The sequence below is a fragment of the Melitaea cinxia genome, chromosome 16 (assembly GCF_905220565.1).
Source record: "Melitaea cinxia chromosome 16, ilMelCinx1.1, whole genome shotgun sequence".
In the NCBI taxonomy this organism is placed as follows: domain Eukaryota; kingdom Metazoa; phylum Arthropoda; class Insecta; order Lepidoptera; family Nymphalidae; genus Melitaea; species Melitaea cinxia.
In genome coordinates this window covers 6,976,718-7,097,524 of record NC_059409.1, presented here as the reverse complement: position 1 = coordinate 7,097,524, position 120,807 = coordinate 6,976,718, and the positions used below count along the sequence as shown (strand labels likewise).

The 120,807-nt window shown below is 34.1% G+C and overlaps 10 protein-coding genes across 10 annotated transcripts; 4 read left to right on the top strand and 6 right to left on the bottom strand.

Annotated features, from left to right (window-relative positions):
* Positions 1–1,272: 1,272 nt before the first annotated feature.
* On the bottom strand, positions 1,273–10,614 carry LOC123661031 (myb-like protein I). The gene is made up of 5 exons (XM_045596045.1): positions 10,140–10,614; positions 9,405–9,577; positions 3,971–4,145; positions 3,802–3,885; positions 1,273–3,725 (listed from the first exon to the last, which is right to left on the bottom strand). The coding sequence occupies exons 1-5, from the start codon at positions 10,170–10,172 to the stop codon at positions 1,422–1,424; spliced, it is 2,769 nt and encodes a 922-aa protein (XP_045452001.1). The 5' UTR covers positions 10,173–10,614; the 3' UTR covers positions 1,273–1,421.
* Positions 10,615–13,826: 3,212 nt separating this feature from the next.
* LOC123661091 (myosin-9-like) lies at positions 13,827–19,329 on the top strand. The gene is made up of 6 exons (XM_045596094.1): positions 13,827–14,679; positions 15,410–15,627; positions 15,926–16,070; positions 16,508–16,751; positions 17,056–17,261; positions 17,496–19,329. Exons 1-6 carry the CDS (start codon positions 14,050–14,052, stop codon positions 19,107–19,109), a joined length of 3,057 nt encoding a protein of 1,018 aa, XP_045452050.1. The 5' UTR covers positions 13,827–14,049; the 3' UTR covers positions 19,110–19,329.
* On the bottom strand, positions 19,321–34,298 carry LOC123661092 (organic solute transporter alpha-like protein). The gene is made up of 7 exons (XM_045596095.1): positions 33,905–34,298; positions 28,333–28,484; positions 23,969–24,117; positions 23,783–23,869; positions 20,980–21,076; positions 20,429–20,675; positions 19,321–19,769 (listed from the first exon to the last, which is right to left on the bottom strand). Exons 1-7 carry the CDS (start codon positions 34,059–34,061, stop codon positions 19,567–19,569), a joined length of 1,092 nt encoding a protein of 363 aa, XP_045452051.1. The 5' UTR covers positions 34,062–34,298; the 3' UTR covers positions 19,321–19,566.
* A 23,406-nt stretch (positions 34,299–57,704) lies between these two features.
* On the top strand, positions 57,705–58,828 carry LOC123661241. Its single transcript, XM_045596228.1, has 2 exons — positions 57,705–58,042; positions 58,119–58,828. Exons 1-2 carry the CDS (start codon positions 57,705–57,707, stop codon positions 58,603–58,605), a joined length of 825 nt encoding a protein of 274 aa, XP_045452184.1. The 3' UTR covers positions 58,606–58,828.
* A 3,633-nt stretch (positions 58,829–62,461) lies between these two features.
* On the top strand, positions 62,462–78,564 carry LOC123660849 (xaa-Pro dipeptidase). Its single transcript, XM_045595878.1, has 11 exons — positions 62,462–62,632; positions 62,897–63,088; positions 65,779–65,830; positions 66,648–66,684; positions 67,917–67,992; positions 69,176–69,369; positions 70,994–71,128; positions 71,890–72,004; positions 72,459–72,650; positions 74,207–74,358; positions 78,448–78,564. Exons 1-11 carry the CDS (start codon positions 62,462–62,464, stop codon positions 78,494–78,496), a joined length of 1,365 nt encoding a protein of 454 aa, XP_045451834.1. The 3' UTR covers positions 78,497–78,564.
* Positions 78,565–78,681: 117 nt separating this feature from the next.
* LOC123661100 (ankyrin repeat and SOCS box protein 3-like) lies at positions 78,682–81,213 on the bottom strand. Its single transcript, XM_045596100.1, has 3 exons — positions 80,056–81,213; positions 79,533–79,754; positions 78,682–79,091 (listed from the first exon to the last, which is right to left on the bottom strand). The coding sequence occupies exons 1-3, from the start codon at positions 81,211–81,213 to the stop codon at positions 78,870–78,872; spliced, it is 1,602 nt and encodes a 533-aa protein (XP_045452056.1). The 3' UTR covers positions 78,682–78,869.
* Positions 81,214–89,084: 7,871 nt separating this feature from the next.
* Positions 89,085–95,720, bottom strand: LOC123661240 (formin-I-like). The gene is made up of 6 exons (XM_045596227.1): positions 95,057–95,720; positions 93,669–93,760; positions 91,844–92,064; positions 91,337–91,562; positions 90,808–90,953; positions 89,085–89,385 (listed from the first exon to the last, which is right to left on the bottom strand). The coding sequence occupies exons 1-6, from the start codon at positions 95,718–95,720 to the stop codon at positions 89,163–89,165; spliced, it is 1,572 nt and encodes a 523-aa protein (XP_045452183.1). The 3' UTR covers positions 89,085–89,162.
* A 4,959-nt stretch (positions 95,721–100,679) lies between these two features.
* On the bottom strand, positions 100,680–104,015 carry LOC123661239. The gene is made up of 4 exons (XM_045596225.1): positions 103,814–104,015; positions 102,569–102,643; positions 101,993–102,076; positions 100,680–100,801 (listed from the first exon to the last, which is right to left on the bottom strand). The coding sequence occupies exons 1-4, from the start codon at positions 103,902–103,904 to the stop codon at positions 100,680–100,682; spliced, it is 372 nt and encodes a 123-aa protein (XP_045452181.1). The 5' UTR covers positions 103,905–104,015.
* A 1,033-nt stretch (positions 104,016–105,048) lies between these two features.
* On the top strand, positions 105,049–106,530 carry LOC123660780 (beta-1,4-galactosyltransferase 2-like). The gene is made up of 4 exons (XM_045595815.1): positions 105,049–105,541; positions 105,607–105,879; positions 105,992–106,207; positions 106,296–106,530. Exons 1-4 carry the CDS (start codon positions 105,180–105,182, stop codon positions 106,420–106,422), a joined length of 978 nt encoding a protein of 325 aa, XP_045451771.1. The 5' UTR covers positions 105,049–105,179; the 3' UTR covers positions 106,423–106,530.
* An 8,907-nt stretch (positions 106,531–115,437) lies between these two features.
* LOC123661040 (motile sperm domain-containing protein 1-like) lies at positions 115,438–119,470 on the bottom strand. The gene is made up of 4 exons (XM_045596052.1): positions 119,272–119,470; positions 119,033–119,196; positions 117,564–117,730; positions 115,438–115,926 (listed from the first exon to the last, which is right to left on the bottom strand). Exons 1-4 carry the CDS (start codon positions 119,390–119,392, stop codon positions 115,737–115,739), a joined length of 642 nt encoding a protein of 213 aa, XP_045452008.1. The 5' UTR covers positions 119,393–119,470; the 3' UTR covers positions 115,438–115,736.
* Positions 119,471–120,807: the final 1,337 nt, after the last annotated feature.

The window sequence follows — 120,807 nt, the reverse complement described above, 5'->3', positions numbered from 1 at the left end:
TTATTCAAACTTTGCGTTTTTGATGAAGAGGCCATTAGGTTCCCGATATAGGTATTTATGCAATGTCGACTTCAAATTTTCAAAAAATTAATCCGACAATTATTTTACCTAAATTAATAATTACTTTAAAAAACGTAAAATTCATAATGGTTTATTTGTTAAATGTCAAAATTCACTGAGCACGCTTCTAGTTGAATGACCTCTGTGACATTGTTTTAACGTGTCTGTAAAGTTTCATATACTCAAGTTAAGCTTTCATGTCTCAGACCATAAGAAGCATACCTATGTATAAAAACGGGAAATGAAATGAAGACTGAAAATTTAATACAGCATTAAGTTTTAAATGTAAAAGTAAAATCGCGCGATTCATTTTATTTGTGTATTTTAGGTCAAAATATTACTGATAAACTAGTATCAATGAAAAGGAATAATTCCATTAAATAATATGTAGTAAAAATATAATACCAATTCTCATCTATTATTAGTTAATAGTCATCTATTATTTTCAGGTACAGCATTAATGTAAAAATAAGCCGCATAATTAAATACACTATAATTCGTTAGGCTAAACCATTGATTCCCAAAGTGATCCAGGTGAACCCCAGGGATCCACGGGACCCGGCGGGATCTACGTTGGCGTGACCAAAAAATGGGGGGTCCACGAAAAGTTATCTAGTTTGGATAGTAAAAGAACCAAAATAAAATGTTGCCTTGATTTCTACTATCCATGTAGGCGGATATATTTATATTTTAAGAATAATCCTGTGTAACGGTTATCAATGTTTAACTTTAATTATATTACGAATGTTATCATAGTACACTGTAATTTTTAATGAACATTACATTTTAATATGATAACAATAATAAATAATACTGTAATAATTACATAATTGAATAAATATAAAACAAGAAAATATATAAAAACTTTCTACTTATTTTCACCACTCTGCAAAATAAAATCAGTGAGAATTGATTGGTTTCTTGTGCAGTGAGTAGATACCTATCAAAAAATAAAGTTGGTTAGAATCACTTTTTTTGATTAGCCAACTCCACTCACAGCACAATCTATCACATAATTAACCGATCAATTACCACTTTTTTTTTTTCGAAAACTGCTAAATCTGGGTGGGAACTCGAAACGCAAATTTCTATAGTTAAATCTAATCTTTACATTTTTTGTCGAGTTTTGAGAATATGATAGAAATGTAGCTGCAGGGGGTCCACCGGAACCAACAAGAACCAGCAAGTGGTCTATGAGAAAAAAGTTTGGGAACCTCTGGGCTAAACTGATCGTAATTATTCAAACAAATAACACCGAACAAATAGCATTGGGTACCTACATTTAAAAATACTCAAGACACCAGCTGCTACACCTTTGCGGGATATACACGTATAAATAAGGAAACATTTCAATATCGGAATTATACATCAGTCTCAGTTTTGCTGCTTGTGCGCCGACTTCTAACTGCGGAGCCCGGATTCGCCCAATAAGGTCCGCTTAGTAGAAATTTCTTTACATTATACTCCATTCTTGCCAAATCTTCTGGCGAGATTTCCTTATCCCCTTTCGATTTCAAAGCATCTCGCAACTCCTTCCCTACATCAATATCCGCAATGTCGCTGCGGTTAAAGACTTTTGCAGCATTATTTATCTCTGTAATAGCATCGTCTCCATATTCAACTGGGAATATGGTTTCTTTCACGACGTTATTTACAATCTTAGGATTTGATCCACTAGGTTTTATAAGTTTTTCCTTGGTTTGAGCAGTGACACTGTTATGAGGCCAGTTGTTTCTTGGCTCTCTGGAGTACCTCGAATATTTGCTGACAGGATGTGGCATATTGAGTGCAAGTTCGTTCAATGTTTCAGTAAGTCGGTTTATCTTACTATCTCTTCTCATACTTTGGTTCGGAAAAAGACATTCGTCCTCTAAGGGATCATTCAAATTGTTTTGTTGTTCTAAATTCTTTTCCACCCATTCTGCGACTCTAAGCAACTGTTGCTTCTGTAATATGGCTGCACTATCATCGCTAGAAAGCGAGCTAGTGCTCTGTTCATTTGTAAAGATCTTTTTATTTTCGTTAACTTTTAGATGAGTCTGAGTTAAATTTGGGTAAACATTAACAATGTTAGGTAAAGACGTCTTAATCGTTTCAGGCTTTTTATCGAGATCGAAATCACCAAGAGGTGGATAATCTTTTGAAATTTTAGTATTTTCAAGAGAATGAAAGTGCGACATGTCAATTTTCTTTATTGGTCTAGTATACTGACTAGCTACTTTGCTTTGCTCGTAACGATCAAAATTAAATATTTTAATATCGTTATTATCAATAGGTGTTAAAACATCGTTTTTATTGCTGCTTTCATTACTTTTTGTATTGTTATTTGTCTGCGAATTATTTATATCGTCACTGAAATCGTTTAGTAAGTTATCGATTTCAGAAGTATTTTTTTGACTACTGATATGAGAACCATTATTATTGTGCTCAGAGGTATTTGAAAAATTGTGAGTTTTCAATGGTTGCAAAGGTGATGATGAAACGTTCAGCAATATAGGATTAATTGTAGTGTTTTTCACAATTAAATTAGGTTCTTTATTGTTATTATCAACATGAACATCGATCAAAGTTGTTTCTACCACTACATTGTTATCTTTTATATCATTCTTAACATCGTCATCATTTTTTTCTAAGTCAATAAAGTTATCTATACCCTCATTGAGATCTTTAAATATTGAGTTTTCATTACACTTACTTTGACGTCTATATAAAACTGGTGGAACATCAGGTTCCACATTGTCTAGTAATATATTTTTAGACCCAGCTTGCATACGCAAATGACAAAATCTTGGTCCGGGACCTACTGTTGTATTAGATTTGTGTGTGCTTACTGTTGATTTAGCTATCGACGACGTTCGGCTAGCTGCGCCCATGGAGCTCTGAGAACTTTTCCTCAAATTTTCATTTGGAGTACCAGGAATTCTCGGTTTACCTTCTTTACCATTTGGTACATCTCTAATGAGCAAATCATCATTACATGCACTAAGAATACTACTTTTTTTGCTAGAAATTGAAGTCTTCGTTCTGTCACAAAGCTGGTGGTGAACTGATGGTTCCATGTCAATGCTATTATTTCGCGTTTTATTATCTCCATCTACTTTCTGGCCAAGTTCTCTTTGCGTATCTGCTTCTAATTTCATACTACTTTCAGTTTTAATAATGTCATTTATAATATTATTTGGTTTAATGTTTTCAATTACAAAGTTTGAGGATTCTCTCTGTTCAATTGCGTGAGGTTGTTGTGCAATATATAAAGGACTGTGAGCAGTTCTATTATTTACAATTCTGCCAGAAGTAGGTGAGCTACTTCTTACACTAAAGCCTGAATTAATCGATTTTATTTCAGCATTACAGTTTAAACAAAGATAATTCTTAACTTCTCCGCTTAAAATCGTTTGCGTAGATACTGTGTAGTGGCTGTCGTTATAGCAAAATGGTTTATTTTGTGACTTAGAGCAAGTGCATGTATCACAATGTTTTGTCACAGAATCCTGGATGCTATCTTCTAGTATTTTAGACATAAGTGAGGCAGATATATTGAATTCATACTCACTTGCATCAAAAGTATCAATTTCATTTGCATTTTTAGATTGACTAGAACTTGCCTGCTTTGGTGTCTTTGACATCACATATTGTGATACCCTTGCTTGTGTATCGACTGGCAACTGCCAAAGGAAATATATTTCATTAATGATTTCAACAATAGTGAAAAAAAAAACAATTAAAACATCATTTACTTACACTATCAAGCTTCTGAGACACAAAATTATCTGGTTTGCATTGCAACAATTGAATTGCTAAATTCATGTCATTTTTGTACCGTTCCTATAAATGAAAAGAAATTGATCGTTAATAAAATAAAAACGTTAAAGTATATACTTATTACATATTATTGTAAATTGTTCTGTACATTTTCTTTTTGTAGCATACTATAGTTGTGTTTTGATTCTGCCAACCTCACAGAAAGAGTAGCAATATCTTTGGTCAGCTGACTTTTTTCACTCTTCATCTTGTCTACCATTTGAAGTAACTTATCCTCAAGAACTTGATTCAATTTTTGAACTCTCTTGTGTGAATCATATAATCTGAAAACATAAAAAACATTAATTCATTACATGATATATATATATACAGTGACTCCACAAAGTATTCGTACCCTAATAAAATTTATGATATCTTTATATAGAATGAAAATTATCCATAGCTACTAATATAATAGTGGTGTTTCCGATAAATGTAAATGATATATACAGTTACTTAAAGTTTATTTATATTTTATTACGTGTAAAAAAAATTTACAAAATTATTCTCACCATAAAGTATTCGTACCACGACGCAAAACGAAATAATTTTACTCTAATATTTTATTAATACTTAGTAAATAATCCATTATTATCAATTACTAATTGTAAACGTCGTTGCATTGACTTAATTAAATTTTGTACATATTTACTGGATATAGTATACCATTGTGATTCCAAGTGTTGTTTCAGTTCATTTCTATTTGATATTTTAAATGTTTTAATTTTTTTGTGAAGAAATGACCACAAGTTTTCTATGGGATTGAAATCGGGCGACTAGGGTGGGAGTTTTTAGTTGATGTGGAACTTTGTCGCGAAGCCAGTTCTGAACAATTTGAACAGTATGCTTCGGATCGTTGTTTTGCTGAAAATAAAAATTGTCGCAAAGTCCCACAATTTTAGCAGATTCAAATAAATTATCTTGCAATATTTTCAGGTACATTTTTGCATTCATTATACCCTCAATGAAATGAATTTTTCCTACAGCATTGTTTCCCATGCAACCCCAAACCATGACACCACCACCTCCATATTTAACTGTTGGAATAACATTTTCTTTCAATAACGCCATACCTTTTTTTCTTCAAACTTTTCTTTTGCCACTAGAACCGAAAATTTGAAACATGCTCTCGTCTGAGAAAATAACAGATTTCCAAAATTCCAATGGCTTACTAAGATATTCTTTAGCGAAATTTAATCTTTTTTTTTCTGTTAATTTCACTAATATACGGTTTTTTAATTGCAGTTCGTCCCTGATATCCACCTTTTCTGATATCTTTCCTCACTGTCTCAGCACCGACACTATTTCCTCTTAATATTGCGAGGTCTGTTGCAATTGTTTGTGCGGATACAAAAGGATTGGCTCTCACTTCTTTCATAATGTGTCCTTCATCTCTGGTACTTAAAACTTTTGGACGTCCTTTTCTTGGTAAATTACTAGTAGTACCAAATTTTTTCCATTTTTGTATAACATATTGATAGTCAACTTACTTTTATGAAGCATTTTTACAATCTTTTCATAGCTATTGCCTCCCATGTGAAGTGAAATAATTTTTAATTTTTCATCACTAGAAAGTTCTTTGGTTTTTCGCCATTATACATAAAGTATACTTACGTAGAAACTACTTACGTATACTTACGTAGAAACCGTTTGATCATTGACGTGTCATGACGATGCACTGGTTTGTGTGACGCATCGGGATCAGCAGCTTATGTTTATGGTAAGGTGGTGTGGGTACGAATACTTTGTGGTGCAAAATTTTTACATTTCATGATTTTTTTTCTTATTTTTATAGCTAAACGGTAAATAAATAATGTGTAGTGTAAATACTAATGATGTACAATATTTCACAAATATTAAGTTTTATTAAATGTTACATTAATAAAAATAATATAATATTTGCCATCGTACGAATACTTTGTGGAGTCACTGTATATATATATATACATATTCAAATAATTGTAATCGGTAATAAACAAATATATAGAATACTAGCTCTGCCCGCGACTTCGTCCGCGTGGAATCTAACAAAAAAGTTTTTGTTCAGTTCTCAGTTATCAAATAAATAAATTTCTAAAATAAAAGTAGCCCAAGTTACTCCTTACAACATCGGCTATACACCAGTGCAAGTCTCGTCGAAATCAGTCCAGTCGTTTCAGAGATTAGCCGTAACAAACAAACAAACAGACAGGCAGACAAGAATTGTAATAAATGTGATTTTCGTATATGTACCGAGTAATAAAATACTAAAATAAAAGTATCCTATCATCATCATCACTTCAGCCTATCGCAGTCTACTGCTGGGCATAGGCCTCCACAAGTTCGCGCCAAAAATGGCGTGAACTGATGTGTGTGGGCCCAGTCGCCACGCTGGGCAGGCGGGTTGGTGACTGCAGAGCTGGCTTTGTCGCACCGAAAGTACTAGCCTAACTAGTAGTAGCCTAAGTTACTCCTTATTACATCAGCTATCTGCCAGTGAAAGTCCCGTCAGAATCGGTCCAGCCGTTTTAGAGATTAGCCCGAAAAAACAGACAGACGGACAAAAATTAGAAGAAAAAAAAATGTTGCTCTATGTACCGTGTACATATGCATTTAGTAAAAAGCGGTTATTTTGATATTACAAACAGACAATCCCATTTTATTTATTTGTATAGATTTATTTAAATCTAATTTAAAAAAAAATAAAAGTAAATGACATAATAACATTTTAAAAATTAAACATTTTACATGTCGTCGGTGATACTTCAATACCGCGTAACTGTCACTTGCAAATACAGCGTAACTACAAAATAATCAAAGATTTTATGCGTAGAAGCTCTTAATAGCAATTGGCATCGTCCCATGAGGTCAGCAGAGTTCTTCCTCTACTAAAAAATGCTTCAAACTAAAGAAGTCAAAGTGTGCTGTGTGGCTACGGCACTAAAGAATTTAGCCACCCCCTCTCTTCCCGTGGGTGTCGTAAGAGGCGACTAAGGGATAACAAGGCTCCACAACCACCTTGGAACTTAAGAAGCCGACCGATGGCGGGATAACCATCCAACTGCTGGCTTTGAAATACACAGGCCGAAGACGGGCAGCAGCGTCTTCGGTGCGACAAAGCCAGTACTGCGGTCACCAACCCGCCTGCCCAGCGTGGTGACTATGGGCAAAACACATGAGTTCACGTTATTTTTGGCGTTAACTTGTGGAGGCCTATGTCCAGCGGGGACTGTATAGGCTGTAATAATAAAAGAAGTCAAAAATGGTCAGCCAAAAATTTTCTCAAAACCTCGTAGGTATTTACGTATCATGTAATTGGAAAAGTAGCCGTTTTGTTCATTGCTCGTGAAAATAAAGGATTTTTAAAAGAAATATTGGCCTTGAAAGTAAAAGAATGTTGCTAATGGATTTGTTATTATGTCAATTAGTCACTTGACAATGCTAATAAATTTAAAACCATAATACTTATAACACAAAAGCGTGTGTTTTACATACACTTTAATAACAGTTATGCTTTAATAATATGCAATCATAAGTTTTTTTGACACTTGTATAACAAAACGTTAAAAGATCAGGGGTATAATAAAGTTTAGTCAAAAACATTAGTTAATTATGGTGTAACAAGTTGTAGTAGTATAGTAGTTACTAAAAACAAAAAATAGCATGGTGTCGTCTCCTGTCAAAGATTTTCATCGTAATATGAATCTTTGAATAGTTCGGGTTCCTGTAAAGAACTCACTATAGACGGCGCCACGGTCGCTTAGACCGAATATAAAATCATCATATCAAAAATTTCGATCTAGCGATTACATAGTTCCATAGCTTAATTGGCTAGAGCACCGACACGGTCAGTCGGAGATACAGGTTCGATCCCCGCTGGAACGGTCGATTTTTGATATGATATTAAAAAATGTTTAGAATTGCTATCATTTCTCCAAACTCGCACTTCCCACAGTTGATATAGTGTTGACCAAATGCTTCATATAAAACTACTAGCATCTTACCCCGCCTTCGCACGGGTCATTCATCATTTCAGCCTATTGCAGTCCACTGCTGGACATAAGGCCTCCACAAGTTCGCGCCAAAAACACGTAAACTCATGTGTGTTGCCATAGTCACCACACTGGGCAAGCGGGTTGGTGACCGCAGGGCTGGCTTTGTCGCACCGAAGACGCTGCTGCCCGTCTTCGGCCTGTGTATTTCAAAGCCAGCAGTTGGATGGTTATCTTGCCATTGGTCGGCTTTATAAGTTCCAAGGTGGTAGTGGAACTTTGTTATCCTTTAGTCACTACCTGTCTTACGACAGCCACGGGAAGACAGGGGGTGGCTATATTCTTTAATGCCATAGCCACACAGCTAGCACGGGTATTTAACAAAAATTTCAAAATATTTTTTCTCTAATTTTTAAGAAAATATAATATAGGCTATGTCACCACTAGATAGTGTAGCTTCTCAACAGTGAAAGAATTTTTTAAATTGGCTCAGTAGTGTCGGAGCCTATTCAATGCAAACAAACAATCAAATATTTCTTCTACAATATTAGTATAGGTAGTCAATTGTTCTTTTAATATAAATTTAATAATTATAATTATATATCTTATAAATATAAAAGTTGGTTCAACAAACTCCATAATAAACATGCACCTATTGGGATGTAATTATAATCACTTTCCGGACCATGATTTAAAGGGCGATGCAGTAAAAGAAAACGAATGGCTAACCTCGAAACTTGGAAAAGACAATAAAACAAGAAGGATACGATTCTAGGAAAAACATATATAGAGCCTAAGAAGTTCGATAATAAACGCTGTCAATGGATCTAAAGCCTGAAAAAGCTATGTGTTCTATATGAAACTGTTACTATTGTGCTCATAGTAAATTTTTATTTTCTGACACCAAATTCTTAGACATTTTTGGATCATGACATGGACAAACAAAAAAGTCTTATTCAAAAAATCTAATCAAACAATTTCAATTCAATTAATAATAAGAGGATGTAAAGTGCGTAAATTTGTAGTCATGGTTTAACATCAACATAAGACATAGAAATAAAAAAAATATATTAAGGTTTTTCTCTCTCCTGTGAAATTTGTCAATGTGTACTTACGACCTTTTTGCCATTGTTGGTTACACGGTATTGCGGTATCACTGACGATATATAAAATATTAAAATGTGTCAAAAAAAATTAATAGTCTTCAAGCAGTTATTAAATTTTACTGTAGTTAAAAGCTTATTTCTGCTAATTAAAAATTTATTAAAATATTATGCGCCTCTTAAATGGCTTTCATTGGAATATGACATTAACATAATCCAACAATTAATTAATGCAAATATAGTAAAAATATAAGTTTTTAAACTTTCACGGTCACTATGAACACTTTTGATTCTACAGGACTTAGAGGTCTTTGGGCTTAGGGTTGCAGCTGTCAGTTCATGGCGCCTGCAACAATGGTGAAATATCAGGAGTTTCAGAATAATAATCGCGGTACATCCCATAGAATCAAAATTATTCACATTAAAAATATTTATTTACAGCAAAATAATAAATAAGTACAATCATTACCTCTCATATTTTTCCCTCCAAGTACCGATCTGTTCTTCTAAATCATGAGCTCTAGAGGTAGACTTGAAAAACTCAGTCTCAAGAGCTACAAAGTGTTCATCACGCTCAGCGAGGTGAACACGCAAGTGCTCCACTTCTTTGCGTAACTGTGCTTCTGCACCATCACTACATTCCTAGCAATTTGTGTGCATATTATAATAAAATAAAACGGGCAAAACAACAAATATTTCTACACATTTCTTTTAATATTCTAATAAAAGGATATTTTATGCAAAATAAAAATAAAAGTCAAGCAATGTGCTATTTTACTAACAACTCAATTTTCTAATTACAAATCTATTTAACCGGTGAAATTATATTATCAATCATCAAGCATTAAACGAAACTACTACATTTAGTCAAATGTAACTATAAATATCTTGTTTTAGAAAAGCAATTTACAGATTGTAAGAAAGGACAGTATTTTTGCATTTTTGTAAAAAGTATATGGTTTCTTACTAATAAGAATCCCCTTGATGAATAGAAAGCTAGGTTTAATAATAAAACAAACTTTGATTTAAAGTCCTATAGATACAAAAGAAATACATATTATATTAATTGAAAAACATTTCTATTTATAATACGAAAAGAATAAGATAGGTAAATTAACTTTTAGTAAAATATAAACTAACAAAATATCAAATTTTTCGTCAAATCATTTATTTCTAAGCTACTAATACATCGCCAAATTTTTACCTTACAAGGGGAGTTCTTTATGCTTTCATCCATCACTTATAAAAGCTTAAACTATTTCACATTTCACATTATGACACGTTCGATTTTAGTAAATACAGCCACGTCACGAGCAAAGTGAATATATACAGCTATTATTATCAATAAGCCACTGTTTAAAAAATAAAATAAAATCAATCGGAACACAAAACGTGAATATTTACATCAATTTTTGATAAAAAATTTAGCCATCTGCTAACAATTGTCGTAAAAACATAATTCTTTTTTCAATACATATTTCACTAATACTATAATTTGATATAAATTAACAAAACAGGAAATTCTTTTTTTCGCTACAGAAGTACCTACAGAACGCGATTTCTTTTTAAGAATCGTAATTGACGTTTTGCATTATTGACGTTTTATAGATTATAAAAACATTTACTGTGACGTTCTCTATGCTACAAAAAAAATTATTATAAACAAGTTTTTTATTACAAAAAAAGTTCAACGTTCAATAACGCTTTTCCACAATTCATCAACGAAAATATTTCAAAGTTAAACGAGTTATCGTTACAAACGCGATAGGCAATTTTTTTAAAGAAGTAAATACTTTAAATATATTATTTTTTAATTTTCAGTGTATTAAATGTGGTTTGAAATTGAAAGTAATTGAATTGGTTATGCTTCCACATCGGAACATTGAGAATATTTGGTTCATAAAATTTATATTTTGAATGACAACATTGGACATTTACGTGAAAGGTGTGCGGGTGAGCAGTAGTAAAATAATATCGTAAAACGGTCTTTAAAGGCACGATTTGAAACTTTACACGATAATTTTTCTATATTATCGTTAAAATATAAACAATAATTAACTATTTCCTTTTTCCGTCTGCTTATATTTTACTACTATGATAAACAATGATAAAATGGTATATTCTTGTACAAAAAGATTTATAACTATTTATATATATAGGTTATTCCTATTCATACTTAAACCGGGGTGAAATGGAACCAGAAAAGGTGAAATAGGGAAAAATACCCAGGGATGGCAAAATTTTAGAGCAAATTTTTGTAGATATGGTAGTTACTACAGTCTTACAATGTCACTTCTTCACTATCTTGAACTATACCGATGTTAGACAGATTTATAAATAAAGGTTCATAAACAAAAGTTTTTTTTAATAATTTCATTGCATGATCTACTTGTGTTTTTAAAGTCTTCAAATGCAATATTTATTGCCTCTTGATTTTACTTCTTGTACTGTTTCGTTTGTTGTTTATAATTCGGAGTATATTACTTAGTCTGAACCTAATATTTAGATATATATTACCTATGTACCTATTGAAATACACATTAAAGGCAGTCAAAATAAATCATTCATAATAACTACTAAATAATTAAAAGTGAAAACTCTATTTCTATTCAAATTTTACCAAGTTCCAAGGGGGGTTGAGTTTGGTACGTATAGCATCCACTGTCACATAGTCCGCCACTGGGGCCCTCAGTTACTCCATCCACCAATCGTTAAGAACTTATCTATGTGTATTTAGTCCGCACTCGGGATTAAACCTCGAACTTGGAGGCCGGACCGGTTCCGGTACACTTTTGCGAACACCTGCGCCTGGAGTTCTCAAGGTGGGTCGCTCGCTAAAATGTTGCCGGCGTCAACACACCGAACGGTATCTGCGTATAGCTCTCATTGCTATGATCCACCGTGCTGTGTGATCAGCTGTGAGAGCATGCCCGAACACGGGGGCGCCGTACAGTGCCATGCTACGCACGATGACAGCATAGAGACGTCGACGCGGCGAACCAGGTCCTCCTACATTGGGCAGAAGTCTTCACAACGCAGTGACGGCACGCTCGACCCTCAGAGCAAACTGCTTCAAGTGTGGACCAGACTCAGATACTTCATATGAGTCCGAACCCTACTTCCATACCCTGGATGACGATCCATGTACCTCGACGAGGGGCTCTGCGTGGACCATAAAAAAGGAGAGCCTCTGTTTTGTATAGATAAATATACCCTCAGACTCAACATTACGATGAAGTCGGCCGTCAGTGACACACCGACTTCTGCTAGGCGGGCCGTCTCCTCGAAGCTCTCGCTCGGGTTATCAGCAAGGTATCATCTGCATAGCATATAACCCTCAGCACAGGCGGTAAAGGTGCCCTCAGCAACCAGCCGAAGCCGACGTTCCACAATGTCGGTTCCAACAAAGAGCCCTGTGGGACACCGCAGCCGACGCGACGTTGATACCTTCGTGCATCGCCCTCCTCCCACAGGACCTCTCTCTCACGAAGATATGCATCCAACAGCCAACAGCCTCTGGAGATAGTGGGACACTGCATGAAACTTTAGTGCCTCCACAATCGTCTCAACAGGAATACTGTAAGAGGCTTTCGCAACGTCCAGCAATATGAAATATTCTACATACCTATATCCTATATCAACTGATATCAATCAATCACATCAATATTAAATGATTAATTAACCAAGAGCATCTTAATAAAAACGGGCTATTAAATGGGAAGACTCGCCGTTAAAGTATATACCTACTTCAAATTCGACATTGTGATTCAGAAAGTGCCAACAATGCCATCATTTGAATAAAATATCTTACTTCAGACAGTTCTGTTATTCACCATTTTTAGAATTAATTAATTATTACTTAACTATTTATTAACTTACTAGTAATGCAGTCATTTCTCTCTCCCACTGTCATTCAAAAAACAAGGCTTAAATTACAATTACTTTTGATACAGTGAAGCAATACGTCTTTTCCTTAGACTCTCATACAATTTTTTCAATTTTTGGCAACAGTTTATGAAAATAATTTTCACAACAACAACTAAGAAATCCGATAGGTAATATTGGTATGTATATTTTAAAAAAGTGCAGCTATCGAAATTGTGTAATTTATAAAAAGCAATTAATAAATTTCTTACTTTCTTTTCATTTTGATTATGTCACTTTATTTTAGACACTTAAATAAAAAAATCACAATACTACATTTAAGAAATGAATACAACTAAGGTATCGATAATATACCTACTTTTATTTGACCATTTTTACATAGACACTTAGACTTCGTCCGCGTGGAATTTAACAAAATAGTTATTGTTCAGTTCGCAGTTTTAACATAAAAAAAAAACTAAGATAAAAGTAACGTAAGTTAGTCCTTGTTACATTGGGTATCTGCCAGCTGTTTCAGAGATTGGCCGAAACAAACAGACAGACACACAGGCAGACACGCAAAAATTCCAAAAAGTATTATTTTGATATATGTACCGTGTACGTACATATGAATTTAGTAAGAAGCGGTTATTTTAATGTTACAAACAGGCACTTCAATTTTATTAATTTGTATATAGATAAAAAGTGAGTACTTAACAGTTTTGGATTTTTTTTAATATAAATAAATTTATGTACCTGTAACATAAATTCTCAATAATACTTGAAATATCTACTTTTTGAAGTGGGTTAAAATGTTCGTACAGATAGTGAGTATATCATTTTTGACTAAACTTCTTTTGTAGGCATCCAATTGCACAATTTTTGGCCGACTATTAATACCTTATAAATAGGTATACGTATTTATACCTCTTATTATTATTTTCTCAGAAGTTTTAAAACGGAAGGCCATTCTCATGGTACGCATTACACATTTTCTCAAGAGATACCCACGCCTGAAATAGCTTGATAAAAATAAATAATTGACAGAGTTCGTAGTCGAAGACAAGCTTGCTCGGCAATATTGCGTTTAGTTTGAGCGTCAACACACGTCTGGATCTGACGGGAGTTCTATTTCGGGAACGCAACCTCATACTAATGCTGATCCAACTCTCGACACTCCTTTGTCTTTTAAAAGTATATTGGTCAATTTGCGTATAAAATTAGTTCGTTGATTATAAAAGTCTTCCAAAATGGGAAATTTCATCAGTGGTGCCTCGACTGAGAGTAACGCTTCAACATTTCAAAGCTTACTAAGCGAAATTGAAACAATGGAAAACGTCAACATGAATGATGATCCAATCACTGAAGAACAGTTCCATGATACAATAAGTGATGATGAAGACACTCGTTCAAAGAATAAAGAAAGAGAAATGAATGAATTTAGAAAACAATTGAGCATAAAACGTGAACAAAGAAAGGAAATATTAGCTCGACATAGAACTGAAAAAAAAGATTTAGAGAGTGCTTTACGTGAAGAAAAAGAATCTAAATTACAGTTGTGTGAAACAAATAAACTTCTTCGGGAATTGTTAATAAAAAACAACATTGACATACCGGAAAGTATTGAAAATTCTGAAGAGAAATCGTATATCGCAGAGTCTATTTCTCAAATGAGAACAGAAATAGATAAATTAAAATCAAATAACAATAAACTAAGGTGTGATTTAGCAAATTCAAACCATGCGCTACAAGCAGCTTATACGGATATTGCAGAATTAAGTGCACAAAATACGGAGTCCATAAAGCAAGTGAACGCACTTAAAGAAGTAATAACAGTTAGCAAGACATTAATCGGTCTTCGCGAGCAACAATTGAATGAGGTTGGTTAAAAATATATAAAATCATTTTATGACATGTTTCGCTTTTTATGACATCAGGCAGATACTTTTTTTTATCATATTTTACTGATAGACCAAAATATTGTATAATAATTAACATTTACATACAAGTACGTCGAGTTTATCGTCTATTTAAAAACAAATTTAACATTAATTTCTAATAAGTATTGAATTAATAGGAATTTTTGTGCGCAGATTTTTCTAGGTGAATTAATGAACGCTAAATTAAAAATATAAAAACCATCTAAATACTCTTAGGTATATTTATGTCATATTTGTTTAAATTATTATAACAGTCTTCACTTTTAAATTTTAAATAAGGACTTATCAATAGATATTAGTTGCTTATCAAAGAAAGAATTGCTGTTAAATATTAGAGCTCATTGCTTCGCTCACTTTTAAAGGCAACGACCTGCTTAAGTAAGTACTTTCATCGGTCAGAGACCGCGATAATACGTCGCAGCATTGCCGGTGTTTTCCTTTGGCACATGGACTTGACGACCCGCCAAAATACTTCCAGCTTTTGTTTGATAAACAAAACATTTTCATTCCTTAATTAGACCTTGACAATAACTGAAATATAATTCAGTAATAACTTTCAATATAGAAACTTATAGTAATTGACTTTTTTGTCTGATACAAAATACATATAACTAACCATAAACAAGTGTTAAAAGTTAGGATACGTGTAAGAAATCGTTTTTAATTACAGTTGAAAAACAAGCTGAAGGAAATCGAACAGTCTCTTGCTGATAGGGAAACAAACATGTTGTCAGCCGATTTGAGACAAGAATACGAACGCCAGTTACAAAATATCCGGACATTACGTGGTTTATACGAAGAGAGAGCTAGATTAGCGGATGTTTCAAGACAGGCACTCACTAGGGATCTAGAAGAGCAAAAACTGCTTCTTGAGGCTGAGCAAAATAAGTAAGCTTGTGTACTGTTTAAATAAGGTACATTTATTTAAAGCACTACATGAACATTTTTCGTGTATCTACCGTACCAATGTTAAGTTCGATTTTTTTTTGTTCACGACCTGCAACACATCAAAAAGTGGAATTACATAAATCACCTGCAGAAGATTACTGTTAAAACTAAAATTTGATTAGATCTTCAATTTAATATGCAGATAACTCTCTAACTCGATATCTCTTAACCATGAAAAAGTTGCGAAAAAATTTGTATGTTATGTGTAACCTAAGTAATCATTGTTATTAAATTCTAGATCTAAAGACCTCGGCCAGAAAGTTGAACAACTTGAAGTTAAGGTTTGTGATTTAGAAGAAACAATACTGGATAAAAATAACGTAATATCATCGTGTCGCGAAGAGACGCGAGGCTTAAAGGCTGAAATGTTAGTAATTAATAAAGTAAGTGTAAAAGGATATATTTGTAAGGTTTGAATTTTTTTGTTAGTAGACGTCGCGTTGGCGCAACGGTTACAGACATGAATTGTACCTGTTGCGCTGGCGGTTGCGGGTTCGATCCCCACACATGACAAACATTTGTATTGGCCATACAGTTGTTTGTCGTGGTCTGGGTGTTTGTGCAGTCCTTGTAGGTCTCCCCACCGTGCCTTGGAGAGCACGTTAAGCCGTCGGTCCCGGTTGTTATCACTTACACCTGATAGCGATCGTTACTCATAATAGGGAATATATCCGCCAACCCGCATTGGAGCAGCATGGTGGATTAATCTCTGATCCTTCTCCTACATGGGGAAAGGGGCCTTTGCCCAAAATTGGGATATTACAGCGCGAATTTTTTAGTTAAACGAGCTTAACTTAAATTACTGTATTAAAATTCACAGCTATTTTCGCAAGTATTGCTAGGCTACAAAAATAAGCAAGATTTAGATAAACTTGTACATCGCCTCGAAGAAAATCATGGTTTACTTACACAAATGGCAGAAAAAGAGAATGGTTCAGAAGTATCGACGGAACTACCGAAACTATTATTGGAATTAGTCAACCAAATAGACGAGAAAGACAATAGTGAAACAAATATATGCGATCAAACAACTTCAAGTAACGAAACAGCTTCAGAGATAAAAGGTTGTTTATTTTAAAGTCACAGTTTTATTCACCTTTATGTTTATTTAACTCCTACGACATATTCTTAGTATGTTTTCATAATAAAAACATGATAAATTGCCATTGACGTCGATCTAATATGACAATTCATTTAAAAATTACTTACGTACTTTTCATACAAAAATTTTAATACTTTACTTTTAATATTAAAATAAGTAGTATTATTGAGACTTATAGTTATGCTTGAATAAAAAAAAATAGCGCAAAACTGCATTGACAGGAAGTGGTGCATCAAACAAAAACTAATAATCTCTTTTTTATATAGAAACACAAGCCTCGCTTAGTACTACGCCTGAAGAAATAGTTGAAAATCTACCGAAAGTCTGGCGAGTTCTAATGGAATTATTGAGTCATCAAAGCGAAGCTGAAACTAATACTGTCGAAAAAGTAACAACTTGTTACAAGTCAGTTGAAACAAAATCGGGACCAGTACTTGTGCCAAGCGTTAGTCAAACTTATATAAGACTCAAGGTAAATAATAATTTTATCAGTGCATTAAAAAATCACTAATCTATATAGTAGAAATATGACTCATGATAAATTCCGAAATTGTTTCAAAAAACAAAAATATTTTCTTGACAAACAATTGAAATTTCTATAAATAGAATTACGTACATCTCATTGCTTTGGTGTACTGCCAACTTCACGTGGTTTTTTTTTTTTTCATTAATGCCAATGTACATTAAAATTAAATTACTTTTACAGGATTTAATTCTTGAAAAACTAACTTTGATTAAAGAAGTAAACCGTATGAAACAGCTCAATACGCACCTGGAGTCACGTTTAGGAGAACAAGAAAGAAGACTCTGTCTTGTTACGAATGAATTAAGTAAAACATGGCACGTTGTTGGTAGACTACGGCGTCACCATCATCAGTTGCATACCCATGAAAAAATTTTGAAATATGAATTACAACAAAAACGAAAGTTACTTAATGAGTTGAAAGAAGAACTTGAATATTGTCGAGAAAAATGGGAACAAGCTAGGGAGAAAAATTCACAATCCGAAAAAGACTGGCGAAAACTGCGAACTGAATTTTCAAACAGAAAACTGAAACCAGAGCAAGCATCTTTCAATAATTCGGCTGAAAGTGGTTACAGCGACGAAAGGCCTTCTGACACATCAGAATCGAACGATGAAAATGAATATTTAGAAACAAAGGTTAAATATAAAAAGAAATTTAAAAAATCTTTCGAAACGATCGTTGACTCTAGTACAGACTTTAATTTAGCTGCTGAAAGAGAAGATCCAGCAAGTGATATGTTAGATGTGGCAGATCTTCCTTTAGATACACAAGAGGATAATCATGAATGTGATGTATCCGATTCGTGCAATAGTGAATCTGTGTTCAATAATATAAAACTGAACAATGAAACTGAAGACGTAGCAGCCGATACGGCAAACGATTCATACTTAGAAGAGATTCTCATAGCAGAAAATTTGATCGGTGATAGTGCTGCGTCTAACGAGGTAAATATCAACCAACTAAAGTTAACTAATTGTGAGAACGCTGTAAACGACATTAACAACAGATGCACTACAGTCGACACTGATTTAGCACCAATTTCAAGTAGTTTTATAGAAGTCGAAGGTAATGAAAATTGTTTATCAGAAAATACTAAAAGTACGACATGCGTAAATAATCCAAGTTGTAGTACTGTAAATCAACTCACAGAAACAACAACATCGAACAAAAAAATCAACAATAATGCAAAGTCAACAAATTCGGAATGTAAAGACAAAAAATTGGAAGAATTTCCATCTGAAAATTCAGAAAGACTAGAACCGAATACTGAAATCGATTTTAGTGCAATATTAGAAAGTATTAAGAACCAAAATGAACGTCTACAATTGAAAGACCAACGCTTGGAAAGCTTAGAGAAAGAATGTGCATCTGTAGTTACAAACCTATCTAGTACACTTAGTTCCAGCGACGAAATAATGGCTAAATTGAATAACTTACATACACATTATAATAAAGGTCTACTGGATGAAACTGAATCGCCCAAAGAAGAAAATACGACTACGGCGACAAATTCAGCAAAAACCATTACGGCTGGATTAGAAGAACCGTCATCATCCAGAGATATTGATCACGAAGCTAGATTCGCTGCACGTGATCTACGTCTAAAGAGATTAGAAGAGCAAACTAAGTCTTTGGTGAATAAAGTGAACAAAACTGCAACAAAAGGTGTTAAAATACATTATAAACTAGAAGAACTTCATAATATTTATGGATCAGAACATTCTCGTTCCGAAACACCGTCGGAAGATTCAGAAGATATATCACAAAATAACGAAGATACTTCTAATGAGTAATGGTTTTTTGTCAGTCAGTCAGTTCAGCCTATCGCAGTTCATTGCTGAACGTAGGCATCCCCAAGCTCGCGCCAGACATCCCGGTTTTCCGCATTCCTCATCCAGCCTACACCGGCAATCTTACGTAGATCGTCGGTCCAACGGTTTTTTGTATTACTTTGTATATCACGTAAGCTATTAGCGAGTATTGGAATTTGAATAAAAAAGTATATTATTATAAGACATAAAATTTTATTTACCAAATATAAACATAAAAATATACTCAGGTACGTAATTTTATCTAATATCTTTCACAGAAAGCTTAAAACCATAAACATAATTGCACAAAATAAAATCAAACTGAACACGTCCACAAAACAATATCAATCGAGCTTCTAATTATTAGATTGTTTAAAAGATGTTTTATTGAAAATTTAAACACTTAGAAAATAATTACTACTCCTTAGTGATTGACCTCTTAATCATCATGTTTAATATTTATGTTATAACTACTCTGCTCGGCTTCTTTTGATTTCTCATTACTGGATAGACTGTCTTCTAAAACGGCTATCACTATATGCTGTACTTTGTCCATCATCTTTTCTGGTGGTACCCGGTACAATCGCCACGCCCATATGGACAAGAACAACATTTCAATAATCATTATGATGTTTTGCATCACTGAAAAGTAAAGACACAACATAGACATTACAATATTGTTATTTTATGGTAAATAGGAATGTGACATTTTATTTTCCTTGAAAAACTTTATATTCGTCACCGTTTTACTAAGTACATTTTAAAATTTCTAATCTTACTATCAATCAAAACACTGTAGGCCCATGCTATCAAAATTTTGTAAACTTCTTTTTATCGTCAAATATAAACAGACCTTCTAATAGTTTTTATTTATATCTATTTATTTAGGAAAACTTGCAATCTTCATAAACACATACGATTAAAATAATTTTTAAATCTTAATAACTTCATATAAGTGTACGCCTGACAGTTATGTTGTTAATGTATCGGCCATTCGATTTAATACTACATAATTTCATTTATTCATTTTTTATATATTACTTCATTAGCATTTTTGTGTGGATAATTTTCTGTCTATACAGAAAATAGAAAAATAAAAATGAAATTGAATGATAACTCAAATTTCCATGCGTAGGTACGTCATTACGAATAAAAGCTGGTTTGCGATATTTAATATAAGCTATTTATTACTTTTGTTTAATAGATTTTGCATCAAAACGCAACAAATATGTACGCTTCTAATTACATATATGATTTATTTTTTTTTTTTTAATAACTATGTATATATAATACATACTTACTATTTATAAATACCGAAGGATGCAGAGCCATTACGCAAGGAATATTAAACAATTCCGGCATAACTTTCGCAAAGCCACATTGCAGCTTAACAATCAAAAGTACTAGCTGTAACGCTAGAAACCTAAGCTTGGGGGTAGCTCCGGTAGCCTCAGCTGCTTTTACACTCATTATAACACCCCATACTCCCGATAATATTGATGCGGCTATGAACGGTTGAAGATAGACGAAACTATTTAAGTATAACATCTGTAATTAATTTTTTTAAATCATAAAATATATCACATTGTGTACTTATTTAAAAAAAATTGAACGAAAAGATAATATATATATATATATATATATATATATATATATATATATATATATATATATATATATATATATATATATATATATGTGTGTGTGTGTGTGTGTATATATATATATTATATCAAGACACAACAACGTAAGAATTTGATTTTCTTTGAAGCATGACATTATTAAGAATGAGTAAGTGGATAAATAATTATCGCATTTACTAGTTTTTTTATAAAATGTTATGTTATCTTACCATATCTTCAGTCCAAAGAATTAAAATGATAATGTACAAGATAGCTTGGATTACAGGCATCTGTAGCACCAGATAACGCAACCAAGCTAAACTCTTTCTGAAATCATAGTAACAGATGTAATTTTTTATGTCATATTTAAGCTGTAATTTATGAATACGGATAAATAAATAGAAAATAAATAAAGATATTTTATAATTAAAGACTTAGAAGGTAAGTTAAAACAGAAAGCATTTTAGATTCAAGTTCCTTTGTCCTAGAAAATGTAGTCTTGAATTAAAAAAATATATACGGTCGAATTGAGTAACCCCCTCCTTTTTTTTTGAAGTCGGTTAAAAAGAGTAGTATGTCATTGCAAATCAAAAAAAATATCCATTTAGTACTAGGAAAAAATTCCTAATTCTAATAAAAAAAATACTGATGACACAGTAAAATAGTGACATCAAAATATTATTATTATAGTAACAGTTTATGTTCGTGGAATGAACTCACATCTATAATCGACTAGCGCACAATAAACTTATTGCATTTTTTTTTTATAAAACAAGGATTAGATTTTTTTATCACATAATAAGAATAAACGAAGTAACCCGATTTTGGCATTTACAAAAAGTAACAATACTCCCAATAGTAATTTCTACAACAGGAGTTATACCTGCCAAACTGCATACGTCTCTACATACACTAAAATTACCAGCGAGCCCTTACCAATTATTACAAAAAGCAGCAGTTCTAAACAAATGCAGATTGATAAGAAAATTTCTGCAAAGTGAGCCCAAACAATCTTACTAACGACTAATACTCATATAAACTATCAAACTAACGCTTTTAAAATACATTGTAGAACACTCTGTAAAAAAGCTAACCCGTTGATATACATTTTTGTCTTAGGCCCGTGTCATCGACTACTTTACCCGGCTTAGTGGTTGTTAGCCGAGATTATAGAAAAAATAAAAATAATAATAATATTATAACAATAATATTTTTAATTGCACACCATTAAAAGATACAAACAAAAGTAGTACAACGAGAGAAAGATGTACAAGGCGGTCTTATCGCTAAAAGATCGATTTCTTCCAGAAAACCTTTGGGTATAAGACAGGGCATAGAAAAGCGGTTAGAAAGTGTGAATTAAACAAAAATTGTTATATAAATTATAATACATTACAATATAATATAAAATAATACATATATACATACATACACTTACATATACACATATACATATATATAAATACAAACAATTCATACATATTTATATCATTTAAAGGTGAAAAGACAATCATGGTGAATTTAGCGACAAATAGTGAGCCTTAAGATACTTTTTGAAGCTAAAGAGTGATTGAGCTTGTTATAGAGAGAGCAAAAGAATTCCAGAGCTTAACAGTTCTTACGGAGCAGGGGTTAGCGTGGAACGATGAAGTGTGATGTGGAATCTTAAGAACCAGATTTGAATTAAGAGCCCGATCATGGGTGTTGCAAAGAAACACGAAGCGGACACAACAACGAGAGGATATGAGTATTCCTGCGAGAACGGATTGGGAGCCGCTTGAGTTGCTTACGAAAGTTAGAGACGTGGTCATATTTGCGGAGACCAAATATGAACCGTATGTAAAGAATCTGGAGGCGCTCAAGCTTATTCAATTGCTTTTCTTTGAAGTCAAGATAACAGGTATCAGCATAGTCAAGAATGGTAGAAAGAGTGACTGTGCTAACGAAATTTTGGTGGGCAGTAGAAGGAAATATTGAATGAAGCCTTCGACGTGATCCGACGGCTGCGAATAACTTGCGGTTTAACCTGCTCAGTTTAGGTACCCAAGAGCAGTACCATACTGCAATTTATCTAAGTGGGACAGCGTTTTATATTTAAAAAAAAAAAAATCTAAATATTAATTAATTACTACTCCTTCAAATTAACAACCATTTCATAGTATAAAACAAAGTCGCTTCCCGTACTATAATTGTATTGTTATAAAGATATTTATCAGATTGCCTGAAATCCATATGGCGATATTTACAATGTCAAGGTAATGTACATTATTTATAAAATGCTATTTATTCACGATATTTGTAAGAAATAATCATATACAAAAACATATAAATTTGCTGAGTGCGTCAGTTGGAATTTTGTGTATTTTATGTTCAGAAATTTTTAATATGTTAATAGGAAACGTACTGCAATAATAGCTAATATATTTGTTAAATATATTCAAGTTCATTAGTTATGGGTACTTTAAAAATATTTCATTACTGTACTTTATCACATCACGACTAAATTAAACAATATTGTACAAAAAAAATTGAACTTCCGTTGTCACTATACGGATTAAACTTTTTCATCAACGTAAATGGAGAAATTATTTTGTCATGAAAATGCTATCACCAGTTCATTAGTTAAAAACACAATTTTATTTCGTAATTGTGATGGACTATCAACAATAATTAAAACATTAACAATTTAACTATACAGTATGTTTTAAATTTTTGTTGACAATTAAGTACAAGTAGTTTCAATACATAGATGTTCAATTAAGTGAATACGCCCAGCAATTAGGGAGTAATAGTGAATAAAGATGACGGAGTGAGTATAAATATATCTACAATTAATTACATTTTTAAAACGGTCCTTGAAATAAAAAGAATGATTTAAAAAATGTAACCATGGAGACTTTTTTTGGGTATCAATGAAATTATCTAAAAAAATATCACATCGTTGACAATACTTAATTGAAGTATATTTTTAGCATTATCTGTTAAAATACCAAGTGTACTACAGGAGTACATAGTAATAATGTATTTACTAACTTTTGAACTCGTGGCCTTGGCAAAATGCAACAAGGCCAGCAACAGCATGGTAACACCCTGGTCTCCATCTGGGACCCTTCCGAACGTCTAAATAAAGAAAAAATATAAATCAGGTGACATACTTTTTATTTGTATTTGGATTAATTATTATTACTATTATTACTGGTCACCTATAGAAAGTCTCACCTGATCATCTGATTTACACCGCCACACTCGGCTATGAGCATGAGATAAAAATGATACATAGCAACCATTACAGCCTCCTGAGCTATAGCCTCAGTCAGGATTCGAACTCGAGGCAAAATAGTAGTAAGTAATGCCGCTGCTGCAACCACCTGAAAATATTAAAAATATATTAAATATATATACTACTATCGACTTTGCCATGAATATTTAAAAGAGATTAAAATAGCATGTTCAGAAATAGTTCAATTTTCAGAATTTACTTACTTAACTATAGTCAATTTGAGAAATAGTTATCTCTACTTTTACTACGGATCAAAAAACCGGCCCTTAACTGAATTACAGTTAAACGGATGGGTAGTCGATGCCGTGCCATACATATTTGATATTGCAAAGGATCGTTCCGTGTTTAATATATTTAAGTGTACTTTTATGATATTATTTTTAAATATTTTTATTAATAATATTTAGCTTTTCGAATCAAAGGCATGCACGCCCATACTGTATGCGTATACAATTATTATATACTCAATATTTTGTTTCTTTTTGTTTTATTTAAAGTTTGTAAGAGTATTTTGAGACTTGAAATAATTGCCGTAATAATTTTTACAAGGTTCAAGTAAGCAAACCGTTTCTGTTAAATGCTAATTTTTTATTTAAGTGAAAATAATTACCTAAATACGTACTTTAAAATGAATGGTTCATTGTTGAATTATGAAATTCTCACGGCCTTATTTCTTAGGGTCAAGAACGATAAGTTTTAATGACAAAAAAATACTAAAGATATTTACTTTTAGTAAATATTCAAATTTTTCTTAATTTACTTTACTTAAAAACTCTAAAAATTAAACTAACCGCCTAAATAGACATTGCGGTATTTGAATGAATATGTCTAAGAAAAAGTTATATAAATTGTATGTCTAATACATATTACCATTAACTATAGCATTATTTATTTTTATAATAATAATAATAATTAGTTAAATACAGTTAGTAACTAGCAAGCAACTTTTAATTAAAGCAACGCATAAAGATTACATAAGGCCATGTAGGCATGTGATATAATGTTCACATAAGGTACAATCATTGGGACCTGTTCATAGGCTTGTTTAAAGACATGTTAGCGAAATAATATGAACTGGTTATTGCACTAGCGATGGTAGGTTTGATCTTCGGTCATCTAAGCCGGTATCTAAGTAATGCGTCTATTTGTGATATTAGTAAGATCCGATCATGGGGTTGAAATATCACTCACACACACTTCAGACTGTCGCAGTCCACTGCTGGACATAGGCCTCCACAAGTCGCGCCAAAAATGGTTTGAACTCATATGTGTTGCCCATAGCCACCACGCAGGGCTGGCTTTGTCGCACCGAAGACGCTGCTGCCCGTCTTCGGCCTATGTATTTCAAAGCCAGCAGTTGGATTGTTATTCCGCCATCGGTCGGTTTTTAAGTTCCAAGGTGGAAGTGGAACTGTGTTATCCTTTAGTCGCCTCTTATGACACCCACGGGATGAGAAGGGGTGGCTATATTCATTACTTCCATAACCACACAGCCGCCTTATTGAAAAGCAGCAGCTGGGTTGAAATATGTAGTCTATACAAATGTTGGCCGCGATTTTAGCCTTTTTTTATGCAACTATATCGTCAAAGATGCGTACGATCCACCTGATGGTAAGAGATTACTGTAGTTTAGAGATGCCTGCAATACCAAAAACACTGCTAGCGCGATGCCGACCATACCCCTATTCACTCCCAGGAGCTTTGGGAGCTTGGTCACCTTTCTCACCGCAGGAACACAACACTGCTTAAAAGCAGCAGCTATTTAGCTGCGATCTTCTGTAAGTTCAAGGTACTTCCCCGGTCCGGCTGCTCCAGATTTTGAGTAGGATATATCCCTCTGTGTTTTTATACATTAAGAATCACGTCAAACTTACCTCACTCAAAAGTACATAAATAATTAATTAGCATTTGACATATAGGGTAACCGTTAACCACATGAGGCTCGATAGGGAAAGAGGGGTTCGGAAAATATCACGAAATATAACAAGGAGGGCTATAATGAGACATTATAACGTGCAATTATTTTTCGTTAAATGCGCGGTTTCTAAACCAAATAAACAACCAGCAAACACTGTGAGACCTTGACACTGATAGACATCTATCTGAAAATTGGTATCATGATGCTAAATTTTTCCAAATTTAATGAGACTAGGTATACGTGTAATTAAAGATAATATTTTGAAAGTTTTAATATACTTTGCACAACAAAAATACACGCGATTATTGCTTAGGGGTGGGGGTAGTCTAAAACCTCACCACATTTTACCAAGGGGGATAGGGGCTTTAAAGGTTACTAAAAACATCATATGATTAATGGACTACCCCTATACTTATACAATATTGCGAAATGTTCGTAGTCATTTTGTTACGAAACGCCTGACTCGACTTATGCAATAATGGCACTAGTCACTAACAGACTGTAAGGCCAGGATGTTTGTTGCCGCTTGCTTCTTTTAGACTGGAACGTTAAATAAATAATTATATTGAACGTCTTGGGGTATTTGGTAATGTCCGACTATTTGAAAATACTGACGGTAAACGAAATAACAATGAAATCAATACTAATCACTGTTAACACCGTGTTACAAATTAAATTATTTTTTGTATAAAAAAGTGTAAGTTTAAGGCAAATTTATCACTTAAGTAATTTATTTAAATGATTATGTAAGAACTCTTTATTGTATCTATCTTGTATCTAACAAAAATGTTTAAAGTGCAGATTACAAGCTGACACGCGGACACGGGTGCAGCAGAAATGTGCACTTAAAATGACCCACAAGTTATGGAACAGTCATCTAGTAAATATCCCGTTTCACATATGTATAAAACAAAATATCTGTCGATAATTTATAAATGTATCTTTTGTTAGTTCTTTTCGTAATTTACAAAGTGAATATAAAAATAATATTGAAATTAACGTACCAATCTTATCTAATTGAATAATTTAAGCCTAATGAGTTTAAAATACCTTTTAATTTTTATTTTTTCGTTAGGACTGAAAACAATGCTCGATTTTTTTTATTACAATCTATTTAATAATTGTTTTACTAAATGTTAGTTTCTGTATGTTCCGAAAAATTTCCGTAAAGGTGATCATAAAATCTAAAATGTAGTTAAAACAAGAATCATGATTAAATCGTTTGAAGAATTTATGATTATAATCATTCTTGTCTCATATGAAGACTTTAAAAGCTTTTGCCTACCCACGCCAAGTAATTTATCAAAAGTGTCATAAAATTTTATTTTGAAATTATGTGATTTGTCTGGTACTAATTTTTTATTTTATATAAATTTGGGTTGGCTGAAAAAAACGGCTAACCTGCCTTAAGATCACCTCTTTTATTGCACAATCTGAAATGGTATTAATTTATAATTTTATTTTGTAAGTTGCGATGGATATAAAGCATAATTACATAATTAAGTATCGATCAATTGTGATCTACGTTTATTCATTTTATTACGTGAATGTTCGGTCCATAACGGGTCAGGTTGACCTTTTACTTTACCGCAGCTGCTATAAAAATAACTATTAGGTATGTGTTCGTTAACCAAATCTCTTATATAAGCAAAATAGAAATAATAAGCTTGAGTTATGAACAATGTTTTAGGCAAATTCATGCTTACAGGAAAAAGGTGTGCCACTTGCGAGGGGTTAAGTATACCATGGGTGCCGCATAATTGATACGTCGAACATTTTTATAATTGGCCACTACCAACCACTAAATTTTCTATTTTCTACTAACCAATGATGGGCATTCGTGAATATTCCTATTGTTTTCAATGGAATTCTAATTCTAATTATTTTTATACTTGTACTCACTGTACTACTAAGTATATGTACTTTTGCATTGATAACAACTTAATAGCTATCAGTGCCAAAGTACTCATTTTATGACTGTTTTTTATCCTACGTATAACATTAGACAGATTTCAATTATTAATAAGGTTTGGAGGCATTTAGCTCTTGAGATAAAATGAAGAAAGAAAAATTGTATGTCTGTACGTGGAGCAACGTGCATTTATACAGTATGTTTGTGTTAGTTCATATCATCGGTACAATACACTTTAATGAGCAGGTCAAAATCATACACCCATCAATACATACATCTGACTAGCCCGTTGGCGGGTTGCGGGTTCGATTCCCGCCTGAGTCTGGGTGTAATATTTGTATTTATATATAATTATCAAAAAAAAAATAGTTGTAACAGTCGTCTGTAACCCGTTACACAAACATTATGTTGCTTACCATAGGAACAGACGACCGTTTGTGTATTTTATAAGATATTTATTTATTTATACTCACTGGATAAACAGCCAGAACAATAGCTACACTTATGCCTGAGTCCTTCCAGTAGCGTAGCGCAGACCGCAATGTTAGGACATAAATAAGACATAATGTCAGCACTACTACAAATCCACAGGACCATATTATAATCCATGCATTTGTTTTCAAAACTGCAAAAAAATAAAAACACAAATAAAAATATGACCGTACTCGTTACTGTATCTATGTGTTTACGTTACACCTCACTGTGTGTGGTCGTTATCTAAAATAATAATTAACTAAATATCTAACACAACTTATTATTTTTTTAAATGTTTTTACTACATATATACAAACTATTACACATTTACGGGTATGTACGTAAATAGATAGTTGTTGTGTTATCAAACTATTAGATTTATCTTCTATCAAAAAAATATATTTTTTTACAGAAATGTTTAAAATATTCTTTTATTTCAGTGTGATTAACTAAAACCTTTTCCTAGTAATTCAAGAATTCAATCTGTTAAAACGATTTCAAGCGAGATAGGTATGCATATTTTCTCACGATGTTCTCATTGATAACACATGTTTAAAAGATATGTGCTTTAAACAACTCAGTCAAATTCATTGTTTCTTTGGATTAAGTCTATGACCACAATTAATGAATTTTATGTGTTAAATATTTATTAATAAATACAATATCACGAAATATTTGAAATTTGTACGCATAAATTTTTCATTCATACATGAACGTTAATCGTTAATGGAGTAACGAGGAAAGATCGGATTAGAAATGAGTATATAAGGAGAAGTTTGAAAGTAGCACCCGTGACAGAGAAAATGAGGAGCAATAGGTTAGCGTGGTATGGGCATGTAATGAGGAGGGATGAACGCTATCTTGGTAAAAGAATATTAGGGATGAATGTCAAAGGACGAAGAGTGATCGGCAGACCGAAAAAGCGATGGATGGATTGTGTGAGTGACGATATGAGAAAGAAAGGAGTAACCGCTGAAGTGACGAATAATAGAGACGAATGGAAGAGGAAAACATGGTGTGCCGATCCTACATAAGTGGGATAAAGGCAGGAATATGATGATAAACGTTATCAGATTTACTATAATCACTAAGATCACAAACTTACTCGAAATAGATTTGTTGTTTGCAAAACGAAAAAAACCGACTTCAACTATATGGACCAGTAACACAACGTAGATAGATGAAAAAAATAGTCAAGTAAATACGCGTTATCTTTAATATTACTTAAAAAATATTTTATTACTTAAAAAATTGTTATCAGAGCTTGATCAAATTAAATAGGACTACAAGACAAGCATCAGCTTTCAATTAAAAGAAGAATCATCAAAATCGACACACCCAGCAAAAGGATATGAGGTAGCATACATTAAAAAATATAGTTGAATTGAGAACCTCCTCCTTTTTGAAGCTGTTTAATAAAATAATTTTGTTTGCTAGCAAACGAAAAAAGCCCACTTTAATTATATTGACAAGTAATATAAACGCACTAGTCGTCACTACGATTTTCAAGGGTTTTCCTCGATTTCTCTGGGATTCCAACATCAGATCCTGGTTTCTTTATCATGGTGTACCACACTTGGGATATCTCCTTTCCAACAAAAAAAGAATTATCAAAATCAGTTCATAAACGACGAAGTTATCCCCGAACATACATAAAAATATATATATATACGGTCGAATTGAGTAACCTCCTCCTTTTTTGAAGTCGGTTAAAAAAGTGGTAAATATTGTTGCGTTTTGACCATGATTAATACTGCTAGGAAAGTTTTTATATGCCTAAGTGGTACACGCTATTTTATATCTTGCATATATATACATATTATTGTGAATTTTCTTCTAACACATTTTGCTTTTTACGAATATTAATTTAAAAAATACTAATGAATTTGAGATTTCGTTTTTCGGGCACGTAAATAATTGTATTTGCTCGCAAACGAAAAAAAACCGACTTCGATTACATCGACAAGTAATACAACGTAGGTAGACGAACATATAGTCAAGTAAATACGCGTTATCAAAGATTACTCAAAACGTTGTTATCCGATCTCGATGATCTCGATGTGACCACATGATAAATCAATAATATAAATCAACATCATCAACTTTCGATTAAATTAAAAATCATCAAAATCGGTACACCCAGTAAAAAGTTATGCGGTTTAATAAATACAACGTAGGTCGACGAAAAAATAGTGAAGTATAAACGCATTATTAGATATAACATAGGTATAACTCGAAAAATTGTTGTTAGATCTCAAATAAATTTAAGTGGGACCAAATGACACACACCACCTTTCGATTAAAAGAGAAATTGTCGAAATTGGTCCACCCAGTCAAAAGTTCTGAAGTAACATAAAAAATAAAAATAAAAAATACAGTCGAATTGAGAACCTCCTCTTTTTTTGAAGTCGGTTAAAAATAGAATTTTATTCACGATCTATCTACATCCTGCCTCAATACAACTTACATACATTCAATGTTAACGTCTCCGGAAAATATTTTTTGGTACCTGAATAAATAGTACCTACTAGATACCAACATTAAAATATTTAGGCAAAAATAATTTTATATTATGAGCGAGGCCATATAATAAATTCAGTGTGTAAGTTGTGTAACTGCAATAGTTGCTTTTTTCATACACGATTTATTAAACCCAATAAAATTAAACATTATTTGTAACTATGATGTCAGATCCTTTAAGTAGCAAAAGTTAATTTAGCAAGAATAGATTAAATCAAGAGCAAGGATAATTAATACTTGTGAGTACAGTGAGATAGAATCATCATATAGAATCATTTAACCTTCTACGAATAGAAGTTAAGCTTAACCATTTAGTATCAGATATTAATACATAAATTACTTACATAATTTGTCGGGCGGTATATAAACGACTAAATATAGATATAATATACTCAGTGACAGTAAAATTTATACTAATATTAAAAAGTCATAAAGTCCATTTGTTTGTTTAATTTCGATCTCAGGAACTACTGGTTCGAATATAAAATTATTTTTATGTTTTACAGTCTATTTACCGAGGAAGGCTACAGGCATTTTTTTTCCTCAAATTATATTTGTGAAACCGTGGGGCACAGCTAGTTCAGAAATAAAAAATAAACATTTTATTTTTACTTTGTATTCACACCCAAAATTTTGCATTTCGATTAGCAAAGATGGACTTGTCAAATACATTATTAGGATGCTATCTTAAAGGCCTAGAGTTAAGAACAGAACTGACGCTTCTAAACCATGTCTATCTATAAAAAAATCTGAATATGTATTATGTATTTGTTTATGCGCTAATCAACAGTAACATTACCTCAAACAGGACGATAGGACATTGCCAGCATGACCATAATTATGACCTGCTTTGTGTAAGCCAGTATGGCTGTCTAGACGTTAGATTTAAAGATAAAAAAAAATATAAATAAAATAAAGGTCACTTTTAGTGCCAATAACTAATATATCTGGTTTGAGTCGTCGTCATCGTAATTGTCAGCCGATGATTTTCAAATGCTGGACATACTCATATAACTCTTAGATAGATTTTCAACACTCGCCGTTTTACTCTGCCCGAAGCTAGCGACTTCCTCCACCAGATCGAAATCGTCTGACTAACTGATGAGATATTTATTACGTTTTACGGTGTAATGCCGCAATGCATCCCTAGACGTCCAATAATTATTCGTTCTTTGAACTACGTACCAATTTACTTTAGTGCTACACAATTATGTCTATTTACATGGAAACACTGACCACAGTGAGCATTCTTTCCATAACAATCTGAGTACCTCTATCATATTTGTAAGCCTTCAGGAACTAAGTAACCTATTAACGATAATTTCAGCTGGATCACTACCTTTCAAAAAATATTTCTTCTAATTTTTGTCTCAGTAAGTAAACAAGTTTTTAAATTGAGCCAGTACATATAACAAATAGCGTAGCATGTTAAAAAAACACAGTTTTGTAATATTAGTATAGTCAAACAAACCCGAAATAACAACTTCTAGAACAACACATATAATTTGCTATTCATCATTTTGCTAATTTAAATTAAATACTAATAATTTTATTACAAAATTCCTACGATCTACATTATTTTTCAAAAAAAATGAATCTCTATTAATATATTTGTATAATGTTGCAATGAAAAATTAGCTTTAAGTAATAAGTATTCAATAAACACATTATACAACAAGTTTTATACAAATGACACACATTAATTTTGCTAAGAGGAAATTCTTCCATTACTTACAATTGACGTACCTATATAGTTTACCTTCGACCTTTTCCGTTCTTCCTGATGTCAATAACCCAGTCTGCCGCGAAACGGAAATCCATCAAACTTAAAAAAGTCAAGGATATATTTCTCTGCTCTTAAATATTTTATGTACCTATTTACTCGATATAATTTATTCATTGTTTTTTGGTTTTTTAATTTTGAAGTAATAAATTTATATACTCCGTACTTAATAAATGGATAAAACAATATTTTTTTTAAATTACGAAACATTTGTTTTGTAACTACTGACTTCAAAAAAGGAGGAGGTTACTCAATGACACCGTATATATATATATATATATATATATATATATATATATATATATATACGGTCATCATCAGGGATCAGGCTGAAGGGTATAACTATGGCACAGTCATCATCATCATTGGCCTTAGTCCGTCTATTGCAGACGATTTAGACAGTGTCAGACAGACACTGTGTCGCCTAGGGACACTCTTCAGGAAAACGCAGAGTTGCCTAAGCTCTGCACCACCCTCTCGACCTCACTGGCTAAGGCCAGCCAGTTCGTCTGTTGGAGTATTTCACATTTCAGAGCTATACCACGAATGCTTGATGGAGACCCTATTCCGGGTTTCAAATGAAGTTTTCCTTCTCTAGGACCCTGATGATTTTGAGCCAGGTTTATCCCTCGGTCGCCTTTTACGACCCCCACGGGAAGAAAAGGGGTGGTGCTATTCTACTCGGCCGAAACCACACGGCATATGGCACAATAATGTTGTATTAATCGCATTTATATGTATATATATATTATGTATGTTCGGGGTTAACTTTGTCGTTTATGAACCGATTTTGATCATTCTTTTTTTTGAAAAGGAGATATCCAAGGTGTGATACCATGATAAGGAAACCAGGATCTGATGATGGAATCCCAGAGAAATCGAGGGAAACCCTCGAAATTCGTAGTGACGCCTAATACGTTTGTTAATTTTTTTCGTTTACTTACGTTGTATTGCTTGTCTATGTAATTGAAGTCGTGTTTTTTTTTCGTTTGCGAGCAAACATAATTATTTTTAAAAATTACCAAACACAATTATTTTTAAAAACTACCAAATAATAATAGACGGAAAGTTAAGCAATCTGTAATTAGGAAATATCCTAGGGTCGTTCCTAAAAACACAAAAATTAAAAATAATTTTAAACTTCGTGTAGTTTTTGTCTCGTAAAATTAATTTAAAAAAAAATAGTTCTTTTTTTCGGAACCAACGGTTTTATTCAAACTCTATCTTACAGATTATTTGAAATCATAACATATTCGCAATAATATTACCTGACAAATATGAGATGAAATCAGGCTGAAGGGTATAACTATGGCACAATAATGTTGTATTAATCCCATTGTTTACTTCTGGCAATGATGTCTCAGCACTTATATGACGAGCTGCCAAAACTCTCGGACCGCTACTTGCTTCACTCAATAAATCCATTTTAATTATAGTTTTGTAATTCACTTTTATTTTTTAAAACTAAGAAAACATCTTTAGTGCCTTCTAAATAAGGGTTACGAAATAAAGCGTTGGACGTAGTCAATAGTACAGGTTTCGCCGACGGTGTCTCGAACACTGATGACCGACCGTTTCGTTCACTTTCTTTCGACATTTCAGTCTACGCAACGCTTAGTGTTGTACAACACCCCGTAGGCATAACTAATACTGACGAGAATCATACCCATGCGAAACATCAACATATTATACCGTGTTAAAAAAACCAACACCTATAACCGATATATAAATTAATAATTACATAAACACCCTATTAACGTAAGTATTTTTTAAATTAAACAAACAAATTAATTGATCGACGATACAGTTTTTCTATTCATTTTTGCGAGTGGAAGTAACTCACATATACAGAGTTCGATGGTGAAAAAGAAAAATGCTTAAAAAAATTATCTGTTGGATATCATCATCCTTCATTCCTCACTAGCATTATCCACAACTGTGAGGTAATAGCGAGAGCAACCGACTAACCGACTTAATGCTTTGTAACCACATATTTTGTAATTCGCAAAAACATTATTGTTAAACCATCTTCTGAAATTGATAAAAATATATTAATTATGTTAAATCTTAAATCTGCTTGTTTCCTTGAAATTCCTTAAGATTATGTCTTAAAACCAACTCGAAATTTGTCAGCATCGAAAAGAGAAAGTTAACGAGGTCATTATCGGTTCCACTTCGATGTATTAAAGTTTTGTAACACAAAATTACATAAAGTAATATATAGTGACATTTTATAATATTTTCAACCACATATCGTGGTAAAATGTCAGTTTAAAATATTAAATATTGTAATAACAATATTAAAACTCTGATTATTTACTTGAAATTATAAAATATATTTCTGAAATTATGTTCTTATCCGAAAAACAGTCGTTTCTTAAGCTGTACGTAACATAATATAATTCAATCTATTAAACATTATACATATTTACAATTCACAAAATATTTACAGATAGTTTTGATATAAATCATGTCCGCGTGGAATTGTGCTAAGAATGCTGGCAGCATTTCCCCGTTGAATCGCTATGCCGATTCTCTAGGCAAAAAATGCACCAGCCCTCTTGTCACCAGTGGAGGCAATAAGGCAAGGAGTTATCTCATTTAAAAAAAAATTTGCACTGCTACTCCAAGGTCTAAGTGTTTTGACTGCAAACGGCACAAAGATGTAATTTGGAAACGGTGACGAATATTTGTGCCGTTTAGTCGTTACAGCTTTTTCCGCTGCAGCTCCCGCTTTTAAGGCTCTTTCCCTGACATGAGACAGAGCAAGTGTGTCAACGCAGGTTGCGTCCTTAATTTAATTTAATTTTTATTAAATCTGGAATGGATTTAATCATCTGTTATTGAATATATCTAATATACCTACGTTATATGTGCTGTGTAGTTACGGCAGCAGGAATATAGCCTCTCTTCCCGTGAGTGTCGTAAAAGGCGACTAAGGGATAACACAGTTGCACTACCACCATAAAACTTAAAAAGCCGACCGATGGCGGGATTACCATCCAACTGCTGGCTTTGAAATACACAGGCCGAAGACGGGCAGCAGCGCCTTCGGTGCGACAAAGCCAGCCCTGCGGTCACCAATTCGCCTGCCCAGCGTAGTAACTATGGGCAACACACACGAGTTCACGCCATTTTTGGCGCGAACTTGTGGAGTCATGTCTCCAGCAGTGGACTGTATTAGGCTGATGTGATAACCTACGCTATTAGTAACATATTCTATTATCTATCTATGTAAGTAATCGGTAGGCCATTGATTCATCTGAAATCTCAAAAACCGCTGAACAAATAAATATGAAATTTGGCAGGGAAATGGTTTGTAGTTAGTAGACGTCTCTTAAGAACGGATTTTTTGATAGGGCCTGACTAAAGGGCTCTTACAAGTTTGTATGAAGGTTCGTTATTTTGAAGCCGAAAATGTCAAATTTTAGTTCTGGACTACTAATTAAAAATTAGTGAAGTGTGTTTAAGTTTTTGTAAAAATTATAAACTTAAATCCGTTATTTCTAGAGTAAGGAGCTTTATACTTTTTCCATAGACGTTTGATCAGTATTTTTGAAATTGAGGGAAAATCAATCACTCACATCCAAATGCATAAATATTATTTACCTACCCTTTATTTTAAGACCCGGTTAGGTATTGGATAAAGATAAAAAAATAAATAAAAATTGAAATGTATTTTTTTTAGTCTTGATGTAATTTTTACCCCTCAATTTATATTAGATGTTATCCTGTCATATCGGAAGTAGAAATTTTAGAAGCAAGAAATTTTATATTTAAGGTTTTGATTGCATATAACATAAGTAAATATCCTAGCGTTTACGGAAATTCTGTATGGTAAAATAAGAGGTTTAGTTCGTATTACTGAAATTAACTAAAAATGGCTTGAAAAACCTAAGGGAAGACTGTTTATCGCACGACTGTTGCATGAAACGTGATTGAGAGTGATTTTTGCGAGCAGTCTTGTAGTTCTAACGCACGAAAGGTAACCATAAACGTGACACAAAGTGATCATGAATAAATTTTTGTAATAAAGGTACCTAATTATACACTATTTTAGCTCCTATCTTATTACTATCATTTTCTTTGCGAGCGAAGCCGCGGGCAACTGCTAGTTAATTTATAACTGCATTTTAACCACGAGTAAATTCGATTAAATTTAATATTTTCCTTACACACCCTTCTATTACAGTGTTTATCTAGCCAAGCCTTGGTTTTTAATTATTTTCTAAATTATCAGAATAGAAAATAATTAATTAAAAGTATATGTATAGGTAAATAGAGCAAATATTTACATAATGTATAATATACGGTTACAAGAAGAGTGATCATTATCTAGAACAGATATATAATACTCCTGGAAATTATGAAACAAAATTGTTATGTATACGTATTGAATTTATTATTGACCTTTAACACAATACAACATAGAGGTGCATATGACATATGTACATACACGATACACCAGATGCAACTGTGGCGCAACTTATAAACGATTTTTAAGTCAAAAGTGCAGTTTAGAATAGTCTGGGCTAAAATTATATAAACCTTTTTTTTCGTAAAGTTTTTAAATGCCTATTGCGGTTGTAGAGTTTGACAAATGCTAACACAATACTGTATAGTGTATTACGATAGTTAACTGATATATGCTTACAAGAGCTACCGATAGGTTCATACTTGTAGCTTGCCATCAGGAGTTGAACGCGTTTATGGGACAATTCACTGGGATAATCTGGGATTGCACTTTTTTAATATTTCTTTACGTTATATAGATTTGTTTTTACTTCATCTAAGCCGTGTAATATATCTTCATTTTGAATTGCGTATCTTAAAAATCTAAAATATTGTCAGAAACTGAATTATCGGAAATATGGTAAAAATACTCGAAGAAATAAAGGTTGCCTGGAAGAAATGTTACTGAGGTAGGGCACAGCAGGAATTTCCTGCTCAAAGTATGGAGCAACCTGACTGGGGTAGTACCTGGACCTTACAGAAGATCACAGCTAAATAATACTGTTTTCAAGCAGTATTGTGTTCCTGTTGGTGAGTAAGGTGACCAGAGCTCCTGGGGGGGATTGGGAATTTGGTCGGCAACACGCTTGCGATGCTTCTGGTGTTGCAGGCGTCTATAAGCTACAGTAATCTCTTACCATTAGGTGAGCCGTACGCTTGTTTGCCAACCTAGTGACATTAAAAAAAATTGGTATCAGCCACCTTTGTAGACTTATATTACTTATAAGTACCTAATATAATTCTACAAAGGTGGCCGATAATATTTATTGATTATAAATCGTTTTCTATTCCTATGTGCAAAAAAGTTTTAATAAAAAAAATGACCGCACGCAATTCACAATTTAACATTTTAAAGTGATATTTTGTATTTTCGTAATCTACAAACACATAGGGCAGGACAAGGTCTGCCGGGTCAGCTAGTAATAATATAAGAATAACTTTCCTTTACATAGTAACTACATTAGTTTAGCCTATTACTTTATTACATTTCATAAATTACTTCATACTAAAGTGTATTTCTATACACTGTACTACTAAATGAGGAAGTGTTCGATCTGGTCCAGTTGACCGGATTTCTTGCCGTCACTATGGTTGCCAAAATTTTGAAGAGTAGGATACCTATTATAAATAGATTGGCAAACGTATTCGGTTCTACTGTATTTACATATAAAAATATAAACTACTTATAAACGAAGCGGTTGTAGGTAATAAATCGTCTAATTTATTATCTACAAAATGAACCATACAATTTTATTCACATTCAAAGTGTAGGTACTGCTAGTAAAGTGGCGAATGCTAGCGCGACCCCATCTCGCCCCACCTAGACGGATGACTGCTCACACATGGTGGGTTTTGGTCAGTATAAGTCTGACATAACCTCTCCGGTGCTCCGCGCTGTAAGTATCCATGAGGATTTTCCCCAAGTAACAAAAAAAGGTACTGCTGGTAAGATGTAACAATTAAATATACGTGACATCTGTAGAAACCTGAAAAACAAATGATTTAAAAACATATTTTTGACTTCTGATACCCTCTTATTCTATAGACGTCTAAAACTAGATATCTCTCATATACAGACCTTACAGCCAGTCGTTGTCACTTATTGTGTTACTATAGGCATTAGGTATGTACGGATGAGCAAAGCTTTATATCAGCAATTGTTTTGTTGATAACATTTATTGCATTTACAATTTTAGTAGGAAAAAGCTTCATTTTGAGAAAAAATATTTAGAAACAGTGCTATTAACAACAAATATTAACAGTTATTATATTAACGGTATAATAGATATGTATGTACATCAGCGTCTTCGGTGCGACAAAGCCAGCTCTGAGGTCACCAACCCGCCTGCCCAGCGTAGTGACTATGGATAATACACATGAGTTCACGTCATTTTTGGCACAAACTTGTAGAGTCCTATGTCCAGCAGTGGACTGCGATAGCTTGAAGTGATCTTAGTCTAACTATACCCATCGTAAATCAAAAAAGACATATATGTATTTTTTAATTTATGTCCATAGTCGTTTATCATCGTTGCTCTTCGCCCCAGTCGTTAGTTAGCTGGCATCGTTACTGAGCTTATGCTCGAACTAAATGTAGTTACCGTTAACTTAAAACATGATTTTTGTCAGCTCTCATAATATTTACTGCCTCACTTTCAAACAAACTCATGTTCTAAAAAACTCCTTGGCGATCGACAATGTCGTGATTCACCATTATTTTCCTTTTTTTTACTCTTAGTGTGTCTCGAGTAATGGTAATTCAAATGTCGTTAAGCCTGTGATTCTCGTATATTCACCTAATATCAAAACGTAAATGAAAAATCCAGTATTTGCAATCGAATGATACTCTCAAGAGAACGCCACACACAACCGAAACTTAACCAAAATTTCGCCATCTTATGTCACATCAATGTCCAACAAGCTTGTTCAAAAAAATTACCACTATGGGTTGTTTTCTGTTTAACAGATAAAGACTGTTTATTTATTATGTGTCATGTATTATAAAGTGTCATTATCGTAACTTACATTAAATTTTTGGACACAGAGTCGTTACATAGAGCCATTAACTTTTACTTGTTAATTAAAAAGTCCTGCCGCTATTGCAAAACTTCCTCCAACATAATAAAAAGTAATTGTGTTTACTCGCAAACGAAAAAAACCGACTTCAATTACGTGTATAAATGTTTATGAAAGTGAAATAAACATGGATGAAATAGTGAAAACGTTGAAAAGTATGAGATTAGGTAAGGCTGCAGGGTATGACAGGATTACCGTCGAGATTCTGAAGGCTGGACAGGGCATAGTGGCTAGCCAGCTGTACCGCCATTTCAATTTGTGCTGGTGAAATGGGCAAGTACCGAGAGACTGGTGCAAAGCCGTAATCGTTCCATTGTATAAGGGAAAGGGGTCACGGCAGGAATGCATAAATTATCGCGGTATAAGCCTTCTCAGCGTCGCGTCGTCGGTAAATTGTATGTGAAACTATTGATTGAAAGGGTTGTGAGTGAAACAGACGAAAAAGTATGGGATGCACAAGCGGAATTTAGAAAGGAAATGGGATGTAGGGATCAGGTATTTTCTTTGCGGTGCATAGCCGAAAGTATTTGGCTAAAAACAAGAAAGTCTATTGCGCGTTCGTGAATCTAGAAAAGGCCTATGATAGAGTGGTGAGGAATGAATTATGGTCAACATTGTCTTTGAACGGTATTTGACGGTTATATACATAAACGATGCATAAAAGAATGGTTTAATGTCGAAAAAAGGGGTTAGACAGGGATGTGTAGCGTCACCGTGGCTGTTTAATCTGTTCATGGATGTTTGACAAAGTTAAAAGAGAATGAAAATGGGTTGAGAATGAATAAGATGCTCGTCAAATGTCTTCTCTATGCTGATGATCAAGTATTACTTGCGTCTTCGCCCGAGGAGTTGCAGGAGATGGTAACTGATATGAGTGAAGCTTTTGTTAGAAAGGGAATGAAGATGAATGTAAAGAAGGTGATAGTGATGGTGTTTGAAAGAGATGAGGCAGTGTCAGTGCAAACTGCAATATCGTGATTGGAGATAAACAAATTGAACAGGTGTATGAGTTTGTGTATCTGGGTACAAAGTTTACAACATATTAGAGATAGAAGATATTTTTTTTTATTTAACGAAACAATAGCACAATAAATGTATAACAATATAAGTCAACATTTAAATCACTGTTACATACATAAAGTATGAGGCTAACAATCACCTAAGTGTCGCAAAGTTAACAAAATGTTTACTACTCGTATCAACATAAAATACTAAATGATTAATAATAATATGATTTTGTCCCATTCGGTGTCGAGACCCTTGGTCCGCGGGGTCCTAGTGCTATAACACTTTTTAAGGAAATAGCAAAAAGGTTATTCGACGTCACAGGAGACCGAAGAGCTGGCAGCTACTTTGGACAAAGAATTAGTCTAGCTATTCAAAGGGGGAACGCTGCCAGTATCTTCGGAACCTTGCCTAAAGGGACTCCTTTTAATAATATTTTAAAATTACTTGGTTGACTAGTGCCGGTATCGTCCACTGCAGCTTTATTGAATCTGGCCAGACAATTACGGCAGATGTAAGCTAGCTGCTAAACAACCGAGGCTAGTCAATCACTCTAGGCCACAGCTGCTTCAGAACAACGTAAGACCACACACTGCACAACACACGGCTACCAAATTAGAGGAGCTTCAATTGGTATGTCTAAGACATCCACCGTACTCCCCGGACCTTGCTCCAACAGATTACTATTTCTGTTTTTTCTTTTGAAATTTGGATAACTTCTTGCCAGGGAAAAAATTCAACTGCGATGGGGCAGTCCAAACCACCTTCTTATTGATTCCCGTCCAAATGTTTTTTTTTTTTTTTTAGTAAAGATATCAATAAGCTACCTAAAAACTGGCAAAAATACATAGATTGCAATGGTTACATACTTTGGTTAATTAAATATATTATATCATCATTTATCATTTCAGCCTATTGCAGTCCATTGCTGGACATAGGCCTACACAAATTCACGCCAAAAACGGTGCGAACTCATGTGTGTTGCCTTGTGTGAAATTTGAATGCTGCGTCAAAAAATGCGGCTGACCCAAGTAGCTTATTTTTATATAAGCTTCTTGGGCTGACAGTATACGGGATTGCGTTCCGTTTTAAAGAGTAACCAGTATAACTGGCTATAAAGGAACAGCTTCACAGTATACTTTACGTGAGTCTGCCGCCACATCCCGACCTAGTCGGACGTCAAGCAGGCACAGTTCGCCGCGCGATCACTAGCGCCCCCTCGGTCCCCGCCGAACGCCCGCTGTGCGATCACACGCACGCCCCCGGTCCCCGCCGACCGCTCGCTGTGCGTTCACACGCGCGCCCCCGGTCCCCGCCGACCGCCCGCTGTGCGCTCACACGCACCCTCTCGGCCCCCGCCGACCGCTCGCGTCCGCTTCCAAGCGTGACCGCGAGCCCCCGCGGCGACTGCCCAGTCGCCCCCGCTTCGCTCTTGAGAGAGCAACTCGCCGAGCTACAGTGCAGTGCCACGGACTATCGGACTTTTACCAGTGCAGTGCTACGGACATTGGACTATTGAACTATTAGTAGGTCAGTGTAGTGCAATGTTCGTGTGATAGGTTAAAGACTGTCGGACTTGCAGTGTAGTGTACTCGGACAATATAAGTGCAAAGGACTATTATAGTGTCTTCGCGCGCGCGGATCAGCTTCTCCCGGAGCCGATCAACACACTCGGAGGTACAGGTTAGTCTTAGGCACACATCTCGGCCACCTAAGGGCAGAGACATTAGAGTACACAAGTAGGTACTCACTCGCCCCTGCCCCACGGCAGGGGAGATACAACATTTTTGCCTTATTTTAGAAATTCCCCGCGTCCACTATGGACGCCTTAATCAAAACAATGGAGAAGCTTCTGAGCCTTCTCCAACGAAAATACCCTGAGGTTTATGATGACCTCACTAATGAGATCGATAGAGACATATCGGGTTCGATTCCTGATGGCCCGGCTTCTCCCGAAAGGGACGAAGACCGCCGAGGTAACTTCGAAATGGATATAGCAACTGATTCCGATTGTCGCAGCAATTCGTCCCAGGAGTCGAGGCCGACTTCTCCGGCTTCCTCCGACTCAGACGGGTTCGAGCCCGTCTTAAAAAGTAGAAAGCGAAAGAAGGTCAAGGCCTCTATAACGCCGCTGCCATCCAAACGTTGCGCGAACACAGCACGCAGCGAAGCCCCCGCACACCCCACACCCGCCGCTCCCGCGGCTCCCTCCGCAACACGCCCCACCACTTCAGCGAGTGAATCGCTCTCCGCGTCTTCAGCGCCCTCGTCCACCCGAGCACCGAAAAAACCACCGCCAGTCTATATCCAGGACAAAGCGGCATGGAGCTCTATCTCCAAAAAAATGGAGATTAAAAACATCTGCCCAGAGTCGGCTAAATCCACATACCAGGGCATCCGAGTCACAGTCAAGGACTCGGAAACCCACCGTCGCCTCACGTCTCTCCTTAGACAGGAGAAAATCTCATTCCACACATACGCGTTAGATGACGAACGTCAACTACGCGTAGTCATCCGCGGTTTACCTTCGGAACTGAGCACGGAGGACATAAAGACGGACCTCCTGTGCCAGAAATACCCCGTCAAACAAGTTTCGCGCATGTACCATCCACGTACGAAAGCGGCGTATCCCATGGTACTAGTCGTTCTCGAACTCTCCCCTGAGGGGAAAACCATCTTCAAAGTCAAAACGGTCTGCCACCTCTCCGGGCTTACCGTAGAGGCCCCCAAGAACCGCGGAGAACCCGGCCAGTGTCTAACTGTTACGCAAATCCTAGGTGCGTGAAGTGCCTAGGTGACCATGGCACCACAGACTGCCCCCGTAAGGTCCCCGACCCCGATGTCCCACCCAGTTGCGTGCTGTGTAAGCAAGAAGGACACCCCGCAAACTACCGCGGTTGCCCGCGGGCACCGCGCAAGCGTCGCCCGAGGGAAACGCGCGGTAGAGCAACCTCTCAAAAGAGGAAGCCGACCCAGGAAACCACCACAGAGGTAACGCCGGCCCCACAGGAGGCTCCTAAGCCCCAACAGTCAGGCATCAAAACCCAGCAGGTGGTTTCGAAAGCCCCCCCGACCTACAATAAGGCCCCTCAGGCCGCAAGCGTAGCCCCTAAGGCTAACGCTTGGAACAAGCCTCTGTCTTATGTAAAGGCTATCCCCACACAGTCGGTAGTCGAACCGACTCCCATCAAAGATGAGGTCAAACGGATGAAAGCTTACCTAGCCGAAGTCCGTACACAATTAGACCGCATGGCAGCGGTACTAGAGTCCTTCGACGTTTAAAATTAATATGACTGATAAAGCTAGGGTAAAACCACGTTCGCTCAGTGTCATTACTTTCAATGCAAACGGCCTTGGACCACAACTTGACTTGGTATGTGAATTCTTGAGGGAACACCCGGTCGACGTCATGCTAGTGCAAGAGACTTTTCTCAAACCGGGTCATAGAGCACCTTACGTGCCTAATTATAATTTTGTTCGAAACGACAGAGTCACCGCACTCGGCGGCACTCTTATCTATTACAAAAAGTCGTTGCACTGCGTGCCGTTAGACCCTCCGCCGCTTAGCGAAATCGAAGCATCATTGTGTCGACTCAGTATGACGGGCCACCAGGCCATCACCATCGCGTCAGTTTATTTATCTCCCACCAAAAGATTGCTCGAGAGCGACATTAGGTCGCTACTCTCAACAGGTAGCGCGGTCCTTCTGGCCGGCGACCTAAATAGTAAACACCCCCGCTGGAACTCCCGCACGAGAAATTGCAGAGGAACAGAACTAGACAGACCGACGTCACTCCCCACTCTAGACATAGATGTCCTAGCGCCCATGACACCCACTCGCTATCCAGTTAGGGGAACAAATCACTCACCAGACGTGCTCGACATAGCTATCGTCAAGGGCGTAACACTCCAGTTACGCTCTATCGAGACACTATCAGAGCTTGACTCAGACCATCGCCCCGTCCTAATCCAGCTAGGACCAGATACGGATCTCCACCAACCCGTCAAAACAGTCATAGACTGGACAAAGCTCGACTCAGAGCTTAGCTCCCTAGACTCAGCCCACCTTGAAGGCATACCTGACACAATCGATTCGGTAGACGTAGCTAAAGCGGCCGCATCAAAATTAACTTCCTTTATTAAAAATAAGATTGATGACTGCTCTCGGGAGATTCCAATCCGCCCGGGCGAGCGTTGGCAGCTCCCAGAGGAGTTAAGAGACCTCATTAGGCGTAAAAACGCACAAACCAGAGCCCATGACTCTTACCCGACTGACGACAATCGGAGGAAACTCCGTTCCCTACAGAGGGAGGTGAAAGCTCGCTTCGCCGACCTCAGGGATGACTACTATAGTAGACGTCTAGGAGAACTCACCCCGTCGCACACCGCTTACTGGTCGTGGGCGAAGAGACTCCGTGGCGTCACCGTAGCCTCTACACCTCCCCTCATTAGGCCGAATCTCCCGCCAGCCCTTGACGACCTGGACAAGGCCGAGTGCCTTGCGAGTAGTCTGGAGAGCCAATACTCCCCAAGCACTGAGCCGTGCGATCCAAGCGATCCGTGCGAAAAAAGCCCCGGGTCCCGACCGAATCACCAACAAGACGCTCAAACGCCTTCCTCAGCAGCTTATCATGCTGCTCGTCATGATTTACAAAGCCCTTCTGGCCGGTTGCTCGTTCCCCGATCAGTGGAAAGAGGCGACCGTGATAGGAATCCCCAAACCTGGAAAACTCAGGAACCTCCCTTCGAGCTATCGACCCATTAGTCTTCTCAACACTCTCGGTAAGGTGTATGAGAAAATTATTCACACCCGCCTCAAGGCTGCCACGCAACAAATGCGTTCTCCGCTCATTGACGAGCAATTCGGGTTTCGAGCCCATCACTCCTCAGTCCACCAGGTGCACCGCTTAACGGAGCACATCCTAAAAGGTTTCGCCACATCCCGTACTCACACCACGGGGGCTCTATTCTTCGATGTCGCTAAGGCATTCGACAATGTCTGGCATAACGGCTTGATATACAAGCTCTATCAACTAGAACTGCCAGATAATCTCGTGCGCATCATACGAGACTTCTTGTCAAATCGCACCTTCAGATATCGGGTCGACGGCACTCTGTCTTCGCCCCGTCCTATTCGCGCCGGAGTCCCTCAGGGCTCGGTGCTTTCACCGCTTCTATATTCGTTGTACACGAATGACATCCCGATTCCTAAAAATAAAGCCACCAAGCTGGCCCTATTCGCCGATGACACGGCCATCTTCACGACCGGCACCTCCGTCGAGGCTATAACTTCTCGACTCCAATCCGCGGCCACCGCCCTCGGCGAATGGTTTAGGAAATGGAGAATCGAAGTAAATCCCGAAAAGAGTGCAGCAGTGCACGTTGTTAAGCACACCAGACGCGTCTTCTGGACGAAAGGTCGGCTCGGGAAAATAACCCTATTCGGCACCCCGATTCCTTGGCTAAAGGAAACAAAATACCTAGGTGTTATACTCGACAGTAAACTTACATTCAAAGCCCACATTAACCGGGTCCGAAACAGGGCAGCGTTCATATTAGGCCGACTGCACACACTGCTATGCGGGAGGAGTAAAATGTCTATTAGAAATAAAACGACACTATACAAGGCCTGCATACGACCTATTATGACCTACGCGTGCCCCATCTTCGCTCATGTGGAGCCAACCCTCATCCATAGGCTCCAAATCATTCAGAACAAGTTTCTACGCACTGCCACGTACTCGCCGTGGTACGTGCGTAATGTCGACTTACATCGCGACCTTAAGATCGATTCAATCGCGAAGCACCTCAAAATACTCGCTACAGCGTATTTTGAGAGAGCGCGCAGTCACCCAAATCCTCTTGTAGCAGAGGCTTGCAAATACGTAGGTAGAGGAAACTTACAGACCGTACAAAGGCGTCCCATGCACGTCTTAACCGACCCTGACGATAGGATCACGGCGCTTAACGCCATATACACCACCACACACAAGACACACACACACCGCCCCCGCCGGCGACGGTGAGGTCCCCGCGTTCTGACGGCTCGCACGCGCCTAGGCGCGTAGCTGACCGTCCGTAAGCCGTCTCAGCGCTCCGCATAGCGCCTCCTCCACTCCGATGACGCTCTAAGCCGAGGTGCGATCTCGCTAGGAGACACCCTTAGGGCGGGCGTTTTTCCCCCCCGAGCCCTCCCAGAGGGCTCCCATTCTTCCTTCGCGGCCGGTTTGCCTAAGTGCCCGGCCCCTCTCACCGGTGACGCTGTAAAGGCCGCTAGGGCCGCCAACAGCACTCCACAATTCGAAAAAAAAAAAAAAAAAAAAAATATATATATATACTTTACGTCAACTGTACAGTGGTCGCAGTGCATATCGAAACATAGCCACAGAACATCGATTATAACGTAAAAACTACGATTTACTACGAAAAGTACGATGACGGAACAGGCATCAAGAACTAAAAATTTATTATAGCATTTGTTTTATAAATTAATTAATTATTAATATATATATATATATATAATTTGAAACAACGTCAACATGTTTGACGAATTTTTTGTTCAATTTCAAATCAACTCATGTATACCTACTTTTTTGTAATTTTGTAAAGTGATAATTAATATATTTATTTAGTGCGAATTATTCACACGGTTATAGCTAGTATTATTATAACTGAACCAAAATAGAGTTTAAATAATTTTACTACTTGTCACTAGATGGCACAACCATACTCGATAAATTCATTAACTTCATACAATTTTGTCATGAGGCCGAGGCCAGGAAAGATAACATGCTTACGCTGTTTTTAATGTTTACGCGAATTTCACTCATTATATCGACCCGACGTTTAGGATACTTTACAGCAAGAATGGTCACGGATCCTCCCGTGTCTTAAAGAAACTTAATAAACCGCGATAAAATCTGAAAAAGTTGTTTCATTATGCCTACGCTGTGTTTAGTTCACACTAATTTAAAATTTGTAAATATTGTTAAATTTTCTTTTGAAGGTCAATATGGCGGAAATCTATTTAATTGATTATTGCATCGGTAGACATGTCTATATAAGTTTATCGGTTTTATTGAAATTGCTGATTTGTTGCTATACATGAAACTAAACATTGATAACTACCAAGCTGTGTATTTTGATAATATTGTCAACAAAACAAATTTCTTGACATATTGTTTACTTTTCTTCGCTTTAATTCACTTTGCTTTACTTATTGTGGAATTCTTATCATTTAATACGTTGTAATTGCGTAGTACAGTTTATTGACTGCCTTATTTATGCTTTTTGTGTGTTGTTAAAAAAATGTGGCACTACAACGGTCATGCTATTAAAAAGTCAATGACATAGGTACCTACCTATTGTATAAAAATATAGTAATGTTTCATTTCAATATTAGTTTATTTTAAAGATGGTTATTTATTGTGCTTTATTTCTTCGATTTATTATTACATAACATTTTTTTCAACTTTTTTTCATATTAGATCCTTATTTTATGTTACTTGTTTATCAAAATTATAAAAAAAAAATTGGCAATTTCAAATCGAACTGAAATGAATTTTGTACAATTTAGTGATGTCACTACTTTTATCAACGTGTACGTAATGTGAAAATCATTGCCTGAGATCATTGCTTAGATTTTACTAAACTAACTTTTTTTACAATTTCAAGGGTATATGTTTATAACTTATAAATTTTAAGGCTTAAAAGTTTATTCCCCATATTATGACCCTTTTTTAAGTTGGTAATTATTACTTTTCTAACGACAAAACATTAATTAATATTATTAGAAAGTACGCGCGTCATTTAAAAACCCAAAATAAAATCAATGTACTTAAGTAATATGTATTCTGGAAACTTCTGTCCTTCTATGGTTCATGTTAATTCAAAAAACACTGGATTTTAAAATACCCATAAGAGTCCCAACAAACTCAATACACATCAGGAAAAAATCGCATAAAAACAGAGGGCAATGTCCGTTTTTAGTTTTGGTTCAGCGAAACGGCCAGATTACTACTACATACAAACATTATACAAATACTGACTCAGTGTTTGCCAATATAAAGTAAATATGAACGTAACTACTTTACCTTAGGGCTTAAAATGTTTCGTATTAAGAATGTTCTCAAAACGTTTTATCGTTAATATCGATATGTTTGTGATGTGGAGGCATAAAAATCTCCTGTCTCAAATATTTTTGTTTTTTATTTTACTTACGGAATTCTCTGATAGCTTACATTAGTCAGAAAGCATTTGATAACAATTCACCTAGCAAACTATTAAATACTAATACCAAAATAATTTACTCATTTAATATATCTATTATCAATCACATGAAACGAACAACAAAAAGTCTTAATTTCTTTTGACTTTATTTAATCTTATTAATTAAAATTCTTTGCCAACCGTCATAATATCATGAATATATTGCATCAGACTATTATCATTTAAAAAAATCGATGTCGAACAGTGACTAAAGCTAAGAACAGGTCAATAATAAAATGTTTGGCTATGAAAGCTATATTATGCAAGAATTATAATAGGTAATGATAATATTGACATCGTTTACACGTCCATATAGGTCAGCTGCCATTGTATTCAGCCATGACCGCATTAAAAATCAGATACAGATTAGAAGAATAAATCATAAACGTACTGTGTAAAACTATCAGTTATTCTATCATGTATGACTGACAAGAGATTTTTCCACTACCTATATAAACATCAAGTAGACCGACGAGTTGAACCACTAACACTAACACAAAGATAACACCGTTCACATTACAGGCGTGTCGGGTCTGTCTCGTGTTTATTTACGTCCCTCGTATTGTTTGTATACAGCCCGGCACGACTGCGCATCTGACTACGTCATACCCTCCCCGCTACCCCCGCGGAGACCCGCAATTGCTACACTGGGGTCGACTCAGCTCAGTCGTTCATTCATTCTACATTCGCAAACGTTGTTGTACGTCCCCGGTGAAACTCGTACTTCTTAGTATTAATAGTGATTACTAATATGTTGAAAGAAACCTCTAGATATGACAGCCGTAATTCAAATGGAGAGGAAAGGCGTCCTATAGCTTCAAACAGATTACCTGCCATTGAAGAACTTACATTAGGTCTTAAGCAAAAGCTTCACCTGCAAGCTCGAGCGAGAGCTGCACCTTACTACATAAGAAAACAAGAACCAGTTGATCTCGTGGAAAGATTGTTAGAACAGCGTGCCCTTGTTGCCGAAGCTGTACGGAGGCTACAAGAAAAGAAACAATCCTGTCATGAGATATCAGTGGATTCTTAATTTATTTATGTTAATAAATCAAAACAATTTAGTTGTGAAAGTGTGGACCGTATTGTGAAATTGCTTGTGTGTAAGAAACGTGTCGGGTTACAATGGTGCTATATGCGGAAAGCATGCGAGAGCGAGATGGCCAGCTATGACGTGTCACGCGCGGTAAAAATCACGAGAACTGAGCAAAATGGCCGCCAGTACTCTACAATCATAATATTTATTCTTCATTTCATAGTGACCTTAACTGTTCAAAGTAGCGAATGACGTAATAAACTTTTAGTATTTTGATGCCTTCCATATTATCTATTTTATTAACATTAGTTTATGATCTTCGTGACAAGACTTATGCTGAGACATTTCCAAATATATAAATATTTAAATATTATTAATGTAATGTATTCAAGAGCTTTAACTATGTTTGTGTATTTAGAATTGTCATTATGTTTTCTGTAGACCAATATCATCTGAAAGCTACTGATTTACTATCAATGTATTGTCTGTATAATATAAATATCACTCCATACTTTCTCTAAAATCGTAAGCCATGTATACTAAATAATATTATTGTGTATGCATAATATAAATGGAGCATTTTCCTAACGGGATCGTCGACAGAACCGTAATGGAATGTTTTAGATACAGTAATACAGTTATTTCCTCGCATGTCAAATATAAGTAAGTAAATCGTATCGCACAATGCGATATGACAGGTGTCGATACTACATCAGACAAGGATATTGTCTCGGTTACGACAACACTTGTTGCAATTTAGACAATTCGTAGGCAATATTGTTATTATGATTATAGTACCAATCTGTCTCTTCAATACTTGAATAAAAAAGGGTACGACTGTACCAATCGGGTATAAACAATCATTGTAGAATATTACATGTGTGCATGTTTTAGTGCATTTTGTGATTTTAGATAGTTTAATTTATCGATCTTGTGATTTAGATAAGATTTAAAAAATTATCTTATAAATCGAATAAAAACTTAAATATATTGACGTTGTTTGATTATGAAGTCTTATTTAATTACATATTACATAGTTTAAATGTTCATATACCTACCTACTAAAACGTACCATATAAAATTACAAATTATAGTTTAGTTAAGCACCTAATGAAAGTTTATGAATTTATTGTATAGGTAGGTATGCTAACATTTTAATATGCTGTGAATATGCTTAAATTTTTGCTTTTACATCATGAGAAATAAAACGTTTTTCGTTTATTTTTTGCAGTATTTAAGCATATTTTTGTAAAATGAAATCAAAATACATTTAGTAATATACACTTATGAAATGAAACTTGGAAATTTAAATTCTTAAATTAAATCGACTTATTTATTCTCATTTTATTTAGCTACCATGGGAATTGGGGTAGGGTCTGTAAGACGCTGGCGATGCTTCTGATGTTGCAGGCGTCTATAAGCTACGGTAATCGATTACCTTCAAGTGAGCTGTACTCTTATTTGCCGACCTAGTTGTATAAAAAATAATAATGAATAGCCACCGCCATCTATCGTCGAATAGTAGTACTAGCTAACCTAGTGAACTTCTTACCGCTAGGTGCTATATGTTTATTTTTCGTAAATAGATCTTTAGTAAATTTTCTTTTATTCAATCCTTTTTTTGATAAGAAAGAAAAAAGAGAATTATCCCATTTGGTACACTTTGACGACACATTTTTATTTATATGGATAGATAAAAAAATATGTTTTAAATACGTTATTTATAAGTATTATAATTGGCATTGGATATAAGCAAACAGTGATATTTACCAAATAATATACATATTAGATACTAGAATTCCACCCCGGGTTCGCACGGGTATTTAACAAAAATTTCAATTTTTTTTTCCCTAATTTTTTTGAAAATATAAGTGGATAGTGTAGCCCAACAGTGAAAGAATTTTTCAAATCGGTTCAGTAGTTTCGGAGCCTATTCAATGCAAACAAACAATCGAATCTATCCTCTTTATAGTATTAGTATAGATAAAGGATACTTTAATGTTTTTAGATAATTAGCGCTTTAATGAATGGTAAGTAATAAACTGATAAATGAAAGATTACTCTTTTATACGAAATATAATATTTCATATGAACTATAAGAAATAGATGATATTCTAAATAAACTAAAACACAACACTATTTATTTTTTATTTCTTCTTAAACTTAGGTACGTAATACAATAACATTGCCTTTAGAGAATTAGTGTTTTTGTTATTCGAGTTTCAGTAACAGGCTTATTTTATTTATTTATTTATTTATTTAAGGTGAATTTACAGTTATAATAATACACAATTAGAGTTTATACATATTAGAAAAATTAAAGAAACCAATTACAAATTCACACAGATAGACATAAAATAGTAATTAAGGCGACTGTTGAGCTCGCAATAGAAACAACTTATACACATTATATTAGTAAATATTTATGTAACTGTTTGTAAATATTTATGTACTTATAATAATACTAGCATGGTTTTATTCTAGTTCAAAATAGATGTTGGAAAGCTTGCGTCTTGCAGAGATATGACTTACATTGGACAGATCGAAATCAATAGTCATACACAAGTCATTGAAGTGTTTACCAGCTCTTAGTAAAAATGAATTCTGCCTATAATTGCTTTTTGCCAAAGGCACATGTATAGGCTTAAAATTTCTAAGATTACCAGTAGGAACATTAAACTGTAACAGAGACAGAAGGTCGGGACAATTAACACCATTAGAAACGATTTTAATCCAGAATGTTGTGTCGGCTATTTTGCGACGATATGCTAACGGTAAAAGATGGTGCTTCCGACAAATCTAATCGTATTGGTCGGACTTATATGTTTCTCCAGTACGATAACTTGCGAAGATCTTCATGTCGTCAGCAAAGCAAAGAAGTTTAGATGTTTTTAAGCACTTCTCGATGTCATTCACGAAGATAATGAACAGTAGTGGCCCAATTACTGAGCCTTGTGGCACGCTACTAGGGATTTCAACCCAACTAGAGATATAATTATTAATAACTACTGCCTGACAACGATTTTCGACATAGGAAGCAAACCAACGCAACAAGTCACCATGGATACCGATCATTTCCAGCTTATCCAAAAGAATTTCAGGTGGTATTCGGTCAAAAGCTTTGCTATAATCGGTATAAACTACGTCCATCTGACAGCCATCATCCATAGCTATGTAGTCACCAAGTAAGACCAGATTAGACACCGTTGAGCGTCCCTTAATAAAGCCGTGTTGCGAAAGACTGATGGAGTGACATAAAGCCGAGTAAGTCTGTCCATATATCAATTTCTCAGATACCTTTGCAATAATACATAATTTAGAAATAGGTCTGTAATTTGATACCTCAGACTTGGAACCATTTTTGTGGACAGGAGTGATATAGGCCCATTTCCATATATCGGGGACATGGCATTGAGAAAGAGAAAGCTTAAATAATAATGCAATAGGTTTTGAAATTAATGCAGAGCAATTGATTAGAAAGCAGGATGGTAAATTATCGGGCCCCGCTGACTTACCAGGATCAAGACGTATCAAAATATCATGTATAATCTTCTCATCTACTGTGATAGACGAGATGTAAGAAGTGCAGTTAGAAGCTTCCCGAGACACTCGATGAGATCCACTTCCCGCATGAAGGAAGGATGACATGAAAAAATCAGAAAAAGCGTTACATATTGTCTCACCGTTATTAACCTCTTGTCCATTATATCGAAGCATATTAGGTATCTGCATAGACTTGTTTTTATTTTTTATATGAGACCAAAATCTTTTCGGATTAACTTTGATTGAATCTTCAACACTATTAATATAATTTTGGTAGCAAGTCTTTTCTAGGGATTTAAATCTTTCACGTAGTATTTTGAACGAGATTAGATCACTTTGGTTCCCGTAAGTTTTAAACTTACGCAGGTGTTTCTGTTTTTCATTAATGAGTTTTTTCAACGGCGAAGTGTACCATAATGGGTACGCAGTACAAGTTGTTATTTTGGAAGGAATGTACTTATCGATTAGAGTATTTACAATGTTGTAGAAGAAAGAGATACATTCTTCCAGGTTCCGAGACGAAAATTCAGCAACCCAATCTATGGTACTTAGTTCCCTGTTAATCGATGAATAATCACCACGATTAAATAGAATTTTCCTTCTAGGTGCTGGGCTTAAAGATGAAATTTGCAGATTAGGAATATTGAGAACTAGAGCGCCATGGTGTTTGTCAATAGGTACTAACGAGTCTCCATTAAAATCAGTTACATGAACAATGATATTAGATAAAACAAGGTCAAGAATCATACACACAATCATATACACATCTAGTTACATAAAATAATATTGATATCGATAGGTTTGATGACTTCCAGTTGTGCTTGTGCTAGGAAAGCATGGTTCATTTCACCAATGTAATGGCCCAAGATCCAAGGCTGCCCAGTTCTTTCTTATCATCTGACGGGCAAAATGTATACTATTTTTCTTCATTGGACTCATTGGTACATGTTAACCTAAAACAACACAAACATTTAACGTTAAACTAAAACTACACCTATTAACGTTTAAACTTCTTTTGCAGAGCATTAAATGTTCTGTCAAACTATTAAAAACAGGTTTCATCTGCGGAAGGCTTTATTAAATAAATAAACGCTTCACACCCAACGACCCCCAGTAGGATTTTCTCCTGTGTTGGGGGACCGGAAATACACACAATACACAAGCGCAACGCCCAGACCATGACAAACATCCATATGGCCTATACAAATGTCTGTCGTGAGCGAGAATCGAACCCGCGACCGCCAGCGTAACAGTTATATATTCCAGACCAAATGTGTGACTTTATTCTAGATCAAAGCCCATACAGAAATGGAGGATAACAAACGTGCCGACCATCTGGCCAGAGAAGCTGTGACGAAATTAAAACGTCGTTTTTCACTACGAGAGATGACCGGTATCGTTCGTTAGGAGAAGCATTCGAATGCGTGGGTACAATAGCAGCAAACAGAATTAATGACAAAACGGAGGTGGACGGATTTGTAAACCCTTCAAGTCCAAGGAGAGCCCATCGTGCGCCTGCGACCCTGTGTGTTCCGAGTCTGTCCTCCTCGATTGCCCAATCGCCCTATATTATCGCCTTGAATATGATAATGGGCTAGTTGTGGCAAATTGTAAAAATAATTTCAGCTAGATAATTAAAGAAAAGGATAGATTTATATTTTTAAAATATTTGTAAATATGTGAAAATTAAGAATATGTCTACTATATCTATACATATAATAGAATGGTAGAAAAGTCAAAACTGTACATTAAATATTTTTTTTAAAAGAATACTTGTGGTGTGATCTACAATCGATACCGAAGCCAAAAATATAGTTTTTAGAATTTTTGTCTGTTTTTCTGTTTGTCTGTTTGTCTGTATGTTTGTATGTATGTCCGGGATAAACTCAAAAAGTACCGCATGGATTTACTTCAAATTTGGCACGAATATTATTAAGAAGTCGGATCAACATATAGGCTACATATTATCATGCTATCACCTACCGGGAACGAGCAGTGAACCTTTATTTCCTCAACACATTCTGTAACAACGTGTAATCTAACGACGCATATTTGAATGTTGTTGTTATTATGTTAATAACCATGCTATATAAGCTAGCTTCACACTATGAAAATCACGCAATATAAGTAACTAAGCCGATAAATATAATTAAATGAATATAAGTAGACAAGACAATTTTAAAGCAGCGCCATCTATGAGCTTTTTCTGTAGATATGAAATGTAAAGAAGAAACGGGTAAATGAATGTTATTTTAAAAGGTTTTTATAGGTATTTTTGGTGCTGTATAGCGTTCACGCAGACGAAGTCACGGGCAGCAGCTAGTATTAAAATAAAATAAAAACATTTCCAAAAAAATCGCATCGTTTAGTGTGGAGGCGAATGCGAATATAGAAAAATCGCGAATATTCGCGACTGCAAATGTGCTATTGTGAACATGCGTACATCACTAGCTCATACATATTCGTATCGCCATATCAATATTATCGGTTTCCCACATCCTCTTCCTGTCCCAAACTCCTCCGTCCTATATGGATATGTCCCGCCCTATAAATGTTCAATGTTTGTTAATGTTGGTGTGTAGTCTTTACTGTATATTTTTGTGTAATTATTATGAAATAAATAAAAGTAAGTTGTAAATAAACCATGTCTCAGTCCTAGTATAATTAGTTTGTAATAGTTAATTACTAATAGCTGTAGCCTTAGTTTAACATTAAATGTTTGTGTTGTTTTAAGTTAAAGTGTAACAATGATAGTCTGACTATTTTGCCTGTTTTTAAAATTAAATTGAGTCTGTTATGTCTCAACCGCACCGACCAATCTACTTCGCCTACCCCACCCCAGCCCGCAAAATAATGATATTTGTAATAAAAAAAATACTAATTGATAGATTTTGAATTGCTCAATTCAACTACGTTGTCCTTTTAAATTGCTCACCTCAAATTATATAATTAAAAATCAAAAATTAAAAAAAAACAAATATTTTCAAACTCCTATATCTTTTGATGTATACAATATTTTAAATTGCTCAACGTGTTAAAACCCTGCTGAAGTTGCATTTATAATTGCTCAAGTACAGATTTGAACAGCTCCACTTTCCTTAATTTTTAAATATATATAAATTGTTTGAACAAATAAAATAATGATATTTGTAAAAAAAAATACTAATCGATACATTTTCAATAGCTCAATTCGACTACGTTATCCTTTTAAATTGCTCACCTCAAATTATTTAATTATAAATTTAAAAAGTCGTTGAAAAATATTCTTTTATCAATATTTTCAAACTCCTGTATCTTTTGATGTATACAATATTTTAAATTACTCAACGTGTTAAAACCCTGCTGAAGTTGCATTTATAATTGCTCAATTACAGATTTGAACAGCTCCACTTTCCTTAATTTTTAAATAAATATATAAAGTTGGAACAAATTTAACGTTTATATCGATAAAGTGAGCGCTGCAGATGCGCATAGACATTGATGGGAAGCCAAAAAAATTGCGGATATTCGTAATAAAAAGATGCTAATCGTTCGATTTTCAATTGCTCAATTCAACTACGTTGGCCTTTTAAATTGCTCACTTCAAATTATTTAATTAAAAATCAAAAAAGTCGTTGAAAAAAATTCATTTATCAATATTTTCAAACTCCTATATCTTTTGATGTATACAATATTTTAAATTGCTCAACGTGTTAAAACCCTGCTGAAGTTGCATTTATAATTGCTCAAATACAGTTTTGAAGAACTCCGCTTTCCTTAATTTTTAAATAAATATAAATAGTTTGAACAAATTTATCGTTTATATCATAACCTTTAACTGACGTGGTATACGTCTCACAGACGTAACTATTTTTATCATAACAATATTTTTCAAAATAAGCGACGCACGGCGCTACGTCTCCCGCTACCTTCCTATCCCGCCGTCTTTTTGTCGCCAGACACGGCCGCGAGCGCACCGAGTGTACAGGTGTTCACGAAGGAGCAATCGCCGTCTCACAGACGTAAGTACGGTGTTTATGTACAATTACTTAGCATGTCTCTTAGTCGTTACATCTGTGTTTACGTAGGTAACCACATAGTGTCTCGTTGACATGACGTCGGTTTTAAGTTTTATTCAATTTCGCAGAATGGCTAGAAATAGAAAATCTACACCAACGACAATGCCACAAACGCCTAGGCTAGCTAGGAGTATGACAACGAAACGGAAAGAAACCGCAGTTATTGAAAGTTCTGTTTTTCCGCCGCCACGAAGACCTCGTATAAGTAACAGGCCTTTAAAAGACACAGAGATATACAAAAACCTCGTGTCTGAAAGTGATGACAACTGCAGTAATTTTGACGACGACGTGGACGATCCTGATTTTGTTCTGGAAAGCAATCACAACACGGAATCTGAACAATCCGAAGACGACGAGAATCAAGCCGTGAATCACGATGTAAATGAGGGTCGCCAGGAAGAAATCAGGTAAATGTTTCGTTTGTGTGTGTGTTCATCAATCACATTATACCTACTTACTATATATTTCATACATTTATTTAAGTTTAGACCACGAACATGAAGAAAATACAAGTGAAATAGAAATTGAAGGAAGTCATAACGGCAATGGACAGAATGAAGAACAGGATAGCAACAAACCAGTCAGACAAGAACAGTGTAATGAAGATAGCGGTATCAATTCTTATGTGCTTTACAATAAATGCACAAATAAAGTTAATATGAGACGTGGCCCTTTTCTACTATCACTTGCTAGAGAATTAGTTCTGCCAGAAATGAAATTACGTGTGTATAATGACAGAATCCCCCGTGAACTTCGGCTAACTATAGAGCGTGTTATTAGACCAACCGACATGCTTGAACCTCCGTCTCCAAAAGGCCAAGCTAATTCAGATCCCAGAACGCGGAAGACGTGTGCAATTTGTCCAAGTCGCCTAAAAAGAAGGACAAAGTATTATTGCTATCAATGCAAAAAGCCAATGTGTCTTACTTGCTGTCTTCAAATATGCAATGACTGTATACTACAACGTTGAAAATGTACCAAATATGTGTCTTGTAAATTTTTTTATTATTGAAGGAAGACTAATTACTTTTGTTCTTTTTTAATTATAGTACAAAGAAGTAACGATTTTTTAAGTTCATTTTTTGATTGATGAGTAGATTTTTTTTAAAAAAGAGACTGAATAAAGTTCCTAAATTTAGCTAAGCAATTATTGTGTATTCATGAATAAATGTTGATTATTTTTAAAATAAGAATGGTAGTTTTATTTTGTCTGTAATAAATTCACCTAAAACATGTATCAATTAATTTGTAAAACCCTTACAGTACAGTATTGTTTAATTTATTTAATTTAATTTCAATTTAATTTTTTACGTCTATGAGACGGTACCGCGGCGTTAGAGTCACATTTAGACCAGGTCGTCAGCCAAAGGATAAGACAGGTGTACGCTGCGCGTGCGCATAGACAATGATGCGAAGCCAAAAAATTGCGGATATTCGTAATAAAAAAGATACTAATCGATAGATTTTCAATAGCTCAATTCAACTACGTTGTCCTTTTAAATTGCTCACCTCAAATTATTTAATTAAAAATCAAAAAAGTCGTTGAAAAAAATTCATTTATCAATATTTTCAAACTCCTATATCTTTTGATGTATACAATATTTTAAATTGCTCAACGTGTTAAAACCCTGCTGAAGTTGCATTCATAATTGCTCAAGTACAGATTTGAACAGCTCCACTTTCCTTAATTTTTAAATAAATATATAAAGTTGGAACAAATTTAACGTTTATATCGATAAAGTGAGCGTTGCAGATGCGCATAGACAATGATGGGAAGCCAAAAAAATTGCGGATATTCGTAATAAAAAGATGCTAATCGTTCGATTTTCAATAGCTCAATTCAACTACGTTGGCCTTTTAAATTGCTCACTTCAAATTATTTAATTAAAAATCAAAAAAGTCGTTGAAAAAAATTCATTTATCAATATTTTCAAACTCCTATATCTTTTGATGTATAAAATATTTTAAATTGCTCAACGTGTTAAAGAACTGCTCAAGTTGCATTTATAATTGCTCAAGTACAGTTTGGAACAGCCCCACTTTTTTGGCAGGCAGATTTCATACTTTCCTCGTATAATTAAAATAATTACCTACTTTTATTAGTTATCAGGATTCACATACATTGTTAAAGTAACATTACTTTCCACTGTTATCCTCAATTGCCGGTTGCTTCTATTAAATAGTTTAAGGTGAGCAATTTAAAAGGCCAACGTAGTTGAATTGAGCTATTGAAAATCTATCGATTAGTATCTTTTTTATTACGAATATCCGCAATTTTTTTGCTTCGCATCATTGTCTATGCGTACGCGCAGCGTACACCTGTCTTATGATATAAACGATAAATTTGTACAAACTATTTATATTTATTTAAAAATTAAGTAAAGTGTGGCTGTTCCAAACTGTACTTGAGCAATTATAAATGCAACTTGAGCAGTTCTTTAACACTTTGAGCAATTTAAAATATTGTATACATCAAAAGATATAGGAGTTTGAAAATATTGATAAAAGAATATTTTTCAACGACTTTTTTGATTTGTAATTAAATAATTTGAGGTGAGCAATTTAAAAGGACAACGTAGTTGAATTGAGCTATTGAAAATCGAACGATTAGCATCTTTTAATTACGAATATTCGCAATTTTTTTGGCTTCCCATCATTGTCTATGCGCACGCGCAGCGTACACCTGTCTTATGATATAAACGATAAATTTGTTCAAACTATTTATATTTATTTAAAAATTAAGGAAAGTGGAGCTGTTCAAATCTGTACTTGAGCAATTATAAATGCAACTTCAGCAGGGTTTTAACACGTTGAGCAATTTAAAATATTGTATACGTCAAAAGATATAGGAGTTTGAAAATATTGATAAATGAATTTTTTTCAACGACTTTTTTGATTTTTAATTAAATAATTTGAAGTGAGCAATTTAAAAGGCCAACGTAGTTGAATTGAGCAATTGAAAATCGAACGATTAGCATCTTTTTATTACGAATATCCGCAATTTTTTTGGCTTCCCATCAATGTCTATGCGCATCTGCAGCGCTCACTTTATCGATATAAACGTTAAATTTGTTCCAACTTTATATATTTATTTAAAAATTAAGGAAAGTGGAGCTGTTCAAATCTGTAATTGAGCAATTATAAATGCAACTTCAGCAGGGTTTTAACACGTTGAGTAATTTAAAATATTGTATACATCAAAAGATACAGGAGTTTGAAAATATTGATAAAAGAATATTTTTCAACGACTTTTTTAATTTATAATTAAATAATTTGAGGTGAGCAATTTAAAAGGATAACGTAGTCGAATTGAGCTATTGAAAATGTATCGATTAGTATTTTTTTTTTTTACAAATATCAATATTTTATTTGTGCAAACTATTTATATTTATTTAAAAATTAAGGGAAGTGGATCTGTTCCAAACTATACTTGAGCAATTATAAATGCAACTTGAGCAGTTTTTTAACACTTTGAGCAATTTAAAATATTGTATACATCGAAAGATATAGGAGTTTGAAAATATTTGATTTTTTTTTTTAATTTTGATTTTTAATTATATAATTTGAGGTGAGCAATTTAAAAGGACAACGTAGTTGAATTGAGCAATTCAAAATCTATCAATTAGTATTTTTTTTATTACAAATATCATTATTTTGCGGGCTGGGGTGGGGTAGGTTCTACTTCGTGTTTTCTCCACTCTACTCTACGTAACGTAACATTGGCGGAATCAACCGTGCTCCACTATAGTCGTCACAAAATAAAAGGCCCGATTTGACATTTGACAAATACCTTAGAACGTAACTTGGTACGAAACTGTAAGAAACAATAAAAGAGTTATTAATAACATAAAGTGATTTTAAAAAATAAGTACTTTTTGGCGCGTTAAATAATATGATAGGATATATGGCGTATATTCTTTCCGCGCTTACTTTATGAAATTTTTTATTATTACGAAACGTCTCAAAAACAGTTACGCTCTAAAGTCTTTGTTTTTAATACTAGTGCTGTAACTAATTAATTACTGAATTTCACCAGCTTCATTCGACTTTAATCGTAATTAAATATTGTGTAGAGATCTTTACTGAATAAGAAGAGCTTGGCGCTCAAAGTCGTAAATAAAATTTTGATTTGGCTAATAAACTGTGATAAAATCCAGAAAAAAAATGTTTCAATATATGATTAAAATTCGTGTAAACATTTGTACACAACAATTGTATCACTTCAGATTACCTACAATATTAAAGTTTAACTTAAATTTCTCATCAAAATTTTAATCAAATGCACTTTACATTACATAATCAAATCGATCAAATACTTAAACAAACTTGAATCGATTTATCGTGAGTATCTAATACCGAGTCGTACAGCTACTTCGCTATTTACGTCCGATTGATAGATGTCAAAATGGGTTGAAAATGGGGACTATTATTTGTGTATTATTTTGTGACGACTATAGCCTAGGCTCAAGTAGACTATAGCAGAGCATAACGATAGCACAACTGAGCGAGCTATTAAATTTTAATGATTAAACCAATCAATTAATATTCGTATCGGACTTCAATTTTTGTTATTTTTTTATTTATATGATATACTTTTAATAAAAATAAAGATATCACAGGTATCTTAAATAATAAAAAAAATTTCAACAAAAATAAAAAGGTATTGTATTTTTATCAATTCGACCGTATTTGAATAATATCTCTAATCATATATTATATCTAACTATATTTAAAGATAAAGAATATCAAATACGAATTATCTTTACGATAGAAGATATATATATAATTTTTCCACAAAATATAACTTTATTACATGATTAGCAAAGATGGTCGAATCATGGTCAATGGGTCCCGGTACCTTAGAAGTTCCTCTTTCGCTTTTTGCAAAGAACAGACAAAGGCTTGCAGAAAAACTACAAAGTGGACAAGTCATTATATTACAAGGTGGTGACAGCATAAGCCACTATGACACGGATGTAGAATATGTTTTCAGACAGGTAAACTAGCTAATTCTTTTACTGAAAATTTTGATAACTATTATTTGGCGTAATTAAATTACTTATCTACTTCGTAGTCAATAATTTTGTCCCTCCTTACAAATAGTTTGGCAAAACACATGAGTTCACGTTATTTTTGGCGTAAACTTGTGGAGGCCTATGTCCAGCAGTGGACTGTATAGGCTGTAATGATTACAAATAGTTTATTGTTTTTAATGTCTAATATATGTTGATATTTCAATGATTTTTAATTAAAATTTCTAGGAAGCATATTTTACCTGGTTGTGTGGTGTTCGTGAGCCAGGTTGTTACTTTGCTTTGGATGTAAGAACTGGAAAGGCACATTTGTTTGTACCACGTCTACCAGAAGAATATGAAGTATGGATGGGTAAATTACTTTCCCTATCGGAGTTTAAGAAATTATATGCAGTGGATGAAGTACATTACGTTGATGAGGTATAGTTACCTTTTATATCTTTACTCTGTATTCTGTTTAACTGTGATGCTTATATAGATATGAATATACTATTAAATAAAAATTGACCAATATGATGTCCTACCTAAGTTGATGCACCTAAAATAACTTAGAGAATAAATAATATTTTGTACATTAGTTCTTGTATAAATCTAATTGAATAAATTATAATGATTTTGAGTTTAGATTTAATAAATTATTTTATGAAATAGTTCAATGATGAGGCATACCTTTGATCCCGTAGCCAAAATATGATCATTGTTGTTAAGATAAATATCTTAATGGCAAAAAATGGCGTAAATGGCAAGTTTTTATTCTTAGTAAGTTAGTGTATAAGTTATAACATACTATAGAAATAAATTCTGTGCTTTGACCTTGGTCAGAAGTTAGCTACTAGTGGTTACAGACAGACAGATAATAATACTTGCATTACATTTATTGCAATAACTAATTGCGTGTTATTGTTACCAAAACAATAAGTAAAAAGTTTGTACAGCTAAAAATTGTATGTTGTGTTGCAAATTTTAATGTACACACACACTTTGTACTTGCCTTTGGAAGGAAACTCTTTGGTTGAAGAATAATAAATTGGTTATACAAAACTATATTTAAAGGAAATGTGGTCTTTAATATTTTTGTTATTAGTTTATTTTATTCATTGGAATTTTTATCAAGCATAATAAAAAAGATGCGGCACTTTCCACCAACAAAGACAACGAAGCAGACCAAACTTTCTCCCGAAGCCTTGGATCTGATGCGGCAGAGGCGCGAGTTGCAGGCTGCTTCGCCAGAACCGAGGGCTCTTTCCAAGAGGATACGGAAACTTGTACGCCGAGACCTCCGCTGCTCAAATACGAGAGAGATTGCTACTCTGATTGAGCAGAATAGGGGGTCCAAAGTTTTCCAAAGACCATTGGGAAGAAGCCTTCTTGCGAAGTTCAAAACAGCGAATGGCAGCACCGTCTATTCTCGCCCTCAGATCCGAGAAGAGGTTGAAAATTTTTATGGACAGCTGTACTCGTCAAGCGCACGCAAGCCTGCGACTTGGTACACTGAAGATCCACGAGCTCCATTGTTGCGTCATTATTGGGAGAGTATCCCAGACTTCGAAGAGGACGAGATTAGTGCAGCGCTCGGGCAGCATAAAAACGGGAGGGTCCCGGGGGATGACGGAGTTACCAATGAGCTCCTTAAAGCCGCAAGACAACCTGTCCTAAAATCCTTGGCAAGACTCTTTAACGCCATCATCCACCGCGGTACCACGCCGAAAGCGTGATCCAGAAGTGTGGTGATGCTGTTCTTTAAGATAGTCTCTGTTGAAAAATTACAGACCGATCTCACTTCTGAGCCACGTCTATAAGCTGTTTTTGAGGGTTGTTACGAATCGTCTCGCCAGAATACTCGACGAATTCCAACCACCAGAGCAGACTGGGTTTCGAAATGGCAACAGCACCGTGTACTACATCCATACTGTTCGGCAGATTATTCAAAAGACAGAAGAATATAATCAACCGCTGTGTATGGCATTTGTGGACTTCGACTCTGTTGAGACCTGGGCTGTCCTGGACTCTCTGTAGAGATGTCATATCGACTGGCAATCTATCGAGATACTGAAATGTATATACGACGCGGTGACGATGACCGCTCATGTCCAGGACCAGAGAACAGAGCCTATTTCCCTTCGGCGTGGGGTAAGACAGGGAGATGTAATATCACCGAAACTGTTTACCACTGCGCTGGAGGATGTCTTAAAGACCTTAGATTGGGGAGAACGAGGCATTAACCTCAACGGTGAATTCATCTCTCACCTTTGTTTCGCCGACGATATTATCATCTTTGCGGAGATGTTGGATGAGTTAGGCCACATGCTGGCCTGCCTAAACGAGTCCTCCCAGTGTGTCGGTCTCTGTATGAACTTGGACAAAACGAAAGTTATGTTTGACAACCAAGTCATACCGAGACCGTTATCGGTCGATGGTACCCTTCTCGAAGTTGTTCAGGATTATATTTACCTAGGCCATACTATCCAACTACACCGCAACATCTTCGAGAAGGAGGCCGACAGGAGGATTCGGTTGGGCTGGGCGGCGTTTGGCAGGTTTCGTCGAGTCTTCACTTCGAAGATTCGCGATGCTTGAAGACAAAACTCTTCGAGAAATGCGTCCTGCCTGTGTTAACATACGGAGCCGAGACGTGGACACTGACGAAGGGACTAGTACACAAATTTAAAGTCGCTCAACGTGCAATGGAACGGGCTATGAAGATAGGATTAGAAATGAGACTATCGGCGAGAGAACGAAAGTAATCGACATAGCCCACAGAATTAGCAAGTTGAAGTGGCAGTGGGCTGGCCATCTGTGTCATAGACGGGTCCTGGAGTGGAGACCACGTCTTGGCAAACGCAGTGTGGGACGTCCTCCGGCCCGTTGGACCGGCGATCTACTTAAGATTTCCGGTGTAGGCTGGATGAGGATTGCGGAAAACCGGGATGTCTGGCGCGAACTTGGGGAGGCCCATGTCCAGCAGTGGACTGCCATAGGCTGAAGTGAGTTGCAAAATGAGATCACTCTACTTGTTAAATATTATTTTGATTTATTGTTAAACAAGTAAATGTAAGTGGGAAAATAACTAGATAAATTGATGAATAAATATTAAAATTAATTATTTTCAGATTGCAGATATACTGAAATCATTAAAACCTGATGTGTTGCTCACCTTGGTAAGTGTATTTTTTATATTTCAATAACTTTAATTATTGTGTAATCTATTTAAATATATAATAATAATAATATATTGCACACCAAAATATGAACAAACAGTAGTAACAAAAAAAAGGTGTAACTATATATTTATGAGATTAAGAATAGTATTGTATTATTAATTATCATAACTTAAAGTTTTTTAATTTTCTATTGGAAAATTCTTTACAGAAGTTATCGTGTGTACAGTTTAAAAAAAAAAATTGGATTAAGACTAATTTTTAAAAATTTATACTTGTCGACCTATTTTGAAAAATGTATAATGGTAGGAGTGACCTCAATTCGGTTTCATTCACTTTTTATTCATTTTTTAAGAATAAAAAAAGAGGTTAAAAGAATTTTTTATTAATTTAGAGTGGACCGAATACAGACAGTGGCCTTACTGCTAAAGAGGCAGTGTTTGCCGGTATAGATGAGTAAGTTTTTTATTATATGTATGTATATTTTATAAGTAAAATTTTAAGAATGAAAAATAATTTATAAATGGTGATTTGTTAAATATATTCTACTTGTGACTATGTTGGTTTAATTGAAAAAATATAAAATATCTTTTTGTTTTATGCAATGAGACAAAGGTTTTTTTTTTATATTATTTAGTAAAATATATTTAATAGTTTAGTAAAGAAACTCTTTTTGTTAAAAATTACACTTTTATCCAGTGTACTAATGTTGATAAAAAATTCTATTGTATAATTGTACAGATAATTATTTCCATTTTATACACACTGTTCTCACAATAAATTAAGATAAAATAATTGATGATGTTATTTCAGATTCAATGTGAATAATGAAATATTATTCCCTATCATTGCTGAATTGTAAGTACCTATTATTATCCTTAATAAACATATATTTATCTTTTCAATGTTCTGTTAAAATAGAAACATAAATACATCTTTTCGATAGAATGTTTTAAATAATTTTTTATTTTTATATTTTTTACCTGAGAAATCCATCATAGGGCTCTATACGCCCACCCCTTTTGTGTTTGACTACAGAGAAAAAAGATGTGTTTATTTTTTGTTAAAAAAAATAAAAATAAATAAATATAACTTTAATAGTATTAAATTTTAGAAATACATGGGGGTGAAATTTTTATGGTCTTTGCTTTTTTATAATCAATTTTGTAAAAAGAAATAGTTAAACAGAATTATACACACTGAGGTTCATATATCATCCGCGTATTTTATGTAAGAAAATGTATAAAACAATGCTAATTCTATTTGTAGGTGTGTTTATAATGGACAGCTTAATCTTTTTCTTCACCTTATCAGGAATGTTTCTTATGTCGATTGTGAATTCTTATCAGTTGATTACAACATTCAAGAAGTTATCAATGTCATCATAAAGAAAATATTGATTTGATAAACAAATGTATGAAGATAATTTTTTTCACCTATTGGTATGGATTTTAACAAAAAAACAATTATATACAACAAATAAAATCTCTGGTATAAAACTAATTACAGAAAATAAACCGCAATATTTGCCAAAATATTTTTAGTAATTTTGTTTTAAGCTATAAATATTTTTCATATTTAGTAAGCATAGGTACTATTATGAATATTGTTATGCATATATTTTTTCCCTCGACATAAAAAGGGGCATGTCATAAGTTTCTGGGTCTGCCTATAGCATCGTAGCGTTTAAACGAACATATAGATTGTGATGTAGTTTCTTTTTTTTTCCAAAGCTGACGTAATCGAGAAGGTTCTTACCTATAATTCGTGAAGACCTTTTCACGTGTTTCAAGGTCATTAGCTCTTTTTTTATAAACCGTGCTCATATACATATCATACATGCGTAATAGTTATTTTATTTCCAACCATAATTATGTATAACCTGATATTTGACACACCCATGTATGTATTGTTGTTTGTTTTTTCTGTGCAATTTTTTTTTATTTTTTATTTTTCTATTCGTAAGAAACCTATTAAAAAAGTATTTTAGAGAACACAACTAAAACAGTCGAATTGGTTGAGCCATTCTCCTGTTTTATTTATATAGAAGCAGTATATAACGTAATATTTACAATAAATAATTGTTACAGGCGAGTTATTAAGACTCCAGAGGAGATTGAAGTTATGCGATATGTTTGCAAAGTATCATCTGATGCCCATAAGCAGGTATATATATATATATATTTTGTTCTATATATTAATATTTTTTTTTATTGGTATTTATATGTATGATAAATTTTGACACACATAATTATTTTTGTTTTGGTTGAATATTGACTAGTGTAGCCTAACCAAATAAAAAGTACAGAAACAAACAATTGTTGCCAAATATAAAAGAAAATTAGTTTAATTTAAAATTAATTAGTAGTTAGACGTGTGAATTTCGAGTATTTGTTATTATCAGTAACCTGTACATAATCTATGTAAATAGTTAAAAACATTGATAAGTTGAATGAGCTTGAAATGACTTTAAGTAATAAAGTCTTAATCAAATGACATTCATTACTCGACATTGAGTATTGTATACTCTGGTGAAAATATTTGTTTGAATTTTTTTATTTAAAGGATACATAACTACAATACCCCATAAGCAAGGACAAACCCCAGACCACGGCCAACACCTATATATCATATACAAATGTTTCCATGGGATCTTATTTGGTATTTATACCTCTTAGGGACGTTTTCTTATTGCCGGTACAGGCAGAAAAAGACATAAGAATAAGTGTATTTTTTTAAATACAAATTGGTCTAAAAAGCCCACCTGATGCTAATCGGTCACCGTAGCCTACAACACCCAAAAGATCGCAACCAGGAGCTTGGGCCACTTTACTCACCACAGGAACACGACACTACTTAATAGCAGTGTTATTTAGGTGTCTTCTTTTAGCTTCCCCAGTCATTCAGTCAGTAGTTCCCCAGATATATTGTACTGCGCCCTACCTCAATCAAAATAGATTATATTAATGATAAAGCTGTGTGGATTTAGTGACACTATATTTAATGCAATATCCCAGAGAACACATGACGTAAAAATTACGTAAATGGGATATAAATGTGACATAAAACACTAATTTTATATCGTTTTGATATTACATTTACTTAAATTGATGTTATATTTTCACTGGGATGTTACTAATTTTAAATATATTAAAGCACAATTTTTTAAAGAAAAACCTTGGCGTTTCTTGCCAATTCTACTCTGAAGATTGAATAAAATTCCAGATCCGGTAGCTAAACTTTAAACGATATAAAAAAACTATAAAATGACGATCCGAAGGTGGTTTTAAACCTATTCGAATAAAGTTAATTTTGATAATATTTATATAGAATGCTTCGTCATTCAAAGGTGATGTTGTTCACCCGGCCCGGTCTCATAGAGTACCAGTGTGAGTCTGTGTTCCTGGACCACTGCTACCGCGTGGGTGGCTGTCGACACGTGTCATACACGTGCATCTGCGGCTCGGGACACAACGGCGCCACGCTGCACTACGGACACGCAGCTGCGCCTAATGCCAAGATGATACACGATGGAGATATGTGGTGAGAACTTTATGAATCCTCACGGCGCCGGCGTCACACTCGCTGGCCTTGACCACCGCTTCGGCCACCATTTCCTTTGTAACATAGTCGTCCAGTCCAGAGACCCGAAGACTTGCGAGCTTCATGGGCAGGACGACCCTCGCCATGCTATTAAACACTCGCTCTAGCACCTCCGCCAGACGATTCGCGACGTCCAGGATCTGCCCCATCGCCTTCTTTAAGATCCTGGCTCCTATGGCGATACGCCGGACACTCGGTCCCTCCTTTATATTTAGGTCCTGCAGGTTGATCGTATCCACAATATAATAGAGGAGGTAACTGTCTTTGGCTACCCTTTTCTCTGCGTACGCCTTCAATGTGATCATCACTTATAGGTCGTCGGGGGTCGCCAGCCTGGGCTTTTAGGACCTCTTCTTCTTGTCTCTGCTTCGGTTGCTGTGCGACTGCTCTAGCAGTAGTTGCAACCGGCGCGGGAGTCTTAATCTTTTTCGCCTTTTTCGGCTTCTTGACGACGGTTACCCATTCGCCCTTGCTAGTTTCCGGAGCCGTCGGAGCGCCCTCTGCCGTGATCTCAGGCACTGTGGCAGATTGAGCCCTGCGCGCCTTCTGCTTGCCGCGTAAGAGAGCAGGCGTTAGCTGCATCGTTTCAGTAATCCTGTCCACTGCCAGTGGCGGACAGAGCGTCCTGGATGGTGACAGTCTCTCCTCAATGTTCGCGAGATGGGCGTCCATCATACACCCTACCTTCACCATAACAGACGCCAGCATTCATTACTCACTGGGAGGCACTGACACAGGGGCCTTGATCACCCGCGCGATGTTCTCCCTCCGAAGTTCCTCTATATGACTCTTCAATTCGTCCAGATCTCTTCTCAGACAGGTGTTCTCCTGTTAGAGCTTTTTCACCTCTTCCGAGGATGTGAGCACTTTGACTGCTGCTGTAATAGAGACCGCCGCGTCTTTCGAAGACCTTTTCGCCACGTGTAAGATAAGGCCGACGTCCTAAGCAACTTATACGCTCAGGATGTCGACGGTGTGGACGTCGCCTATATCAAGGCCTATCACCCGGTGGCCTATCATAAGGATGTCTATTTATTATTATTCTAAAACATTCCAAATTCTAAACTCTACCGATTTTTTTTAAAGCTTCGTATTTTATATAAAATTTTGAGAACCACTGGCAGTAGGCAAAAAGGTCATTGTACGAAATTCTTAGTGCTCCGCGTCCGCGCTATAGCAAACAAGCAAATATCTAAAAAGTTAAAGTGCCTACCTTTCGTAGCTTAGAATGTCCTCGAACTAGTTGAAAGCCTCGTTTACAAGCACGAGGTGCGATCATGACTAGGATGAGACTTTGTGTAGCGATATAGTATTCTTTTAGTGTTTCACCTTCCACGTAAATCGTTAATAGTCACCCGTTGTAGATAAAAATGATGAGTAATGTGCCCCTAGCTAGCATATTATTTTTGTCTATTATCTTTTAGCATAATGACGTGATTACGTCATATAAATCGATGAACACCGGCTGCACGCACGAAAAAGTGTTAGTATATTTGTAGTACACAATTTGTTATTTACTTTACGGTATAAATATGCTTGAGTTTTCTTAATATTATTTTGGCAGTTTGTTCGACATGGGCGGGAACTACGCGGGCTACGCCGCTGATATAACTTGCTCATTTCCAGCCAACGGCAAGTTTACTGAGGACCAAAAGCTGATCTACGAAGCAGTTTTGAAAGCTAGAGATGCAGTTATAAAGTAAGTCTTTTAATAAATAGCGTGGATTTTGACTTTCTTTTTTTACCGACTTCAAAAAAAGGAGGAGGTTACTCAATTGGACCGTATATGTATATTTTTATGTATGTTCGGGGACAACTCCGTCGTTTATGAACCGATTTTGATAATTATTTTTTGTTCGAAAGGAGATATCCCTAGTTTGGTACCATGATAAGGAAACCAGCATCTGATGATGGGATCCCAGAGAAATCGAGGGAAACTCTCGAAAATCCGCATAACTTTTTACTGGGTATACCGATTTTGATGATTTTTAATTTAAGCGAAAGCCGATGTTTATCATGTGGTCACATTTAAATTTCATCGAGATCTGATTACAACTTTTGGAGTAATCTTTGATAATGCGTATTTACTTGACTATTTTTTCGTCTACCTACGTTGTATTACTTGTCGATATAATTGAAGTCGGTTTTTCTTCGTTTGCCTACAAACACAATTATTTAATTGGAAGATTGTTTAACATATTTTGAAAAAACAACTTTTTCTTAATAGGCGAAAGAATAGAATATAAATAGTGTTATTGTTTTTCATTTACCATATTATTATTAAAATGTGATAGAGTAAAATTATTATGTTTTAAATATAAGTAATTTCTTTTTAGACAGTGATTTACTTTTGAAGTTAAATAGAATTTTAGGTTTAAGAGATGGTGGCCTTGGAGAAGAATTTACATATGGTTAAAAAATTCCATTAGTCTTTAGCCTATTTTAAATGCTAAATTACAGAGAAGCAAAGCCGGAAGTTTTGTGGCCTGACATGCATTTGACGGCAAACCGCGCTATGCTCCAACATTTGAAAGAAGGAAACTTACTTAAAGGCGATGTTGAAGAAATGATCGAGGCAAGACTTTATACTAAACATTTTTATTTGTTTTGATGGTAATCCTGAACCTTTGCGTATCTATGGCTGTTTTTCAGGACAGACTTGGGTCTCAACTACAAAAAAAAAATCGGAAGTCTTAGCTGTTCTTCAGCTTAGAATTACGAATCGGTTATCCAACATCTCGGCTCTCCAAGAGTTCTGGCCACCTTACTCACCACAGGACGCAACATCACTCGAGAGCAATACTATTTGGCTGTGATTTTCTGTCAGGTAACATAGATAGATTTAACTGAGGTAGGACATAGCAGGAAATATCTTGCTTAAAACATGGAGCAGCCCGACTGGGGAAATGCCTCGACTTTACCAAATCTCACAGTTAACGATACTGCTCTCAAATAGTGTTATGTTCCCGTGGTAAGGTGGCCAGATCACATATGTTATGAGATATCTGATAAGGTGTATGTTACAATAGCATGGCGTGAACGGCGTGCTGCAGCCGCACGGGCTGGGGCACCTGCTGGGGCTGGACGTGCACGACGTGGGCGGCTACCTGCCGCACTGCCCGCCGCGCCGCGCCGGCCCGCTGGCGCGCCTGCGCACCGCCCGGCCGCTGCGGCCCGGCATGGTGCTCACCGTCGAGCCCGGCTGCTACTTCATACCCAGAGTGAGTGACTACACATAGTGGCAGCTGCGCCCGGCATGGCGCTCACCGTCGAGCCCGGCTGCTACTTCATACCCAGAGTGAGTGACTACACATAGTGGCAGCTGCGCCCGGCATGGCGCTCACCGTCGAGCCCGGCTGCTACTTCATACCCAGAGTGAGTGACTACACATAGTGGCAGCTGCGCCCGGCATGGCGCTCACCGTCGAGCCCGGCTGCTACTTCATACCCAGAGTAAGTGACTACACATAGTGGCAGCTGCGCCCGGCATGGCGCTCACCGTCGAGCCCGGCTGCTACTTCATACCCAGAGTGAGTGACTACACATAGTGGCAGCTGCGCCCGGCATGGCGCTCACCGTCGAGCCCGGCTGCTACTTCATACCCAGAGTGAGTGACTACACATAGTGGCAGCTGCGCCCGGCATGGCGCTCACCGTCGAGCCCGGCTGCTACTTCATACCCAAATTGAGTGACTACACATAGTGCCAGCTGCGCTCGGCGTGGCGCTCACCGTCGAGCCCGGCTGCTATTTCATAGCCAGATTTACTCTACTTTAGTAACCATCCATAAAATATATCACGCGAAATTCTACCATTTAAAACTCCTTGCCCTTATTAACACTCACTCACAGTATCAGTAACCTTTTGTTCTAAAAACAACTTACGTAAAATCAAAATGTTATCAATTTTAAAACTATAGAAACTTAGTATATTATGCTAGCTCGGACTACCTACTAAAAACCAGCGGTGCCTAGCATCGTCATAGTGAGGCGCCACGAGATCGCTAACGCATGCAACCGTGATGCCCAGGCGTTTGGTCCGCCTGTGCGGGTCGCCTTCGCCCATAGTGCAGTGCACTATTACTCCGGTGGCGAGTGAGAGAGAGTATATTATACTTACTGACCCGACAGACGTTGTCCTGTCTTAACTATGAATATTGAATTCGAATTGTTATAAATAATTTGAAAAAAAAAATATTCAAGTGTTAATACTAATATTCTATGATTCTATGTCAAACGTCATAAGATTACATTAAAAAAGTTTATATTGTCCAAAGCGCTAAGGTTAAATTAGAAATAATTTTATAATTCTTCTTTCGTTGGAAAGGAGATATCCCTAGTTTGGTACCATGATAAGGAAACCAGGATCTGATGATGGGATCCCGGAGAAATCGAGGGAAACTCTCGAAAAGCCGCATAACTTTTTACTGGGTGTAGAGATTTTGATGATTTTTAATTAAATCGAAAGCCGATGCTTATCATGTGGTCACATTTAAATTTCATCGAGATCTGATTACAACTTTTGGAGTAATTTTGGTAATGCGTATTTACTCGAAAAATATTTTGTCTACCTACGTTGTATTATTTCTTGTCGATATAATTGAAGGCGATTTTTCTTCGTTTGCCTGCAAACACAATTATCTTATTTTTCTCTTTCATAAGAACCTTCTGACAATAACAAACAACAAAAAAAGAATTAGTGAAATCGGTCTAGCCGATCACGCGTGATGGCATGACCAAGGGAAATAGGGATTCATTTTTATATATATGATTATTTTAGCTTTTAGACGCGGCTAAAAATAACCCACAACAGTCACGATTCTTCAACTGGGATCGAGTGAATCAGTTCAGAGGCTTTGGAGGAGTTCGTATCGAGGATGATGTACTCATCACGGAAACAGGAGTTGAAAACTTGACATTTGTACCGAGAACGTAAGTTATTATAATTTATATCTATTTAATAAAACTAAATATTCAGGGCCAATTTTACAAGTTAATGGTAAATGTTTTTATATTTTATCAGTATCTTATAAGCAAAAGTTTAGTTTCAATAGTTGCAAAAAGTAATACTTATCTAACAGAGTGCAGTTTAACGGAAAAAATGGAACTAACCTGTTGGATGCCGTTATGTGATACCTATAAAAACTTTATAAGCTATCAGTATATTTAGCTCTTAAAAACATAAGTCTTGTTTATTTGAATGTGGTAACTATAGGAGTTATCAGTCCCAGTTTGAAAATATTTCCATAAAAAAAAAATTATGAATCAATGAAGGTTATAGGCGTAAACAATAGATATATAAAACATAAAAAGAAGACTATCATAAGAAAAAAACATTTTTTTCTATTACTCGTTACATTTATTACTATTACAGTGTGTTAGTGTAATATAATACATTAATTTAAAACCATTAAAAACATATAAAGCTTTTACGAAGTGGTCTCCATTGGCTGCAATACAGTCCTTTAAACGTTGAAGCGAGTTACATGGGAATTTTTTTTACTGCCAATCGTATGGATTGTTTTAGGGACTCCAAATTATCATGGCATTTAGAGCAAGATATACTCTCTAAAACTGACCATAAACTATAATCTAGCTTCAGTCTTCAGTTCTGATGTAGTCCGGAATGTTGGTTTCTAACCAAGATTAGGTGGATCGAGCTTTATGACCCGACGCTGAATCTTGCTGAAAGGACCATTCTTGGTTATTAAACATGGTGGTGTTAAGGGGGCTTAGCTACCTCCTCAAGAATGGTATCTTGATACACTTGTTTTGATACCTTTTACACAAAAATATGGCTGTCACACCTTCATAGTTAACACCTCGCCAAAACATCACTGAAGTCGGGTAATGCCCACATTGTACTCTGTTGACTAATTGGGAAGCTTCCTTAGAGCTTTGAGCATAAAAACGGTCATTTTTTTGTAAAAATATTGAGAATGTTAACTGGTGGTCCTACTTCGTGACAAACGAGCAACTACATCACGACTCGCTCATGACAACAGTCAAACAGGAAATACTTTTCCATGCTAACACGTACAAGAAAAGAATTGGTAAAGCTTTAGATTAGGTAAAACCGAATTTCGGGACCGTGGGGGGATGGGGGGGGAGAGGGTGGGGAACGCTACCCCTGGTACCACTGTCACACCTCGGAACCCCATGGTTATGGAGATATCCATGGTTAAAGTTTTGGGGTTAGAAGAAGAATTTCGAAAGTTAGAGGAACGCTTGGCTCCGGCGCTACGGGAAGTGCAGCCCTTCCGCCCTTGCGTGCGAAAGCACGCTCACTCATGCTCCGTTCCGCAGCGGAGGCTGGTCGCCGAAGGCGACCAGCCTCAGCCGCTCCTCTACGCATTCGTTCGCGCGCTTTAGCACGGCGGGCGAGGGCTGCCCTCCCTTCGCGCCTCCGCGGCACAAAAAAAACACTCTAGGGGTAGGACAGACCAAGACCACATGGACAGTGGGGTGCTCCGATTCGGTTTTGGGTATTTTTCGAATTTCTAAACCTATATTCTAGCACGCAATGTTACTAATTTTATTAGAATATTATGTCTGACGCGTTATTTTGTTTAAAAGTGTCGATTTGTCACACAATGCAAACACTACGAGCTCAAAGGTATTATAATAGCTTTAAATTCTTCTTCTAACCTCAAAACTTTAACCATGGATATCTCCATAACCATGGGGTTTTGAGGTATGACAGTGTTACCTTGTATAGATTCCCCTACACCCTCCACCCTCCACACCCAAAAACCCCATAATTCGGTTTTTTTTGTACGGAGCATGAGTGAGCGTGCTTTCGCACGCAAGGGCTGCACTTCCCGTAGCGCCGGAGCCAAGCGTTCCTCTAACTTTCGAAATTCTTCTTCTAACCTCAAAACTTTAACCATGGATATCTCCATAACCATGGGGTTCCGAGGTGTGACAGTGGTACCAGGGGTAGCGTTTCCCATCCTCTCCCCCCCCATCCCCGCACGGTCCCGAAATTCGGTTTTACCTAATCTAGATCTTAGCCAAAGAATTAAACATCATCCGAACAGCCTGGCCAATGATTGATGGAGAAAAGCACTACGACTCGTAGATTGAAACGGAAGATGCCCCAAAACACACTTAAGTAGTAAAAAGAAAAGTTAAGTAGGATGTGACAAAGGTCCCATACCGAGCATGCCAAAAAGAATTCCACCCACCCACTGATAAATGTCCCTGTGACGACAGATTGCAGTGTAATGAGATATATTTAAAAAAAAAACCGTAAGAAAAGTACTCGTTTTCTTTTGCCTTTGACAATCTGGGTTATTTGAATTATATGTCAATTAAGTTTTCATTTCAATAAACTATGATCTGCTGTTTGGTAATGACAGTAAAGAATATAACCACCCCCTCTCTTCCCGTGGGTGTCGTAAGAGGCGACTAAGGGATACACAGTTCCACTACCACCTTGGAACTTAAAAAGCCGACCGATGGCGGAATAACCATCCAACTGTTGGCTTTGAAATACACAGGCCGAAGACGGGCAGCAGCGTCTTCGGTGGGACAAAGCCAGCCCTGCGGTCACCAAACCGCCTGCCCAGCGTGATGACTATGGGCAAAACACATGAATTCACGCCGTTTTTAGCGTTTTTTTGGGAGACCTATGTCCAGTAGTGGACTGCGATAGGCTGAAGTAAAGAAACTATGATCAACCCGTGCCTCACAAAAAATAGTTAGGAATTTCATCCAATAGACCTATTATCGGATCTACAAAGAATGACGTCAGTGGAAACTCTTTTTGACTATAACGTCAATATTTTATCATTTAATAACAACATAGTATACATTTCACTAATATTTCATCTATTGTTATCAATATTGTGACACAAAAAAAGAGCCTTTAGTTTTTAAACGAAATTTTTAAGACATTATCATTAAATCACATCAGAAAGTAATTCTATATTATGAATAAAAATATATATACATATATACAATTCATAGTGTGCGTTCACATTGCGAGCCTAGCGCGGTTGCCACGACAGGCGCGAAGTATCCAACATTATAAAACGCGCCTTTGCGTCCATAGTGTAGTGGCTAAGGTTTCAGCCTAGCACGAAGGGACTTATCGAGACAGCGCGCGTAGTTTTCAAACATTCTTATCCGCGCATTCTGTTCGCATTACGGGCTTAGTCGGGTCGCTAGTAACACATAAAAATTAAAAAATATATTATATTTCAAGTGCCAAATTGAGTTCTAAATATAATATTTAGATGCCTTAGAAAGATATATTTTTAACCGACTTCCAAAAAAGGAGGAGGTTCTATTTTCTTTTAATCGAAAGGTGGTGTGTGCCAATTGGTCCCATTTAAATTTATTTGAGATCTAACAACTACTTTTCGAGCTATATCTAATAATGCGTTTTTACTTGACGCTTTTTTCGTCGACCTGCGTTGTATTATACCGCATAACTTTCTACTGGATGTACCGATTTGAATAATTCTTTTTTTGTTAGAAAGAGGATATACCTAGTTTAGTACCATGATATGGAAACCAGGATCTGATGATGGGATCCCAGAGAAATCGAGGGAAACTCTTGAAAATCCGCAATAACTTTTTACTGGGTGTACCGATTTTGATAATTCTTTTTTTGTTGGAACGGGGATATTCCTAGTTTGGTACCATGATAAGGAAACCAGGATCTGATGATGGGATCTCAGAGAAATCGAGGGAAACTCTTGAAAATCCGCAATAACTTTTTACTGGGTGTACCGATTTTAATAATTTTTAACTTAATCGAAAGCTGATGTTTGTCATGTGGTCACATATAAATTTCATTGAGATCTGATAACTACTTTTTGAGTAATCTTTGATAACGCGCAGTTACTTGAGTATTTTTTCGTCGATCTACGTTGTATTACTCGTCGATGTAATTGAAGTCGGTTTTTTTTCGTTTGCGAGCAAACACAATTATTAAATTTTACATACCTTAGTTTTAGTTTTGCTTCATAATTTTCATGCTGTCAAAGTTTATATTTGTTTCAATTTTTTCAGAGTGAAAGAAATTGAAGATTTCATGGCGAATGGTGCAAACTTCAAATGAATACCTAAATATTAATAATCAACATTTATATTCTATATACACGAAGAAATAAATATTTAACCATAAAATTATGATTATACTAATTTAAAGTTTAATTATGTATAAATTTATTCTGTTGACTGTTAAAACAATTTACATTTATACTTATAAGTGAAATAATGTATATAATTTTAAATAAATCGCTATTTCATTTTATACACAGTTAAAAACTATATTTATAATCTTTTTATTGTGCTCCGAGTTTAAGCCCAAAGATATCGTAAATTATTTTCTAATATCGCAAGTGCAGGAATATCAAATATCACTTTTAGTCATATTTATATTATTGAGACCTTAAAATCGATTAATAATTATAAATAATAATACAAAAATTCTAAATAAAACGTAAATATTCTTGTATGTGTTGAGGTAGCTTCAGTGTTTGAAGAATACCAAGAAATTTATTTGTATTTATAAACTCATCACTTGCGCTGATAATAGTGGAGCGAATATTTTGCCGACATAAATGTTTTAAAGGTAAAACACAGCATGAAATGGTTTCTGGATTGATTCCTATTAAATCCTCGTGTATCATTGATAGCCATTTGTCTATTACCTAAAACCAACAAAATAAAAATAATACTTGTTTTTTTTTGCAAACAATCGTAAGTGTAAGCCTATAGATGTCTGCAACACTACAAGTTTCGGAAGCGCATTGCCGACCCTACCGCCGTCCCTCCCTAAGCTCTGGCCACTTTACTAACCACAGGAACATGAAACTACTTAAGAGCAGCATTATTTAGTTTAGATCTTCTATGAGGTTGAGGTACTTCCCCCATAGTCGGGCTGCTCCAGATTGTGAGCAGAATATTTTCTGCTGTGCCCTTCCTACCTCAATATTACCTCTATCATGCTGTCCTTAATATAAAATTTTACAAAACTACAGACAAGACTATTTTTTTTGGAAGAGAGCTAACACAGGTAGACTACACAAAATATTTACTAGATTTATGTGCTATATATATTAGTTCTATAATCCAAATAGACAAATTCTTACATTAGGTGAGATCCTTCCTAATAATCCAATTTGACGAATTTTTGCCAAGAGATATTCAGGATCACAGTACAGACTATATGGCAACATAACAAGTGACGTAGATGGGTCAGAAAAAATAGATGTAAAAAAAGCATCAGGTATGAATCTTCTTTTCCTATACTTTATAAAAAAACTACTATTGTAATCAACATTGCATCCATGTTCCCTTAAAATTTGAAAAACCTGAAATATTAAAAAAATATATCAATTTTATGTATTATTTTACTTCATCTGATTCAATTTTATTATCAAGACTTATTTAATAATTGAATATGAATATAATAAAAAGGTAAAGTTTGTGAGATTGTTTGTACTCCCTGGAACTACAAAATTGATTACATTATTCATTATAATTATATGTTATTGTGAGTTCCATAGGCTACATTCACTTACTGTAAAAATATTTTTTGTCATATATTAGTAATTTTTTATTATTTATTATTATTACTAAACATTTTAGCATGTCAAGAACATCTTTACTTACATCACTAAAGCACGCTGAGTGCATACAGTAATGAATGTATACAAGTGGTGGACACTCATTAACATCTATTGCATCAACTGCAAGTCCTCGCATTAGAAATAAGTAAAAGAACTGTTGAAACTTATCATGAGATTTTAGGTAAATATATTCACAAATCTTCAAATATATATTTATGGGTGCATTTGTTAGATATACTTTCGGAGACAGACCAACATGTTCTGGGTTAAAATTGAATGGTGTACTATAATTAAAAAATTCTGGACCTAAGTCAAGAATTAAAAGAGTTTCGAGTATTCCTATTTTAAAGTAGTTTTCCATACATGCAGTCAATATTATTTTATGGTCCATTTTATTGATATCAGTAACATTTAGTAAGAGTTTAAAAGTTGGTAAATGGCCCACATATAAAGCCGTTGTTAATGCTATGGCTCCATTTTTATTTTTAATATGGGGATCACCACCATTTTCTAGCAAAAATTTAACAATTTCATCATTACTCCCTTGAGCTGCTAATATAAGAGGGCTATCGCCATTTCCTGCCAATTGATTAATATCAATGACAAATGGAAAAATTATATTTACAATTTGTAAACATCCATTGTAACATGCTAAGTGAAATGCTGTAAGCTTCTGCGCATTTCTAATTTCTGGATCTGCTCCTGCATGTAGTAATGTAGCAATTACTTCATATTGTGAGCTAAGTATGGAATCATGCAATGGAGTATCACCGTCAAAATCTTGGACATCAATAATCGCTCCATAATCTACAAGCAACTGTATTAGCTCGATATTACCTTGAGAACATGCAATATGCATGGGTGTTACACCTTCATTGCTTCCATAGTTTGCTATATCAGGTGCGGCATCGAGAAGATATTTTATTGTCTTAATGGAACTCTTGAACCGACATGCAAGATAGAGTGCAGTGTGGCCTTCGTGAGTCTCTACTAATGGTCTAACGTCCTCGTTTTCTAAAATTAACTTAAGACACAGAAAACTATCATTCGCAGCAGCCTCGTGAAGGCACGTCCAACCTCGGTTATCCGTACAGTTAACATTAATTTTCTTAAGTAATCTTTTAACTGTTTTTACATTGTTATTTCTCGCAGCAACATTTAGGGAGTTAGATGTTGCCGGATTTAAAGAACTGAAATCCATTTTCTTAAATAATATAGTAATCTATTTATACCTTGTCCAACCGTTTATTTTCTTTTGATATAAATTACTTTTTTTTCGGAATAATGTACCAAAAAATTCTACAATAATGTCATACTTTATAGATGGGTAGTGGGCTAGGATGAGTATACTTGATCAATGGGTAGTGGAGTAGTGGGTAGTAAAGTGCCCTGTGCATAACAAACAACCACGGACTAATATACAGTTCTTGAGTTCAGTTTTAAAATTTATCCCCAATAGGGAAAGGCAAAGGACTAAATCCATTCAGCCTAAACAGTTCTTGAAATACGGTAAAGCGATCATTTGTTCCTCGATCAACAGTTCCTATAAATTTAATAATTAAAAAAATAAATAAATGAAAATGGTATCTATGACTCGAAGATTTATTATTTGTAACGACTTAAGTCGAAATCTTGGAATTTTATTTCAAACCAAGAGTAAGGATAAAAAAAAAAATTATCATTAAAAAACTTATCATTTACACAGACATGCTTGTGGTGAAATTTAACTTTAAAACGTGTGATTAATAAAGTTTATATCAAGAGTTATGAGCAAATGTATTTGGAAAATAACATACCTAGCTACTTATTTATTTACCAAAGTAACTAATAAATGAATAGTTAATATTTTTAAACTAAAAATATTTCATTAAATCGATTGAAAATTCTTCTAAAATAAAATTGATTATTATTTCAAATCGAATTGGTAACGTGTGAGGGCGTCACTAATTTCAAATTTTCTTGAACTGTCAAAAAGAAAAACAAATGGACATATAGTTACCGGTTTTTTGGCGTGATTTGGTGGTCGACATACGTGTTAGAGAGATTGTTGTCGTTTAATTTATTTTTATTAGGATTTATTGTAAATTTTTAAAGTAATGGGTAATTTAGCTGTATTAGTTTTTAGTAACATTTGTAAGCCTTGGTAAGTGCTTGTTTTGTATTTTAACTAGAATAATCAAATTATTTTTTTAACTAATCCTTTTTCTTCTTTTCCTTTCTTTTAATTATAATGGGCCTAGACAGACCTCCGGATCCACCGAATCCTGGTGATCCTCAGAGTTCTCGAAAACGTCTGGCAGCCGATGATCTGTCCACTAATCCCTCTCCAAAAATAACTATTAACGATCCTACAGCCGCTATTCCCTCTATACAGACCGTTTATGTTCATCCTTCTTTTTCCGAAGCTCCTAAGAGCTACTCAGAGGACGACAAAGGTCTTTTCATAGTCCATGTCTCACGAGAAGTCTCAGACCCAGCCGCAGGAACTACGATCCGAGCCATTAAATTTGGTTAGTTCTTACGTACTAATAAAATTAAATCCGTTGTTAATGATGGCGTTAAGAACGTTGGACGAAATAAAATTTCTGTACAATTTACTTCTGCACAAGCAGCAACTCTTTTTTATCTAATCCGGTTCTAGACTTGTGTAAATATAAAACTACTGTACCGACATACAACATTACTAGAATCGGCTTGTTTAAAGGCATACCAGTGGACTGGTCTATGGAGGAACTAGTTGAGTCCTTGGAGCTTCCCTCCGGTTGTGGACAGGTTATATAGGCCAGCGACGTCTTAATAGAAAAACGATAAGGGAAGGTACTGTTACTTGGGTACCTACTCGTCCTGACTTTCAGGGGTCAAATGCTCCCTGAAAAAATATTTTTTCTACCATACGTTCTTTCCCGTAGAAATTTTATAAGTTCCCGACAATCCAATGTCTTAGCTTCTGTCGTTATGGTCACATAAAAACTCAGTGTAGGTCAAAGCCTAGGTGCTACAAATGTGCGCAGCTCCATACTGGTGAGTCATGTGAGGTTTCTGAAGACAATGCGACATGTTTACACTGTTCAGGCAAACATTTTACTATCAATAAGTCCAGAGTTTTCTCGTCAGCAATCTATCAAGGTCACCATGGCATAGGAGAACACTACTTGGAAGCATCCTCCCGTATCCCCCCTTTCACTAGGTCCTATGCAGAAGTAGCCAAAGAAATGTTTTCTCCGACCAAATAGTTCCCCTCTATCCCCCAAAGGCCCAGTCCTACGCCCCCTATTATACCTACCTCTTCACCTTATCATACATATAGAAAAACAGATTCCCGAACTCCTCGTCCCTGACATGCTTTGGGAAAAGGGCTCAACAAACAGGCGCAAGATTCTATTATTTCTAATAGCCTCACTTCCCAACCCAAGGGCTACGCCCTTATCTCAAATAACAATCCCTCCTCTCCTACTGTTAATCTTAATCTTTTACAAAAGTCTCACCCAAATTTTCATATCCATTGCCACTAAGTATACTGACTCGAAACTACGACCAACGTTGCCACTCATTTATCCTATATTTTAGATTCCCTTACCAATGACTCAAATCGGCTTCCTTCAATGGAATAGCCAAAGCCTAAATACATTAACTATTTTACAGACAAACTCGCCGCTCCTTATGTCCCTTTCAAGGACAGCTTTCCAACTCCCATAACTCCGTCTGTTTCTAATAGTATGGACGCACCATTTTCTTTCGCTGAATTACAATGCGCATTGAACGGCCTTAAAGACTACTCTACCGGGGAAGATGGTGTACCCTATTCATTCGTAATAAATTTAAATGATAAAGCTAAAAAAAAATCTGAATATCATTAATGCTTGTTTCACGACAGGAATCGTCCCGCAACCTTGGAAGTCACAAATAATTATCCCAATTCTGAAACCAGGCAAAGACCCACTAAATTCTAATTCATATAGACCCATTGCTTTATCATCCACTTTATGCAAAATTACTGAACATCTTATCAAAAATCGACTGGAATGGATAGTGGAAAGCAGAAAACTTCTCTCGCCCTTTCAATTTGGCTTTAGAAAGGGTTTGAGCACTATAGATAGTTTGAGTATTCTATCAACAGACATTCGAACTGCTTGTGCAAAAGGTAAGTTCCTGGTAGGTATTTTTCTTGACATCACGTCTGCATATGACAATGTACTTCTTCCGGTGCTCAGGCAGAAAATGCTACACCTGAGTATTCCTCCGAGGATAACGCACATCATTTACAACCTGTTGTGTCATGCAGAACCATAGTGGTTCAACACCAACACCACTCTTTTCACCCCAGACTTGTCTGGAAAGGTCTACCCCAGGGCTCAGTCCTTAGTCCTCTGCTGTACAGCACTTACACTCACGATCTTGAACTGTCTGTTAATAGCTTTTGTAATACCCTTCAATACGCGGACGATATCATCCTGTATCGTAAATCAAATTGCCAGGATGATACTACTTTTCGGCTAAATTCTGCTTTGCACTACCTAGACCAGTGACTTAGTACATCTAATATTTTAATTATATTATATATTATACACAGTAGGAAAAGAAAAACAGGACGTTCACATAGTCTACCTACAACTTAATTTTGTTAATTTCTATATTTTTACACAAAAGTGCACAAAAGGGACTAAACACAAACATCAACAAACATTGAACATTAATAGGTCGAAGAATTTCACGGGGAAGGATGTCATAGATAGGATGGAGGAGTTTAGGACAGTTGAAGAGAATGTGGGACACTGTACCTTCGTCAAGGCCATATGCACACAGCGAGTGGTCGCGAACTCTTAACTTTAACAGGTTGACAGGTGACCACGTGTGTCCAAGACGTAAACAACAATTGTTGTCAAGGCATCGGCGGAAGTTAGACCAAACTATACAAGAAGGAGAACGGGGGATTAGGGATTCACAGAAGTTTAAAACCAGCTTGCTTTTTTTCTTTTTTGATACCAGTTGTTTCATTTTAGAATTTTTTGAAAACAATTAAAATTATTCTGAGTCATGTTCAGTGAGTTTGCTTTCTCAGCCTGCCATCTTTGTTCATAGGTTCGTTTGCATTCCTCGTCCCACCAGGGGGTGGAAGGCAAACAAGTTTTTGCGTTTAGGTGCTTTTTAGGGAAATAAAGGTCTGCAGCAGTTAAGAGGCCTTTGAGGAAAAGGTTATAGCAAAAAATTATATTTCTGTCATCTAGAAAACGAGGGAAGGAGTCAAACATGTCATCAACAGAGGCAGCATATGCTGATCAATTAGCATCATTCAATTTGAACTTTAAGATGGAGTTAGGAATTATGGAAGGACTGGGGCTTTAATCTAATGTTAAGAGGATAGGGAAGTGATCGCTGCCAAATATAGATGGAAGGACGCTCCAGGATAATTGTGAGGCAAGGGAAAGTGAGGATAGGGACAGGTCAACGGCGGATTGAGGGTTCTGGTTCAGGTAAACCCGTCGAGAAAGTCGGCGAGACATCGTTGAGGATACAAAGATCCACATCATCAACCATATCATATAATGTTTTTAATAATACTAGTGTTACATCGATTTTAGTAGTTTCAAGCAACTACTGTTTGTCCAAATAAAATAAATAACTAAATAAACCATGTCCACCAACCGGAGGGCGAAGCCGTCACCGAAATAATACCCCCATGCTACATGGTGAGCATTAAGATCCCCCATAACGAGGATAGGGCTAGGAAGAGAGGAAATGATGGAATTGAGCTCCGGGATAAGAGAAGGTTAGGGTTAGGGATATACAGAGACAACAAAGAGATATTGAATGCTCTGACAGCCACGGCATTTATATGTGGGGTGCTTGTGGTTAAAGGAATTTGGGAAAAGAGAACAGTGTGCCAGATAAGGATGGCACTACCAGCATACCCGTCACTTCTGTCATCACTTAAGCAGGAGAAGCCTGGTAACCAAAAACCATGACTCAGAAATGGCAATAATGACAGGATTATCCAGGTTAATGAGAGACAGGGTTTCTTGTTTTCTATAAAGGATACTTTTACAGTTCTATTGGAGGAACTTGGTTGGAGCCATTTTCAATGGTCTGTAAAAGTTGGGTAAGAGGTTGGGCAGCGTTGGACGGTATAGAAGGATCATTAAATGTGGAGAGGAAGTTGAGGACCAGGTTAATAAGACTTAGAAGAACTGATTTTTTACCAGGAGAGAATTCCGTGGGGAGAGCGTAGCCATTAGGAAGGAAGGAGGGACAGTTGCTAATGCTAGCTTGGTGGGCTTGCTCATCATATCCTTTGCCTAACAGGGCTTTAGGACGAGGAGTACGGACAACAGCCTACACTTTTTACTCCAAAGTTCATAATTGAGGCAATTTTGTGCCTGTACAAAAATATCCCGAACTTTAATGTGTTTTTGTCTTGGCGGCATTTTGGGCTAAAAATATACAGAATTATTTATCAGAAAATATTTACATAGGTACCTTCTCAATTACTGAAATACAAACTAAAATGTAATATATCGGGGCTGAATACTGGATCAGCAACACCTAGTGGCCAGCCGCGTAAAAATAAAATGTTTAATGTGGCTGACCACTGGTTTTTTTTGTGGAAAATGAAAGAACATGCCTTACTAAATTTGAAAATTTTAATTTAACGGTTCTAATGACGCCTTTTCTCGCAATTTCAAAAATAATTCAAGAACCCAGTGAACAGCCTCGGGGGGCCGACCATTGGATCTTTTATAAAAAAGTAGTACCCAATGGTCAGACCCCACAATATTTACGTAAATCAGTGATATTTTTATTTAAATTTAATATAATTCAATACATGAAGTAATACACAGTGTCAAATTAATAATAAAACATGTTTTTTCTTACCTTTTAAGAGAACATCACGCGAAGTAATAAATATGGCGAACATGACACTACCGCTCTTTTCAACCGCCGTCACCTCTATGAATGAGTTTAATTCTCCGCCCTGATCCCCTGCCGCACCTATCGTGATTCGTGTGACATATTATTCAATGAGGAATCAAAGTTTCTATTTAGGTACACGTGATTCGTTTATTCTAATTGTAGCAATATTTATGACCAATAAACGACGCAAAAGGCTGACCACTGGTTCCTGGCTGGCCACTGGTACTGTTACCCTATATACAATATTGTAAAAAAGCGAGTAAGTCAATGGGGTTCATTCTACGCCATAGTAGGTACTCAATTTAATAGTATTATGCTAGTTAAGATCCTTTATTGCTCATATATGCGTAGCATACTCGAATACTATACGCAGATTTGGAGCTCTCAATATGCTGTATATATCAATAGGTTAGAAACAATCCAGCGCAAAATTCAGTTACAGAGTATATACAAATAAATAACATTGGAGTGTGTGTTTGTTATATTAAAATAACCGCTTTTCACTAAATGCATATGGATGTATACACGGTACATATACCAATATAACATTTTTTTTTACAATTTTTGTCTGTCTGTCTGTGTTTTTGTTTCGACCAATCTCTGAAACGGTTGGACCGATTTCGACGGTACTTTCACTAGCAGACAGCTGATGTAATAAGGAGTAACTTGGGCTACTTTTATTTGAAAAATCTATTTATATTATAGCTCTGAGAACTGAACTGAACTTTTTCGTTAAATTCATCGCACTTTTTCGTTAAATAGAAGTCGCGGGCACAGCTAGTCTTTAAATAAAAACTAAACCAACGATTTAAAATAATACATCAACGTCAAGAAAAAATATAGGTAAAACCGATGATTTGCTTTCTATATTTAGAGACTAAAAAAAATAAATATGAAATAGGTCAATGAGGGTTATGAGGGTAAAAATAAAAACATGTTGGTTTTTAATTTTTATTTATTTCAATAATTTAACATATAAAATAAATATATAACGATATATTGTAAAAATATTATTTGTATAAAATACAAATACTTCTGTCACTAATAAGCTGTACTATTTTTATCAATCAAAAGACAAAGACAATTAAGATAATTAAATCGATGCAATCAATATTTGTTAATTAAAGTATTAAGAGCTTAATTTTTCAAGCGCAACTCAATATTAAAAATGCTTAAAAAATAACTAGTTTTAAATTTTTTTTTTTTAATTAGAATATTGAATACCTATTACCAACAAACCAGATACAATCTCCCAAAAAGTTTTTAACGTAACAACGTCAATATAAATTGGTTGCTTTCCAATAACTTAAAAGCGATGCATAAACATAGACGAATAATACAAATATAACATAGTGTTCGACAAAGCGCTTTCAGGAAACGACACCTTAGAACATAATTGTATTTGTATACCTACTGTTCGACACTAAGTTCCTTGTTCGACACTCGAAATAGTCGCATGTCACATTGTTTTATCCAAAAATTTGCAACAAAAAGTAGAGTTTTCCTCTCTGCATATGATTTTTAATTTTTCAAATTGGTATAAAGAAATCAAAAATAAATTATTTGAAGAAACAACATAAAATAACCTCTGAATTAATTTATTAGTTTTATTACATAGTTCATAAATTTCGTTACAGTAATATAATGGGACGGAATATAATGGGACGCGTCACAGACGAGGGGTTATTACTTCGATATAGTCTGCTGAGGGTAAATATATTCGGTTCGGCAACCTAATATTTGATTAATTCAATAATACTTACTTTAAATTTATTTGGTTAGTTGAAATAATTAATATGAATTAAAATTGTTTTTATTATAAAATAATTATTTATTTACCTGCGAATGTGAAAATACTAAAACTTATTGCAATGTTGTGTTTGTAAATAAATAAATATTGATTATGACCGATAAAAATGTCATCTTGTGTTGATTTCAGACACTGTTCCATTTAACGCACTTAAACATGTCCTTGTCAGTGTTTATCACTTGTCAGTGTTCCGCAGTGTAATGCAGAGACTCTGTGTTATTAAACGGAAAGCAACCATTAATATTAGAGCAAAAAATAATCGGAATGTTTATTTTTTGTTTACTATAATCATCGTTTCCGCGCTAGCTTATCCTAGCTGTACCAGCATACATTAAAAAGAAAATTCTGATATGTCTATTCATCAGCAGTAAATGAAAATATATTTATATTCGATTGAACATCTAATCACACTGATAATCATTAGTCAAAGATTAGTTTAATTCTTTGTTTGGACATATAAGCGAGAATTTGATTGGCGAAGTAGGGGTTACTCTAGAGAGGGAGTTAGAACGGGGAGAGCGCGGTGAACAAGGAGAGCGGGCGCATCGTGAAGCAGGATAGGGCCGAACTCTTAATTCTTCTGCACTACGAAATGTACCTCGAGTTCCTCTCCGTCTGAAAAGTGACGTCACTGACGACTCTTGTAATAAACACCTGTAATAAAATATACACAATCTATAATATAAAAATGAGTCGCTGAATGTGTTGCTAAGCGCAAAAATCGAGAACGGTTGGACCGATTTCGCTAATTTTTTTTTTAAATATTCCTTGAAGTACGAGGATGGTTCTTACGGAGAGAAAAATTCTAAAAAAAATAAAATTATATTTCCTGAAAAAGTCTAAAAACAACACTTTTCTATACTCCCATACAAAAGATTTGTGATAATACTTAAAAGTCAATTTGAACTTTAATACCATACGATAAAGTTTGTGTTAGGCGATACGAAGTTCGCCGGGTCAGCTAGTTTTTAATAAATAATTTAGCAATTAAGGTTTTATGTAAGTACTTAAATAGTTTTTTTAGTACTGTCCGAGTCTTCATAGTACTATTTTTTCAAATATTATACAACAATACTTTTCGAATACAAAATGATAATTAAAAAAAAAAAAAAAAAAAAAAAAACCCGCCTGCGTTAAGAACAACTATTAGAAAACAACTGAAAAAGCTGGAACAAGATAAAAATTCAATAATTACACAAAGCCAGCGATATAAATCGAAACAATATCAAACATTATGTACTGTACACTTAAAAACATCAATACGGCAGTTCTTAGAAGTTTTATGCAATATCGTACATAACATGCAGTAGGAGACGTGCACAAAGAGAGAATGATTTGACTTATCCTTCAATCTCATGCTATGTACTTTGAGTAGTCCGAATTTGATAATTCTTTTTTTATTGGAAAGGCTACACCCCGAAATTTATCGTCGCCTAGGAGGTGAGGAATAAGCGCGGCTCGCAGCTTACTTGTCATAGGCATGGTAAAGAGTAAAGTATAAAGTAAAGTAAAGTAAAGCCCACATTTTTAAACTTTCTTATTGTATTTTTTATTAGAATTACGGTACGGTAATAATAATCATGGTATACCTTTTTGAAATCCTTGAATTAAGCCCTTGAATTTGATACACATATATTCGAAAAAAAATTTTTTTCATTAACTACAATGGCTTTGCACAGCCGCCATGTTTAATTTTTTATAACATCACCTGTCTAAGAATACTTGAGCTACTAAGATAAATCTAACGATACCTCAATAATGTAAGCCCGTTCAGCGGTTCTGGAGATATAAGGTAATAAAATATTACATACAAGATATGCACGAAAAACATAACCTTTACTTGGCAGTCGGGTAAAAAAAAGCCATACTAAAAGGTAAACTATAATATCGATGGCTCCTAAGTATACTGAGTCAACTCTACTTTTAATAACTTTATTTTTTTGTTACATAGGTAGATAGGAAATGAAGTAAATGTTATTAATATCTTAAAAAATGAAATTGTCAAAAGTTGTTAGTTGACTCAGTATACTTAGGAGCCATCGATATGTACAAAATCGAGTAAAGAAAAAGTGTTACTTTTCCAAATCAGACAGTTGTTGCTTAGGTGTAGAAGCGGCCACAGGTCTGTTACGGCCGAGTTTTGCTCTCGTTGCTTCGAGAAGATGCTGCGTTACTAAAGGCTGTTGAACTTCTTTCACTGGCTTTGTTCGGACAGGATGATCCTGAAAATTTTATGACTATTTTTATTTAAGAAAAATCTTATAATTCTTACTTATATATACATAAAACAATGAGTATGTGCTTTAGACCACACGACTGAAGTAAAACTTCTTTAGCAATAGGCCTGTACTGGGTCTTAGATATACGAAACGTAACTAGCTATGAGAGTGAAATGTGTGCTTGCACCTCTCTCTCTTCCTCTTGCTCAGTTCGCCTCTAACAGTAACACTTTTCGTAACGCTCTCGTCACGCATTCACCAGCTTACTCCCCAAGTCAAGCTCAGCTAACTGAACTGAACTATTTCGTTAAATTCCACGCGGACGAAGTCACGGGCACAGCTAGTGCTAAATATATTTATTTATCAAAACTTTATATTACTACAACCTTAGCTTTCCTTAGTTTAACATTAGCAATATCCTGTGGCGTTATTGTGAGGCGCGGTGCTGTGATCCTCGGCGGTGCTGATCCACATCTCGGGATGGTGTGCGCGCGTACTGGTAGTTTGTTTGTTGATTGTGGCGGTGGAGGGGGAGGGGGAGGTGGGGGAGGAGGGGGTGGACACGACGGAGGGTTAAGACAAGAAGGAGCGTTCGATGCAGTTTGCTGGCGACTGAAATACAACACCTCTGTTGAACTATTGATACTTTTATAATTTTTTAAGGATTTCGTTTCTTTAAATGTAAATCTCAAGATGTCGTGGGATATGTTTTTCGCTTTCAAGCACGATGTTTAATATTATTATTAATTTCTCTTTGGTCATTCTCTGGTTGGAGCTCTGGTTACCTTCCTCACCACATGAATACAATACTACTTGATACGAGAGCAGCATTATTTAATATATTTCGTGCTGGGCCCTACCTCAAAAATGTTATCTATAATTTGTTATTTTACCTAAGTTTATCCTCTAGCTCTGCTATTTTCGTCACCAATTTCTTCATTTCTTCTTGAAGATTTTCGTTTTGTTGTGACAGATGCTTGTGTTTTTGATCGACTTCGTCGATGAATCGCCTGAGTTGTTTCATCTCATCTGCTAGGACATTTTCTTTGTTTTCCTGATGACTTATAGGTTCTCTGGGGATATCTGAATATAAACCTGTAAGAGACTGGAAACCCTGGCACAGAAATAATAATTTACAGAAGTTGTTATTATACTTAGTAGGCATAACAAATGTGTGTATTATTAAACTTATTTTTAATTAATAAAAATTAAAATACTCATTTTAACTTATGTGTTAATGTGTGTTATGGTATATTTCTTGAAAATTTTATAAGTAGGTAAACCTATGCGGTTGTTTTAACGCTTTTAAAATAAAACATAATTGTGTTTGCTCGCAAACGAAAAAAAACGACTTCAATTACATCGATAAGTAATACAACCTAAGTAGACGAAAAAAATTATCAAACGCACTAGTCATAACTACGATTTTCGAAGGTTTATCTCGATTTCTCTGGGAATCTATCATCAGATCCTGGTTTCTTTATCATAGTATCACACGTGGGATATCTCCTTTCCAACAAAAAAAGAATTATCAAAATCTATATATACTAGCTGTGCCCGCGGCTTTGCTCGCGTTGGAATCAGTGTGTCACAAAATTTTCCCGACAAACTTCCAGTGAAACTCTCATCAAAATCGGCTTAGCCGTTTCGTAAACCTTCCCCTTGAAGCCCTCTCTCTATTGGTGAAACCGCATGAAAATCCGTTCAGTAGATTTTGAGGGAATCGATCACAAAGAAAGATCTGCTGTGTGGTTACGGCAGTAAAGAATTTAACCACCCCCTCTCTTCCCGTGGATTTCGCAAGAGGCGACTAAGGGATAACACAGTTCCACTACCACCTTGGAACATAAAAAGCCGACCGATGGCGGGATAGCCATCCAACTACTGGCTTTGAAATACACAGGCCGAAGACGGGCAGCAGCGTCTTCGGTGCGACAAAGCCAGCCCTGCGGTCACCAACCCGCCTACCCAGCGTGGTGGCTATGGGCAAAACACATGAGTTCACGCCATTTTTGGCATGAACTTGTCGAGGCCTATGTCCAGCAGTGGACTGCGATATCCTGAATATAATTCAACCCCCTTAGCGGTGGAATATCGCAAAATCCGTTATTAGCGGACGTTTACTAACTATAATCTGCCAAATTCCTCCCTGCCAAATTTCATATTTATCCATCCTGGGTGGATGGACCATCCAGCGGTTTTTGAGTTCTTGTAATGAGTAGGTCAGTGACCTTTCTCTTTTATATATAGATTACGTTGCATTATTTGGACACCTTCTCATCATCTATAGAGCATGCATTTTAAATTTCAAGTCTCTTACTTCAAAAACATTTCTACAAATTTCTAACCCCCGTTTTATCCCAATAGAGGTCGAATTTCATAAAATCCGTTCTCAGCGGGTGTCTACGCCCTATAAGGAACCTACTTGCCAAATTTCAAGTTTGTAGCTGTTATAGTTTCGGAGATTTCGTGATGAGTGAGTTAACATACCATCCCCCGTTTTAATCCCAAAAGGGAGTTGATTTCTAAAGAACTTAACTTTATTATTATTATTAACTTTTGACAGAACGAAGTCTGTCCAGGCAGCTAGTTAGGTATTAAAAGATGTACGTATGTGTTGCCTATTACTTGTGTTATTGTTTATCATTAGTGTTTTAATATACAAGATCGTCGTTAACACAGAAGCAAATAATAAACGGAAATATATTGGGTATTTACCTTCCTGCCAATCCATGTACAAAGGTCCATCAACCTCCATAGCTTAGTACGTTTACTCCGTCTGTGTGTTTTATCATTTCTCGGCGTACCTCCTGAGAGCACACCAAAAATGTTTATCTCTTGTGGCAAATAATTTTCATCTTTATCTAATATATCGTTCCCCTTAGGACTCATGTTTATTACGTAAAATACTAACCAAAAGATGAGTCGAAAATTACGAACGTCCGGTGTTAAACTCAACATTAGCTAGCTTAATTTACTTCTCAGCCATTAACGTTTCAACTAAAAATGTAAAGGTCACGAAACTATATTCGTCCATTGGGACTGATTTCATACAAATATAAAGTTATCTTAATGATAATGTGACATCCAATGCAGTTTCGTGATCCCCTAACGGTAAATAAAAACATCCATATTTCATTTTTTATCATCTACATATATAAATAAAAATTGAGTGTTATTCGTTAGTGCGTCGTACAGACTACAGAACAGGCTTAGGAAAAATTTTGAATTACGACCGTTTTCAATAATCTATCTTTCTCTGGTTTAGCATACTAGCGATAGATTTTTGATACAATTTATTATGGAGTTTACGCCAAAATTCTATCTTTAGTAAGAAAAGTCAGAGATAGGTAGAATATTGAAACTGGCCGTTAGTTAAGTTAGCTAAACTATGTCAACTTATCGTTATCTAACGACCGTTTTGAATAATCTATCTATATTTGGTTTTTCTTTTTAGCGATAGATTTTTAACACAATTTGTACCTATGGAGTTCATGTCAATATTGAAACTGGCCGTTAGTCAGTTTGTTTCGTAACAATTGCTATTTTAAATATATGCAAAATCAAAATTACAATATTTTAAATAACTGTTGAAGGACGAAGTTCAAAATTCAACTGAACGTATTTTTTTTATTTTTATAATTTTGTATGTTACGCTATGCTAAATATATACAAATTAATATTAATGAATGAAAATCGCGAAAATAATTGATTAAAAATTCATAATGAATTGATTGGAGAAATTTCTAAATCTTTCAAATTTACGCGAAAAAAGTAGGTAAACTATTAGGCACTAAAATGCACGTTTAGTTCAATATGATTTGATAATTTTCTAGTTACATTTATAGAAATGTTAAAATCACTAAATGTAAATAAATACCTATACGAGTGTCACGTTGGCCTAGATCTATATAACAACTAGAAAACCAGTATTTGTAAGAAACCTTTCATCTTTACAAGCATTTAAGGGATAAATTAATCTTTTTTGTTTTTATAGCATCGTCAAACCGTACAAACATATCTACGCACAGAAAGATTTTGATAGAAAACATCGCTGTAACATCTAAGATTAAAGCATCATAGAAGTTTCACTCTTAAAATCTCACCTGTTGTATATGTCTTATCATCTGAAAAATTGTGTTTATTAAAATAAACACAATTTCGTGATTTTTGTAGAACACTTCGAAATAAACTTGAATCCGATTTTCTCCTTCTCTTACGAATCTTATACGAATAATTGCTATTTATTGATTTGAATGATAATTCTGATTCGGAACATAAATCACTTAATGAAGATTTTGGTTCATTTAAGTCAGAAGAACTCGATGTACTTGAACGCGTACACTTCGTCTTTTTCCATGGTCGTATTTCCTTATTATCATCGAAAGAATCACGTCTAAACCGTTTGCTAGAAGACCTTTCGTCATTTTCGTTAGACAAAGAATCTTCGAATTGAAAGTCTTTACTAAAAGAGAAGTTCGCGTCAACGCTACTATGTAGCGTTTGATCGATGACGATCTCCGTTTGTGTAAAACTATTCACTTTGCTATTAATAGATTCTTCTTCAATCATTATACTCTTAAAGGGTGGAGTTTTATCAAATTCAGTATTTTTCGATTCTTGAAATGAAACATAATAACTTCGGTCCCAAGATGTGTCAATACGACTCTGCTTGGTACATTTACGAATTTCTTCAATAGAATTATTGGGTTTTTGATCGTTGTGTTGTTCCACATCCAGGCTAGTTTCTTTTACTTCAAAAGTTGTCATTTTGTTGTTTAATTTTAACATTTACTTTATTAGCCAGTACGGTTTATTTGTTACAACTAGATATCTGTTATTAATCTTACCGCAAATCAGATTTTTGTATTTGAAGTATTTACACATCAATTTATTAAAATTATTTAGCTTTATATAATAAAAGTATTTCATTGACGGTATATTTAAATTTGAGTCCAATTTGTTCTTATTTACCGCCATGTATGTCATAATAATATTGTTACAACTACCGATGAAGAGTGGTGGTGATACAGGTTCTATTAACGCCGATGGTAATACCATGACCAACCAATCTTCACCAAGCTCCACCTAAAGCGAATACTTTATATATATATATATTTTTTTGTTGTTTCGGTAATTATTCTTGCAGCTGTCGTACAGCTGTCAGTCCTTGATGATATCGTAAATAGCAATCGATTGATAGTCTTGTTAATAAAATTTATTATATTCCAATTAATCCAGCGTAGCAGCATCGACATTAAGCTCCACCGTCCGTCCTATACCTATAGAAGAAAGTATCAGTCCAGTTTTTTCTACCTATGCAATAAGTATTATTTGTCTGTATGTAAGTGCAAACCTGGCGAACTAATCTTATATATAAAACTATCGTGTAACAATGTTAGTTACAATACTCCTCCGAAACGGCTGGACCGATCTTTATGCAATTTTGTGTGCATATCGGAAAGGTCTGAGAATCGGCCAACATCGATTTTTCATACCCCTAAGTTATAAGGGGGGGGGGGATTAAGGGGGGTTAATAACTTGTATGGCAAACAACGTTTGCGGGGACAGCTATTTTTTAATAAAACTTAGATTACATTTCTAAAAAACCTAAGACTGTGACTGAGAAAAGTAGTTTTCGTTATAAAACTACATGCTGATACGTGTAGTTTTAGTAGTAATTCTAGTAGATAAATATATCTTACGTTTTAGATTATTGATTTATTGATATTCTTAATACGGCTGTATGTTTTTTTTTTTTGTGTTACCTCATCACTTTTAACTAGGGGTAGTGATTTTGATTAGTCTTTTTTAACCAAGCGAGCACGTGCCTGTCGTTAAGTCCCATTTAAATTTGATCGAAAACTGACAAATAAGTTTTGAATTATCCCTAATAATGCGTATTTAATAGATTATTTTTTCGACTACAAGTCGCATAAAGTCGGTTTTTTTTAGTTTGTGACAGTGATGCAAACTTGGATATTTTCCCCTAAATTTAGGGATATTTTGCAAATAGCGGGAAAGTTTTAGGGGATAATTGTTTTAGTATATTTCTGGGAATTTTTAATTCGTCAGAACATAGTATACTTTAATATAAAAACTAATAAAAAATAACAATTCCTGATCACACTTTTCGTAACGCTCTTGTCACGCATTCACCAAGTTAAGCGTGTGTAAAGAAGTCTTACTTGTTACTTCAATAAAGCTGTTGTATGACAATAAATGTAAGATCAAACGACAAAAGTAAGATCTTATTTTACGTATTGTTTTTGTTAATAGACGAATGTAAGGTGTCAACTGTCAATTGACAAGTAAATTATTTAGATGTTATGAATGTCTAAAATGTTTGGCGTTTGATGTGTGCTAAATCAAAGAGTATATAAGTAAAGAGGTGTCACTCCATAGACACGGTCGAGCTCCGGGTTCAAGGTTTTGCTATACTTCAAGTACCAACTTTGTGGTTGAGCTCTATTTTTTTCGTTAAATTGGTAATAATGAAGCATAGTGTTGTTACTGTTATCCTACCGGAAATCGATAATAGTGTGGAAAAAGGTCGATAAATTAGTCGATAAAATTATCGATACTTTTGAGCACAGGGTTCTTAATTTTATAAATTTTATTTGAAATAAAAGGTTTTTTGTAAATATATAATGTATATTTAAAACTTCTTGGTATATACTACACTACTACTAAACTTCTTGGTACTAACTACACTTAACCAGCGAAAAAAAAATCTACATTTTAAACAAAAATGAAGGTAATTGTTACAATTAAACATTACAAACATATTATTTTGCCCTGATCACTAGTGTCTCGGTAGACATCACTTATCTATTATGTCATCGGCTTTATAAAATAAATATTACAACAAATTATTTAACCTAATGTCCCTAGTGTAGGCCGAGAGGAGAAAGAGCCGGACAAAACTCTCGGTAGTCTTTTCAAATTTAAAGTTGTTATACAAAAAAGTTACATTATTGAAGGCATGTCGATCACAACAGCTAACAAACAAATTTTATATTTTCGTAAACATACTGCGATACATCCCACAGCTCTCAGCACACACAACAAAACAAATTAAATAGTAATTATCAAACAATAACAAACACTTTTACAAAACAAATTAAATAACAACAACTATTAATTATCAAACAATAACAAACAAAATGATTTAAAACATAAAAAACATGTTAACAAAACAAATTCTTAATTATTAAGATATTAATTAATATTTCATTATAACATAGATGATTTACAAACATAACATAAACTTATTTATAAATCAAATTAAAATAAATAAATATAATATAATATAAATCTTATAACATAGATGATTTACAAGCATGAACTTATTTACAAAACAAATTAAAATAAAAAAATATATTATATCTTATAGCATAGATGATTTACAAGCATAAACTTATTTACAAAACAAATTAAAATAAATAAATATAATATAATATCTTATAACATAGATGATTTACAAGCATAACATAAACTTATTAATATGATTGATGATTTACAAGCATAACATAAAATTATTATAAAACAAATTAAAATCAATAAATATGAATAATTCGCTAGTGTCTATTAACATCGTCGGAACTGCATAATTGCATTTTTTCGTTTATTTCATAAAACGTTCCCAAATAACCAAGTCTATCGTCAGCTGAAGAGATTTTATTTTATTTTATGCATATATTATTCAGTTGTGGTACTTCTGACAAATCAGTACCTATTAGTCTTAACCCGTTAAATGTAACAAGTGACTTTTCTCATATTTACACATCAAATACCGGCTAGTAATAATTTTAAACATAAATAGCCTGTACAGCATTACTTTAATATTTCATGATCCTGCTTAAAATAAGTGAAAAGCTACACGCAATTTACACTTTGAATCGCTCTCCTGTAAAGTTGCTGTTTTTCACATCCGACGTTTTTAATAGTCATGAGCGAAATATAATATAAATCTTATAACATAGATGATTTACAAACATAACATAAACTTCTTTATAAAACAAATTAAAATAAATAAATAAATATCTTATAACATACACACAGTCATATATTCCTATGTTAAGCAACTTAATGCTTGTGTTACAGGTAACAACTGACTGTACATTTTTTGAAATAAATAAACAGAAATAATATATATATATATATATATATATATATATATATATATATATATATATATATATATATATATATATATATATATATATATAAAAATACACGTAGTAAATTCAATCTCAGGCGGGAATCGAACCTGCAACCCGTGGAACAGTAAGTAACAATAACAAAAAAGATGATTTAAAAGCATAACAAACATTTACAAAACAAATTAAATAGTTTCTAATAGTAATTGTCAGCCAATAACAAAAAAGATGATTTTAAAGCATAAAAAAAATATTAACAAAACAACTTAAATAGTAACAAATAGTTATTATCAAAAATTAACAAACAACATGATTTAACACTTAACGTAGCATAGTCACAAAAAAATCAACTCTTAAAAAGTGATACAAATGAAATGATCACGCAAAACAGTAATTATCAATCAATAACAACCAAGACGATGAATTTGACCCATAATATATTCACAAAAATCTAAAATTTTTAAACGTTACATATGTAACGATCCGATATACAGTAAATAACAAACAAACATAACATAATATATATACAGATATTATCTAAGTAAAAACAATTCTGAAAAGCGTTATATAATGATCCTAGGCATACAGATAAAAAACATAATGATTTACAAACATAATAAGAACATATTTAGAGTAATCTTCTAAATTCTTATTTTTGTATTATTAAATGTTTGTAGTAGGTAATTCCATAAAGTACTACCGATTTTAAAAATTCTTTCACGGGATGCTACAATTCCATGTACGCCATTTAACGGTATGTGGATAAACGAACAGCGGATTATGGGAGAAAACGAAATAGCAAAAATCGCGTAATCTATGTGGGCGAAGCCACAGCGGAAATTTTTTTTTTGTTTCTAAGCTAAAATATACACATTTAAAAACTTGGAAAACAAAAAACATTGCAGACATTAGATGTCAAGAAGAACTGCCAATATGTATGTTTTCTACAAACATTGTTTTATAGTACTGACAATATAAATATAAATCTTCAACAAGAATCTTAAAAATTGTTATCTAAGCTTTGTCTTGATCACATTAATCTAATTGTATATTTTTGTCTTTACATGATTTTCTAATGAATAATAAACAAAGATTATGAATTAATTGATTTGTTTTTTTTTCTATAAAATGCTCATTACTTAATTGCAAACTAGTCTACTGCTTTATATTTTTAATTTGTAAGTCCTGAGATATAATAGCTTTGAAATGAATTTGGCTCTTGTTTACAAAATGACATAAAGGTTTAGAAGGAAAGCACAATGAAAATCTTTCCACCATTCTTTAAAACTAATATAATTGTTTAAGTTGTCTACTGGTTTATCAACTTTTAACGAATCTTTACATTTCTGACATTTCGTTCTATCTAACAATTTTGCAGCTAAATAATCACTAACATATACTACTGGCTGCTCCAAAAAGTTACATAAATCATTTTCATATAAAAAGAAATCGATTTCATTGGGCAAAGACAAAACAGGATAAACTATCTCATCAACAACTTGAATGTCATCATTATTATTATTTCTATTAGGCATGTCAGTGCGGACCCTGCTAATATCGTTATAAGCTACAAACAATTTATTAGTGTCTTCCTAACAGTTCGCATTTCGACTGCCAAACGCTTTAAGCTTAATTTAGTTTGAGTCAAATGACTCAGCAGGATCTTCTCACGTTCAGTTAATGTAGAATCTGAAATTTAAAAAAAAAACCTGTTATTATATATACATTTTTTTTGTTGAAAGTATACAATATTATGTATAATGTGATCTATTCCTTTAATTTCATAAATTTTTACTTAAATATAATATTATAAAATAATTTATTGCTTTTATTATATTAAGATACATTTATTATTTTTATTTCAATATTAAACAATGCTAATATTGATATATTTTATTAGTGATCGTTACAGTTTAATATGTATTTAATTTTGCTTTAAATAATAACACAAGTATACGACAAAGGAATGCCCATTGCATGATACAATTGGAATCATTGAATGTAATTATTATTTTTTTCCCTTTTTCTTCAATTTACTTGAAATATTATAACAATAATATATACGTATTTGATTACTAAGGAAAGAGCTATATCTAAATAAATTATTTTGTCATTATATTTTTTAAACTATACTATACTTTAATAGTATTATATCGAATATATATAAATGTATAAAATATAGATAAATGAAACTATGTTAAACATTAATGTTAATGCATATTTAACAAAACTAAGCAAACTTTTGATTTATAAAATGTAAATTATTGAAGCAGTATAATTAAAAATTGATTTGACTCTCATATGCTTGATATTAGTCAAATGTGTACCGAGCTATTCATAGGTATAATGAAATAAATAATTTTCCCATAGAAAGAGTGTGTGCTTCTATTAATAACTGGCCTCAACTTTTAAGTGTATCGCAGCCAATGCAGACCATTTCGGATTAGCTTTATTTTCATAGAATTATATTAATGTATTAAACTAACACACTGTAATAGTAACAAATGTTATGTGCAACAGAATAAATGTTTTTTTCTTTTTCTTTATAACAATATTCAGGACATATATACATATATATTGGCATTATATATTGGCCTGCAGTGTGTATATATATATATATATATATATATATATATATATATATATATATATATATATATATATATATATATATATTATGGATAGATACTAACTACTACTATTTACATAGTCTACCACATAACTACATTAATAACTACCACAACTTAATCCCTTGTAGTTGAAGTTGTAAATTATGATTTGAAAATAATTTCAATAAAAATAATTTAAAAAGGAGTAGGCTACAAAGAACTATACTGAATTACGTTCTTTGCTACATTAAAAGATTGTTGAAAATTATACCTCTATTTCTATTAGGTTTTCCCACAATTCTTTCATAGTTGCAAACAGGAACTTTAACATTTTCTACTGATTCATTCTGGGAAACTGTAATTACATTGGTAAAGTGAACAATAATAAATAAATATCTTTAACACATACACACGGTTGTCTTTTCCTAAGGTAAGCAACTTAACACTTGTTTTATAGACAAGAACCAACATGCATATATATATATATAAATTATAACATAATTATGTATAGTAATACACCCAGACTCAGGCAGGAATCGAACCTACAACCCCCGGAGCAGAAAATAGAACCAGCACAACTGGAATAACAGGCTACTCATCTAAATGTATAAAATTCAATTTTGAGACAAATAAACATTTAAAAAAAAAATTAATACATAAAAATGTTTTAGTTGCTTATAATTATCTATGTAGTAACATATACAGTTAGAGAAATATTTTATATAATAAAGTGAACTTGTGTCATAAAATTAAATGCTAATTAGCTATACCTATGCTTATAGTAGACATGTTACTTTTTAATGTTTTATGTAATCAAAAATGTGAAATTTTCATTTGTTATTCTTACCTAGTGTTTTTTCAAAAGTAAGTCCTTGTGGTGGCTGCGAAGTAGAGGGCAAAGGGAGAAAGCTGTATTCAGCATCTGAAAAATAGTAGTACAATATCTAAATATATCTAGTATCTAGTAGTTTAATAATATATCTAGTAGTTTACTTGTTAATTTTTTTTTTTACATTTTCCATTATTTACTCACACTTAAATTATCTGAATTTTATTTTCTACTAGCTTCTACCCGCAACTTGGTCCACGGAATAGTTACTTTGGGCTAGCTGGGGAAGGTCTCAGAAGGAAAAAATCCGATTTAGAAACATTCTTCATTGGTGGTCCACTCTTATTGGTCTTTGCGTGATAATATATAGCCTATAGCCCTAGCCTTCCTTGATAAATGGGCTATCAAATACTGAAAAAAAATTCAAATTGGTCCAGTAAGTCCAGAGATTAGCGCGTTCAAGAAAACAAACTCTTCAGCTTTATACTAATAGTATAGATTTGATATGAAATTATTTTTATTTTAAAATTAAAGTTAATGATACTTATATTATTATATGAAGGTGTTATTCATAATCATTTTATAGAAAAATAAAACTAAAAATCTTATACTGCATTGGATCATTTGTATCATATGTTGTGAATCGTTGCATATATGTGTTAAAAGATATTAAAGATTCTCAGAAAGTGTTTTACATATATCTCTCATTTTATCAGCGATATGTATATCAATCAGCCTTAGATATCTGATATCTAAGGGCCAATATTATCTAGGTAAATGTATAAATAATAAATTAAATATATGTCCGATGATTTTTTAGAACATTGACTAACAATAATCTATTATATGATATTTATTACAACTGAGATTGTACTGCCATTATCAGTACAAAATATATTTAAAAATTATCTTTTTCTATACAGTACAATTGTGAACATTTGTATGGCTTTTATATAATCTCATCTTTATTTTTTTTTAAATTTCCAGTACATACTTAGTAAGACAGAGTTTTTGAAACAACAAGACATTGTTTTCAAGAAAACTTTTTGTCACTTATTAAAAATGTATAAGACTTGCAATAGCAAGTTATTAAAATTATAAGTAAGTTCATTTAATTAACAATAAAAATCTTAATTTTATCCATCATTAAAATATATTACATAACCAAACATGAACTAACAAGATGCTGTACCTCTTAAAAACACTTGTTACTTCTAACAACATAACATAAATAAATATAATATAATAAAGTAGTTTACTCACTTTTAGATAAAATATTTTCATTCCATTGCACATTCTCTGAATTTGTTATATCTTGAAAACTAGAAAATAAAAAAGAATTTATCATAAACATCAATTAGCATATTATGAACCAGAAATAAGGCTAGACAAATAGCTAAACAAGAACACCGAGAAAAAATAATTGTAATGTAATTTATAATTATCATAAACATATAAAAAAAATTTGCACCTTTCAAGACTTGAGATTTTTCTTTTTCTTCACCATATAAAGGAAAATCTACCAAAAGACTAGAAGACATCCAATGGTTGTGGCAAATTTAATGTTGGAATAGCATTTTTAATTAATCTATTGCCCTTTGTATTAAAATACTTTTTTTCAAAGTGATATCCACACAAATATTTAATTTCATGCAATTTTTTAACGGGTATGTAAGCAGTCTTCATTCCCAACTGCTTTGACCCAAGAATGACACCTGAGAGTAGAATTTTAATCGTCAATTTAAATTAAAAGTTTAAATTTTACATAGTCTACAACTAGTTTTCTAGTATACATAAGTATGTATAATACTTTAATGTTACTTTATTACTACAGTTAGCTATTTACTGTTATAAAGATTTTAAGTAGAATTTATTTAAATATTGTATTGTTCTATTGTTAACACCACAGAGCATAGTAATATTTACACTAACCGATCTGGATCAAGTGGAATCTTCTTCAAAATCAAATTCATTGGCTCCAGTCCAGGGGTCCTCTTTAGACCACAAATAGTACATTTTTGATATCTCACATTACGTTTCACTGTATTTTCTAAAGGAATGAAAACAGAAAAATATAGTATAAGTAATAAAAATATAGGTATAACTATAAAATACTATTATTTTCTGTTGATATAGATATTAAGAACTTATTTTCAAACGCAAAATTACTTCGTTCGACCAAAAAGACCAATGATTCAGGTTCAAATACAAACCCATAGTAAATCCCGAGAAGCGACGAATAACATTCTCACAATAAAGTATTAGGGCTCAGAAAAAATATATGCAGAAAAAACTAAAAATCCAAAATTCCGGGCGTGGTTACTCGGTGGTCGCAATATAATATGGCGGTTAGGAAATAATTGTTCGAGTCAAAATTTGACAATTACGACGTTTCCGACGTTTAAATTTTTTCATTTTGACGTACAATTTTGCCAATTTATATAAAAATTCAAGTTTGGTATACAAAGTATAGCAAAAAAGTGTCGCCCTACTGTGCTAAATTTAAACTATCGCAAAAGCACTGCAATGGCTAATTTAGCCAAATTTACCTCACCGAAAGTATAAAACATAAACAATATACGAATATGTTTTGTTTAAAAAATAAGTTTTTGTTTCAATATAATTGTTAATGTGGAATTGTTTTCTTAGGGTCATGCGTCATTATGTATTTAAAAAGAAAATTTTGTACTACGGCCTATTAGTTTTTACATTTGTTATACTTCTTCATCCTGATAGAAATGCTAGAGGAACCTATGAATTTATAACAAAGGAAAATATATTTCATAATTTACTAAAAGAAACTGCTACTAACTTTTCCAGTACAGCGATATCCGATTGTGATTATTATGATGTTATTAACGATGAGTCTACTTTACCAATAAATATTGTTGAAGAAGATTTAATTGAAGGACATAGAATAAGAGATGGTGGAGAATATGCGCCTCTTGACTGTAAACCGAAGTTCAGTACTGCAGTTATTGTTCCTTATAGGTAAATTTACATCAAAAATGCTTTAAAATTTTTACCATACAATAAACACATTATTTTGGTCACAGGGACAGAGCCGAGCAGCTACGGGGATTTCTGGTATATATGCACATGTTCCTCAGAAGACAACATATCCATTACCGAATCTATGTGGTGGAACAAGTTGACTCTCGACCTTTCAACAAAGCTAAGCTAATTAACATTGGTGCAGTAGCTGCTATGCGGGCAGGATACCCTTGTCTAGTATTCCATAATGTTGACTTATTACCATTCAAACCAGCTAATTTATATGCATGTACAAAACTTCCTAGGCACATGTCCTCAAGCATCAATAAATTTAGGTACTTTGTTATATAGTACAAGAATTGTTTCATTTCATTTCTTAATTATTTTTTTGCACTTATTTTGTGTTGTTAAGTTTTATATTGTAATAATTTAATAATTAAATTTCAGATTTGTATTACCATATCTGAATCTTTTCGAAGGTGCCATATCAATAGCTTCTAAACAGTTCAAGGTAGTAAATGGTATGAGTAATGAACATTTTGGTTTAAATGGATATGATGATGATCTGTATTCCAGACTTGAGTCACATAAAATAAAATTAACTCGTTTTGAACCTACAACCAGTCGTTATTATATGTTTTCACACCAAAAGCAAATAAAGAGGTAAGTTTGTTAATATTAATTTAATAGTATATTATAATATTTTTCATGTCTATTTCTGTATAAAATGTAACTATTATTAATTTTTCAGACAAAACAAAAACATATTAAATCATGTTAAAGAAACAATGTTAATTGATGGTCTAAGTTCTTTGAAATACACTGAGGTGGCAGTTGTTCTTCATCCATTATTTACTCATATCATGGTTGATTTGTAACATATCCTCTATTTATAAGTTTTAAGCCTATGTTACCCATTTTAATGTGATTTTACTATCTTAATGTAATCCCCTTTTTGACTTTTAATATAGATATGTATATTTACATTTGCTTGTTCCATAGTTTAAAAAATGAAGTTCAAAATTATCGGCTGTTATATTATAAGGAATTTCTAATTTATTACCTATAATATTAAAATAATGTAGAATTTATTGTTATCTATTTCTAATAATGAGGACTAAAAATATATTTCAATTTTAAATTAAATACTTAAAGATGTCAATTTAAATGTTTGACTTATAATTATTTGCAATTTTAATAATTGTATTAGTAAGTAATTAAGAAGTAAAATGTAACCGTCTCAATTTAGCAATCTAGATGCTTTAATTAGTATGTAACTTGTTATTAATTATTGTTATCAACACTTTATGGATAATAACAACATATCTAATATTATTAATAATAAAAAATAGTGTTCACTAGAATCTCATTGTTCCTAGCAATCTAATAATTAATATGGTAAGTTTTTTCATACTAATCAGTAATATTTTGAAATAGTTTGTGCTTATCAATGATGTCAATATTCATGACTCTATAACAATCAAATGGATTAATTATCACTTGTCCAATAACTGTGTAGACAATTGTGATGCTACTAGAATACTCACTAGAACTAAAAAGATCTTTTGTTAGTAAATAAAAAACAGATATAGTATTTTGTTTCATTTCATTATGTCAATGGAATTTAGACCACATTTTTTTGTTTCAAATGACATCACAGGGAAGCATTAGCAACTTAAGCAACGGCCAGCTACTGTGACCCAAGGGCGGATCCAGCTTTGGCACTGGGGGGTCACATAGTTGTAGTCAAGTCACAAGAAGTATAATTTAATTTTGATACTAATAGATACAGGTAAAAAGTAGGTATTTTATTAATGGAAGTACTGTACTTAAAAACACCTATACTAACGCGTTATCACTTCATCATCTACTACTTAAATTAATTAAATATAATTTGACAAAAATAATAATTTATTTTTAAAGTTTTAATTTGTAAAACGACGATTTGAAAGTGCTCTTGCGGCCTATTTGAATAAATCTGTTTTTGATTTTGATTGAAGGTAGTTACATAAAATCTATATTGCGACAGAAAATATATGAAAATATCATGGTTAACAATTTTAATTAGCAGTCCACGTAGGTCCTGGACCCAGCCCAGGGGGACGTCATGACCCCCATGATGTCCCTCCCCCACCTCCCCGGTTCCGCCCTTGCTGTGACCACTGCGGTAATCTGTGGCCAAAATTAATTATTAAATGGTCTGAAATCAAGAGATTTTATTTTGCAACAAGATATTTTTCGCAAACAGCAGGTTATTAATACATGTACAGGTTGATCAGATGAGAGGAGTCGTAATACAAAAACATCATTTAAGTTAATCACAAATATATTTAGCACAATTACAATACATTAACAACAGTGGTCCCAAAAAATTGTAAAAGATGCAAAAGTTCTCAAAATTATTTCATGGGTACTTAACTTATCATACTTAAGTTTTTTTTTACTGTTTAACCTTTTCTGATGCTCTTTTTTAAAGCCCTTTTCTATTTATTTTTATAATTACTATATACCTAGTAAAAGAAAATAAAGATTGTAAAATACAAAACATCTTGTTGAAAATAAAAAACCAGTCTCTACGCAGAATTCCATTGAAACGGTTTAACGGTGTATTTTATTTTAATATAACTCCAACCATCTGCAGTGTAATAAGTCCAGACATTTTTTTAAATATTTAAAACTATCCGATTTTTGCTGACAAAGAGAAATAGTAAAACCATGCAGATTTGAAACCTGATAAGCGAACAATCGCTCTGGTGTACCTAGTGGTGCGTGTGCCATGTAAGTGTCAACAACAGGCGGTTTACGGCGTTGATTCACGCTCAGGGTGGATATTTGTATTCATACAAATATATCTTTCTGTTTTGGATTTCTTATATCCTTTGTGGGTCTCCCCACCGTGTCGCGGAGAGCACATTAAGCTGTTTTTATAATTTTATTAATAGAAGAGCAGTGTATGACCATTATACCTCAACCTAATAGGTATATTTTAGCCACCTAAAATTCGAAAGTCCCAGTCAAGTCTTTCCGGAACGACGATCTTCGCTGCTTTTTTTTTTTTTTTTATGTCACTAGGTCGGCAAACAAGCGTACGGCTCACCTGATGGTAAGCGATTACCGTAGCTTATAGACGCCTGCAACACCAGAAGCATCGCAAGCGCGTTGCCGACCCAATCCCCAATCCCCCCAGGAGCTCTGGTCACCTTACTCACCAACAGGAACACAATACTGCTTGAAAACAGTATTATTTAGCTGTGATCTTCTGTAAGGTCTGTCTGCTTTGACCTTTTAGTCAATTCAACAATGAAATAACTATGTAACTTTCTTTATTGATACAACTATGCAAACATTTCTCAACACATGTTTGTGATGTATTTTTACGTTAAATAAAATTTATAAATAAATACATATTTACACAATACACACACGGTCGGTCGTCTGTTCCTAAAGTAAGCAACTTAATGCTTGTGTTATAAGTAACAGCCGACTAGTCTATAGCTACATATATTTTTTTTTTCGATAAACATACTTATAAATAATACATATATGAATATATAAATAAATATTTATATTACACCCAGAATTGAACCCACGGTCACTACAAACTGCGCCAACGGGCTAGTCAAATAATTATGTATTGCTTGTACATTTTATAATATATAATATAGAATATCTATAAGTGGTGTGTTATACAGTGGTGGTGAAAAATTTAGTATTCATTGAAATAAGTTAGCTGCCATAAAAATGTAATTTTAATACTATGTGGAAGGGCTATAAGATATTAGAGTAGTTAAAGTCTGTTAAAGGTATAGTACAAGGGTAAACAAAAAAAAATTATACAATAAAAGACAAAAAATAGGTAGGAACTTATGTTATAATTACATATTTACACACAGTACAAGAGAAGCCATTATGATCTAACTTAATTATTCCTAATAAGTGGTAACAATACAGTAAAATAAATTTATAAAAAATATTTCATACATACTCATTGACCTACCTACATTAGACCACTCATAAAAATTTCAATGTCATGTTATTATACATCACAGAGTTAAAACTAAGCACCTATAACCTTTAATCTATACTAATATTATAAAGCTGAAAAATTTGTTTGTTTGTTTGAACGCGCTAATCTCAGAAACTACTGGTCCGATTTGAAAAATGCTTTTAGTGTTAGATAGCCCATTTATCGAGGAAGGTTATAGACTATATATCATCACGCTCAGACATAAACGAGCAGAGCACCAATGAAGAATGTTTCAAAATCGGGGGTTCTTTTTTCCTTTTGAGAACTTCCGCTGCGTGCACTGTGAAAACAGTTAAAGTTTCGCAAAAATCATGTATGACAGAATTGATCCTCTTTAAAAGTTCTAAAAAAAGTCCGCGACAGCATATATCTATCTTTTAAAGGGGCCTACTCAAAGCACTGTCTGCAGGGCCCTGCTTGCAGTGCCACTGCCGATCGTATTGTATGTATGCATGCAGGGCCGATATTTTAATTGTTCACCCTGTCGCAGGGCCGCAGTGTCGTTCTGCCAGCCCGACACACGATCTCCCCACTCCGTAAACTGCAATCAGGGACATGTGTAGCTCGGTCGGGCCGATTTAGACCACCATTTTGTTTACGTCGGTACATTGCGACGTTTGTCTACTCTATTTGACCTGGGGTTTGTCTTGTCAGTGGTTGTCATTTAGCAATTAATCAGTTAGTTGGTGGTTAGTTGGTTTGGTTTTATTATATTACTAGCTGACCCGGCGAACTTCGTATTGCCTAACACAAACTTTATCGTCTGGTATTAAAGTTCAAATTGACTTTTAAGTATTATCACAAATCTTTTGTATGGGAGTATAGAAAAGTGTTGTTTTTAGACTTTTTCAGGAAATTTAAATTTTTTTTTGAATTTTTCTCTCCGTAAGAACCATCCTCGTACTTCAAGGAATATTTTAAAAAAAGAATTAGCGAAATCGGTCCAACCGTTCTCGAGTTTTGCGCTTAGCAACACATTCAGCGATTCATTTTTATATTATAGATTTGTTTGGCTCTGTTTTCTTCAAGAAAAATGAACCAGCGAGAAAAAGACGTGTGGAGGGACGTAATCTAATTGTATAGGGATTCGCCATGTCTTTGGAAAACTAACCACGATCATTATCATAACAAAGATATGCGGTCGCAGGCTTATGTCGCTTTTACATGAAAAATATAAAACTTTTTTACACCAGTGCTTCCTTTTTTTCTTTTGAACGCTACAAGTACCCAATACAGTCAAACCCAATGCTATTTTTTGGTGTTTGAATAATGTAGGAGCCATTTATAAAAACTGACGAATTTAGGCAAGGACAAAGAGAACACAAGTGAACACGACAACGTATGCCGCGTAAATGATTTGCAGTGCTTTGTGGAGCAACATCCTCTGCGGCAGTAACTGCAAGCAGGCCCTGCAGGCAGTGCTTTGAGTAGGCCCCTTAAGGTTGGCTCACTATAGCCTTTTTTATGCTAACCAAGTTTCCTCTAAAATAATGCATTATTTGCGAAGATATTTTTATAAACATGATATTAACCCTTATCTAAATAAATACGTTATTCATAACAAGTATTTAATTTAAAACAAAATAGCCTTTTACATAATTCGATTTCAATGAGTATCTCAAGAGATATCGCAGTTTTTAAATTTCATTAATGTTAAGAGTCATCTTTTCATACAAGTAATGGGAGGTAAAATAATAAATATATACATCTAAAAACTTTTTTTACAATATTATATAGTCTAATCCACTAGTGTGGAATAGAAAAAATTGTATCTATTTGTAACAGTAATGTTCCTTTTTTATTAACCGACTTCAAAAAAAGGAGATTACTCAATTCAACCGTTTATATGTTTGTTTTTTATATATGTTCGGGGATAACTTCGTCGTTTATGAACCGATTTTGGTAATTCTTTTTTTGTTGGAAAGGAGATATCCCTGGTGTGGTACCATGATAAGAAAACCAAGATATGATGATGGGATCCCAGAGAAATCGAGGGAAACTCAAAAATCCGAATAACTTTTGACTGGGTGAACCAATTTTGATGGTTTTTAATTTAATCTAAATCGATGTTTAGCATGTGGTCACATTTAAATTTTATCGAGATCTGATTAGGGGAGAAGGAGGCACCTTAGTACAGGGGCAGTTTTGAACTTCTTGATTTTTGAACACAGTTTTGTATTAGTCTGTGCCACAATTCTATTTTGATGTTGGTAGCAATGGGTATCACAAACGTCAAGTCACAGAGCGCGATTCATTATCTGTGTTGTCGAGTTATAACCTGTCATCATTTTTGTGCCACCGAAGTTCGAAATCAAAATAAATGTTGTAAGAAATTATCAAACACGTAAGTGAACATTTACCTCTTAATTGTTTCACAAAATTATTTAGTACTTATTAGTTTTTCATCCATGTAGTACTTTTTGCGTTCTGGTTGTTTCATATATTTTTCTTGTTAATATTTATCTTTCAAGTGACTATGGGGCAGATTAGATCAAAACAAAGGGGGCAAGATCTGAACGTTTGTTCAAATGTGCCCCACTCCGCATTTAAATGCTATCTTCAAATGTTCTCTTCTTTATACATTATAAATGTAATACTAATTGTACTTAATAGAACGCATCATAAATTATAATTCTTTATTTACAGGATGGTTAGAACGTATAAAAAAACGGGAACCTACAGTTAATGAACAGGATGTACAAAATGCAGTTTTAAATGTCATCAATGGAATTATGAAACTAAGAAGAGCTGCTGATTTATATGGACTGAAGCCGAGTACACTCTTTTATCGAGTTAAAAAATATAAAGAGAACATAACTCCAAAGAGTGAACTATTCTCAAGTAAATACACCGTTGCTCAGGTATTTACTAATGACGAGGAAAAATTGCTGGAAAAATACCTATCGATAAGCTCAAAAATGAATTATGGCCTCACCTACAAAAGTGCAAGATTTGATTATGCAACAGCTCTAAAAAAATGTCCAGCAAAGTGGACCGAAAAAAAACAGGCAGGCATAAAGTGGATGAAAGGCTTTATGAAAAGGCACAAAAACTTATCTTTGCGAAAGCCTGAGAACACGAGTCTTTCAAAAGCCACTAGTTTTAATCAAAATAATGTGTCATTGTTTTATGATAATTATGAAAAGTCTTTGTAAAAGGCTCACTTTACTCCAGACCGAATTTTAAATTTGGATGAGACCAATATAATGACGGTTGTGCAAGTACCTAATGTGATTGCGCAAATTGGCACAAAACAGGTAGGTCAATGTGTGTCAGCAGAAAGAGGCCAGCTTATAACAATGTGCTCCATAGTCAGTGTAACAGAAAATACTGTTCTACCTGTTTTCATATTCCCAAGAGCAAGATTCCATGAAGCTATGATTAATGAAGCACCACCCGAAAGTGTTGGTTATGCAAATAGTCCACAAAGCGGATGGATGACTGGTCCTTTTTTTGTGAAAGTGCTGCAACACATAAAAAGATTCACAATATGTAGTAACAATGATAAAATATTGTTATTGTTTGACAACCACTAAAGCCACAGCACTTTGGATGCGATTAATTACTGTAGAGACAATGGTATTGTTGTTGTCACATTTACTCCCTATTGCACGCATCAGATGGTACCCCTAGATGTTGCTGTCAATGATCCATTTAAACAAAAAATATCAGTAGCACAAAATGATTGGCTGCTCGAACATCCTGGTAGAACTATAACAATCTATGATCTGACAGCCATTGTGACTCCAGCATACAATGCTTCCCATAATAATCTAATAATATAATTTCCGGATTTTCAAAACCAGGAATTTATCCTTTTAACCGTAATGCATTTACAGACGATGATTTTCAATGTGCAGAAGTCACAATCCCTCGTATAATTCAGCCAATAGTTTCTTCACAAAGAGGGTCACATAATAATATGATACAAACTATGTCACCTGGACCAGAAGAAACTGATCAGAGAGGCACTCCAAGTATTTTGGGTTAATTCTCCATGGAAGCTAATAATTTACTTGAAATCCCTGATACTATTCAGCCAACGGATGCTTCACAAAGAGGGTCACACACACTACTAAATATATCTCCGAGACTAGAACACAATAATAAGAGATTCTTTAGTCCAAGTATTTGTGAACGCAATATCAATGATACGTCTTGTGAAATACCAGCTCCCATAACGCCAGAAATGATTAAACCTTACCCTAAAGCTCCTCCACGTAAAAATGGCACAAAAGGGCGAAAAAAAGGAAGTTCGCAAATCTTGACTGACACTCCAGAGAAGAATGCAATAGAAGCAGCACATCTGAATCGATTGAAAAAATTAGAAAAGTCTGCTATTCGTCCACGTACAAAAGAAGGCAGGCCACATAGGAAAGGGAAGCAACATACAAAAGGCAAGTAACTTCCTAAAGGCAAATCTAACATAAAAAAAAACTATATTCTCATCAAGCTCTAAATCTGATGATCATGGCGGTGACATATCCATGAATGACGACTCAGACTTGGATGCGACTGACGTGAGTGACAGTCTTAGTGAGAGTGAAGAACTGAGAGATTCAGCTCACAGTACTCCTTTTACAAATCAAACCCTGAATATTGGGGACTTTATATTAGTTCAATGCCCTTCAGAGAAACGAACAGGATCTTTGGCTTTCGTTGCTAGAATTGAAGAAAAGGACTTAAATACCTTTACTGTCAGTTATTTGAAGAGAAAAGGAGATCGGTTTTACTTTCCTGATAAAGTTGATAAATGGCATATTACTATTTTGGATATAGTAACAAAACTGCCAGCACCTAATAATGCACCTGGCACGTCCAGAACTGCAGTAAAACTTTCTTTTAATTTCAATTTTTCTTTATTTCATATGGGGTAGATACATAAGATGTTTATTTTTAAACGATTGTGCAATGTGATTATGATTGTTTTTATTCCCAAAGTCGAAGTCTGAATAAATTAAAAACTATTATTTTAAGTCCCTTTACTTTAATACAAGATTTTCCTTTAGAAGTTTATTATAAGCTTATTTTATGTTTAATTTTGAGTCTGTGCCAATATTTTTAATGATAACAACAATAAACTAATACTCTATGTTCTCTTTTTTCTGCATTTAAACCTATCTTTCAAAACTGACCCATATCAATTCAAATGGGTCCACAATTTTGGCTTTTAAAAAAATTAAGTTTTTCATCATACTGCTTTTTGGAAATTGAAAAGACTCATTATTTATAAACTAATTAGAGACTAAGGAAGCCTTGAAAAATATTTTATTTAACGTTATTGCTAAAATTGATTTGTTACGAGTCTAAATATGAAAGATATGCTAAGGCGCCTCCTTCTCCCCTACAACTTTTGGAGTAATATTTGATAATGCGTATTTACTTGACTAATTTTTCATCTACCTTCGTTGTATTACTTGTCGATATAATTGAAGTCGGTTTTTTCGTTTGCTTGCAAACACTGAATTTATTAAAATCATTTTGTCGAAATAATTGTATGATATTATTTTTTCTACTACTATGTTATTATTGTAATATTTATATGCATTAGTTTATATTTTTTTACTCTCAAATAATTAGCGATATCTTAAATTGAAATAGCTTTTGATAGTATGAAACAAAAACTGAATATTACTTAATGAGATCCATTATGGTTTTCATGCCAGTATCAAACAACTTTCCCATAGATACTTATATAGTTAAGCATTTTTACTTTCTTGCAATATTTTTCTACATTATATTCTAAATATTTAAATATACAATTACAATTTACATGTTGTACAGATTTATATTTAAAAAGATTTAAACAAAACATATTTAAATATTATACATTGACAATTTAAATTTTATTCATTCAAACAATAAATTATAATAAATTAAAATTTAATGTAATACCTTAATCATAAATTAAACAAACATGTATTAGACATGTTACATAATATAGAACATAACACAGCTTTCTACCTCTTGCACCATATACAATTGCTAACTTAAAATATAAACAGTACATACACAAACTAAAATTTACAAATTGATAATGTGATATTTAGAAACTGTAATTGAGTACGTCTAGATAGTTGACTATGATTGTTACCTTGTGTCCGTTATACAAAAATCTGACATCAAATTTAGGAATTTCAAAGTTAATAATAACAAATTATATCTTTATGGTCTCAGAACCAACATACTCACCAAACCAAGCACAAAGGAGAACACTAATTTAAGATTGGAACCTATGTGTAACCATTCAGGCCATTGTGATTGAACAAATGGCTCGGGCTGTGTAGGCAGGAGTAAAGCCGCAATACAACATATACTCACGGCAACAGCAACAACATTGATAGGTTGTTGCTCTCTGAAAACAAATTAATTGTTTCATTAGAGTAATCTAAATGATTATGTCCATTATAAAATATTTTTATAATATGATTTCAAGTAATTATAAAGCAAAATAATGACTTTGTTGTTTGTGGAAAAAGAAAATGGAATATAACAAAAATAATAAATATTGAATAGCTTTTTCATAATAATTTATAATTAGTGGTCGCCCAGAGGTCAAAATTTGACCATAATTAAAAATTTAAGTAAAATAAAACCAAAAAATAATAAAAATATAGAACCTTTTTTAAAATTTACAGTTTGACAAATCAACAAAATAGTATTATATGCATGTGTGTGTCAAATACATGATAGTGTGTGTAATGTTTTTTTATTGATTTAATATATTTTTATGCAAAATTAAAAAAAAATATTAACATTCTGCACTCCTTCCGTATATAAACTAAAAGTGTACGAGATTTCATACTCTTCCGTTAGAGCAATTTACGTAAAAAGGGCAAAGTTTTTGCTTCACATACTAATATATAGATATCACTGTGATTTAATTTAATTATTATTGAAATACTAGCTGACCCGGCGAACTTCGTATCGCCTAACACAAACTTTATCGTATGGTATTAAAGTTCAAATTGACTTTTAAGTATTATCACAAATCTTTTGTATGGGAGTATAGAAACGTGTTGTTTTTAGACTTTTTCAGGAAATTTAAATTTTTTTTTTTAGAATTTTTCTCTCCGTAAGAACCATCCTCGTACTTCAAGGAACATTTTAAAAAAAGAATTAGCGAAATCGGTCTAACCATTCTCGAGTTTTGCGCTTAGCAACACATTCAGCGACTCATTTTTATATTATAGATTTAACTTATTTTAACTAGAATATAAATAAATAAAATATAATTATATCATATTATTACGTAAATACAATATACATAGATATCTTTTTTTTGGACCTCACCTTTTTTCTATTGATTCAAAATTTTAGATACATCTTATGGTCTGAAGCTAACTTGATACAGACTACAAATATGCAGACAACATTAACAAAAATTTATTCGTTATGATGGAAGTCATTGAAAAGTGACTTCGACATGCTTTAAAGCCAAAGCTATGTATACTAGGCATTGATATAAATATCAATAAATATAGTTTTGTAATAACTAAATATGTATATTCTTAGTGTGTATAGTGATAAATAAAAATAAGAAAGTAATGTAAATGGTAAGACAGATCAATAATGAACTGAATATTTCTATGATTTATATAAACTATAATGAAAAATTATAATCTCATCTAAATCAAATTAATCATCTAATTTTTAAAATTTTTTTTTTTTAAATCATCTCATAAATTTGAATTAAATTACTAGGCCACAGCAGAAAATATCCCTCTCAAAAACTAGAGCATCCCGACTATCTCGACCCTTACAGAAGGTCAGAGCTAAATAATACTGCTTTCAAGCAGTGTTGTGTCTTTGTGGTAAATAAGGTGACCAGAGCTCCTGCGAGGCATTCTGGTCGGCAACATGCTTACAATGCTTCTGGTATTACAGGCGTCTATAAGCTACGGTAATTGCTTACGATCAAATAAGCTATACGATAATTGTTTATAGACTTAGTTAAATGTATGTAAAAAAATAAAAGATGTAATTTCATACCTATGAGATGGATGATTACATGCAACTCTTGGATGTTCCTCTGCAGGCCTCACAGACGCTGCCTTGATCGGCAATGGATGAAAGCTATCACCAAGACTCTCACCAAGGTTGGTAGCTGACGGTTCTCCTTCAATCAATTTTACTGGAATGTCTCTTTTACCTAATGCCTGAAGTTTCAATTGTTATTAAATAATGAACAGCTTAACATGGAGAGCAAATTATAAAATTAGAAGTTTAACACAACTCATTGCCACCAGTATACATAGATAATCATGTGATGTATTTAGCTACTTTTGACCACTTTACCCTCTTTGGTGATATGAAGAAATTAGTAGTAAAACCTAGTTATTCGGTGCAGGATTATATAAATGATAAAGATGTGATTTAGTGACGCTGTATTTCATGCCATAATTTACCAATTTTGTAGTAAAACAGTTGTTTTTTTCTTAAGAAGTAGTAACTGCAGAGTTTCTAACTTGTTTTTCCCCTGCAGAATGAATCTACATTCCGAATCGGTGGTAACTTAAAATCACATCAATTTTGTTGTGCAAAATATATTAAAATTTTTAGAATATTATAATTGAAAACAGGTATAACCTGCTTGCATTTTTTTTAAAAAATATCATTGTGATACAAATTTCCAGGCAGACAGTAAGGTTGCAGGGTATTTGTTGTTTTTTTTTTTTAGGTTAGAAATTGCCAGTTCAACAAAAAATAAATCATTACATTACATTAATAAATTATAATCATTACAACCCCCTCACTTCTTGCAATATTTTGTAAATTTTTTCGAAACATCCTTTTATTGCATGTTTCACATTTCATGAATATTTTGACTTGTTGAATATTTCTTATACTTCTTAAGGTTGGCCAGGATGGATAATAGGCTTGGTAAGGATGTGTGGTTGTCCACCTTTTAAATGTAATACAGTTGAATAAGTAAATAAGACTGTTCAGGCTAACCGGTAAGGTGTGCACCACGTATTGTTGGATTTTCCATAAAATCTTAAAATTTTTACGAGATATTAAAATCCAAGTAGTACACAAATTTCAGATTATATATTTTTTTTAAATGGCCCACAATTTTCCGATTTTACATAATGAAAAAAAATATACCCTACAGCACCAAAAAAATCGTTTTTTAGTTTGTGAGTAAAATAATCAAATGACTCATTGTTTAAGATTTTTAATAAATTTAACAATATTACATTGTACGTAATCTGCAACCTTAGAAGAGTTTTCACGAAAATTTGGCCCATTGACGAGCATGTGTGTACACACGTGTACAAACTGTTAGGTAAATGGATTATTTTTCTAACTTATGAATTAAAGAAACCTCAAAAATAATGTCAGTTATATAAGTTAAAAAATAAATGGGCAATGCACATCATTTCAGCAGTACTTAGTATTTTTATAAACATAGGAAATATCAGGTCATTAAATGTAAACTCAATAAGTACTATTTTTACCTGTTGCGTGTTTTTCTCATACATTGTAATCCTGAACTTATCTAGATTTTCGCAATGTGATGCGGAAGGTTGCATATACCTTACCACAATATCTATACAGCTCTGTGGTGAAATGACACCCTCAGGATCAATGACGGAAAACTTAGTGGGGGACGTACACAAAACTGTGAAAAAAATTAAAACTGATAACACATTAACACAGGGTACACCATTTTATTGTTTATGTTTCTTTTATTTACCTTTGAAGTACACAGTAAAGTCATATGGATTGTAAACAGTTAATAGCTGTTTATACGTATGTCTAGCGTTTAAAAAAAATTCCAACGATACTGGAAAAACAAATACTGGAAAATTTTTCATATTCAATTTTTATCAATAAAAGAACAAAGAAAAACTGCAAGAGTTTTGACTTTTGTATTTCTACGCGATCGCAACTAAACAGCTGTCATGTCATGACGCACACAGTACAGTAAGTACCTACCCCACCCCAGCCTGCAAAATAATGATATTTGTAATAAAAAAAATACTAATTGATAGATTTTGAATTGCTCAGTTCAACTACGTTGTTCTTTTAAATTGCTCACCTCAAATTATATAATTAAAAATCAAAATTTAAAAAAAAATCAAATATTTTCAAACTCCTATATCTTTCGATGTATACAATATTTTAAATTGCTCAAAGTGTTAAAAAACTGCTCAAGTTGCATTTATAATTGCTCAAGTATAGTTTGGAACAGATCCACTTCCCTTAATTTTTAAATAAATATAAATAGTTTGAACAAATAAAATATTGATATTTGTAAAAAAAAAAATACTAATCGATACATTTTCAATAGCTCAATTCGACTACGTTGTCCTTTTAAATTGCTCACCTCAAATTATTTAATTACAAATCAAAAAAGTCGTTGAAAAATATTCTTTTATCAATATTTTCAAACTCCTGTATCTTTTGATGTATACAATATTTTAAATTGCTCAACGTATTAAAACCCTGCTGAAGTTGGATTTATAATTGCTCAAGTACAGATTTGAACAGCTCCACTTTCCTTAATTTTTAAATAAATATATAAAGTTGGAACAAATTTAACGTTTATATCGACAAAGTGAGCGCTGCAGATGCGCATAGACAATGATGGGAAGCCAAAAAAAATTGCGGATATTCGTAATAAAAAGATGCTAATCGTTCGATTTTCAATAGCTCAATTCAACTGCGTTGGCCTTTTAAATTGCTCACCTCAAATTATTTCATTAAAAATCAAAAAAGTCGTTGAAAAAATTCATTTATCAATATTTTCAAACTCCTATATCTTTTGATGTATACAATATTTTAAATTACTCAAAATGTTAAAGAACTGCTCAAGTTGCATTTATAATTGCTCAAGTACAGTTTGGAACAGCTCCACTTTCCTTAATTTTTAAATAAATATAAATAGTTTGAACTAATTTAACGTTTATATCTTAAGACAGGTGAACGCTGCGCGTGCGCATAGACAATGATGCGAAGCAAAAAAATTGCGGATGTTCGTAATAAAAAAGATACATCAAAAGATATAGGAGTTTGAAAATATTGATAAATGAATTTTTTTCAACGACTTTTTTGATTTTTAATTAAATAATTTGAAGTGAGCAATTTAAAAGGCCAACGTAGTTGAATTGGGCTATTGAAAATCGAACGATTAGCATCTTTTTATTACGAATATCCGCAATTTTTTTGGCTTCCCATCATTGTCTATGCGCATCTGCAGCGCTCACTTTATCGATATAAACGTTAAATT

What these genes read in the sequence shown, in the direction of transcription:
- LOC123661031 (XM_045596045.1), bottom strand. Translation starts at nt 10,172, where the DNA reads ATGGATGAAAGCATAAAGAACTCCCCTTGTAAG. An exon ending in TAAAGAACTCCCCTTGTAAG is followed by an intron (nt 9,578 to 10,139) that starts GTAAAAATTTGG and finishes ACAAATTGCTAG; the next exon opens with GAATGTAGTGATGGTGCAGA. An exon ending in TGGAGGGAAAAATATGAGAG is followed by an intron (nt 4,146 to 9,404) that starts GTAATGATTGTA and finishes TTATGTTTTCAG; the next exon opens with ATTATATGATTCACACAAGA.
- LOC123661091 (XM_045596094.1), top strand. Translation starts at nt 14,050, where the DNA reads ATGGGAAATTTCATCAGTGGTGCCTCGACTGAGAGTAACGCTTCAACA. An exon ending in AAATGTTAGTAATTAATAAA is followed by an intron (nt 16,071 to 16,507) that starts GTAAGTGTAAAA and finishes TAAAATTCACAG; the next exon opens with CTATTTTCGCAAGTATTGCT. An exon ending in AAACTTATATAAGACTCAAG is followed by an intron (nt 17,262 to 17,495) that starts GTAAATAATAAT and finishes TTACTTTTACAG; the next exon opens with GATTTAATTCTTGAAAAACT.
- LOC123661092 (XM_045596095.1), bottom strand. Translation starts at nt 34,061, where the DNA reads ATGGATTTATTGAGTGAAGCAAGTAGCGGTCCGAGAGTTTTGGCAGCT. An exon ending in TTGTTCTGGCTGTTTATCCA is followed by an intron (nt 24,118 to 28,332) that starts GTGAGTATAAAT and finishes TAATATTTTCAG; the next exon opens with GTGGTTGCAGCAGCGGCATT. An exon ending in GGTGTAAATCAGATGATCAG is followed by an intron (nt 23,870 to 23,968) that starts GTGAGACTTTCT and finishes TTCTTTATTTAG; the next exon opens with ACGTTCGGAAGGGTCCCAGA.
- LOC123661241 (XM_045596228.1), top strand. Translation starts at nt 57,705, where the DNA reads ATGGCTAGAAATAGAAAATCTACACCAACGACAATGCCACAAACGCCT. An exon ending in GGTCGCCAGGAAGAAATCAG is followed by an intron (nt 58,043 to 58,118) that starts GTAAATGTTTCG and finishes CATTTATTTAAG; the next exon opens with TTTAGACCACGAACATGAAG.
- LOC123660849 (XM_045595878.1), top strand. Translation starts at nt 62,462, where the DNA reads ATGGTCGAATCATGGTCAATGGGTCCCGGTACCTTAGAAGTTCCTCTT. An exon ending in TAGAATATGTTTTCAGACAG is followed by an intron (nt 62,633 to 62,896) that starts GTAAACTAGCTA and finishes TAAAATTTCTAG; the next exon opens with GAAGCATATTTTACCTGGTT. An exon ending in TTGACATTTGTACCGAGAAC is followed by an intron (nt 74,359 to 78,447) that starts GTAAGTTATTAT and finishes CAATTTTTTCAG; the next exon opens with AGTGAAAGAAATTGAAGATT.
- LOC123661100 (XM_045596100.1), bottom strand. Translation starts at nt 81,213, where the DNA reads ATGGATTTCAGTTCTTTAAATCCGGCAACATCTAACTCCCTAAATGTT. An exon ending in ACTCAGCGTGCTTTAGTGAT is followed by an intron (nt 79,755 to 80,055) that starts GTAAGTAAAGAT and finishes TTAATATTTCAG; the next exon opens with GTTTTTCAAATTTTAAGGGA. An exon ending in TAGGAAGGATCTCACCTAAT is followed by an intron (nt 79,092 to 79,532) that starts GTAAGAATTTGT and finishes TGTTGGTTTTAG; the next exon opens with GTAATAGACAAATGGCTATC.
- LOC123661240 (XM_045596227.1), bottom strand. Translation starts at nt 95,720, where the DNA reads ATGACAACTTTTGAAGTAAAAGAAACTAGCCTGGATGTGGAACAACAC. An exon ending in GAGCTAGAGGATAAACTTAG is followed by an intron (nt 91,563 to 91,843) that starts GTAAAATAACAA and finishes GTTGTATTTCAG; the next exon opens with TCGCCAGCAAACTGCATCGA. An exon ending in CAACTGTCTGATTTGGAAAA is followed by an intron (nt 89,386 to 90,807) that starts GTAACACTTTTT and finishes ATTTTATTACAG; the next exon opens with GTGTTTATTACAAGAGTCGT.
- LOC123661239 (XM_045596225.1), bottom strand. Translation starts at nt 103,904, where the DNA reads ATGTTTATGATAAATTCTTTTTTATTTTCTAGTTTTCAAGATATAACA. An exon ending in TGAAAATATTTTATCTAAAA is followed by an intron (nt 102,644 to 103,813) that starts GTGAGTAAACTA and finishes ACTATTTTTCAG; the next exon opens with ATGCTGAATACAGCTTTCTC. An exon ending in AAAACCTAATAGAAATAGAG is followed by an intron (nt 100,802 to 101,992) that starts GTATAATTTTCA and finishes TTTAAATTTCAG; the next exon opens with ATTCTACATTAACTGAACGT.
- LOC123660780 (XM_045595815.1), top strand. Translation starts at nt 105,180, where the DNA reads ATGTGGAATTGTTTTCTTAGGGTCATGCGTCATTATGTATTTAAAAAG. An exon ending in GCAGTTATTGTTCCTTATAG is followed by an intron (nt 105,542 to 105,606) that starts GTAAATTTACAT and finishes TTTTGGTCACAG; the next exon opens with GGACAGAGCCGAGCAGCTAC. An exon ending in TCAAGCATCAATAAATTTAG is followed by an intron (nt 105,880 to 105,991) that starts GTACTTTGTTAT and finishes ATTAAATTTCAG; the next exon opens with ATTTGTATTACCATATCTGA.
- LOC123661040 (XM_045596052.1), bottom strand. Translation starts at nt 119,392, where the DNA reads ATGAAAAATTTTCCAGTATTTGTTTTTCCAGTATCGTTGGAATTTTTT. An exon ending in ATGAGAAAAACACGCAACAG is followed by an intron (nt 117,731 to 119,032) that starts GTAAAAATAGTA and finishes TTGAAACTTCAG; the next exon opens with GCATTAGGTAAAAGAGACAT. An exon ending in TGTAATCATCCATCTCATAG is followed by an intron (nt 115,927 to 117,563) that starts GTATGAAATTAC and finishes ATTTGTTTTCAG; the next exon opens with AGAGCAACAACCTATCAATG.